This window comes from Cimex lectularius, unplaced genomic scaffold, assembly GCF_000648675.2.
Source record: "Cimex lectularius strain Harlan isolate CLEC.00 unplaced genomic scaffold, Clec_2.1 scaffold57, whole genome shotgun sequence".
In the NCBI taxonomy this organism is placed as follows: Eukaryota; Metazoa; Arthropoda; class Insecta; order Hemiptera; family Cimicidae; genus Cimex; species Cimex lectularius.
This window is the reverse complement of record NW_019392642.1, coordinates 1245665-1367560: the sequence shown is the minus strand read 5'-3', so window position 1 is coordinate 1367560 and position 121896 is coordinate 1245665. Positions and strand designations below refer to the sequence as shown.

General features: G+C 36.1%; 3 protein-coding genes and 1 long non-coding RNA gene across 13 annotated transcripts; 3 read left to right on the top strand and 1 right to left on the bottom strand.

Moving 5' to 3' along the window:
- Positions 1–3799: 3799 nt before the first annotated feature.
- LOC106661759 (tubulin alpha-3 chain-like) lies at positions 3800–62216 on the bottom strand. Of its 6 annotated transcripts, none has more exons than XM_014385366.2 (11): positions 62039–62216; positions 51280–51337; positions 45158–45230; positions 39314–39524; positions 38950–39251; positions 34065–34235; positions 8272–8445; positions 6216–6398; positions 5871–6153; positions 5744–5804; positions 3800–3940 (listed from the first exon to the last, which is right to left on the bottom strand). In XM_014385366.2, exons 3-9 carry the CDS (start codon positions 45164–45166, stop codon positions 5896–5898), a joined length of 1308 nt encoding a protein of 435 aa, XP_014240852.1. In that variant the 5' UTR covers positions 45167–45230; positions 51280–51337; positions 62039–62216; the 3' UTR covers positions 3800–3940; positions 5744–5804; positions 5871–5895. The 6 variants fall into 6 exon arrangements, with proteins under 6 accessions (XP_014240852.1, XP_014240850.1, XP_014240851.1 ...); XM_014385364.2 differs by having other exon boundaries at positions 3800–3932; XM_014385365.2 differs by having other exon boundaries at positions 5744–6153.
- Positions 14810–15226, top strand: LOC106661761. The gene is made up of 2 exons (XR_001339779.2): positions 14810–14922; positions 14999–15226. It is a non-coding gene; the product is annotated as an uncharacterized LOC106661761 (long non-coding RNA).
- LOC106661760 (cytochrome c oxidase assembly protein COX15 homolog) lies at positions 60338–62380 on the top strand. Of its 2 annotated transcripts, XM_024229970.1 has the most exons (9): positions 60338–60490; positions 60547–60615; positions 60682–60805; positions 60921–61053; positions 61116–61302; positions 61360–61618; positions 61677–61831; positions 61888–62001; positions 62101–62380. In XM_024229970.1, the coding sequence occupies exons 1-9, from the start codon at positions 60428–60430 to the stop codon at positions 62239–62241; spliced, it is 1245 nt and encodes a 414-aa protein (XP_024085738.1). In that variant the 5' UTR covers positions 60338–60427; the 3' UTR covers positions 62242–62380. The 2 variants fall into 2 exon arrangements, with proteins under 2 accessions (XP_024085738.1, XP_014240856.1); XM_014385370.2 differs by lacking the exon at positions 60338–60490 and having other exon boundaries at positions 60670–60805; positions 62101–62379.
- On the top strand, positions 62285–77831 carry LOC106661758. 4 transcript variants are annotated; one of them, XM_014385361.2, is made up of 13 exons: positions 62285–62408; positions 70148–71044; positions 71267–71578; positions 71639–72639; positions 72712–72854; positions 72989–73112; positions 73180–73277; positions 73342–73479; positions 73547–73674; positions 73800–73924; positions 73994–74253; positions 76893–77075; positions 77139–77831. In XM_014385361.2, the coding sequence occupies exons 2-13, from the start codon at positions 70197–70199 to the stop codon at positions 77235–77237; spliced, it is 3459 nt and encodes a 1152-aa protein (XP_014240847.1). In that variant the 5' UTR covers positions 62285–62408; positions 70148–70196; the 3' UTR covers positions 77238–77831. The 4 variants fall into 4 exon arrangements, with proteins under 4 accessions (XP_014240847.1, XP_014240848.1, XP_014240846.1 ...); XM_014385362.2 differs by lacking the exon at positions 62285–62408 and adding an exon at positions 63483–63500; XM_014385360.2 differs by lacking the exon at positions 62285–62408 and adding an exon at positions 66606–66919.
- The last annotated feature ends 44065 nt before the right edge of the window (positions 77832–121896 follow it).

Genomic DNA, 121896 nt, shown 5'->3' with positions numbered 1-121896 from the left:
GTCGTGTAAGCAAATCTAAATCCTCAAATCTTATGTATGGATTATAATAAATACTTTTAACTGTTATCTTTTATATAAAAAATATTAGTTTATATCGAATTTTATAACAGTGCGGACCTGCAAAATTAAATATATATTATAAATATTAAATTTATTTGTACGAAAACATGGAGGAAGTGCCAAGCCGCGCATAACATAAATACAGTTGGGGGGAAGCATTAGCGAATGCCCGGTGCAGCGATAGTTTCAAAGATTTCGTCTTGGAGATTTCGATCTCGAATGGAAGGACTGGGTAGGCTTTCCGTTGTGGACGTCGACCAATTTATTGATGAAAATTCACGTAAGCCAATAGGGAATTGCGGAAGAGCTTAGTGTTCACATTCAACCGGTGTTGGCCATATTGGTAATGTATGGAAGCTCGACAAGCGGGTACCGCACGAACTAACCGATACCCAAAGAAATTTTCAAGTCTGTTTTGGTAAAAAATGATCCATTTCCCGCTCGAATTATCGCGTGGGATGTGAAATTGTTTATATACGTTAACCAGTGGTCCAGTGGTTGGACAGGGATGAAGCCCCAAAACATTTTCACAACCCAAATCTGCGTCTAAAAAAAGGTGGAGTACTGCTGGAGTTGTTCACTGCAGTTTCCTGAATCATGGTCGAACTATAAAGCAGAGAAATAATGCAAAGAAAGTGACCAAATGCACGGTAATTGCAACATCTTTGTCCAGCATTGGTACACTGGATTCTTCTTGACGACAACGCCAGGCGACATGTCGCAATGCCAACCCTGCGAAAAATTAAGGTCTTAGGATATGAAACTTTCCCGCACCCTCCATATTCACCCAACCTCTCGGCCTACAGACCTCCACTTTTTTACGCATTTTGATCACTTCTTCAGGGATAAATTTTTTAGAGAAAACGGTGAAGCCCAAACCTCCTACCAAGACTTATTGTGAATCGAAATAAAGATTTTAATGTCAGCGGAATAAAAGCGTTTATTACACGTTGGCAAAGATGTATAGATTTTGATGGAAAAATATTTCAAATAAATTTTCTTTATTTTATATAAAATTAATTATAAAATTAAAAATAGAAGACTGCCTTTTCAAAACCTGCATTAATTTTGCACCAGGCCTGTAGTTATAAGTTCAAGTTGCTGACAGGTTTTAGTTGTTATCTTCGTACAATTCTTTTCAAACAAACCAAATCTTTTCTGTGTTTAACTGTGTCAGCATATAATCAGATAAACTAGATGAAACGAAAATATTATATAAATGAAAGTCGAGTTGATATTCCAAAACACACAGAAGCAGGTTTTAAACCTAATTCTTTCATTTCATTGGGCAACGTTTTAGAAAACAAGATTACTTCCTATACTGCACACACATTAAAATCTTTCGGGTTGTGGACGAAAAGATAATTTTTTCTTTTCTTGAAATATAATTATAAACATTCTGAATAATAATTGTCCCCTACCCAAAAAAATAATAATAATAAAAAATAAAATAACATCAGGCGATTAAAAGTATGGGTACACTTTTAATAGTTTTGGAAATTAAGAGGAAACAGCTTTGTTTATATTTGTATATTAAAAGATAATTTTTTTCTTTTCTTGAAATACAATTATAAACATTCTGAATAATAATTGTCCCCTACCCAAAAAATAATAATAATAAAAATGACCTCAAGAAGACCCAATACAACATCAGTTTAAACTACGTAGGTCGATCAACGTCAGCTATAATAATAATAAATAAATAAAATAACATCGGGCGATTAAAAGTATGGGTACTTTTGGCTGGTTTTGGAAATTAACAGGAAACTGCTTTGTTTATATTTGTATGCAATTAGCAACTAATTTAATTTACAAGAAAAGGAACGTTTGTACAGTTTTTCCTACAAAAATCGATCGGTATATTAAAAAATAATTTCATGGATCCTATGCGATCGACCAACGTTCAATACCGATGTTTCCGTTGAATTTGGATTGTGGTCAAAATAAACTAAAAAATAATAGTTTTGTATCAACTAAAAGCTTTCGCCAATTTTTATTGTCTTCCTCAGGGCACTACAGAGACAGATAATCAATAAAATATAAAAATTTTGTTTCATTTTGGCTACTCACAGATACTCAGTCAATATCTAAACAAATGTTTATACATCACCCATTTGTTACAACCTATTCTTCACACAATTATTTTAAGATTTCTGTACATAAATAAATATAAAACTTGTTACAGGTACATATATCACAGGTGTTTGACCAGATGAATTGCAATACTTGTTATCACGTGGGAGGTGCTTTGACAGTGCCACCAACTAAAAACTAACATTTTTTACAAGGATTTCTTAAAAACTATTATTATAGCCTGTTTATCTAAACCTTATGCACAATAAATAGCTAAATAAATAATTACATAAATAATCCTTTTGTAAATAACTAAAAAATGCATTGCTAAAAATCCCAGTGGGGGGCCTTGTCCTGTTCTAAAATCCCATTTTATATTATACTCAAACCATTAATATCGGTTTTTCAATTGCTCGAATTGCATACTGGTGAAATGTGCATTATTTCTTTCACATGCCTATATTTTACTCTGTGGTCATGATTTTGACTTTATCAAAGTTCCAGGTCTTTCTTCATCATCGCAATAATATTTATGTTGACGCGTTCGTTCAGACAGGTATTGTTTGGATTGACCATAATATACTTCGGAAAATTTTTTCATTTAATGCAATACACAACATTTGATTTTTGTGAAGGAGGTTCTTTACATTTCAGTTTGGTATAGAAGTTTTTTCCTACCTTATTATTGTACTTATAAACAACTTCATACCTTCTGCTTTTCTTACTAATAACTTTTTTAATTTGTTCGAAGTTTCACTGACATAAGTAACAGGTTGATGAACTTTTCTCTCTACTAGTGGTGTTCTTTCTCTATGTGTCAACGTCCTATTTTTCTGTGTACAGATTAGTGACCGTTAATCGATAGTTATTCAGATATCGTGAGATGCGGTCGGGTTTGATGTAGGTTTCAGAAAAACATTTTCTTTATCGTGCCAACGTTTCGATCTTTTATTGAGATCATCTTCAGGGCTCAAAGTGTTTGTCTTCGGTGTAATTGGGCCATCCTTCCGTGACTCTCAACACGACACGCAAGGATGGCACAATTACACCGAAGACAAACACTTTGAGCCCTGAAGATGATCTCAATAAAAGATCGAAACGTTGGCACGATAAAGAAAATGTTTTTCTCAAACCTACATCACACCCGACCGCATCTCACGATATTTGAATAAGTCCTATTTTTCATTAACCTATTAATCAGGGATTTAGGGTAGCCATTGACCAATAGCGTAGAGAGAAGTTTTTAATTATTCTCGTTGTGGAAACACTCACTGCTGAGCTTCAGAACCCTGTCTAGCAGGTTGTGTATAATGTTAACCTTCATCAGAAAAAAAATTAACCGATGACAAATGTAAAACCCTATCTGTGTTAGTGGGTTTAAATTACCAATTAGTTAACAATTTTCTTTCCTACCTGATTACAACCAAATCTAGAAACGGGAGCCTCCCATCCACCTCTAACTCCTATGTGAATTGTAACGATGGATGGAATGCATTAAATCCTCTCAAATCTCCACCAATTTACACTTTTTTGCAATGAGGAATAGATCGTCAACATATTTTTTGATAATTAAAAAATAAATAAAAAATAATTTCAAACTATGTAGTAAAATTCGTTTTTGCTAATTATTATTTGTGTTAAAAAAACAAAACAAAAAAACAACTGATGTGTGTGAATAAGAGTCATTTGTTTATTAGTACATTGTGTTTCTTCTGTATCAAATTGGAACTAGCTGGGACGTCAGAGTATACCGGAACAACTTCGAAAAAACTTGATAAACATTCTTCCAAAGTTCTTAGCTGAAATACTAGAAAATCACTTTTCCTATTTCTATCAACTTATTTAAACACCTATGTATTACTAAAAACACCTATGCAAGAATAATAGTATTTTTTTTAGCAATATAATATTTAACTAGTAAAATTTGAAAAAAAAAACTTGTGTCTTATTAAAGGATTTTTTAATAATAGTTTTACGAAGAGTTGTTTGTTTTTTAATTATTGTATTAGATGACTGATACAAACTTTTCATTTTTAATTATGTAAGCATTTTTTTTATCCAACTTTATAAAGCGTATTAACAAAATACATAAATTCATTAGATTTCGTGTGATTGTGATTTGGATCCACTCGGACACACTTGAAAAATGGCAAAACGGAGGGAAAATTCGAAAGGTCGGGTTGAGATGGGAAGTTGGTGTCTGTGTGGATCGAAATGGTAGAGCAGCGGCGTGTTTAGCCGAAGGTCGTGGGTTCGAATCCCGATCGTGACATAACTTTTTCATCTCAGCCAATACCTTACATAAAGATTAATTAATTGAAAAATACATAAAATTATGATAACACCAAGTTGAAATTGTATCATCGAGAAAATGACCTATAGAAGGGTAACAATCACAAAATGAAAAAAAATGGATACATCGAGTTGAGGGTGAAGAGGAGATTTACGTATTTATATGTATATTCATACATAGTGGAGTTCATGAAAAAGAAAAATACATCACTATATAAATTGCGCAAATATGAATAGGGGTATTTCTAATTTATTCTTATTCTATTAATTTGCCTGTACAATATAAATTATTGATGTGTAATAAAAACAAAATAGGACCCTGTGCAGACTATTGAGCTACTACATGTCCAATTAATTTGCCGCTGACCTCAATGATTCATTCTCGCAATATTATTGGGAACTTCTAGTTTTAGACAAAGGCTTCTTTGGCAGAAAAAATTTCAATTATTTGTAGTACTTGTAAAATTACCTAAGATAATTGAAATTTCACCGCCAACAACAACACAACATCAACAGTCTACTATTTATTGTATTAATGATTTTTGACAAGGATATTGTTTCTCAAAGTAATTTGCACCTATAAAATAAAAAGAACCGTACTCAGCACAGATAACCTACCAAATTAATAGTTATCGGGTCCCTATAAAACTAAGGTTATTATCTTTAATGGCGAGTATAATAAATATTCAAAACCAAATCACATAATTTATTAGCCGTTCTCTATAAATCGCAGGCTGATGAGATCAAGAAAATATTGCGTTTTAGTTCAAAAGCGGTGGGAAGAGAACGTGCAAAAATGTGTTCGCTAGTTGACTAGATTCATTGTGGAAAAAAAATCTTTTTTTAACGAAGGTTCACAACAGTAGAGGTCGTATAAACCCTGAGAGTGCCGGTGTTTTTGAAAAAAAGCCCATTTGTATTAATGTCGGATTCGAATGAAGGGCGGCTGGATTCGAACCCGGAACCTTTACCCTAAGTGATGAGCGCCGTGACAACTCCTAAACCGGCGGCCACCAATGCCCCGAGAAAAAAAAAATTACTTGTGATGTAAATGAAGAATTTTTTTAAACTTCAAACAGCGTTTTTCAATGAACTTTAATTCAAATTACTGAATGTAAAAAAAATATGTAAAAATGAATGTACGGGAAAATTGGTGTGTATGTAAATGTTGTTTTAAAGAATTTTACAGGTGACTTCCTCACATCGTACCTACATAATATTTCTGGGTTTAATCTATTTTATTTGGTAAAGGCTTATTTTATATCAGAAGAGTAATGGCCAGAGGCCACCCTTTAAATTTTGAAAGTTTGCTAATTACCTGACAATAGAACACAACCTTCAGTTTTGGCCCGTTTAATCAACGGCAGGGCAATAAATTCCTGTAATGGAGAAAACATAAGGATTAACATCGAATTTATAATGGCTGAAGCGGGTGATCTTCAAACATTTCGGGACGGTGGCGGGGATCGTTTATTCCGCAGCATTTTTATAATCTTCTTCGAGCGCTTTCAGATCGGCTTGGGCTTCGGTGAACTCTCCTTCTTCCATCCCTTCTCCGATGTAATGATGGACGAAGGCCTTTTTCATGAACATCACCCCGAACTTGTAGTTGATCCTAGTCCAAGCGGGGGTGATAGCGGAAGTGTTGGTCATCATAACCAGGGCTCTGTTAGTCTTGGCCAAATCGCCACCAGGAACAGTTGCCGGGGGCATATAGTTGATACCGACCTGTTTGAAAGGAAATTACAATTATTGCCGTCTGGATTTAACATTGGAATTCGTATAATCACCTTAAATCCGGTCGGGGCGAAGTCGACGAACTGAATGCTCTTTGAACTTTTGATCCGGGCGATAGCCGAGTTGACGTCGGTCGGGGAAATGTCGCCCCGGAAAAGGAGAGAACAAGCCATGTATTTTCCATCACGAGGGTCGCACTTTATCATTTGATTCGCCGGTTCAAAACACATATTTACCTAATCGGACATGCCAAAACCCCGTTTAGTCGATAGGTATTTCTGAATGTTTTATTAAACCACTTTTTTTTAATGAGCATCAACAATTTTAAATTGATATATTTTTTTAACTTTTATAAGCTTGGATTAAAGATAAGCTGTCATCGTCATATTTGAGATGAAAGCATGCATATGATTTATAATGTTCCTAGAGGTTTATAACTTGAAAACTTTTAATTATTATTTGGTTTAGAAAACATTTTCTTTATCGTGCCAATGTTTCGACCTTTATTGACATCATCTTCAGAGCTCAAATTGTTTTTTTTTTTTCTGTGTAGATGTGTCATTATTGGGTGTCGTGTTGAGAGAAAGAAACGCTTTGAGCCCTGAAGATGATTTCAATAAAGATCGAAACGTTGGCAAAGAAAACGGTTTTCCAAAACCTACGTCACACCAGACCACATCTCACGATCTCCAAATAATCATTACTAACGGTCAATAAGCAGCACACATTACTAACAAACTTAAAATATTAATTATTATTATTTAGAAGATTTAGATTTATATAATATTAATTATTTTGTTCTAAAACTAAAGAATATAATTAGTAAAGAATTAATGTTCAACAGCCTATTATATTTCAAGGGGATCTACCTACAACGTACAGTTTATTAATTCAGAAAACAAATCGAGAAATGTACAATCAAAATTATCACCAAAACAATATTTTCAAAATTAAATTTAATGAGAGTTAAAGCATTGTATGTTAAATTCATAATTATTTTGTTCGTTAAAAACCATAAAATCATTCTTATAAAAAACCAGAATACAGCAAATTTTTCCCAAAATGGTAATTTAACCCTTCCGAAATGTAACACAACATTTTATATGAGGAGCGTTTACTTGACTAGGATGGAACTATTTGACAGATAAAAGTTTGATAAAAGTTTTGCAAATTTAAAAACAATTGAAAATATTTTTTAACATTTGAAGTTTGATGTGAGAAACTGAATTTATACAATGATAGAAATTTTAGATGCAATAAAGTATTTGTACTCGCTCAAAGTGCTTTCTGTGTAGAAAATATTTTTATAAACCTACATCTCACCAGACCGCATCTCACGACCTCCAAATTAATTAACGGCCACTAAATACCACTCACTTGTAAATTGTATTTTTTTTCTGCGAGCTGATGAAGCTGTAGTTTGGTCGTATCTGATCACCCTGGTTTGACTACTCTCACGAATTTGACATGCTTTCCGACAGCTGATCTGAACTTTTGGAAAGGCTATGATGAGGGGAACTATGAGTCCCGATTCAGGTCGACCTAGTTGGAGCTGATATAGGAACGGGTATCTTCCCCGTCTGCATTTGAATATATCGTGATTCTGGAGGTATAGGTGTTCATTTAGACAGTGCCCAGTCTTTATATTGTCAAATATGGTGAATATAATATTGTAAAATATTGTTTCTACTGTCAATGAGTAAGAAGAATAGAGTGAAATTTGGCCAGTTCACTTGAAGTACGTTGAATTATTTACTTTCATCTAGTACTTGTTAATACAGTTCTTTGTTTTTATGTTAATTTTTAACCAGTTTATGAAATCAAGTCCTAAATTCAAAAGGATTCAGCTATTTTTATGTATATAGTTCAAAATTTTTGTTGATTCTTATACCTAATACAATCTCAACCCTGTCCACATGGCAGTGCTCAGATTATTTCTTTCCAGGCAACCGAACAAAATAAATCTTGACACTTCGTAAACACAACCATGAATATAACGAGATGGCAAAACAGGTCTGACAGACCAAACCAACGGGAATGGTTAGACCAGAATGTCCTGAGTCGACCGAACTTCTAAATTGGAATCCCCAGCACTACTTCCATTCTTACCAGCTGCTGCGTGCTCAGCGCGTCATAAGCGGCTTTATGGACCGGCACGATCGGGGCGTAAGTCATGAGCGGAAAATGGATCCTCGGGTATGGCACAAGATTTGTCTGGAACTCGACCAGACTCACGTTCATGGAACCTTCGAAACGCATAGGAGCCGTGATGCCGGAACACACCTACAAAAATAACGCTTGTCATTTGTATCTAATGTATGTCTGGGTTTGAATAATTGCTTAATTAAGTTAAAAGTGTATTTAAGTTAATAAGAGAATCTGTCGTAATATTCTGAGAGCAGATCGATTTATTCTATTTTTATTTTTTTACGAGGGTTCGCAACAGCAGAGGTCATATAAACTCTCAGGGTGCCGGTGTTTTTGAAAAAAAGCCCAATTGTAAATATGTCGGGTTCGAATGCAGGGCCACTGGATTCGAACCCGGGACCTTTACCTTAGAGTGATGAGCGCGTGTCAACGGCTAAATAGTTGCGGCCACCGACGCCCCCGATTTATTCTATTGTAATTGTATTTAATTTTTAAAACAAAAACAGTAGGTTTCCTGAATCAAAGTCAATTTCAATAGATCCCTATCCTATATTTTAAGAAATATACAACGGCAAGATCTCATGAGATTTTATTTTCAAGACTAAATTCTGAGCAATTATTGTGTATTTGAATTTAGTAATTAATTAGAGAATTGGTTATGTAGTCACACTGTGTTACCTGGAATTAACTCAGTAAATTTCTTAAAAATAACGTATTCATGAATTCACTAATTTTCGTGGCCCGTTTGACCAATTAGCCGCGGTAGCCGAGTGGTTAGCGTGAGAGACTCTCACGCCGCGGTCGTGGGTTCGATTCCCACCGTCGCCTCTGGCCCTTTTTTCACAATAACCCCCCCCCCCAAATTTGAACACACATATATGAATTGTCACACGGCTAATATGCATAGTTCATAACGCCAAATGGCAATAGTGTTACTAAAGAACAACGTTTTAAGTTATACATAGTAGGTATAGTAATAAAATCGGTTTTTTCCTGAGGATTTAAGATTTCATCTTAGTGATCAACTTGGTAATAGAGTAAAGGCAAAAATGAACATGGCTGTTACTGTTGATATTTCTAATTAACGGCATCCTTTCGTTCAATATTTAAAAAAATGTAATTGTGAAATATTAAAAGAAATCTAATTATCGAGACCTTTTGATAAGGGTTTTGTGTGCATAAGGGCCTTTGGAGTTTAAATAAATCAACTGCCAGATAATTAAACGTTTGTTTTAAACAAATTAATTTATATTAATCCATTATATTTTGTAGTCCTAATTGACCGTATTAATTATTTATACTTTTTATTTAAAGTCTTGGTTAAGACGAAAAAGCTAGTTGTCACGAACGGGATTCGATCCCACGACCTTCGGCTCAATACTCCGCTGTTCAAAACACTTGAACTATCGTGACTTCCACTCGGACAGCAACTCATCTCAGCCTACAACCTTTCGAATTTTCCATCTTTTTGCCATATTTAACATATTTGTAACATAGTCTAGTAGTAGTATGTTTACAAAAATGTTTAGTAATAGTATTCAATTAATGAAGGGTTTAAGTTGAAATAAAAAAGTCAGTGCCACGAGCGGGATTCGAACCCACGACCTTCGGCTTGATACGCGGCTACTCTACCACTTGAGCTATCGTGACTTCAAGTCGTGAAGTCGTATCAAGCCGAAGGTCGTGGGTTCGAATCCCGCTCGTGGCTTTTTTTATTTCACCTTAAAACCTTCATTAATTGAATGTTATTAATTGGTCAAGCGGACCACGAAAAATAGTGTATTTAGTAACAGTGTTTCTTTTTTTGTTTCCAGAAAACGCTGCACTTATTGTACGATTAAAAAATCATAACTTTTTTTTCAAATATTATTACTAGTACGGAATATCAAGAATTTTAGGTTTAATTCAACTTTTCCTGAAAAATAATTACTTAAAAACAGCGCATTTATTGTGATGGGTAATAGTCTATCTAGTAATAAAAGGATAATAGTCACATATGACTAGTCACCGCATTGGTACAAAAGGCGATGATATTGTCATTAAAAACGGAATGATTGGGTTTATCTCCCAGATTCATGGATTTAAATGATCATGTTCATGTCATGATATAGTCTGACCAATTATCTTGCGTTTGTCTTTTTTCGATGAAAAATATCCATCGAAAAAATCGTTGTGCCAACCCGTCGATAACGGTTTATGTATCTATCTCAACAAACCTTTTAACCCAAATGATACGACGGCGTTTTTTCAAAAATTATATAACAAAATTATATATTGGAGGCTTGGGTGAAGCCATCCTTCTAATCGGCACGTGAAATAAACAATTTTAATAGAAAACTCTCCTATGATTCTAACTCGATAATTAAACCGGTCATTAAAATTATTATCTGCATGCACTTTTAACTATTTAAAAATAATTTTGTGTAGTGGGGTGCAAAATTTGATTTTGTAGTGATTTCTCTAATTTTCATTATGGACGCAATGAACATCAATATTCCACACTGACATACCTCAATTTAAAACTGAAAAAAACATAATTAAATAAAAACGTAATTGTTTACGAATAATTTGTTATTGTTAACATCTGCTTAATTATATTTAGCATATTAAGTCTTTGAATTGATTTGTTTGGTCTATTTTATAAGCGGCTTATACATTTTATTGACCTTAATAAATCGAAATAATTGCTCCCCAATATTTAAGAAAAACTATTTCTTTAAGTTATCTAATATTTACTAAAATTATTATTAATATTATCTAATTTTATCATTGGGTCTTAATCGAATTATTACTTAGCGTAGGACCTAACAAGGCGAATACATTACAAAGAAAAATGATTTAATTGTAATGAAATTATTGATTGACCGATTGATTTATACAGGCTTGATTCTGCACATATGTGCCCATGCGTTTACACATGTGCAGAATCGAACTACGACTTCTGAGAAACTGGTGAGACCTCGGTTTTGTCCGTACCACCGCGGAGTTAAGCTCCAGGGGCTGTTGACAATGAGGTCATTTCAACCCCCAAAAGCATGGAGTTTTAACGGAAACACAACTCTCTCACTTCTTCTTACAATTTACATTTAGTATGAATAGTATATTTGAGGGTCGATGGGTTACTTGGTACGCTCTTGTACTACCAATACATTCACGTTTATAAATACATTCTCAGGAAACAGTAAACCTAATCTTTCACCAAACTGGCTATACAAGACGAATAATTCCAATAAAAAAATCAATATAGAATACTCCTGGTTCGTCCATAAATCTAACTAGAGGATCAAAACCGCAAAAAAGATTCGCTGCCATATTCGACACGCGCTACGGCACAAAAATATCATTTCTGCAACTACTACACAATAAAACAACCCTATTTCTTGGATGAATCAGAAGAAGGGACTAAAATGTTCGCTGCTGTGCTCAAGAACAATTTCTCGTTCATTAGGGTGACATAACCTACGCGCTCTCCACATAAAGCCAAGAAATGACCCACTTTAATTCAGTGAGCACATTGAGCAATCTTTATTTGCAAGCCGGACAAATAGGCGGGTTTTGCCCAAAAGTAAGTGCCAGTATATCAACCGCCTATAGGCATTTCTAACATTTAGGATGATCCTTGGTCTATGGCTTAGTCTTACTGGTGGTCACTTATCGACATGCTCATAGCTCGCAAGACCTTCTCGGATGATCCAGTCAACTGACACTCCTTTTTCTTTACATTGTTCCTTATGAAAGATAGCTGTCTCTTTTGCCCTCTAGCCTGACGTCCGTATACCCAGGCAACCACTGCCGTTTTTCCGAGATGCTCCAACCTTTCTTTCGAACAAAATCGGGACATCTACTGAGCATTTCGTTTTTAGAGCCTACAACGCACTCTCGGAGTCAGTGGAAAACGATGATACCTGGACAGCAAGACACAAGGGTCGTGCCAGACTGTACAGCTCGGCCGTGTGCACATTACAACGACGGTGAAATAACCTTATTTTTATTCAATTAATTAATATTTTTATGTAAGATTTTAGTTGAAATGAAAAAGTTAGTACCACGAGCGGAATTCAAACCCACGACCTTCGGCTTCGAATCCGTGGGTTCGAATCCCGCTCGTGACACCAACCTTTTCATTTAAACTAAAACCTTACATCAAAATATTTATTAATTTAAAGAAGTAATTTGGTCAATAGACTATAGAGATAGTGTCAATAGACTATAGATATAATGGACTTATTTTGATTGTATTCATTTTTTTCAGACTCGACGAAAAATAATAACACGCCTAGTTATGAATTTTAAAAAAATCCTTGACATTGAATGATATAATATTTAATTTATCAATACAAATCGCACGTTTCGTAATAATGCTTTCTTTTTATCTGCTACGTTTTGAAAGGGAGCCTGTTGACGTTTGTAAGGAGAAAAGAGACGCATTAATCAATAAAAAATAAAAAAGACTACAACACAGGTACAAAGTTTGTTAATAATCTCAACCCTAAAAGAGATCAATTAATGTCTATTAAAGTATATTATCCGCCGGTTTTGCGCAATTCTTAAATTATCAATATTGTTATTGTCCACAAAATCTCTAAAAATCTGCACAAGTAATATTAAATATGTGTTGAGACATCAAACAGCGATTAAATTAGATAAACAATCAAACTGCGTGTTTTTTTAATTTTTAAAAGCAGAGAATTTATTGACAAAGTCATTCGCATTATTTTCTAAATTATAAAGTTCCATGTTTTTTCGTTATTTAATTAGCTATCAGTTAATTTTAATATTAAATATTATTTTCAATTTTTATGCAAAGACGGCTCAGATGAAAAATTAGGAATGATTTTTTGCCTTTGGGTAACACTGTTTAATACCTTTCTCTTTAAGTACAATTAAAGTTTTATTTGTCGGTTGTCCCTTAATCTGAAGCCTGCCATATTTTATCCTTGGGACGTTAAAAGATTATTCTCGGTGAGTTTCGATTAAAAAACAAACTGTTGTCTGGATTTCTTTACTGAAACTCCACGGATTTCAAAACGACTACTCACGTGTGTCCTCCAAAGAAGAACACTCGTTGAGAAAAAGAAGTTTATATGAAAGTACATTCCATCATACAATTCTAGTACGAAGTCAGCGAGGAAAGTCAGTTTCATATAACGTTTAACGACTTTCGTTCTCTATGATATGACAGTTGTACGCGCTTAAGTGTAATAAATTTTTTTGGGGGTTGGTAAGAATAAAGTTATATCATTATTAGGAATTATGATCGCAGATTGGAGTAATGAGAGAAATATGAAACAAAATAAAGGATAGTGTTTATTGTTTGTTGTCCCTGCGGGCTAGACGAACTCATCTACATCAATTCTCTGATTGTTTTCCCTCGTCCTTCGAACGAAAGAACCAATTTTCTTCAGTCTCTGATGATGTCGTTGGAAGATGCATCTGCTTGAACCTCTATATGGACAACGAACTTGGTATTCTCTTTGCAGTAGTAGCATTTCCGTGCCGTAATCGTAAATGATATGCGAAATAGGAAACGAAGTCATAATTTAAATCACCAACCTGAGGATGTTGCCAGATGATAACGTAAAGCGAACTGATTGAATCGAACTGTAAAGAACTGACAGGAAACACAAGAGCTAGACGAATTTACTGGAAAATTGACCGAGCCCCCCCCCCGTCGTCGGCACAAGTTTTTCCAAAAAAAATGCAAATTTTCGGCCTCCCAGAAGGGCAATCGATAAAGTTCGGTATACTCCTGGAAGATAATGGACTGGAGAACTTTCAAGAGAATTTGCAACGCTCCATTTATAGTTATTAACAGTTACCAACCCAACATTTTCGAAAATTTCCAAATTTCAACAGTTTGTTTTTTCTGAATTTTTCGTGCAGAACTTTCCCATTTATTTAGCAATGTAAATAAGCTTTCTTACAGCAAATTTAACTTTCATTCAGGTGGCACAAACCAGATTTTTCTACTAATCTTGATACTTCTAGTAATCTTGAAGTTTATAAACAATTTAGTGGATCTAAGTCGGAAAATTAAAAAACCCAAAACCTTAAATTACTTCTTTACCGTTCAGATTTGGACAGGAATAGGACGTTTTTTGTTGCGACGTTGACGGTTTTGAAACACCTCCTCAAATTTTCGATACTTATTGCCAGCCACCCTGTTTATTAGAAATGTCTTATTTTTTATAAGCAAACCTTTTTTTGATATGTAAAATATGACTAAACCTAAATATATTAAAAATTAAGGGTGGTGCCTTAATTTTTCCATCAATTTATTTAGCCATTGTGCCATTGTTAGGTGGGTTTTTTTTAAACAGAATATCAGACTAAAAACGAAACTAAATTACTCCGAGTTTTTTATTAATTTATTCAGTCCATCGTTTTCAAAATTGTTACATTAGTGTTTTCTTATAGTCACGTGCAATCACGTTTAAACCTAATGACAGGCAAATGAAGATATAAAATGTACGGTTGGTTAATCATCAGCTTGTCACCGGTGACGTCGCTTTCTCATATATAAACCCGGCCCGGCGCCGATTTAATCAAACGATTTCCAGTGATCGATCAGTGCAGTCGCTACAGTTCCAACAACTCACCTAAAACCTCGAGGTTGGTACTCGGATATTTTTCTACCGCTTTTCTCTTGGATTGTGTTTATATTTATATAACTATTTTGTTTTGTTAGATGTTGATCGGATCATGCAGCCGTTACGTCACCGGAGGAAGAGCTCTCCAGACGGTTTACTGGAGGGCGAAGCCTTCGACAGGCGAAGAGTCGGCCAAGATCATCAAAACGAGCAAAACGCTGCATTGGGGCCGAGAAATCGCCAAAAGGCCTTACATCAGCGAAGCGATCAAAAACGGTCCGAGGTTCATGTGAATATCAAGAAAAATCCAATGTACTTATTGTAAATAGTGTACATAATTTTTTTACCTAATAAATCTATTTATTTTTTCAAATATTCGTTCTATTTAACTATATTCTTGTTACCATTTCCATTGGGTTGGTGCAAAATTAATACAATTTTTGAAAATTTGTTTATCGCAGGTCCTTGTCATGTAAACAAATCTAAATCCTCAAATCTTATGTATTAATTATCTTTATTATTATCTTATGGATTATAATAAATACTTTAACTGTTATCTTTTATATAAAAAATATTTGTTTTTATTGAATTTTATAACAGTGAGGACCTGCGAAATTAAATATATTCAAACTAGATTTTTGACAAATTTATTTGTACGAAAACATGGAGGAAGTGCCAAGCCGCGCGTAACATAAATACAGTTGGGGGGGAAGCATTACTGAATGCACGGTGCAGCGACTGTTTCAAAGATTTCGTCTTGGAGATTTCGATCTCGAATGGAAGGACGTGGCAGGCTTTCCGTTGTGGACGTCGACCAATTTATTGATGAAAAATCAGGTAACGCAAAACGGGAATTGCGGAAGAGCTTAGTAGTAGTCACACTCAACCGGTGTTCACATTCTAGAGAAAATTGGTAAAGTAAAAAAAGCTGGACACCCACTACCTCACGAACTAACCGATACCCAAAGACATTTGCAAGTCTCTTCTATTGCACCATCAAAATGATCCATTTCTCAAGCAAACTGATTGAATCGAGCAATAATGAACTAACACGTCAAGGTTAGACGGATTTCCTGGAAAAATTTTGCCTGCTTTTCGACGCCACCAGGTTTTTTCAACAAAATGTAACATTTTTTGGCCTTCCAGAATCCAAAAAGGTGAGTGTGCCGCTGGAAGCTAATTTAATGGTGAACTTTTGAGGGAATTTGCAAAGCTCCGGGAGTTTGTAGTATTTCTTATTGACGTTATCAATTCAACATTTTCAAAAAATTCCAAATTTCAATATTTTTGTTTTTTCTGAATTTTTCGTGCAGAATTTTTTCTGTAATATAAATATATTTTCTTACAGCAGATGTAACGTTCTTTCAAGTGGCACAAACCAGTTTTTTCTACACTAAGTAATTCTGAAGTTTATAAGCCATTTAGTATATAGAAGTCGAAAAAAAACCAAAACCTGAAATTACTTATTTACCGTTGAGATTTGGACAGGTTTGGAGGAAGCTTTTTTTATTGCAAATGGCAAATAGAAACACCTCCTCAAATTTTCGACACTTATCGCCAGTCACCCAGTATATGTACTTTTATTTGTATTTATATTGTGATTGTTGTTTTATTATCTCCTTCTTAAAAAAGGTAATCAAAGTGATGTGTTATGTGTTAAGGAGGATGTTCATTGTTATGTGTTGTTGAAAGTAACTATCAATTCTTCGTTGTTGTTTTGTTTTACATTCTCTATAACACAAATAATCAATCTTTAGGATTGACGTTAAAAAAAGTCAAAGTTTCCGCATTGAATTATGGGTAAGATAAATTTCGTGAGCGCGAGCGGTGTGCAATGAAAAAAAAGGTGATTCATTTCAATGAGAGAGAGGTTTTGATCCGATCCTTAAAAAACAGCGGTTATCTCTCATTCCCTCAAAAAGAACACCGTTTGGCCCAATCGTGATCAAAATTTGTCAACTTGATTTCAAATCCGGGATTTCACTCTTCTAACCGGATTCGATTTTCCGCCGAATGGGCCCAGAAATAAATTTTCTCTTTCCACTTATTAATTAATTTTTCGTTGATTCCCTCGCTCTACTAAGCGGCGAAAAATTACAAATTTTTAATCAGGAACGGAGGTTTTTTTCTCCGATTTCTCCAGTCCCGCCCGTCAAATGTACATATTTATTTATTTTCTACTTTTCCAGTCTAAATTAGTTTACTATTTTAGGGAGAATTCAACGGGTTGAAGGCTCTCATGAAGATATCGGATATCTAACGTATTTTTAACGTAAAATTTTTGATTTCTCCAGCCCTTCAGGCCGTCCGATTTTATTTAAGCAAATACGTCTCTTTTGGTTCAAAGTGTGCTTTCTGACAACGGGAAGTGTCCAGTTACTGTTTTGTCAGAGTCGCCGTTTTGAAGGTAAAAGTTAAGTCCTACGTAAAAATAAGCTTAAAAATTGGTAACACTTACCAATTCTTTTCATAATTTTTAGGTATTGTTAGGATGACGTTTCTGTGACATGTACAGATTAGAACGGACTTTTTTTTAAAAAGGAATTCATTTACAATAAATTTCTTTAAAAATCTTCTCCTAGTGGAATAACTGTGAAAAGACACTTCAATGCTTGAAGCCGCTGTCCGGCCAACATTTTAGATTAATGCAGTTTGGGGGTTGCTTGACAGGCATTTTATCTTCGTCCACTTCTAAAGAAGTAAAATTCATTGGGATAGTTTTTATTTAGAAAAATAACCTCGTCCTAATGCAAAAGATTAAGAAAGAGCGTTAAAACTAATCTGCTCATAATCATTTTAAGCCTCTACACTAATGTGATTAATACATAAACTTATACATACTTCAAATAAAACGCAAAATCGGTATCAAGTAAGTCGATGTATGAGTTAGTGGGTGTCCGGCTTAAAGTTACAAATATAATTATTTAGAAATCGTGAGATGCGGTCTGGTGTGATGTAAGTTTCAGAAAAACATTTTCTTTGTCGTGCCAACGTTTCGATCTTTTATTGAGATCATTTTCAGGGCCTGGGTTTATCGGTACTGGTATTAAGCTCTTTGGCGTACCAGGACCACATCTTTTTATCCTGCCTTCTAACCACAAAATTCAGAGATCAATTGTATTCTGCGATTTTACAGTGCGGCTTGTTCTTACCTACTAAAAGCAGTATAATTTTGAGTAAAGTAAACCACCCCCTTATCAGAATGGGATATACAATTTCATTGTGGCTAATGGTTTAGTTATTTAATCAAGAAGATTGGAGGGTAGTATGCCTCTCCCACACTATTCACCATTGTTATGGCAGATGTAAAAACACAAGGCCAAAAAAAAAATTCCTGGAGTTGATAAATCACTTACACAAGAGTAAGGTGCCGGTTTCGCAAAATTCTCAAAGTCAAAAAACGGTCATCCTGTGGTTCAGTTAACCTAGGGTGTCCAGAACCGGGTCATCTATGGTAGGACCCAGTTCCTCGAAAACGTCTAACGGTGTCTCGCAGAGTTTCGTAGGGAACTTCGATGGCAATAGCCGCATATCTGATGTATCTTTTATGAATGAGAGTATAACGACAGGCCAAAAATTGTTGGTCTGATTTAATTAATGCGTATTTAAGAATATAAATACGGGAAACAAAAACAGCTGTTAAATTCATGGCTGCCATGTTGGTTACCTACGCCCTAACGGACACCAATGTGACTACATTTTCGACCTAACACCTAACATTGGCTCGGGCCTGTTAGATCGTGCAATGTTAACTGGCCGATTCTGAAAAGGCTACGTCATCATTTTTCTCGATCTAACAGGACCTAACAGACTTAACAGGGTTAACACAAAGATCGTGAATACCCCGATAATCTCTGATTGAAGAATTATTAATTGTTATTATTATGCTGTTATAATGCTGTTACATTTTCTTATTTATTTAAATTATGTCAGTATTTACTATTGTTAAGGACTCAGCCATACATCACGTGCCATAGTACAACCATGTCAGTATTGATAAATGATAATATGTAAATGCTGATTTACACAAGATTAGCACAACAGAGCAATGTATTTGTTAAGGATTTAAATTAAAAACATAAAAATAAAAAAATTCCGTCATCATTTTTCTCGATCTAACAGGACCTAACAGAGTTAACAGTTTTAGCACAAAGATCGTGAATACTCCTATTACCTTGCTTATTGTTATATGTTGCCTACTTGAAGGTAGTTGCAATGTACTACAAATTACAATTTGTACAACAAATTAAAAAAATCCAATTAGACAAACCATATTTTACTAGATCAGTTTCAAATGGAAAAATTGCGAGTATTGGCCTCATGCCCGAAAGAGGGGTGACTATTTTGAAAGCGTAATAATTTACGGAGCTTTTGTCGGATTTCCAAGTAATTTTTCTTCCTTATCGAAAGAAAGTGGGCCGTTATAAATTGGTTGGATGGGAAGATCGACACATTTTAAAAGAAAGGTCAAGCAGAAAATCCACGGTCGAACGGTAACATCTTTCATGAAGCCACTGTTTGTATAGCATTATCGTTACCGCAGTTTCACGGGCGACTGGTCCGCTGAGCGTCTTATTGATATATTAAAATGCTCGTAGTAAAGTTGTGAAAAAATTGAAAAAATTCATGAAATTCATCTTACAAACATCGTGAATACCCCTAAGGTTTAATAACTGCTTAAAATGCACAAAGGAGGGTCTAATTAAAAATCGAATAAAGGTCTAGATTCATCTTCGTGATCAATTGTACCGTGTCACAACTTTACTGAACCACTGACTACTCCATACTCGTGTCAACTATTGACTGGTTTCTACTGATGGCAACGATATTTCTATATAACGGAAATATCGATGTACACTTATGGACAAAATTAATTAAAAGCTTTTGCATTTCTTGGCAAAGATATTCGATAACATCCTGCGGAATTGAATTCACTAATTTCGTGGTCCGCTTGACCAATTTATATATTACAATTAATTAAGGTTTTTAGTTGAGATGAAAAAAAGTTAATGGCACGAGAGGGATTCGAACCCACGACCTTCGGCTAGATACGCCGCTGCTCTACCACCTGAGCTATCGTGACCTCGATCCACTCGGACATCAACTTGCCCATCTCAACCCCACCTTATGGGTTTTCAATTTTTATTGAGATCATCTTCAGGGCCTGGGATTTACAAATATTGTTTAAATTTGACAAATACATGTAGGATGTGGAAAAAAGTGAATTTATACAATGCAAAAAAGATTGTTTATATTCAATCAAAGTATTTCAATTAAAATGTTTCGTGGGTTCGAATCTTCTGAAGATGATCTCAATAAAGATCGAAACGTTGGCACGATAAAGAAAATGTTTTTCTGAAATCTACATCACACCAGACCGTATCTCACGATTTCTGAATAATTATCGATTGACGGTCACTAATCACCACACGCTACAAATATAAGTTCCTCCGAGGTCTAACTGAAAGAGTTTATAGGCTAGGAGAGTAGTGTTTATGCTCAATGTCCGCGAGTCAGTGAACTGTTGAACCTGCCTAGCATCATTGGGTCCGTATTCCCTCGCGTTTGTTGAACTCCTTCCTCACTAATGATGCCACAATGGACCCAATAAGTGACCAATACTGGTTCAGCATGACGATGTTAATGCTTTAAGTCATGTATTTGATATACATTATGGACACATATTAATTCAAGGTACAAAGTTATATTATCTTGTTAAAACGGATTGTTTCAAACATCAGTATGTTGGAAACAATTCGGTTTAATAATAAATAAATATGTTTAAACTAACTTTTTAGTTATTTTTATCAGTATATGCTTAATCATATAAATACTCAATTAATTATACACAATTTTTTCAAAATGAAAAATTTGTATCACAGGCGGGATTCGAACCCACGACTTTCGGCTAGATACGCCGCTGCTCTACCACTTGAGTTACCGTGACTTTGATCGCCCATGCCACAAACTTCTCATTTCGACTCCCCGTTTTATTCCAATTGTAAGTTTTTGCAACTTTTCATTTCCAAAACATTGTGTATAATTAATTGAGTATTTAAATAATTAATGATTATTCGGATATCGTGAGATGCGGTTTGGTGTGATGTAGGTTTCAGAAAAATATTTTCTTATCGTGCCAACGTTTCGATCTTTATTGAGATCATCTTCAGGGCCTGGGATTTACAAACATTGTTTAAATTAGACAAATAAATGTAGAATGTGGAAAAAAGTGAATTTATACTATGCAAAAAATATTTTTTATATTCAATCAAAGTATTTCAATTGAAATGTTTCGTGGGTTCGAATCCCGCGCGTGACATTGACTTTTTTATCTAAACTAAAACCTTAATTAATTGAAAGATATTAATTGGTCCAGCAGACCACGAAAACTAGTGAATTGAATAAGTTAAAATGAAGTATATCTTCACTAAAGCTCTCCGCGGCCATTTCAATTCTGGCCGAGAATCAAATAGATTGCACGACATTTGAAAAATGGCAAAAAAGATGGAAAATTCGAAAGGTTGGGTTGAGATGGGAAGTTGGTGTCAGAGTGGATTGAAGTCACGATACCTCAAGTGGTAAAGCAGCGGCGTATTTGGCCGAAAGTCGTGGGTTTTCATTTTGAAAAAATTGTGTATAATTAATTGAGTAAATATATTTATGTTTTTTTTTACACCGTAAATTTTTGTACATGTAACACCAATAGGTAGATTAAATTATCATGCGAAAGCAAATTCCTGCCATCTTGAACTATTTACAGTCTCGACTCAATAACAAATTCAAAAAACAATACCGGGAGCTTAAGTTCGAGAGTACCTAAAAGTGTTAAATTAGCGCGAAAGTTGCCAACGTTGACAGACAGCCGCCGCGATAAACTCGCTCCCATGGGAAATCAGCGATATATAAAATTCATTAAAAAAAATATTTTATCCGTTTTGAATGTCCTTAACCTAGAAATCGTTGTACGGCATTTCTATCTATCGCAGTGAACTGCAAATGACTATCAGATTTGCGAGGGTTCAATATCACACAGGTCGTCCGGGGTGACTGGCGTCATCGGATCTCGTTGAACCTTAATTTCATATTACAGAGGACTCGAACCATCTGTTTACGTCTGCCATTCTTTATGCGTTTTTTTTCTTTCTTTTGATCAGGCCAAAACAATAGCTTATTTTGAACCGCCGATGTTTCGAAAGGATACCACAACAAAATGGAATTACTGGGGCAATTAAATAACATCCGGCCGTTCAATTGACGGCATCTATTTGATTTCTTTGAAGATGAAATCCATCGTCAAAGAAATTTGAAACAATTTATTCACCTTAATCGTATCCATTTGAAGATATTTTAAATATTGCTTTATCCTGATGATGACCAAAAACAGGCCGAAAGCTTGGCACATAACATTACATTTATTTTTTTCATTCATACCATACGAGATTCAGATTATTAGAAGTAAAGAGTTGAAGGAAAATCAGCAGATGATTTAATACTGTTGTTATCATTTAAGGCCGATTCACCCTAGACGACATTGTCAGACGATAAAAAGTTAGCCGATCTTTTATCGTGCTGTCGGCCTCTTTTATATTGCTGACACATTAGCGAAGGAGGCAGCCAATAGCAAGGACGAAATTAGCTTTTATCGTGTGCCGATTAGCTATATACACTCCAAGACGAGACAAGAAAGCAAGGATGGATGGGAAAAACAATGGTCGGCAACAACAAAAGGGCTTGACATCACAAGGTTCTTCCCAATGATAACTGCCCGAGCAATCTCAACATTTAAACACCATTGTAAGTTGCCCCAAGTACTTACTGGGCAGGAGGAAAATCGAGCATACCTTCATCGTTTCAAGATTGTAGAGGAACCAAAATGTCATTGCAGCGGAGGAACAGACATGGGATCAGATACTGTTCTACTGTACTTTATTTGATAAGCCCAGATGAGAGTTTGAGCGGTTCGAGATGACGGGAGGCGCCTAGCCACCAACCTGGAATACGCTTACGAACTTTACAGTGAACACTTTCTAAAGTTTCTCGATTCTATAGACTTTAATTTACTGTGATATACCTGTGAGAGTAAGTAAGACAAAATTATAATAACATTATTAAATTCATTTCATCTACACACAAGCACCATATATTATAAATAAAAATGTAATTATTTGATATATTACAAGCACACTTGTTATAAGCACGTAATATAAAAAGGGAGCATGCAATAAATTTAAAAAAAATGTGTAGAGATTAGTGACCGTTAATCGATAGTTATTCAGATATCGTGGGATGCGGTCGGGTGTGATGTAGGTTTCAGAAAAACATTTTCTTTATCGTGCCAACGTTTCGATCTTTTATTGAGATCATCTTCAGGGCCTGGGATTTATAAAACAATGTTTACATTTACAATGTATTTGTTAAATGTAAACATTGTTTGTAAATCCCAGGCCCTGAAGATGATCTCAATAAAAGATCGAAACGTTGGCACGATAAAGAAAATGTTTTTCTGAAACCTACATCACACCAGACCGCATCTCACGATATGTGAATAACCATTTTAAAAAAAATTGCACGAGATTTTGTCGTCCGATATATGACCGTCCCTGTTGTTTCAGTATAGTTGTAACATGGGTCGTAGACGCGTCGTTGTTCTTTGGTTATCTTACCGTCGTTTGTTTACAAGACCGAAAAAAAATCTAATCGCGTTTATTACACATCTCAAAAAAGCCAAAGAAGAAATGAAGTAGGTGCATTTAGCAGTTTCTTTGAGTAATTAAGATACCATGAAAACAATTTTTTTAAATAATTCCGTGCGACCGTTTCATCATACGATGTAACTGTACTGTCGGCTGAAAGAAAGCATTCAACGGCAGATAATCTCAGAAATTGCACTCAACCTACTAAAATGTTAACTGTGACACTGAGAGAACTGAAAAACCCCAAGAATTTTATCGAATCAATAAAGGACTTTCCATTTGAGATTAGGTGTGCCGTGTTACTACCAAAATATCGGTATTATTGAGCGGCTGATTGCTGTAGTGGTTGCTGATATTTGGAATTATTGGTGTAGCGAAGGTGGTAAAGGGAACACATTAGACTAAAGATGCACAATAGACTGAAAAGAATTTTAAAAAATTGGCTTATGTTCCGAAATGTTGGTTATCACTTTCAGCACCTCCATCTGAAACTGGGGAATATTTCGCACATTTCTAATTTTCACACGATTTCTAATGAAGACAATATCTCTTGAAAAAAAACTGCCTGTGTGACTTTTTTCAGCATTAGAAGTTAGCTTTGTATTTATTTTCTTATGTTTCTCGCGTTTTAAACTGTTAACTCTTTTACAATTTCTCCAGCCATGTTATGATGTTTTATGATATAACGCTAACCAACTCTCTATTTTCTTATGCGGCCCTTACACGATCAATAATATTGACAATACAGTAGGATATTGACAATAACATTGATCATGTAAGGTGAAAAAAAGAGTATTGACGGTCGATATTGAAGCGATATCGATGAAATCCAGATTTTCTAATCTCGGAGCGTCAATATTCAAAAGTGGAGGGGATATTGTCAATATTATTGCAGTCTAGGGTCAGATTCAATAATATTGTCAATACTTAGTTGTGCCGTGCTTTCGTAGGAAAGTAGTTATTTCTGTGCGGAGCATTATGGATTGATTATACGAGTGACCTTGAGACAATGTCTGAAGACTTTGAAACGGTAAACGAGTCAGGTGGAAGAAAGTGGAAGACGAGGGGACCGAACGCCCAGAAGACGAAGCCCACGGGCCTTTATTGAGTAATTTGAGATTCACACATTTTAATCATAGCTTCGCTGATAGTTGCAGGCGATGATGACAGAGAACTTCAAACTTCAAAATTTCTTCATGTAGCTAACGTCAGGTTAAGGCTAATCACTCATTAACAGGAATGCATTACCTCATCTTTGTGTTCTGCCTTCTCACTGGTTTCACATTTTTAATAATTTTATGAACGTACTTTCTTTCATTCGGAAATAATTTTGAAAATCTTCCGCATCTGTCAATCTGATTTCTTTCAGCAGACTCATTTGAGAATATTCTTCACTTTTCTTCAACCACTCTTTCATCCATCGATTTCGCTGAACTCGAGGAATAGTTCCGATAGCCATAATTATGGCTACACAACCTTTTTTTCGATTGTCCATGTTTCCAAAACACAGGACGCCACGAAAATTCACTTGGAAAGACACAATTTCACTTGTCCGAATTGTGGAAACAAACGTACTGAGCACATTTATTGATTTGCAATTGACAATAATGATTATTCGGAGATGGTGAGATGCGGTCGGTGTGACGTTATTTCTGTGCGGAGCATTATGGATTGATTATACGAGTGACCTTGAGACAATGTCTGAAGACTTTGAAACGGTAAACGAGTCAAGTGGAAGAAAGTGGAAGACGAGGGGACCGAACGCCCAGAAGACGAAGCCCACGGACTTTTATTGAGTAATTTGAGTTTCACACATTTTAATCATAGCTTCGCTGATAGTTGCAGGCGATGATGACAGAGAACTTCAAATCTTCAAAATTTCTTTTTTTCGATTGTCCATGTTTTCAAAACACAGGACGCCACGAAAATTCACTTGGAAAGACACAATTTCACTTGTCCGAATTGTGGAAACAAACGTACTGAGCACATTTATTGATTTGCAATTGACAATAATGATTATTCGGAGATCGTGAGATGCGGTCGGTGTGAAGTAGGTTTTAGAAAAACATTTTCTTTATCGTGCCAACGTTTCTATCTTTATCTAGATCATCTTCAGGGCCGCATCTCACTATCTCGGAATAATGATTGACTAACGACCACTAAACACCTCACATTGACAATAATATTGACCGTGTAGGGATGACGATATTCGCGGTGGTACTGATATTGTCAATAGTATTAATCGTGTAAGTGCCGCTTAAGAATACTCCATCTTCGGGGTAGTTGGGGGGGATTTGCCTCGCCATTCACGCAAATAAATAATTCGTTCATATAAATAACACATACATAAACGGACAAAGATCTATGTACAATTTACAATATTTACAGCACTGAGATATTGGGACAGCGATCACTGCTTGTTGCCGTTCCTCAAGCGTGCACAGGTTATTCGGAATGTTATTAGAAATAATTATTGTTGGTCATCATATATTAACTATTAAGTCTTCTATTAATGTTTGATTAATTTGCGCTGGTAAGAATTTTTCAATATTATGCTTCTTTTCAATTATGTATTGCACGAATTTTAATTAGTTTTCGTTTTTCGAATTAGCCGGCCGACATAAATGATGTTTTGAATGCGTTGGTCCTCCAACGAGTTAATAGAAGTACTAACTCATCGACCGTTTTACTTCAAGGGAGCGCAAAACGTTTCGAGCAGGGCCTTATTTTAAGGGTTCAAATCCCACAAAGTGATCGGCGTTTTTCAAAGGGAACAACATGTCTTGGGCCGCTTTGATCTTCCTCTTTTGAAGATTTAACTCTGGTAATGGAAGGAGGGTGGGGCAGGCAAGGCCGTTAAAAGGGCTTATAGGAGAATCTCAAATATGAATAATACTGAATTGTAAGAGAATCTACAAAATTCGTACGGAAGCGAAAATTATCTTCCCACTGAAAGGATATGAAATATAGATGAATCCCAAAAGGACAAAGTTCCAAAATGGAAAGCGATGGCAAAGCCCTGCATTTCATTAATAAAAGAAAATTATATATTTTATTTAGTCAGATTCAATGGAGTGATTAAGCATCATGTTTAACATAATAAATTAAAATATTTGCTTGAACCATTCAATTTATTTACGTTAATCGATTACTGGTTAATTTTACGTGCAAAGTGAATTACTCTGTTGTATCGATTTGGTTATGATGAGTAGCTTGATTTCATGCAATTTTTCATTATAAGAGAGTACGTGGTTATCAAATTTATTTGGTGAATGACGGGTATGGTTATCTTTGTTATGTTGTTGTATATCCCTTTATCACGACCGCCACATCGTTCATAACGCCCGATTTTCATATGTTTAGCTGTACTTTCAGAATTGTTCTATTTTAGAGCCTCGCATCTTTTCGAGTTGATTAAATATGCACCGAGGATGAATTGTCTCCTCTTCCAAATAACACTTGAGTGGGATAATTTTATTTGAGGTATGATGTTGGACGCGTGTAGAATTCCGGAAAGTCGGAAATTGAGGATTTAATTTGCTTAGTTCTCAACTTCCGGTCTCCGTAAATTTTCAACTTCCCTAAAAGTAGCAAAAACGGTTTTAAGTTTATTTTTAGCTGAGCTTGACTGAAACGCCTCTCATTTTGGCAGGATCACCCTCTCGACACCGGTTATCGATTTAAAGGCGTTTTATTGCCAAACAACTGTCATTTAAAATATTCAGGCCGGTTTAAATGATACAATTTTAAATGGAAGTTGTAGCACTTTTGCGCTTTTATACCTAATCCGACCGGTGATAAATCGTCGAATTTGTTGGAACGTAACAGAAGATCTTTTCGTATACTTGATTTTTCTAGGTGGCGGCTCTAATACTGACTGGAAAGAAACTCGTAAGAATGATAAATAACGTCTTGTCACTCACCTATCGACTATTCAATTTCAGGGGAATTCAAATATCTACCTAGATCCACATCCATCACAGGGTGAAGCTCTATCGATTGTTTTTAGTAAAAACTCTTACCAAATAAAGAGGAAAAAGGGAAGAATTGAGAGTGATTTTACATCAGAAGAAGGCGGAATCAATCTGAAATATTGCACAAACGGAATTCACGTTTATTCGAGGAATTTTCAAATAAAGAATTTGGCGTTCAAATACGTTTTAGTAGGGTGTGTTCCGAAGTAAAGCAATTCTTTCACCTTTATTGTCGACGGTTGAAAGGACTAAATAAAATTCTGCTTCGTCGCACTTACAATGAGGTATCGGATTGGGCTTGCTGATTTGAATAAAAGAGTGGTCCTTCGTCCTGGATTTCTTGTCCTTCGTACGTCCTCACTTGGGAAAAATTTATTTTGTTACCAAAAGGTGATTTTGCCCAGCTCAATTGACAATGTACTATAAAGTTAAACAAGCTGACCTATTTACCAAATTGAGGACTTGTTTTATTCCCGTAGTGAGGGTCTGGAATCCAAATATACTTTTATAAACTTAAGCGCTTCCTACTTTCTCATTAGTATTCCCTTTTATTGAAATCCTACCTAACTGATCGCTGTTTCAGAGTGAGGTGCGGCAATGAATTCTCGGAAGTCAAACAGATACAGGCCGGTGTACCGCAAGGTAGTATCCTTGGTCCTATCCTATGTACCATTTATACACCTGAACTACCAATACATCCTGACACTGTTATCACACCACAATCCTATCCTCTAATACGAATCCTGTCCAAGCTACCTCCAACATCCAGGAACACCTTGAGCTTATCGAAGATTGGTGTAAAAAATGGAGGAGAAGAGTAAACGAAGAAAAATGCACTCAGTGTACTTTTACGCTGAAAAAGTAGTCTTGCCATCCATTGTACATCAACAACAAAGAGATACCAGTTTCCACTCGTCAAATACCTGGGACTATATCTCGACAGCAGACTGACGTGGAATCCCCACACTAGACTTAAAAAGCAGCAACTTAATACAAGACTTGGTCTACTACGAAGACTTCTAAGACCGAACTTTGCCAATTAACACAAAGCTAACACTGTACAAGACTTTACTAATTCCAATATGGACATTGTGGAGTGGAGCTGTGGGGTACTGCTAAGCCTTCTAATATCCAGCGCATCCAGTCCTTCCAATCGAAAGTCCTTAGACAAATTGTCAAAGCACCTTATTATGTCATTAACCTTACTATCCACAAAGACCTCAACATTCCTTTTGTCAACGAACTAATCCGGTCTAGATTCCAAACCTTCCACACCAACCTTTCGCACCAGCCTAACCATACTACTCGAGCCCTCTCCAATCATTCCCATCCTGACAACTCACCACGCCGCCTGAACTGACGATGGCCTCGGGATCTCCTTGAACCCTAATCGTACACACTGAGTGGCAGCAATGGCTGGCTCCTCAAAGCATGTGTTCTACCGGTGCAGTGCTGGCATTAGTGTTAGTGTTGTGCTGTGTGAAGTATTAATCATGTGTACGTATTTGTATAGTACTCTATCATGTATAGGTAACAAATTTTAAAAAAATTCTCGTCGTGGTTGGAGAGTTCGCTTATTTTCAAAAGCTCTGCGAAAACGGAAAATCAAATCTTGACAATAAGACATATACAGATAAAACACTAAATGACAATATCAAATAGCGTGTGTTGTTGAAAAATACAAGTCGGGATCTATTTATAAACCTGTCGAGTTTAATCTGGGGCTTCCGTGGATCGAAGCACTTTTGTTCTTGTCGCAGTTGAGAGTGAAATAGAAAGGGAATAATTTCGTCAGAGAGCCACTCTATTCAGGAGCAATCACGTCCGAATACAACTTTACAGCGGGTTCCCTTTAATTTACGACAATTCTCTCAGTCCCTTTCTCAAATCGCTTTGCATAACCTACCTGTAATCTCGAATATATATTTGAATAAGACAACCTCGCCGATTCGGTTTTTCAGCTGCCATACAACGTTTAAATTGCCAGGCAAAATTGCACTGACGTATTGGAAATTGAAATGTTTAATTTCATGTACACATTTCTAGGGACATAACTCACGAAATGAAGGTTGTTAAAAATTCCAGTGCCTTTTGAAGCATGTTGTTAACTGCCATGTACAAATATATAACAATAAATTTATCAATTCATCGTATATAAACAGTTTATGTGTACGTGTGCATGCAGAGAAAGGTTGTTCGATGTGTCCTACCTAATTGAAGGGTGCAATTCTGTGCTCCATTTGTACAGCGCGTCTGCCACCCGATATGATAATTGTGCTTGAGCACGGCAGCGAGTATCTGGACCTCATTTTCCAATTCTTGGAGAAAATAAGGATGTTTTATTGTATGTAGTAATGAGTTTTGTGTTCCAAGTGTGCTGATGGTGAATGTATGTATTAGCGTGGATGTGTAGTGTGAGAGGGCCGGTGGCGCAATATTGAGCATCGACCTCAATAAGGTTAGTTATGTAATAGTTGAACGGGTGATGTAGGGATATCGATTACTCCACCACCCTAACTGAGTGAATGGTATGTAAATAAGTAGTATTTATTGAGTGAGTGGGTTTGGTATTAGAACATATTATGTTGAGGGCTGAAATGACCTAGTTGCTGGTAGCCCCTAGAGCCCAAATAAGACCGAGGTCGGACCCCGGACTGTTAACAACCTAGGTGGGTGATTCTCGAGGCCAGACAGTAATTTATTGTAAATTACGAAAGTTGGAATTGCCGGGCACTGCGAGAAGTGGTAAGCTCTACTCTGTACATGCGTGTATCAAATCAGTAATCAATCGGCAGTTTATTTGCCTACGTTATTTCTCTTTGATTCTTTGCAATGAGCACTTAATAATCACCCCGAATTGTTTATTATTGTTGTAAAGATTATCAATCGATTGTAATTAAAGAAGTTCGCTTGACTTCTTGATGTCGATGCCAGTTAGATAGCATTGTAATAATATACCGTTTGGAAAATACCGGCTCTCAATGAAATTGTCAGTGGTCAGATGAAGATTTCGTCGGAACAGACCTAGCCAATAACACCGGTTACCATCCGTGATCCCAATGATTGATTGACAATCAAAAGTCTACTATCCAAAACATAGTTAATTTATCTCCAATATGTCCAATATGCGGGGGGTTGATGGGCTGGCAAAGAGCTGAGGACATCGCCGGTCTTCTGCTTGTAATAAAATATTGAGAATTTTTTTGATTTTCACGCATCTTTTGTTTTAATCTACAGTAATTTGACCGGTTCGATCTGTAACTGAATCTCTGTTTTATGAATATGTTGATATCGTAAAACGGTAGCCACTCGATTGAACTTCAAGTTGACAGATACAGAATAGGCACAAAATATATAATACATCATCACCGATACAAACATAGAAGTCCGGTCCCCCCCCCCAGAGTACTCGATGTTCCTTATTGTGGGGTTAAACAACACCTTCATTTCACGCTACATTCATTCCAAAAAATAAATAAATAAACACAACACAAGCAGTAAATGCATTTAAAAATCCCTATGACCCTGAGGAACCGGACAGCGATCTGTGCCTGCAACCGTACCCCAACACTACTCGAAGGTCCGAGGATATATCAAAATATTGCCTATAAAAGCCTTCTACAATTGAAGATGTGCTCGACCGTTATATTATTATACATAATAATAATCCGAGCAGTCGCCTTCCAGCTAGAAGGTGCAAGTTATTCTTGAATGACTATGCGCAGTCTGTCAGTACGGCCGTTCCCTTTTCGAACCGTTCTACGTGGACCAGGGACCGATGTCTTTCTTAACCTGCCACAGTTTAGCAGGGTTATTTCTATTTTTACGAGCCCGGCGATTTTCCCATTCTACTTTTACAGTATTTGATATTAATAGTTTTAAATCCGCTGGGCGTACAGGTTAGGAAACATGTAATGGAGTCTTCCCGCGACTTTTTTGACTGCCCTGTCTGTTTCTTTGTTCCCGGCTATCCTTATGTGGCAACACGTTTTCTCAAATGCGTCGATTCCCTTTAACTTATATATTAGTGGGCCCACGGACTCTCTTTTCCTGAGCTTTTGGACCGCACTGAGCGAGTCAGTACATAAACAGAGCTATGGTTTTTATTTATGGTGAGTGAAATGACTTAGTTGATGGTAGGTCCTCGAATACAAATACGTCCGAGGTCTGACCCCGGACTGCCAACAACCGAGGTGGGTGGTTTTCAAGGTACTTGATAAGGTCACACCATAAAAAACGAGTTGTGGTTTTTATTTATGGTCATGTTCAGCGCGAGGGATATGGCGTTTGGTTCCGCTGTGTACAAAGCACACTCCGCGCCCTTTGCCGATTTGGACCTAATTTCTCTCTCTACTTTTCTATATTCATCTTTTAGGGCTTCAAACATTACTTCATAAGCATAGTGGGGGTATCCCATTTTTCATTAATTATGCTATATCCCACCGTACGATGGGGGAACATAAAGAGAGGTAACCAGAGTGGCGTTTCAGGTAGATTTTCTGCCTCCACCTGGTCTAGCTCTACTACCCGCCGCTAATATTTCTTCGGCTCCATTGTCCAAAATTTCAAAACTGATCATATAAATATTTAACAATGATACTATTTCTAAAAATTTAAAGTGGCAACTACATATAAATCATCTTACTTAGAAATCATCAAACTTAGAATATTAATAATTATTATTTAAAAGATTTAGATTTGTAGAATATTAATTATTTTGTTCTAAAACTAAAGAATATCATTAGTAAAGAATTAATGTTCAACAGTCTATTGTAAGATTTCATGGGGATCTACCTACAACGTAATTTTATTAATATAGAAAACAATTCGAGAAATGTACAATCAAAATTATCATCAAAAGCAGCTTTAGAAACACCACCGAAACAATGTTTACAAAACTAAATTTAATGACAGTATAAGAATTTATATTAAATTCATATTGATTTTGTTCGTTAAAAGCCATAAAACCATTCTTCTAAAAAAACAGAATACAGCAAAATTTGCCCAAAATGATAATTTAACCCTTTCGAAATGTAACACATTATATGAGGAGCGTTTACTTGACTAGGATGATCAAACTACTTGACAGATAAAATTTTGGTAAAAGTTTTGTAAATTTAAAAACAATTTAAAATATTTCTTAACATTCCAAGGCCAAAATAAAAATAAGATAAAGCCATTTAAATAGAAAACGTGGAAAAATATATGATATAGTCGTAATAATATTACTTATTCATTACAATTGCATATGCAAATTCCATTGATTTTCATTAATTACTTAACATGAAAACTCTTACACCTACAGTGAGCTTATGCTCTTAATGTGTAGTTTCATTTAAAATATGTTCTTTTTATTTCTGCTTTCTTTTTTGAGAATTTTATTTATTTTGTAACATTTATTTTGTGCAACTCACAGCGCATGAATTAATTACATTAATTATAAAATTTTAATTATAACTTCTGTATAACTTTTGAACAAAGGGAAAATATGACATATTCATCTTAAGATGATTCATTTTAATTTGATTTATAATTTTATTGCATTATTCTTACATTCTACGTTTAGTTTTTGACTGTTAATGATATGTCCACATGTAGAGAGTAGCTGTTATACACAAACGATTTTTATACACCAAGATTTTGTGAACAGTAATTTTATTTGGAATTTGGAACTTGGAACACTACCTTTTTATCGAGTTTCCAGAGATTACACAACCTGCAAACAAAAACTAATCACAGGCGGCTTCTGTCGGTTCATCAAAACTTTCTCCTCTCAATAAATTGGCCTTTAGACTCCGGAGAGTTTAACTCGGCCGGGTAAAAAGCAAATTATTTGTCGTTTACTCCCACAAGAAATTGCGACAGTCTAGCAAAGTCAAATAGTTCAAAAGCTAGTAGATAAATCTTTATTACGTCCATTATCAGCCGTGGAGTACGGAAGAAGGAGACAATTTATCATTCCACTAGCAAAAAGGCTTGATAAGCTGGCTGTTTCCGTTAATTATTTTCAACGTAGAAATTTCCTACGTAGCGGTCGTTAGCGGTACGGTTAAAACGGCCGATGGCGGACTCTCGTAGGAAAAGTGGGAAAATTGTTTAAAGATTAACGAGACGTCGTGAAATTGCATAATTGTGGATTCAGCAAAGTTGTCTGATCAAAGTAAGTTGAAGGGCGAATGAGTCGGAGTTACATTGTTATAATTCATGTGTTTGATGGTGGAGGGCTTAGCTGACGTAAAGGGGGAACAAAGAGACGTTTCCCGTTTTCCTGAGACGTTCCATTAAATTGGATGAATCCGGACGATGATAAGACGGAGGCGCTAATTTTCGGAACAATACCTCAAAAAGTGGCGAAATCACCAGAAAATGCCGGCTCAAGGGCCGGCATCGTTATCACTAATCGGTTTTGACCGAAAATTTTCCCCTAATTTCACCCGGCCCGAGTCTCTTTTTCTAATTAACGCGAGACGAAAAGACAACAGGAACACAATAAATACCTGAGCAATGAGTCTGTTGAGATTTGTGTATGTCGGATTATGTACGTCGAGATTCCTGGCGCAGATTTCGTACACGGCTTCGTTGTCGAAAATGAATGTGCAATCCTCGTTGTTGATGGCCGCGTGCGTGCCAAGCACCGTGTTGTAAGGCTCGACTACAATCGGCGAAATCTGAAAATAATTTTATTCTGTTTCTTTATGTCTATAGCAAACATTCGCACATTTGAACTTAAGAAAGTCATTGGCATAGTACACAAACATCAATAAAAATAAATACTAAATTTTATACTAGAAAACTTGCGAGGAACAGATTACCTACATTAAATTTTCAGTAATTTTTATAAAAGAAAAATAACAGCGTGAATTTCACAACATTAAAACACAAAAAATAAGGGCGTTAATCATGCAATTTTTGTACTGAATTATACATAAGCGAACAATTTTCACTCGGTAAAAGTGCTAATCTGTTCTAATGTTAATTTTCAAATAAATTTTGTGAGTTTTGTTTGTGGTAATTAACGATTAACTGAAAGTGAGATTTCACTATCCAATCAGCAGAGTGATGAACCTTTGATAGATTTTCTTCTTTTCGCCATCTAATTGAAGAGAACTTGACGGACCAAAACAACGAGAATGTGAAGTGTTTGTTTTTCGTGTAAATGTGCCATCCTTGTGTGTCACTGGCACTCTCAACACTACACACAAGAATGGCACATGTACACGGAAAAGAAACACTTTGAGCCCTGAAGATGATCTCAATAAACATCGAAACGTTCGCACGATAAAGAAAATGTTTTTTCTAAAACCTACGTCACACCAGATCGCATCTTACGATCTCCAAAGAATCATTAACTAACGGTCACTAAACACCACACATTTCTACGGTATAACTGTATACTGGAATAAAAATAATAATATTTTTTTCTATAATCTTGATTGGGATGAATGACATGACAAAGCTAGTGTCAAGAGCGGGATTCGAACCAACGACCTTCGGCTAAATACGCCGCTGCTCAAACCATTGAGACAGGACATCTCAACCGGCAATCTTTCGAATTTTCCCCTTTTTGCGATATTTCTAAATATCGAGTAATCAGAATTCGATTCTCGTCGACTTATAAAGTGGCTACGGGGAGTTGTAAGAGAGGAAACTGCTTTATATAATTGTTATATTAACCTATATTATGTATTTAGTGGTCGTAATTGACCATACTAATTAGTTAAATTAATTATATTTTTTATCTAAGGTCTGGATTCGTATCTCGCTCTTGTCACTAGCTTTTTCTTTTCAACCATGTCCTTAGATAAAAAGTATAATTAATTAAAATAATTAATAGGTCAATTTTGACTACTAAATACATGTATGGATTAATATAATAATAACAGTTTAATATTGATTACTGATTTATAGAATGTACATATACTGTGTGTCGACTACTCGTGTTACAAACTTGGCCAGTAGATCCTACATTCAAAATTGAACCAAAAAGTCATTGTTAACTATGGTCCTAATCTTAAGAGTTTAGGAGTTATTCCCCTATTTCTGATTTTTTTAAATTTCACGTCCTTGTTTCAAATAAACAATGATAACTCCAAAACGAAAAGGTTTTCCACAAATCCGTTGATACCATTTAAACTACGTTAAATTTCCAATAATATGTAATCAATACTAAACTTGTAAACTTGGTGCAATAAGCGTTTTAGTAGCCAGAACTTTGAAAAAAAAATTTTGTAAGTTGAAAAACATACTGAGGTGATTCTAAACTACTATTTCCAAACCTGGAGATCAGCGAATTTCAGAAAACGTACTCCATTTAATATCCTTTTCTGTGGTGTAATTGCTTTTTTAATTACGTTTTTCAAAGATGAAGAAATTGATAAAGGAAAAGAAAAAACCGTGGGAGGAGGATTGGTAAGGTGGAAAGATTTAACAAAATAAAAATAAAAAAACTTAAGGAAATTTTGAATGAATTTATTAAACCTAGATTCTACATTCAAAATCCAACAAATAGTCCTAATTAACTATGGTTCGAATCTTATCAGTTTTGAGGTAATTCCCCTATTTCTGATTTTTTAAAATTTCACGACCTTGCTTTAAATAAACAATGATAACTACAAAACTAAAAGGTTTTGGTCAAATCCGTTCATACCATTGAAAAATAAGTTAAATTCCCAATAAGATGTGAACAATACTAAACTTGTAAACGTGGGTGAAATAAATATTTTAGTTAGTTTCCACCTTATCATTTTGTCAACCTCTTTTTTCTGAAATTTGCTAAATTCTATATTTTGAAATAGTAGTTTAGAATCACCACAGTAAATTTTTCAACTTTAAAAAAACAATATTTGTCCACGTTCTGGCTACTAAAATGCTTATTTCACCCACGTTTACAAGTTCAATATTGATCATATCTTATTGGAAATTTAACGTGGTTTTCAATGGTATCAGCGGATTTGTCCAAAACCTTTTAGTTTGGAGTTATCATTGTTTATTTGAAGCAAGGTCGTGAAAGTTTAAAAAATCAGAAAAAGAGGAAAACTCCGAAACTGTTGAGATTAGGACCATAGTTAACTAGGACTTTTTGGTTCAATTTTGAATGTAGAATCCACTGGCAAAGTTTGTAACAGGAGTAGCCGATCACCCCGAATATACAAATGAACAGTTGAGCCTATCATCACGTCTCCCAGTCCACCGGCAATTCCATCTTTTATAATTTACAATAAATTGCCGGCAGACCTCGAAAATCATCCAGTTTAATAATACAGCCGTTTTAATACGTTTTATGAGGGTAGACTTTTTGCCATGGTTACGTTCAGTTTATGTAATAGCAAACCCCTGACGGTGCTATTGTCGAGTACGCATTCGTTCTGGAATGGTTTCTTCGCAAACCACCCCAACTTTAGTACACTTAACACCATCTGCACACGTCGTATGAATATAATGAAACCGAACTGAACAGACAATGAACATGATGACTGGAAAAAATGACCAATTTCCAATTTTTTAATTTAAAAAAAGGATATCTGATTTGATCGATTTGATTTATTCAATTTCGAAAAGATACCGAAACATAGATACTTCCATTTCAAAGCAGGTATGGAAGTCTTTACAGTAAGTAAACATTCGTTAAAACATTTGACGGAGTTTAAGACAAAATAACCTTTCAGAAGGAACGAATAAGTGGAAAAATTCAAATTGTAAGACAACACAATATTAACATAATATATAAGGGGGTTGAAGTTTTGAAAGCAGGGAAAGGATGTTAAAAATGGCTGGAGGAATAATATACGATGACTGAATATTCGACAGTGAAACAATTTAAATGGCACACATCCCTCCTCGCAAGCGGTAGGAATTAAATTTCACAACTCGACACAACATAGTAGTAGGGGTAGATTCAGAACGAATGAACAGTTATTTTCTTAAAAAATAAAACATTCCAGCCAATTAAAAATTCTCTCAATAATTGACATTAGTACAATATCAATTTAAATAATTATCAAAATTTACACGTTAAACACGAAGGCCAAATGTACGAGTGTCATTTAATAAATGTCGTTTCCTCGGTGGTACGACGAGTCTGCAGTGGTAATAGTTGGCATGGAAATGATATTTTTAGTCGTGTTGAAGGATTGTATGATAAGGGGATAGATCAGCTTTTACGAATTGGTGGGACCTGGCAAGGGTCCATTGCCTTTTTCAAGGTGGTGTTGTTTGTTGGTAAATCACAACGAATGTTTTACAGTGTTCGTCTATTCTCGCAAATTGACACTTCACTCAAACGCGTTTTAACTTTGAACAAATTTAACTTACCAGCGAAAGCACTCCTTCCAACGTGTTTTATTTATTGGACGGTTAAAACTGAAAAATTATCTACAAGTTCGTGAGTATAGTAGTGAGAGCAGAAGTCACTCTGTATTTGTCAGATTTGTGAATCTACGATATAAGTCACTATCGCTTTGAATGAGAACGCGGGGCCACCGACGTTTCAGTCGGCGTTGAGGATTATCATCAGGCGACGAGGAAGTCCAGGTTAGTGAAGGATTTGGATGATCAACATTGAGTAGAGGAACTGGTTATATCTAAATTTTGTGCTAAAGAGAGGCGATTTTCATGTCGCTGGTGAGGGTTGTACAGGTAGAAAGATTCATCAGAGGAGGAGAGTTTTGATTAAGTGGAAGGATTAGATTCTATACAAGTCGTAAGCTTTACCTGAGCCACATTTTTCATGTTGTAAATTCACATCAATTGGATGTTTGTATCATCCAGTTAATTCTTTTTGTTTCAATATATTATGGTAATTTTTCAATAGCCTTAAGTAGCGAACCAAATCGGTCTTGGAAATAGGAAAACTGGAGGTGGGATAGCTCGCCGGGAAGTGACGTATGGGCAAATATTTTAATTTAGTTTTACTTTAATTTTTAATCCTCTGTGAAAGGAAGATAAGTAGGAACGAACAGCATCATAAAGCACCGTAAGAGAATGAGAGTGAGCTGTTTTTTGCCAAAATGAACAAGGTGTGATATACTGTGTGATGTCAGTAGTACATAGAGCAAACAAGAAATACACTTTAGTAAGCCTGAAAGGATTGAAGATGATATTCAGGTGCGTCGGTTGCCACAAAGGTTAGACTCATCACTAAGGCCCAACAAGCGAGCTTTTTTTTTGTCCAAAACACTGTAACCCCTGGTAAAAACTCGTAGTTGAAACACCCCCGGGAAAAAATTGATATTCTGTTTTGATGTCATGGCCAGAAACATGGAGATTTGGATTAATTTTTGTGTAGGAGAAGACAAAACGAAAGCTTCTTCCCTGTTAATTACTAACAAAACTTATTACGTATTATTACGAACCTAATAGCAATTAATAAAAAGTGAGACTTACTCTTGGTGCAGGGTAGACGGCGAACTCAAGGACACTCGTTTTGCCATAGTCCCTTTTTATTTTGTTGAGAATGTTGGCAACGAATCCGGAGCCTGTACCTCCGCCGAAGGACCTGAAGATAATGAATCCCTGAAGAGAGTGGCAAGTCTCAGCGCACTTCCGCAGTCTATCCAAGCAGATGTCGGACATCTCGTTGCCGACACCGTAGTATCCTCTGGCGAAGTTGCTCGCAGCGTCCTCTTTCCCCGTCAGCATGAATTCCGGGCTGAAAAGCTGCCGGTACGTACCCACCCTGATTTCATCTGCGATCAGACGAAATTAGTGACAAAGAGAAGTTTATAGGAAAATTTCAACTTTGTTTTACCGATCGGCGTCGGTTCCAGGTCCACGAAAATGGCCCGTGGGACGAGCCTCCCGCTGTTGTTCATGTAGACGCTCTCCGTACCCTCGTCGATATTCTGGTTCGGAAAAGCGTTCACCCCGTTGGGCAGGACGCCGTGCTCGAGCCCATACAGCTCCCAGAGGGCGTTTCCCATTTGGACGCCCGCCTGGCCAATGTGCATAGATACAACTTCCTGCAACCGATATCGCAAATGTCAATACTCAACTCATTACTTTACACGCACATATGTATAAAAGAAATATCCAACACTTGTCCACCTCGTCTTCTACCTATTGCTAACTATTTTGCACAACTAGCACAACGAAATTTTAGTTGAAAATTCGGTCCCGCAGGTGCTCTTCGTCATACACTAAAGGCGGGAACACACTTACCCGATGCAACGCTATGCGACGCCTTGTCTCGTTTTGGTAGGGTGTGCACATCTATGCGACGTCAAGCGCACGTCACGTAGTCACTCAGCGTGCATTAGTATCACAATCACAACGTCTCTTTTGTTCTTAATGCATTATTTTGAGCAAAACCATGTAATAAATTTAATTGTTTTAAATAAAGTTATTCCGGTGTTTTGATAAATTTTCTGCCTAAACATCATAATTAAATAATTTTTACAAAAACTTATGAATTTTTGATCTCGTTTAATTTGGTTAATTAAAATAGGAATGTTGTAATTAATATAAAGACAAAATTACATGTACTTACATTGAAATAAACAACAAAAATATGAGTGTCCTGTTCTGACGCACTCGACAAAACTGGTATAATTTTATGAGCAAAACCATGAAATAAATTGTTAATTAAATTTTATGAGCGAATTCGTGTAATACATTGTTAGTTAATGTCATTATATTAAAAAATGGTATTCCGGTGTTTTGATCAATTGTCTACCAAACCATTATAATTAATATTTTTTTAATAAAAACTAATGAATTTTTGATCTCGGTTTTTTTGGTTTATATTAAAGTAAGTTTGTTGTAATTAATATAACGGCAATAATGCATGTAGTTTGAATAAAAATATGAGTGTCCGGTTCTTTTATCTTCGACTGTACTCGATGCTACCCGACGAAATTTTGGACAGTTGGAATCGCAGAAAGTACAGTAGGGTAGCGTTGCATAGCATTGGTCAGATGTGCATGGGGGTAATACATCCTAATGAAAAATTGGACTTTGGATTTGCGAGGGGTAGCATCGGGTAGCGTCGCATAGCGTTGCATCGGGCAAGTGTGTTGCGTGCTTAGCTCTCTTTGTTCAATTCCTCTTTTTATTTTGGCCTATATTCGATAATCAAAGTGCCATATTGCTATAATTAGCAGAGAGGTACAAGCATATCAATGCTATTTGATAATTACTTAATTATTAAATTATAGGATAAAATTTAATTACTTATTTATTTTTATTTTTTCGGAGAGTACGAGAAAAACTGCCTACTCTGAAATGCGAATTATCCAAATACCTTTCATCCCAGTTCCAATACTCGAATCCATATCCACCATATACATCCATACACACTCCTTATAGGTAGCAACTAAGAAAGTCACGACCTAATAAGACGCCTCAACGGTCCTGGGACATATCAGTCAAGAGGTGCCTTTCCGACTACGTTTGAACGGTCTTCACTCCTCATCCAGATCCGAATGCAGGACATCACTCAGATCTAATCGCCCAATTCCTCAAATCCTATCCATCACTCGGAAGTTAAGTACCAAATTTTCCGTCTCACAGTTAAGAAATTCCCACGTGATCATAATTTCCAAAATTCTTAAAAACCTACATACATACAAGAAGCAATTGTATCCATCATAACCATTTTCCATGCCATAACCCGCCCAACACACATCTCTGTGGAAAATTTTCTCTCACAACCGCAATTCCCAAACCAAACAAATCCATCATCGAACTATCCTTAATCCTAATATAGATTTACAAGTATTCTCCCAATTCTAGCTAAAATCTGTGGGCGTAATTTCCTTTGGAGATGTTCAGGAAAAAGGTAAGGTTCCTCCTCCAGGAAGCCCGCTCGGAATTGTTTTGTTGACGAGGAAGATTTCTAACTACACAGAGGTAGCTGACATAAGCGAACAACTTGTGCAATTTGGGAGATCCTTTCGAACGCGTTATAGATGAATGAGGTTGGAATTGCGTGCTTGGTGTAACCAGCCCGAAGTCCAGATTTGAACCCAATCGAACTCATTTTGGGACCAACTTAACTCGACGAGTTGGACCGAAAAACCCAGTTCCTAACACCCTAGAAAATTGGAAATGGCTGTTCTCGATGAATGGGAAAGAATTCCTCAGGATTTTATCAGAAATCTTTTCCAAGGAATGCAAAAGCGTTTAACTGACGTGATTTGAGCCAGAGGTGGAAATAATCAGTATTAAACGGGGTAAAAGTTTTTTTTTCATTACTATAACAGTTTATTTAGAATTAGATTTCTTTTTTCTTTTTTATTGTGTCTTTTTTTTTACAATCAAACCTATTTTTGTTATTCAAAATATGAATAAACCTAAATTACATTAAAATTTAAGGGTGGTGTGTGAATTTTGTCCTTCAGTGTATATAAAAAATACGAGAATTAAGTAATTATAAATTAACCAATAAAAGTATTAAAGAAATTTAGTTAAAGGGGAAAATTCGAAAGGTAGGTTGGGACGGGAAGTTGGTGTCCGAGTGGATCGATGTCACGATAGCTCAAATGGTAGAGCAGCGGCGAAGGTCGTGGGTTCGAATCCCGCTCATGATACTAACTTTTTCATTTCAACCAATACCTTAGATAAAAAGATTAATTAATTGAAAAAATTTATTTGGTCAATCGGACAAAGAAATATAATGGATTTAATAAATTTATTCTTACTCCACGTAACAACCACAATTGTACTGTCACTGCTTACCATTTTACTATTTATTATCAGTACAAAAAATACATTTGTTTTTAACTTCAAAATCTTTTAGAAAAGCCAATCGTTTAGACAAATTTAAATTATATTTTTTAACGACTTTCATATCTGAGACGTTGTAAGCCCTGACATTGGTCGCTTATTTGGGGAGTCGGCCGCGGTTGCCTCTGTCTTATAAACTTCGAGATAATTGAGATATTTTATTAACTCGACTTTGAGGTAATGTCTACTTAATTGACCATCTGAAGAGCTATGAATTTAAAAACTGTTACAGCTACTTAAATATAGTAAGAAGTTCTAGAATAGTAAAAACTTCCATTTGACCCTATTTGCTATTAAAACGTTATTGTCTAAAAAAGTTGTTTCCGTTTTGTTCAAAACTTGATCTGACGTACATTGAAATGAATTCATAAACTTTCAGTTAAATCAGGTCGGTGGGAAGATTATTACTAGAACCGACTAGAACATTTCCACGAAGCTTTTAGCAGCTTTAAGAACGTGTAATTCAAATTAAATTGGGCCGCATAAGTTTTAATTTTGATCCTTCTGATACAACTTGATTCTTCAGTAAGACATTTTCTTATACAATTTCCATTATATCAAATTATATCACTGAAAGTATCATTCCCGGGAGTGAGAATCCTCCGCCCTTCCACGATATTCAACGATCTCCCGTTCACGTAAATAGAATTATCTTTTATTACTCTTTTCTTTTAGAACCAAGTAGGTTTTAATTTATTTAGTTTTAATTCGCATTTAGGGCTGTAAATTTGGCAGGTTTTTCCCAAATTCTTGTAACGATTAACGTTGCTGATTATTATTGTAATTAAGTGTTTTTTTTAATTATTGTACAAAAGACCCAGAATAAAATTGCATAAAATCTGTTTTTCATTTCAAGTTTTATGTTCAATTCAATTCCAGGCAAAATTACTAGTATCTGCGGAGGGATTATCCTTTACAAAATGCTAAATTTAAAATTTGTAAAAAACTAGCAGGCTGGCGAAATTTTATAACAACTTCTTCGTTCTACAAAAATCGAAAACTAAAGAAACCACAAGAGAAAGAATTCTACGTAATTTTTCTCCATTGGTTGTTCGCTTTGTTTATTGTCTCTTCTTTGATTTTAACTAATTGATCTTTATGTAAGATATTGGTTGAGATAAAAACGTCAGTGTCGTGAGCGGGATTCGAACCCACGACCTTCGGCTAAATACGCCCCGGCTCTAACACTTGATCTGTCGTGACTTGGATCCTCTCGGACACCAACTTTCTATCTCAACCCAGCTTTCGAATTAATTGAAGAAAAGATAAGTCAATCAACCACGAACTCTAATGGATTTGATTTTAACGTTGGTTTTTCTTTATTTGTGCTTTTTTATAACTTGTGCTTCATTAGGTTAAAGTTTGGTTTTACAACTTCAGTTTTGTTGTTCTTTTTCTTTCATTTGGCTAAGATTAGTGTAGATATTGAATTCATATTGTTTCTTTATTTGTTATTTATGTTTATTGACTCTTTTTTATGGGTTTTGTTGCATTTTTCTTTCTTTTTGTTTTTTTATTAAGTTAAAGTTGTGTAATAAATTATCCCCAGGACTAAAAGTTGAATTACTAGAGGAACCCGACTCCCCCTTTTTCACACCGTTACCACTTTTTTCCCTTATAGCATAAAATTTCTGCATAGTTCGATATAATTGAAAAAAATGGGATACCACCAGAAATCTTATTAAACGAAGTTGTTATGAAATTTGCCAAGGTCAACGTTGAATTTGCAAAATGAGGTTGCAAATTTAGTGATTTGACAAACCTTAAATTTACCAGTTTTTGAAAGATTTAGTGTTTTTTAACCAAATATAAATAGAGAAGAGTGCGTTCTTCAAAAAAAAGAATTAACGTTTTTTCAGTGCTTTTTTGTTGGGGGATTTCCCCAAAAACGACGAGTAGATTTATGACGAAAACTGAGGATAGTAGGAAAACAAACATAAAATGTTGAATATCTGCCAAAGGGTTGAGAATCGGACGATGGTTTATAAAAACTTCTTTTTTTTTGTTGCATTTATTGTAGAAGCACCTGACGAACTTTGTCCTATGAGTGAATCACACTGTATTACTGAACCATTCAACGCAATGAACAAAAACTTCAAATTTCGAATAATAATAACTGTAATGCTTCCTCAATAAATAGTTGTACTGGAGCACTGAGTTGGCGAAACATTTGCAACCCCCTGATATTTACATGAATGTGCAATAAATCCGTAGTTCAAGTTTGAACGTATACACAATTACAGTGTAAAATACCGGAAAGCCCAGTTTGGACATTGTTGTACAAACGTTAGGCCGTATCCTTGAGGGAAGGGCTTTTTATGCTCAATCAAGTATGCTAATGCTAAATTGTGCCATGCGGCCGCTAGAGAATAGACTCCGTTTACCCGCGATTTCCGACTCGCAAGCATCGCTTTCCCACGTTCACGGTTTAATGCGTTTTCTCAATTTATCTTCCTTTATTACCATCTCAGACGAACTACATACATTTATTCTTACTCCTCACAAAACCAATTACTAATCAATTCGAAAATTGCATATGCACATGAAAATGGGCAGTCGGCTTTTCGATGCTAATTATTGTAATAACCTAATAACTTACAGCAAAAACTCATAAATAATAAGCAAGACTGAGGTTCTATTTCAATTCAATATACATTTTTTCTGTCTTTAAAATATGTATATTGTGTGCAATATAAAATTTGTATATGTGTTTTACGTAATACTTGAATACTACTAAATATGTATTAACACTAGTTCTCTCATATTTCTCTTTTAAAATTCATCCAAAAATTACAACTAGTTACGTTTAAAAACAAAATGACAAAAACACTATGTAAAAACATAATAAATTAATTGTTGAAGTATTTACCGTTGGCATGTCCTTTGATTGAAGATACTTTAAAATGTGTTTAATTAACTGTTGTATGTATCGACGGAGCAGTCTGTAAACAAAAGAAATGCAATGATGTAGAATAAATGTTTTATTAGAGTTACGACTAATATTAGTGAATTCAATTTTAATAAATGTAATGTAAAAATATGTTTGAACATGCACATTAAAATCCCAATATATCGTAAGAAACTGCTGATCCCTTGAAAAAACATCTCGTTAAATTGTGTAAAACCAGTGCATTTCAGTCCCCTCGGTATAACGTATTTTTTCCACATTCAAACAAAACGTCTTACAATTCGTATTTTAGCAATGAAATCCCTATTAAATCTATGAATAAGTAGTAGCAGTAGTAGTAGAGGGGTAGAGGTTTAAGGATGGACCGAGCTCCATGTCACGTAGACCACAAGGGTCTATTTCCAGGATTTTCTTTGTGGGATAGGGGATAGCTTCCCGCTCCATGTAGAGCTTCCATTCAAATCCCCAAATTATTTAATAGACGTTACCCCTTGATAGCATACGGAGGATAATTAAGTGTCTAGCAGCAATGCTATGGGAGTTCACTTGGGAAAGGTATACAGTAGTTGAAAAGTTTATCCTTGACTTTAGAATTTTGCGAAGAAAAACCATTGGCGGGGACAGCTGAGCCTATCTGTTCTAAAGCAATGTATCTGTTCTTACTGGCCACCATTTTAATAAACATAATAGTAGTAGTAGTAGTAGTAGTAGTAGTAGCAGTAGCAGTAGCAGTAGCAGTAGCAGTAGCAGTAGTAGTAGTAGTAGTAGTAGTAGTAGAGGAGTAGAGGTTTCCTTATACGGATGTACCAAGCTCCAGACTAAAGCAGTAGACCATAAGGGTCAGCCAGGATTTTGTTTGATACACCCAATGCCACTGATACAAAGTAAACCACATAATTACTGCATATAAATATTGCCGACAACGCATGGAAAAGGTAATGGCAACCACAATCAATTTCACTTCAGAACTTGTGGTTTTTCTAAAGGTGGATGTATTGGCCATGGAACCGGAAAATGAACTCCAGGCCCCCATCGGATAGCAATACTTGTCTCAAAATGAAGAACATCCCCCTCCCCTTACAGGAGTTGGTTAATTTTTAAGATAAGTTGCAGTTACTGGAATGCTTAACGAAATTTTAACTGAAACGAACGATATGAATGGTGAAGAAGACAAAAACTAGAAGAAGAAGTTCCGACTTACATTCCTAAAGAGGACAAGAAATTGATCAATCGCTTACATCATTTTTTTACCGAAATCAAATTTGGATGAAAACGTGTTCTGAGTAATTCACTCTATTGAATCGCATTAGACTGCACACGTTTAAATAACGTTTTAATGCAAACAAAAATTGATCAATATTTTCAAAAATTCTTATAATGTTTATAAAAAAAAGCATGTATAAATATACAACTTTATACACAATTTTAAACCCGACCGCATCTCACGATATCTGAATAACTATCGACTAACGGTCACTAATCTCTACACACAATTTTAAATGTTGTACCCTCGATATGCTATAATCTCGATACAGTGATCGTATTTATCCATCGTCCCCTTACGATATATTGGAATTTAACTGTATTTATACCATGTCCAGGGTATCCGAGTTGAGAAATGTTGAGATTATACACATAAAATGTCCGTTTGTTCAACTGGAACTAAATGAAAATAATGGGCTAACAATTAAAATATATTTCTATTTCAAGCATTCTATTTTTTCTATTTTTTTGTTTTATATCAATCGGGTACATTGAATGGTAAAACAACATGAGATAAAAGAAAAGGCCTGATTAATATCCGATTCATTTCAAAGCATTTTACCTCGAATAATGGTGTCCACTCTCAAAAACAATTAGTAAATAAACAATTTTTTTAAAGGTAGCATGTAGGGAAAACCGCAGTGGAAAAGAAACTATGAGATAGAATTTTATAGATTATTAATAGATATTATATTACAATTCTATAGAGATTAATATTATAATTTGTTCACAGCGGTGTATGGAAACAGGATTTCATCTGTTGCTATAGGAAACCATTCCTGCTTACTGTACGTCATCAGTAGGCTTCCTTGGTATAAAAAGAAGAACCAAACCACCTACCACACAGTCATCTCGAAATAGCGTTGGACATCTAACCACCGGTTGTCAATTATGATCCATTCATGGTTGTTATTACGCTCCCTTGGCTTAACAAATATCTTTTTATTATACGTCGTGGGCTCCATACCACTATTCAACTAAAGGGTGTGTAAAATGTTCCGACAATATGTGCTGCTAGCTCTGATGGGGTTCCTTGAGAAGTTCGTACTCGACTGATTTGAAAGTCTTCCAAGGGGTTGGTTTCATTGGTCTTAACTTCTGAATAACTTCCCAACGAAGAGTTCTTTCATTATGTCTAGCCACACTGAAATTGGCGTTTGGTTCATCTTAGCTCACATGCCATTATATGGCCCTTGGTGGATTTATAACGCCTGGCTAAAACAACTTTCTCCCTTATTTTCTCCCTGACATTCTAAAACACGAGTTTTTACTTCGCTTATTATATTAAACACTAAATCACATTGATACCCATTTTTAAAGAACTGATGATTTGAAAGACGCTATTATGTCTTCTATGACTGTTCGTCCAGAGATCAATCAGTTCATGGAGCCCTTTTAACAGACTGCCGGTTCTTGCTACTTATGGGACTATGTCCAATTATACAGACGCATATGACCATTTAATTTTCCATTTATTGCAGACATTCGAAACATGTAAGGAATTCCAATAGAAAGAGAAATGTTTCACAGTATATTTTTATTTCCGTTTTCATATAAAAGAAAATGAAAGAACGCTTCTCAGTCTGTCGAGATTGAGCAAGATTTGACTTTATTCCGACTACGGTGATGCTCGTGCAGGCCAGAAAGTGGATGATGACATGTGGAATATAATCTTCTTAGTCAGGTTGTTTGTTCGTGAAGAACCCGTTTCGCCTTTACTCCAGTCGGATGTTTGTCGTATTGATACGATGACATTATGCCGACCGAGAAACCGTTTACAGTGATCAAACAGCTGCCATCTCTTCTTCGGCAAATAAGACTGCACCAATCGGATAAAATTGAATTTCCCCCAGAGACCTAACTGATTCTGTTTGACATCCACGAGCAAGAATAGCTATTTATTTCATATTTTATAAATTTTATTTTCAACTTCTTCTCAGGTATTAATTATAATTAGTTAATTTAGTTAGTTATAAGTTGTTCCTCATTTCTCTATAGACATTTTAAAACGCGTCTACAGACCAAAGTAGTTAGGGATAGAGCAGATCAGTATGATCGGAAACGACCCAACTAATTGTGTACACAATGTTTACATTTATTATCATACACACATGTACAGAGTTGAGTCTAACAATTCTCGCAGTCCGCCGGCAATCTAAACTTTTCAAATTTACAATCAATTACCGGCAGGTCTTGAGAATCACCCACCCCAAGTATTGGCAATCCATAGTCAGATCTTGACCTTAGGTTAGGGTTATATTTCTCAGTACCCTTTACACCTAATTGAGAACTGATAGTGTATTCAATATTTCGGCATCTACCTTCTTACACTATATATTCACGCCAATAAAGACATTCACTCTTAACATATGCAAGATACACAAAACTATCATTACTATATAAAACAAAACAGCTCTGTTTCCTCCAAAAATCGGTATAGGGGACCCAATTCTCATTTCCTACGGGTTCTCTATATGGCACCAAGAATTGCACCCATTAATAATAATTGATCATCCTTTCTCTGTATGCTGGACACATACGCGTGATTTGGCCACAAGTAAGTGTCCGTATGTCAACCTCGCAAGGCATATCCTTAATCGAGTGAGATGACCTCCCCTTTCTTCTACGAGTTAGGTCCTCCAAGAGCCTCCTATCGTCAGTTCTCTTGACACGTGAGAGCTTCACTAACCTAATCACCGACGCTGCCACTTTCTTTTAATAATGTTTGTATTGTATTTGTAACGTCAGGAGGTCGGATCGCTGTGGTTAAGTGCTGAGGGTACAACGTTCCAGCCTTCACCGCTTTGACCCTTCAGACCTATGTGTCCGGCTACAACCACCGTTTTGCCGGGACTCTGCAGTTCGTCGTATCTATCCAGCAAGAGCACAACGAGACGGTGGACGAAGCACCTGTCTAGGACAGCAGTAACCGCGCTGAGGGAGTTGGTGTAGATTAGGTAGGCAGAGCGTTGTTTATATTAATATTTCAATAAAGGCTTTATTAGGGATAGGGATAAACATAAAAGAGACGGCCACAAGGCCTACTGCACCTCGACCTGAATAGATCTATTGTGCTCCCCTGTTATTTATACCTCACTGGCCAGCTTCAGGTTATTAATCAGCCTCCATAACTTTGCCAGCGGCTCCATAGTGTAAGATCTTACTAGGATTTTTTCTCATCCTAGTTGCAAGAACCTGCACCTACATAATAATAAATCCCACAATTGCCGTCGCTTCGAGGCAGTCTAATAGAGGAAATGGCGAACCTAATCCAAGTTGTTAAGCGACCCGTGACGAAAGATGAATGGCTCTGGGATGATAAAATATAGTGTCCCAAACGGAGCCCACAGGGAACCGGCCGACACCCTGTCGTATTCAGGCTTACCCCAGCATGTGGGGCTCTGTTGAGGCTGACACCCTATATCCCTAGCTACTCGTGGGAACCATATGGAAGAAATACTCCTTGAACGGTCAAAACAAATAAAAACCACAAAGGAATAGTAGAAGGAGGTGGTAGCCACAATAAAACCTAAAGCCATAAGCTGGGCACTTGAGTGGTTTAGCCCATACAAGGCTACTATTATTTTATGTGGTGTTTAGAGACCGTTAGTCAATGATTATTCGGAGATCGTGAGATGCGGTCTGGTGTGATGTAGGTTTTAGAAAAACATTTTCTTTATCGCGCCAAAGTTTTGATCTTTTTTGAGCCCTGAAGATGATCTTAATAAGCATCGAAACGTTGGCACGATAAAGAAAATGTTTTTCTAAATCCTACTTCACACCAGACCGCATCTCACGATCTCCGAATAACCATCGCTATTATTATTATTAATATTATTACTGCCACATAAATTTGTAAAAAAATGTATCAATGCATTTTGAGACTTTCTTTTGTTTCGAAATTACAAAAAAAATGAGGTCGTATTATATGGATATTGGAGATTATAATTATTCTTGAAAAAAAGTGAAAGACTAAAGTCATAAAATCAAACTGTGCATAAAAGATTTCACAGACCCAAATGGTTCTGTAAACGGCAATCCCTCCCTCATACGATCCCTTTTCAAAATTAATAACAGACCAAACACGAAGAATTTCCCTTACTGTTAAACTGAAAAGAGAACAAAGTACTCAACAAAGTACAAGTACAAAGATTTGTAGACGTCTGGATGATTAATCTTTAAAATACGTGGATATATAGTTATTCCAGTTTGATCGCTTCAATAAAGTATATCGAGCGAAAGAAGTGAATTTCGCCCCTAAGAGAAATTCTATATTCCCACCAAACTTCTAAGCACAAATGGATTCCTGCTTATTATGGAATCAATTAATTTATAAACTATATATTCACTGATTACGTATCTTAAAATGTAATGTAACTGGAATTTCACTACACAATTTGATGAACTGTTAGACTATGGGGCAACATATTAATGTTAATGTGTGGTGTTTAGACCGTTAGTTAATGATTATTTGGAGATCGTGAGATGCGGTCTGGTGTGATGTAGGTTTTAGAAAAACTTTTTTTATCATGCTAACGTTTCGATCTTTATTGAGATCATCTTCAGGGCCTTGTGTTATCTGCATTTCAACAAAAACAATCAGACAACTTTTTTGTTAAAATGCAGACAACACAAGGCCCTAAGATCATCTCAATAAAAATCGAATCGTTGGCACTATAAAAAAATGTTTCTCTAAAACTTACGCCACACCAGACCGCATCTCAAGATCTCCAAATAATCATTAATGTTAATAGTTCAGAAACTAGCCAATAACTTAGCAGGCATTGTATAAAATTATCAAATTGCTATGGAATTTTTACCGTAGGCATTCCTCTTTTGTTGATTTATCTTCTAATTTGTGTGTGTGTCGGGAAGAATCTGAAAAATATATTGTTTATTATTGTATATCGTCATTTTTTATCTGTTTAACAATAAGCTTAACTAATGGATTGCTACGAATCGCTTTATTTCATTATGCCATTTTATATTAACTGTTCTAAACTTTCCATTAAAACCAGCTTGCCTCTGAGGACAAATTGGCTTGGCTGTTGCCAAAATCGTTGGTTAACAGGCTTAATACACTTCTAGATCTTGGCACGAAGATTCATACAACATTGTTTAGTCAAATTAATAATTTTTTCAACTAATTTAATAATCGTCTCATTGAATTTAATTAAGCCTATTTAATAATCGTTTCATCCCATTTAATAATCGTTTCATTCCATTTAATAATCGTCTCAACTAATTTAATAATCGCCTCATTTGAGATTTTATAGTCGGGAAGAAAATAAATACTAGCTGGAAGTTGGGAAAACCTTTATTTAAATTTTAAAAAAGGAAAATTATTTCATCAAGAATATAAATATGTGAAAAATGATAGCCGGTAACAGCTTACACTTTTGTATTTTTTTACGTGAGCTATGTAAAAAACGTGATGGGCTTTCATTATGTAACGCATATCTAATTATGACAATGCCAGTATCCATAAAACTGCTGAAGTTAAAGAGGTCGTGTAATCATTTTCTCATACGATTACCTTTCTGCCGCCCTACTCGCCATCTCTAAACCTTGCAGAGATGCCTTATCCAAGACAGCTACAAGGACAATGTTAGCTGAAGCCAAAGAAACTAATAACTTCAGATAAATGATAAGCTGCAGTGTCAATTTCATTGCGGGCACTGACTGACCAATTACTCCCACCCAGGGAGCTGTAGCCCACTCAATGTGGAACTACAGCGACGACGGGTGTATAATGTGGTTGAGGCTCGAGACCCCGAAACGGCTCACCTCGTGTCTTCATCCACGTCCCTTTTTCAATCCAGGTTCCTTCATTCTATCCTGTGACCCCCTCCCAACCCTTGGTTACAAGGGGGGTGTCCGGGCGCAAAATAAAGGTGTAGCCCAGAGGGCGTGGCAACCACTCAACCACCAAGCACAAGCTGTACTCGTGTCGGCCTCGGGTCGGCATGGGCGGCCGATGCCTTATCAGAGGCACACGAGGGTTAGGGTGATAAAGTGTAACTTGGAACCGACTGTAAATAATTGGACGATATGACTGAAATTCAATGCCAGTCCAAGAACAAAAAGTAAAGATAGACAGTGCACAATATGGAGAAATAACCTTTGGTAGTCAAGCTTGGACAAGAGATTTCTAGGAAAAGAAGTGAAGGGGTCAAAGTGGGCCAAAGTTCAGATAAATAATTTGGGTAATAAAAAATAGGGAACACGTAATGTCAACGCTGCCGTTCTGGGTTCGAATCCTGTTACAGCCAGGGAAATTTTAATTGGTAACAATTTATAGTAGATATTATAAAGTTGTTTGGCTCCTCGTTCGTCACATCCTAATTTGACTAAAACACTACTTTTATTTACTTAATAATAATAAGAGAAATAATAATATATTATAATTTGGAATAAGAGCAAGATTTTTATTTATTGTATTTGCAATAGCACAAAAATCAGGTCTCCGTTAATAATCCACTTTTGAGGGGAGTCGGTGGCCGCAACGGTTTAGGCGTTGACCGGCGTTCATCACTGTAAGGTAAAGGTCCCGGGTTCGAATCCAGCGGCCCTGCGTTCGAACCCGACATACTTACAAATGGGATTTTTTTCAAAAACATCGGCACCCCGCGGGTTCATATAACCTCGTAGTTGAAAAAAAAATTCCACTTTGTCAAAACAAAGTGACGTGGAATAAATTGATAGTTTGATTTTTTATAACAATTATTTTATAATTATTGAAATCGTTTTTGGAAAGTGAGTAAACGGAAGAACCTGCCGGTTACCTCGAGATAAAATGTATCCAACACGAAATGACAATTCAATTCGTCAAATTGTACTGTGTTCTGAGTTGTAATATTGCTCGCAACGAAATTATAAGCCTAACTAGAACCGGCTTCATCAACCAACGAGGAGTAAACATAATTACAAAAGTGCCCTATGAATAATTTCACGTCAACATCTGTTATTTTCCCTGACGGTAACTGTCCATCATAACTTTGCACATCGAATATTAAAGATATCAATAATAAAAGTAATGTAATTCCTATCGAATAGAAGGGTTTAACTTCCAGCGATCCATTAGGTGTCGCGGACGAGGGTTCAAACCACTTACAATTACTCTTTCATACGATTCTCAATTACAAAATAAGCCGGGTTCGAAACCCAGAACCGCTAACGTGGAAAAAACGAGACAGACGCCCTAACCACTCGGCCACCGCGGTCTAAGCAATTAAAGATATCAATAGCAGAATATGTTTAAATCGTATTTTTTAATTATAACTTTATTTATTGAAAAAATAATAAAATATCACCTGGGGCATTGTAATCATCATCACATAATCGCAAACTCTACCAACTTGTCGAAAAGCAGCGAATATAAACAGACCAGAATGATCAAACTGCTGAGAAAATCAGTTGCAAACCTGTTTTCGTCTACCCACAAGAAAACTAGTTCATTTCGCATTGCAGGGTTTATAATATATTCCCTAGCAAACTGTCATAGTCAGGATTTATTGACTAAATATATTAAATAAAAGAGCTTAGAGTCGAACAAAAATAACGCAAAACTCAGAAAATAAACAAACGCTCTTTTTTCTTAAAAAACCGAATTATACGTTTGTTGTCATAACAGTCAATTGATCAGAGAAAACTACATCGGAAGTGTTAGTGTAAAGCTTTAGGTTTAATTTTCCGGGTGAGAATCTAGTAGTCAAAATTGCCAATTGTTATGAATATAGAGTGATTTTTAACGATAAAATTGAAATATCTAAATCAATTAAATTTCAAGACGCATTGTACACAGAGACTTATGTCCACTATGAGTCTCCCGCATCATGAACTAGATTACGGACTGCATATCCGATGCCGAGGATGACGTGTTACTCGATCGGTTTTCGGATGAACCATGTTTTTTTCCCCGATTCGATCGAAACATTTAAGACAACACTCAATAATTTCATTTCGACTGTTCATTAAGCCAAGTTTCCTTGTTGTTTTTGGTAAAATGATGTCTGCTTCTGTTGAAAACTATTATTAAATCTATTGAAGTTGTAAATAAATATTACAAATGTTATCACGTTAAAAAGACCCCCAATTCTGCGAATTTTTTATAGTTTGTTAACAAAGACATAATATTTGACCAGAATAGCAGATGATAAACTATGTGATACATAGTTTGTTTCTTTCATTATTATCAATATGGTCCAGATTTATATATGAAATAAAATATGTACTTATGTGTTTATTATTTATTTTTCATATGCAGGGAAGAAAGAAAAGTATGTAATATAAAAACCATTTAGCTATGCATTTTTAAAAGAATTTTATAATTTAAACGTATTAGTTAAATAATGAATTTGAATTTGAAATAACTTCCATTTTTAAAATTTCATAAACAAAAATGCATCTTGATAATCCTAAAAAAATCTATACAATAAAAACACATTTTTTGAAATGGTTACTTTACAAGTGTAATTATGTATTTGAAAAATGTGAAAAATGATAAAATAAAAATTTATATCTTTAATCTCCAAAACGATATAAAATAATGCACATTTTTAAATTGTCAAAAGTAAAATACGTCAATCCGGTGATAAAATAGTTTTCTACGGAATGAGAGGATTTTTTTTTTTTTTCGTTTTCCCACATCAAAACAAAACGTTAGATGCAATAAAAGCTAAATTTTGCTTGAGTAAGTATTTCCGTAATATATTTTGCCTTTTCTAGAGCTGCAGTGCTTTCTTCGAGTTTTGCGACTCTTTCATTTTCGAAAATACTTTCACCATTCAATAAGACGTTTACTATCTAAGTCCTCCATCTCATAACGACGGGTTGTGGTGGAAGCGATAAAACACTGTACTCGGGGTTTTAAGAAAAACATACATTTATCTTATTTAAAGTATCCACATCTAAAAATTCATTTCGTATGTTATGCTCAGTTATTCTATGAAATACGTGGGCGAGACATGTTACGTGTATTAATCTATGATAAAAGATATTCCCGTTCCCTTTTTCTCGAAATTTTTTGTTTAAATCTCTCTAATCTTTAAGTTCTATGAAAAACTTACTTTTTTTATTTTCAATTATTTTATTAAATATGGTCCAAAATATGCCAATTAAGCTAACCTATGTAATTATATGTATAATTCGCCAAATATTTAAAAATATCTACAACAAAATTCGGTTTATTTGCTTGTAAATAGCGTAAAACGTGAAAGGAAAATATTCGAAAACAGTGTAAGAAGTTCAGAAAAAAAATGTGAATACATATAAATCCGGTCCCTTGTTGTCAAGTGGAAAATGAAACACGAGACGAATTAAAAAAAAAAAAACTTTTTCCCTGCACCATGTTATTTATCTAGAAATTGGAAACGTCTCGCAATAACAGGTAGTTATGTAAATCCAAAATGTGAAGATGAAATGAAAACTGAGAAAGGGAGAAAAAACGTGCCATTATAATTTTCTTTTATTGAATCCATATTTTCTTTGTTACTATTATTGCATTTTGGTCTTGTTGGGGAAAAAATCAATAGAAACGTTATATTGTTATATAACTCGAAGACAAAACACTGGGCACTTGTATTTTGCTGTTTATTTCAAACTATATGTATTTTTATCGTTATATTAATTACAACATAGTTATTTTAATATAAAAAAAATTAAATGAGATCAGAAATTCGGGAGTTTTGATCAAATTTATTGAGTTATGATGGCTAGTAGAGAACCTAATGCGGGAGGTCTGGAGACTAGGTTCTCACCAGCCTTCTGGTAACTTTTATAGAGATCACCCTTAAATTACAGCCGCTTGAAGTTGACTACCTTTCAAGACGATGCTGTAGTGCGTTAAGATCAATAAAACGTTCGTCTCTATTCGTAGTGCATCGTGATCGACCACTACCTTCGCGAACGAGACCTCTGGTTGCCCTTGTGGTGGCCACCCGCAATATGCACGACCCGCTAGGTGTCACCATCAGTTCTGGGGAATGGTCTCGCTCTCCACTCTGTAGCCATCAGAGTAGAGCCATTTCGTACATAACTAAGGGCCACTGACTTCACACCCGTCTCCCCCTCCCCAACGAGGTCTCTCGCCAATAACTGAAGCAACGACAACGACAGCAAGGGTACTCACAGCATTATCCTCGAACTAGCCTTCTCGGCACAGCCGACTTGGCAACTGGCGAGCTGCTGCACTCTGATACTTGCTGCACCAGAATCCCTTCAACCGCTACAGAGTCAACCGACTCACGACCCGAGGACCTCAGCAAACGGTTCAAGGCACACACTACCAACGGCACACACACACGCGCACTGTCCTGGCCTCGATTCATCGTCTCAACGCTATAAAACAGCCCGGCTCTTCTTAGGGCCGTAACTCGTCAGGGATTGAAAATAGATATAGGGACTATATGTTGGAAGTTGTTGCAAATAGAGTGTACTATCTCCAAAAAAAAATTCGTACTATCTCCCCGTATAAGCAGAGGCTCAACCTACCTATTTCTGACGAAGACTCAACTCTCGTTAATGACCAAGCTATTAGCTACAGCAACAAATTACTCGTACGTCTAGTCTCTCAGCACCTGGATGCCTGCTGTACTAGTCTCTTAGCTCTAGTTCCTAGTCTACCGACAGCTAGATCCATCGGCATCAGTTCACGGACTTCAACCATCCGCAGACCCATAACACCGACCATTCTCAGAAGCACGGTCACTAAACCTTAATTATTTTATAACTAATTCTTCGTTTTAATCATTTTGAAAAGCAAATATCGCACTTCAAACCGTCATCTAGTTCTCAAGACTTTCAATAAGATCAAGCGAACTGCACAAATTTGTAGACAAATACGTACAATTCGTTAATTACGTCATTAATTTATATATCGAGACGTTAATCGAACGATAAAGGTCGATTCATATCTACCAGCACAGAGCGTGTCCAACACGTAGCGTGGCAGACACAAAAAACATCATTACATACAAAACATATAAGAACGTTCATACTTAGCGAACATTTGCGGAGCGTGTCAGTGCAGACACGTACCAGCATCGGGCAGCATTGTCGCCGAGAATGTTTTGCTTGTGCTGGCACGTGTCTCCGGTTGTCTTTTCTTGTCTGTGCGGTTCAATACGGTTAGTACGAATAGATGACAGACAAGATTTGTGCAATTCCAATAGCTTAAGCGGCCCATAGACGATCAATATTATTGCACAATATTTTGGGTTGTGCAATTTAATTGATCGTGTGTAGACGATATTGAAAGTTTGTGCAATACATTGCATGATTGACGAAAAGTTGAAAATATATTGTACAACCTAGACAATATTGCACCGTCTGTTGGCATTATTGCGCAATATCAGTCAGTTTGTGAAATATCAACAAGTGGTACAGTTCATTGCACAAACAAAATTTTGAACAATATTACTGAACGTTAAGGAGCAACCGTCAAATTATTGTGCAATCTATATTGTACAATAATATTGACCGTCTATGGGCCGCTTTAGGTGCCTACCTATAATAAATTGCATTATAATTTTAATTATAATGTCCAGTCTTGGTAAACCGAACTTGCGCTAATCTGAATTCGGGCTAAAATCCGAATCGCCGATCAGTACATATTCAAGATTTTTTTTTTAAATTTTATTTTACAAAATCTGTATAATAATAATATATAAGTGTTTATGCCTGAATTTAAATTTTATTTTTGTTTTAATTTAAGTTAGTTTGTTTGGTCTCGTTGCCACGGGGAACGAATGTTTACGCCTCCCGTTGCTGTGGGAACCAAATGTTATGCTTTCGGTTGCCATGAACACAGTGTTTACACGTAACCGTTGCTACGGTGAATTGTTTTGTATTTTTCATTACCATGGAAACGCCCCTTCTTTTTTTTGTCAAGTCCAGTCAACTGGACCTGTCGCGTCTCAACCGCCAAGAAGACAGCATACGCTCTGTTTCTTAAATTTAGATGTTTCAGGCAGTCATTTTGTATAAGTTATTTTGTGTTGTAAATCGATAGTTCAACGTTCTGTATTGTTCAACAATACGGGCGTTATTATTATTATTCGTCCGCCGCACTACAATCAGTTGTGTTCTATGTCTTGATTCACAACGAGCGCACGCCTGACATCTTCCCGCACCGCAGCAGAAGTGGACCCGACTTCATAATCTTTCCCGCACAACCGCAACGCCACGTCACATCTATACATCAAGAGTACTCACAAGTGAACTTATAGTTTAATTTAAATATATATGATTTTTTTGTATCTTCATTCTAACTTAGTTTTTTTTCTTTCTTTTCTAAATTCATTGAAGAGCTCTTCCGGTATTTCTCTGTTTAATTAATTTTTTAATTTAAAACTAATACTATAATTTTATTTGATAGTATTATTATTATTACAATAAGAAACTAACTTTGTTTACCTTTGCCGTAACTGTTTCTTATAATATATTCGTTATTTCTATTATATAATATTTTTTTTGCATGTTATTGCCTATTAACGTTATCTTAAGGATTTTTAATATACTGAAGCTCTAGATCTAATCAGGTGAGTGATTTGAGTGGCAAAGTGTCGTAAAATAGATCTGCCAACACATTTGGGAAAAAGATTACCTTCCACAATCGGACGAGGTCGCTGAATACCCAACAATAAGAATATAAATAATAATAATATTGTTTGTTGTGCGATCAACCAGCCTTCATACGATGTTGATTGGGATTCGAGTTGTGGTCTTCAAACATACAATGTTATTATATCAACGCCCAAGCTTTCGACAAGTTTTATTGCCTTCTTCAGGGGATCTACAGAGACATAGGGACATAATCATTTAGACAGTTATAAATTGTATAAATAGTTATAAAATATCAGTTTTTTGTTACTTACAGATACAAAGTCAAATCGTAAACACATTGCACATTCCACGATATGTATACAAACAAACTATATACATATATAATAAATAAATAAATAAAAACCTCTTCTTAACAGCCTCTTACATATATAGGCATTTTTTAAAACCAGTAACAATTACTTAATAAATAATATTCTTTTGGTACATAAATATCACAGGCGTTTGACTAGAAAATTGTGTTTATCACGTTATCAGGTGGGAGGTTCCCCACACTATCACCTAATGATAACAATCATTTCCCACAATTTTTAAAAACAAGATCTTAATTTCTAATACATTGGTAATTCTATGTTATCACAGCCTGTTATAATATATAAATAAATAAATAGATAAATAAATAAATAAATCTGTACGCAAGTATTGTTACGATCTTTTGATGATCTTTTTATTTATTTATTATATATGTATATAGTTTGTTTGTATACATATCGTGTAATGTGCAATGTGTTTACGATTTAACTTTGTATCTGTAAGTAACAAAAAACTGATATTTTATAACTATTTATACAATTTATAACTGTCTAAATGATTATGTCCCTATGTCTCTGTAGATCCCCTGAAGAAGGCAATAAAACTTGTCGAAAGCTTGGGCGTTGATATAATAACATTGTATGTTTGAAGACCACAACCCGAATCCCAATCAACATAATAATAATATTATAAGAATATTATATATTATATGTGATGAAATGTACGTAATTTGTAATACATGGACGTGGAAAGAATCCTGTCCATTGGTTTTCTGAAGAATAGTTTGTTGGTCTGGAGGTGACTGTTGCTGCGATTACCGCTAGTATGAAATATGAATACTAGTGCCTGTGCCGTGTCTGCCACGCTACGTGCTGGACACGCTCTTGTACTGGTAGATATGAATCCGTAAATCGTGTAATAAATTTTTTAACCGTGAGTGACTTTTATTTAAGTTGGCCTGTTTCAAATCCCTGGCGGGTGTTTGGAGACGCGACGCGGCGCCAGTGCCCAAGCCCCAATGCACTCTGCCAACCGAGGAGGTTATAGCGGGGTTGACGTGTCGTTTGGAAAATCTGCTTATTTTATTTGAAAACCATGTTGAGAATTTTCCCCGGCCTTTGCACCAGGAATTTGACATTCCGAAACAACCTTTCGATGGTGAATATAAAATTTGAATCGAAAAATGCTCTAAAACAATTCAAAATTTATTCCAGCAATCCAGCCGGTTTTCTCTGTTTACAAAAGCAAATAGCCTTGTGCCAAAGCGGACCACCATCTTCCAGGTATTTAAATAAATTCCTTCTCGAATTTTTCAAATTGTGTCGTGTTTTAAAAAGAAATACGTTTAGAATACTGTAAGAAAGACGGAGACGGCCGTGAGCAACTTTGCGCCTACAAATGTAAGGGGACAAAAAATTGTAGGCACGTGGCTCCTCGGATGCAGCGGAATGGTCTTTGGAGCAGTTGTTCTAGGTTGATTTTTACGTATTATTTAAATTACGTAAAGGCCGGGATTTTCTCTTACTCACCTTTTACAAAAAAATAACCATTCGCCCTTTGAAATTGGTTGACTGGTTTTTATCTTCAGGAGGACTGACAAGGTTGACCGAATCCGGCTTGTCGATAGTCACTTGGAAATTGCTTGGTGAAAAAATGCCAACAACTAATGAAGAGTGGGAAGAAGAATTTCAAAGATATCAGCAGTTTCCAGAATACAAACTGTACTTGTCTTGCTTTTGGATTGATATCACTGAGGGCAAGCCATTTCAATTATATTTTATAGGCAGAAGTCTTCAATGACGTTAGAAGAGTTCAAAAGAATTTGGTGGTTGGAATTCACCCACAGGTCTTGGGGGAGAGCAATCGGTGCATTTTTCGCAGTCCCGGCAATGTTTTTTTGGGCAAAAGGCTGGCTTACACCGCCGTTGAAGAAACGAGTTCTCGTATTCGGAAGTTTGATCGGAGCTCAGGTTATTAAACATATTATTTTTTTAAAATTTGATTGTTAAATTTCTTTTCAATTCCAGGGCTTGATGGGATGGTACATGGTCAAGTCTGGATTAGACGATGAAAAATTTAAACACCCTTCAGAAATTGTGAGAGTGTCTCAGTACAGGCTGGCTACACATCTCGGTCTCGCTTTCGTCTTATACACCGGCTTTCTTTGGTCTGCTCTTGATCTCATCCTGCCAGCTGTAAAACCTGCAGTCATTCCTTCTGGTTTCAAGAGTTTGAAGATATTAACACATTCTTGCAAAGCATTTGTATTTTTAACTGCCATCTCTGGTAAGTCCAGAAAGAATAACCTTAAGTTTACAACCTAAATGTCATGCCTTATGTTTAGGAGTGTTTGTCGCTGGATTAGATGCCGGCTTGGTTTACAACTCGTTTCCAAAAATGGGGGACAACTGGGTGCCAAAAGAGATTCTAGTATACGAGCCAGTGATGACTAACTTCACAGAAAACCCATCCACTGTTCAATTCGATCATAGAGTGCTTGTAGGTTAAATATTAACCACAAGAATAACTGAGTAATTACACTGACAAACTTGTAGGGTATCACAACATTGTCTTTGATCTCCGGTCTCTGGTTACTGTCACGGAGAAGGCAACTACCGAAAAGAGCTCATAGAGCCGCCAATGCTTTGATGGCCATGGGATGGTTACAGGTGATAAAAATTGTTTAAACAAAATTTATCAACTTACCTTGACTGAAGGGCGATCCAATTTCAAAATGTCATCATTACGGATTCAAACTCATGTTTCAGGTGACCCTCGGGATTACGACATTGCTCCACTATGTACCAATTTCACTGGCTTCTCTCCATCAGACAGGCTCACTTGCCTTGTTGTCTTGTGCAATTTGGTTATCTCATGAGTTAAAACATCTGAAAAAAATTGTAAAATAATTTTATAATTGTATGTAAATATTTGTAAATCAAATTTATTTCAATCTATTTTCTTTAATTTATTATAACTGTTTGATTTGTTTTGTATCAATTATAGACAAATTTGTATATATTTTGTCAAATTCTACTGCATGAATTTTGTTCAAATCCATCTAAAATGAATAAAGGTCAGTCAACACTATCAATGTACATTAGATTGTTCAACCCCATTACCAGACGAGTATACACAGAACAAGAATTGCTGGTATCTGACAGATATCTCTTGTACAGACTTTACAAAAACAGATTTACACTGTCGATGTTCGGATAGGTAGTGGTTTTTTTTTTAAATCTCTCCACCTCCCCGCCGTGCCTTAGGGAGACCCCATACCAGCAGTCAGGATGGTGTATTTATCAATTCCATCCATTGGCATTGGATAATTGAACCAATAATTGACAATTGAGAACTATTAATTTTGCTATTGATAAGGCTAGAGAGGAGAAATAAATCAAAGAAATATCCTGAAAGGGATTTTTAATTTAAAAGTAGCATAACTTAATAATTTAGTTTGAACTCTTTTAAGTTTGGTACAAAGTTACTTTTGATAGGACTAGCATGCTAATGACTACAAATAATGGAGCAAAATAAATTTTTTATTGTAAGTATGTTTCTAAAGTGTTGAGTAGAGCAAATAACGAATCCTAACAATTGATTAGCCTCATTAGTAATAGTGGTTACACGCTGGGAAAATTATAGGCCGTGAGAAAATATTACACCAATATCCTTAAATGTGGTCACAGTTTGTAGTTGCAATTTGTAGGATGAATTAACTTTTTCATTACGTCTAAAAAATGTCATTGCAAAGCATTAATTAAAATTAAGTTTAAGTCCATTTTTACGCACCAGTCAATAAAATTAGAAAAAGCGATTTGGAGTATTTTTGTGTCATTATCATTATTAATTACATGGTACAGCTTGACATCGTCAGCAAGAAGTTTATATTAAGAGAGAAAGTGAGCAACATAATTAATAAATGTAAGAAATAATAAACGGCCTAAATAGAACCCTGGGGCACTCCAGATTTTGCATCGATAAGTTTAGACAAAGAATTATTAATTTTTACTTGAAGCTGTCTACCATGCAAATAACTATGAAATCAACAATATGGTTTCATAGAAATCCGGAACATTTAGATAAAAGCAAATTAAAATTGCCAAATCAAATGCGTGTATATGTGTATATATTCCAGACGTGCTCGTTGATTGTTGTGAATATATATGTATGTATAATTTTTTGTTTACAATTGTTTTTATTTGCTAGTCAAATCCCAAATATTACTTTTGTATTAAAATATTGAAGTCTAAATTATACTGCATGTAATTATTTTTATTTTTTCTTTATTGTCAATGCTTAATATTACAATATTTTTCATGTTTTAAATGTTCTTTGTCTTTCTTGGTAAATGATCCATGAATATTATTTTTTTGTTTCTCCAAGACAAATGAAAACACAAAACTTCAAAAACCCATCAGTCTACCCTTACAAACTACCCCTTTTTGTGTTACGACACTTCTCTTGCATATTTTGGCTCTCAGTAATTTAAGTTGGTTTATTTGTCGTAAAAATAATGGCGGTCAATGAATCTGGAAGTGTATTAATTGTTTTGTGATAGTAACAGACAATATACAAACCTAATAAATAAGTATATATATCGATGTAGTAAGTTTTACTAAGATTATTTTTGACCCAAACTTGTGAGTAGACGAATAGCTAACTTTTGCCACAAGTGTCGAACAAGTTTGAACTTACAACTAACCGGTGTTTACATCTATTGATATAGTAGTGTCCACACAACTAGCTAGTGGTTGAAAAATATATCGGACATAAATTCTTTACGGTTTATTCTAGCCACAATTTCTGTCTGACATAAATATTTTCGAGAATGGAGACAGGGCATTTCCTCCGCTTCAAAAATGGTGTGCCAAGTAGTTAAGAGTCCAACAATTGTGTCATTTTTCTGGTATCATCACACACCCGAATACTTAAAAAAACATTAAATAATTTGGTTTTTATAATTTCTCAACTTGGGTCACTTTTCTTGTGAGTGGGCTATATGTCAGCACTTTGAGTTATTAAGGGAAAGATCCTTCAAAGAGCATCATGTGTACGTAAGGTTAACCTGAAGTATGACTTGATCTCGATTCAATTACCTTCAATAGTTCAAGGTCATCATCATAGAAATTTAATATCAAATAAAGGATTTCAAATATTAATAAAGAGAAGAAATATTACATACGTCAATTGCATGGCCTTGAGCCAGGTAGACACTGGTGCTCTTTCCCCCGGGTGCCAGGGCAGAACAGCCCTCATACCTTCCTGCCTTCTAGATCCATAAGTGTACCAACAGATCGTGACATTCTCATCAAAAATAGAATAGTTTTTACTCGTTTAATGTTTCAATGTTTTTCATGCTTTAAATGCTCTTCCTCTTTCTTGTAATTATTGCAATAAAATGCACTATTGCCCGTTTATAAATATGTTATTATTCTCCGAATAGAAGCAAATAGTGGCAAATGGGTGCCAGGACAGAACAGCCTTGCCCTCACACCTTCTAGATCCATACGTGTACCAACAGATCGTGCCGTTCTCAACAGAAGGGTCGAAAATAGAAATGTTTCTACCCGTTTAATGTTTCAATGTTTTACATGCACTTTCTCTTTCTTGTAATTATTGCAATAAAATGTGCTATTGCCTGTATAAATGTGTTATTATTCTCCTAATAGGAACAAATAGTAGCAAATGGGTGCCAGGGCAGAACAGCCTTGCCCTCATACCTTCTTGCCTTCTAGATCCATAAGGCTGTGGTTACAGTGGATAGTTTTTTCTTTCATGCCGGAAACATCGATTGACAAACACAAGAGTAACTCAAGACTCAATTATATAACTGTCAATATCCATAGTTAAATAACAAAAAGTCTCTAAATTCACTTTGGCAGCGAAGTGTATGTTAGAACACGCACGATGTCGTCAGAACCATTCCAGCGTTCAAACAAGTTTGATTTTTTCATGCGTTCTGACGTTCAATTTAGGCACTTTTGGTAGTTCACCGTGTATATAGATAAACTGTTTAGTCTTGTTTTTGAGAATTGGTGTTTGTGGGACATGAACTACAAAAAATATCACAACAGAGATATTTCTCGGCGGGAGAAAGTCTCTCAAGAAATCAACACTAGCAATAAGCCATATTTTGTTAGTGGTCATAATCGACCATATTAATAATTCTTTTTATCTAAGATTTTTGTTTGTTGTGCGATCAATCAGCCTTCATACGATATTGATTGGGATTCGTGTTGTGGTCTTCAAACATACAATGTTATTATATCAACGACCAAGCTTTCGACAAGTTTTATTGCCTTCTTCAGGGGATCTACAGAGACATAGGGACATAATCATTTAGACAGTTATAAATTGTATAAATAGTTATAAAATATCAGTTTTTTGTTACTTACAGATACAAAGTCAAATCGTAAACACATTGCACATTCCACGATATGTATACAAACAAACTATATACATATATAATAAATAAATAAATAAATAAAACTGATATTTTATAACTGTCTAAATTATTATGTCCCTATGTCTCTGTAGATCCCCTGAAGAAGGCAATAAAACTTGTCGAAAGCTTGGGCGTTGATATAATAACATTGTATGTTTGAAGACCACAACCCGAATCCCAATCAACATCCTAAGAATTTTGGTTGAGACGAAAAATTAGTGTCATGAGCGGGATTCGAACCCATGACCTTCGGCTCAATACGCCGCTGCTCTAACTATTTGAGCTATCGTGACTTCAATCCCCTCGGTCACCAACTCATCTCAACCTACAACCGTTCGAATTTTCTCTCTTTTTGCCATTTTTCAAATTTCATTTTATTTAATATGATAAATATTGACCGCTAAACATACACGGATTAATATGCTTTTTTTTAAGGGACTAGCAATACGTTTGAAACTCTCTTGTGGAAAATAAGTGATTATCATGTTTTCCCACCACCTATCAACAATAACTTAATCAACTGACTTTCAAAAAAAATAAAACTCATTAAGTTTGTACATTTTGCTGTGATACAGAAGCGTACTGACTATCAGAAAATGCGCGCAATGTAACACCTTGTCCTGACGAGGATTTCGAACTTACTCGTCAGAACAAAATAAAAAGTAACCGTAGCCTAAATGTATAATAGATGGTGCGTTTCTGATTCAAACGTCATAAAGATTGATGGATACTAGCTTATTTTTTTACAAAACCAAGGTGTTGGGAGATAATAATCTCAGGGACAAATAGAAATATGTTTATAAAGAATAGATTCGAGTATTTTCGCACTCGGGCAATTAGTTCATCAATGGTTCCTTCCACAAGTTAAAATCGTTTTCCAATGTGGCCGAAGGCAGCTGAAACTTCGAAGCAGGACTGGAGAAATCAAAGTGAGAGCCGAGAAACCTCGTTTCAAAAATGCGCGGGAGGCGCTGTCGGAGTTTCGATCCTCTGGTTGTTGTTTTGATAATCAAACGTCAAAACAGAGAAGAGATCGGCGTCTCGTCCCGTTTTTCGTCGATGGCCGGCCTCGTTTTCAAAAAAAAGAAAATCCCCTTAAAACTGTGGAAATGGCAGAGCGGGCTGGGTTCATCGCCAAGGTGAGTGGATCGCGCCCGGCTTGCTTCCACTTTTCTCTTTCCACATATCATCACCTTATCAGGTTTTCATTTTCCTATCAATACAACAACCTTCTCGAAATATCTTCCTTGAACAAAGATTTTCTGTTTGATACGTTATGTTTATTAAATATTTGGTCATAAACTTTTTTTTACCTAACCCTTTCATGAAATAGAACTATTGGTATGAAAATTGGTTTGAAGTTATTTTATTTATTTTCTAGCTTACCTGTCACCCTTCCTTTAAAGAACCACAATATATTCCTTATATTTCATTTTATCTACAATTCCAACAAAAGGTAAATTAAAAACATAGAGAAGATGGTTTGTGTTCTGTTGTAGATTTTGAGAGATAATGTAGTGAAAGTGTGTAATGTTAGTGAAATGTGTAGCAACAACAATCAAGATCTAATACTTCTTAAAAGAATCGAGTCGATTGCACTGAACTGAGGAACTAGAAAAGTACATTAAGTCAGACTGCAGGGGAATACCCCACTTCCTAGTATGCATCATCATCAACATAGAGTGTAATAGCAACATTGACAGTCAATGACCTAGTACTTCTTAAGAGAATGATCGAATTGACAGACAGAAGTAACGAACTAGAAAAGTACAACATGCCAGAAGGTTGTAGTACTTGTGAACAAAAATCCCCACTTCCTAGTATAAATCATCATCATCATAGAATGTAATGTGTAGCAACGACAGTTAATGACCAGTAGTCCTTTGGAGAAGAATTATGTCGATTACAGTGAACTGAGGAACTTGGAAGAACAATAAGCCATAAGGCTGCATTGCTTGGGGAAAAACCCACTCCCTAGTATGCATCATCAACATCATAAAGTGTAATGTGTAATGATGACATTCAATGACCAGTAGTTCTTAGAAGAATTATGTCGATTACAGTGAAGTGAGGAACTTGGTAGTACAATAAGCCAGAGGGCTGCATTGCTTGGGGGAAAAAACCCACTGCCTGGTATGCATCATCATCATAGGGTGTAATGTGCAACAACGATAATCAATTACCTAGTACGTTTTAAGAGATGGATCAAATCGACAGAGTGAAGTAATGAACTAGGAAAGTACAACATGCCAGAAGGTTGGATCCATCACCATCATCATATAGTGTATCGTCAATGATATAGTACTTCTTAAGAGAAGGATTGAGTCAATTACACTGAACTGAGAATCTAACAAAGGACAATATACCAGAAGGCTGATTTGCTTGGGAAACAAAAACCCCTACTTCCTAGTATCCATCATCATAAAGTGTAATGTGTAGCAATGACGTAGTACTAATTAGGAGAATGATCGATTCGACAGACTGAACTAATGAACTAGGAAAGTACAACACGCCAGAAGGTTGTACTACTTATACAACCTACTGAGAATGACTGAAACTAAATCTTATGATAAAACTACCAAGCATTTGCCTTTAGAGTGATGGAGGAATACCGGTTCTCCACCATCCTGCTATTATAACCATCTATTATAAGCTATTATAACCTAACCATCCCTAACCTCCTGTTTCAGAATTTTTTTAGTGTATGTAAAAAAAAAGTAAATTTAAGGAAAAAACGCTTTCCTACGCATTTACACAGTGTCAAATAATACCTAATATGTTGAACTGATTACTGCTTAACCTACACCATTCAAAGAAATTCTTTGAGAGGCGTTTTATGTGGTGTAATAATGTAATCATGTGTTAGTGTGCAAGTCAAGAATGCAAGTGTAGAGAGGTAATGAGATCACCAGCTGTAAAAACCTATTTGCATAATTTGTAGGGAGGCTATGTTCAATCGAGGATGTCAAACCCCATGAGGAGCAAACAGACAAGAGCATTAGTCTGACTACTACTTTATAGAAGTTTGTTTACTGGGGACAGTTTGCGCATTAAGAAAAAAAGACAAAAATTGCAGCTTTATAAATTCATTCTATTCTTTATATGGGTGGCGAAAGTGAGCTTACTGTCAAATATTACCCAATGGGATTACAGTAGTAGACTATAACCTGACCCAAATTTGACATGTTTATGACACCACCCTTCGCTTAGTAACTAGCATGGTCTCCGATTTTGTGGGATTTATTTTAATCTTCCATTTGTTACAGAATCTGCCAAGATGGCATGGCCTTTTTAAGTATGTTGACTATTGCATCCACTCTTCAAGATGAGGTGTAGATTGCAATGTGCAACATTTTTAAATAGACAATTTAGGCCGTATAAGGCCAGTTTGCAATCTTCAGGTGTTGACAAATATTAAAAATATAAGTAAAAGAGTAAATGGTATGCATATAAGAAACAATATGAGTAGAAGTGTGTATGTGATAATATAATTTTGTTAAAATTATATCTGTTGGGTCAGAAATGTTGTAGCTTTTGATATTATGAATGATTCTTTTTTTTTTTTTATTATTCTTTTTTTTAATTAATGGCGGGCTACCAACAGATGAGTCATGCCAACCCCACCATCCACTGTGAAAGCATCATCACAGCATCAGCCCTCTTACTTATCCATTCACACAATCAAACATACGTACACACTGTAGAGCTACACAATAATTATATACATAATATTTACCAATGGGGAAACACCCCCATTTTTCTTAAAAATCAGAACAGGGGACCCAACAACCCACTCTCTCGAACAAGGCTGCCTTTATGTTGGGTGCCATGCCTACGCGCTCTCTGAAAAGGGCCAAGGCGTGGCACTCTTCGACCAAGTGACACACTGAACAACCTTTCTCTACAAGCCTGACCCATACACCCCAAATATAAAACTGAATTTTATAATTTTTTTTTAAAATAAAAAAACAAGGATATAAGCAACAAATTAATATTGTAACAATAACTGCTTTGGTTGCCCTCAGCAACCTTCTCTCTTCAAGTGGGACATCTGTGTGAGTAGGTGATTATTATCACTAGTCAAGGGGTCATGGGTCACATGAAAAATGTTGAGCATACTATTTAAGTGTCTTGTTTTATATTATATTAAACTGCACAGTTTAAATTTTCCATAAGCATAAATTCGCTGTGCAGGCTCTGTTTTAACATAAATTTAAACAACTCTGTGTTGGATTAAGTAACATTTTTGAATAGAGAGAATATACATACAAATGTATATAAAATTTACAAATATATGTAAATATAAAATGTGTGTATGTATATATATACAAATATATATAAAAATCTTTTTTTTCTTTTTTTTGCAGGACATAAACCTCAGAATGTGCCGGGTACCAGATTGATGGTTATATTAAAATGGATCCGGTCGGCCCTTGGTCTGCGTATGCTGCTTCGTACAACAGGTTGACCAGCGGTGGCTTCCAGAATGGTCAAAGTGAATTGCACCATCTTGGCACCGGTGGAGGGCCGGTTCAAGCATCTTCCACGACTTCACAGTTACTGTTTCAAGCACATGCCAATTCAAGCTTTGCCAATACCGCATCGCCTTTTAACCATAACGGGTTCCTTTCACCACCACCTGTTCCGTATGAAGCAGTTTTCACCCCTCTTTTCCACCAAAAAGCGCATTACAGGCCGCTTAAGCAGACTGAAGCTTATAATGTGGCACCTACTGGCAATATGTTCGATCAGAATAATTCTTCCATCGGATGGCCTCAAAACAACCAGCTGCCCAGTCCCTTTGGCATATTGCCCCATGAGAGTGTGCCAAACAGTGCGAAACCTTACGAAAATTTCAACCACTTCTCACAACCTTTCAATACACAATTAGATTATAAAAATTCACCATACGATCCGAAAAAGTGCCCTCCTTCGCCGACAAAGACAAACTCTTTCTACTCAGAATCTAACTTTAAACCGGTAGATTATCCAAAGTTTCAAAATGGTCACTTGCAGCAGTCTTGTGCTGGCTCAATGCCACCGAAAGAATACAGGATTCCTCAACCTCCAAGACAGTTCACACAGAGGACAGAAAAGGCGAGAGAGTTTACACCACCTACAAAACCCCTCCACCAAATGGATCAATCAGAAAGAAGAGAAAATGAAATCCAGTCTTCACCTATCAGCTTCGCTATGATGGATGGTCATCGCAATTTCCACAAACTGAGAACCCAACAGTATCACTTAAATCAACAACATTACAGGTACTACACAGGGAACTCAACCACCATTTCATTTATTTCTCAATTCCATGTTTAAAATATCTATTAACAATTAATAAATTTTAAAGCAAATTGTTTAAGCTCTTATTAATTAAATCGATACGCAAGTTTTTAAATTTGATTTTAAATTAATTTTACCGTGATTACAAACAAGTTTTGTGCAACCATGTAAAGAATGTTTAGGTATTCTTTTAACTTTTATAGATTCAGTTCAGCTGATGACTACCGGAACAAAGCTTCAGATGTCTTTAGCTCAAATTCAGCAACTGCTGATTGTGCTGCGGTTAAACGCCCTAGCCCTCTTCACCAACAGTCACCCATACAAGTAACCCAGAGCCCGGTTTATCCTCTATACAATTCTCCTATGACATCCATATCGTCCCCGAGCCCTGTGCAACATGACATTTGCTACAACAAAACTGAAGTCTCTCCGCCGATTGATGCTAGTCTTCCACGAAATGTCACTAATTACCACTCTGTAATTACGAGGAGTGATAAGAATTTTCCAGATAACAGGTGACAAATCATATCTCCCTACATAGGTTATTTGTTGGAGTTGACGCTTGTACTTTTCAGATTCGAGAGACCAGACTATAACAAACATTGGGATGAAAGGCAAAGAAAATTTTTAAATTACGATGTGCAAGTGCCGCAGAAGCAACAGTATTTGGATTCAGCCCCTCAAGTGGCACTTCAAGATTTGAGCAGTTGTCGAGGTGATCCGATGAGCCTTGTGAAAACCTTGCAACAGCAGCAGCCTGAGAAAGTGTTAGAAGACAAACAAAGAAGAACAAAGAGTTCAGAAAAGCCGGATGACTATTACGGCCGGGTTCCACCACCAGCACATCACAATGGGAATCTCCAGAACCAAAACAGTTATTACGAGTTCGAAAGGTGGAACATCCCTCCACCGAAAATGTTTTCAAACTCACCTGTCACATTCACCTCACAGTCGACACTAAGTAATTTTACTGGGGTCCAGCATCAGTCGATCGTTGTACCTCCATTACCGTATTTTCCTGCTTTCCACGTCCCATCAGTACAGCCGAACGATGAAGCTGATACGGAGAAGACACGGCCGAAATCAGTCCCAAACATTGAAGAAGAATTGAGTTTTCTATCCGAAGAAAATTTCCCTTGGGACAACATGAAAGAAAGGAAGATATTAGCACCAAATCCTAGAGCTAGCTTTATGTCCAGCTACGTAAAGTTTCTTCAAGGGGACAAGGACTCGTCACCACCTCCCAACCCAAGGCCTATCCCTAGAACGACTTGGGTGTTGTCGAAATCCATGGCAAATCCGAGTATAAAACAAAGTGACTTTCCTGCTGATCCACAAGACGATCCGAGGTATTTTCCTCTACCTAGGACGTCGCAAGAAAGGAATTTCGATTCTTCCCAATCTGAATGGAGTGAAAATGAATTGGGTTTTAACCCACGTTGCGAGACCAACAACAACAATCAAGAGAATGTGAAAGAACACTGGGAAAATAAAGAGGAAGTTGATACTAACAAATTAGACAAAAATCCAAAACAGACTAAAAAGAAAAAACGCAGAAAGAGAATGAACAGGAGAAGTGAATATTTTTTTTTTTTAATTAGTAAAAGGATTTATATCCAAATCGTTTATTAAATGACAAACATTTTAGACAAAGGAGATGATTTCCCACTGCCTAGAAGGGAATGTGCAAAAAGAAAGGCTAAAGACAAACTCGGCAATCTCAATGAAGAAATCGAAGGCGATGAACTTCAATTTTCAGATTTAGATCCTGCATGGTCTCCAGATTCTTCTGTATGGGGTTTTTCTTTAATCTTCTTTTCATAGGAATGACCAATACAACTCAGAACAAACATTTTCATCATTTCACAAGATTTAAATTTTATAATTGCATATATTTTTTAATAGTTTATGTATTTTATTTTTAGGATGAAGATGAAATAATACTCTCTAAACGAAAAAGGAATCACACGAAGAAAAAAACACGAATTAAACACAAACCGGAAAAAGTGAAAACATTAGAAAATTTCCAACCTGTTAATAGTAATACAGGTTTTTAGATAAAAAATAAATAAAAACAATACCAGCTTTATTATTTTTACAAGTATTTTCTTTTCAGATAAATATGTGGACAAGAATATCATTAAAAAACCGCATGCAGTTGTTTCTCCAATGCCTTCTGCATCTGCCAAATCTCACGCCCAATTCCCTTTTAACGTGAGCTTTCTCATTTTGGGTTAGGAATGAAAATGCCATTAGTTTTCATATCTTTAAATTTTAGGTCGGTGATTTTGTCGTTTTGCAAACTGACATGATCTTGGCCAATCCTCCTATTTGGAGAGTAAAAGAAAAGGCGATGCTTCAGAAATTCACTCACTTTGTCAAAAATGGTGTGCTGTTTTACATAAATTTACCTTGCGTAAGCGTCGGTGTTTTAGTAGATTAATAAACAATAGTAGAATTGTAATTTCTCATTTTTCTCTTAGTTCACTGGCTGGAGTCCTGAAAGTAAGAACGTTTATGAAAAAGTGTCAGTCAAAACTATATCTCAGACAAAACATGAGACCGTGGTTCAGATGATATCGACCGGGTTACATGTCATAACGTCGGGAAGGTAAATCCCTTAAACATTAAATGTTTTTGCAGGTTTTTTATTTTTCCATAACTGCTTATTTAAATCCCCATCCAAATACGACAACTTTCAGTCATAATAGTTTATAATTTTAAATTTCTCTACAGGGATATTATAGCAGAGAGTATGAATGAGAATTCAAAATATCAAGATAATTTTGAAGTTTACATACAGACGCTCTTTTCACAAGCTCTCGATTCAAATTTCTTGACAGAAATATTTCAGGAAAAAGGTCGGTGTGGCTCGTTTTAACTTTTGACTTATTGACAATGGCCCTAATGAGAAAATTTCACATTTTCAGATGAATATTTCCTGGACAATGTGAAAGTGATCGATACGTTTTCCAATGAACTTCTTATGAGGCTGAAAAAGGTGTTGGCCTGGCCGAACGTCGTCACGGAGACAGCGGCGAAGCTGCCGAGTTATAAGATAGTCCAAGGGCCGATATCCTCGTCGAGATGCATTTGCGGTATTCACGGTGGGGCCTCAGGAGTCATGCTGTGCGGCTCCACCTACCACTCCGAAACACTGAGTCCGACTGATGAAAATGTTCCCTCCTTGGTGAGTTATTGTATTTATGTAACTTTGGTTACTATACTAGTAATGATCGGTCAAGTCCTGAGGATGTCCTTGCTTTGAACCTGAACCAGAAGCCAGAAAAATTCTTGGATGAATCTCCTAAATCATGTGATCAGTGTTGTTACAAATCGAACCGTTCTATTCCTAAAAAGATGAGGAATGGGAGTTCTAGAATTCATTATTATCAGAAAATGGCAACCAATCATAATAATTTTAACAAAACACAATTTGCCCATTGTGTCTGGGATGTATTTTAATCAAACACTTAGGGATTTTGCTGTACGTCGTAACAACTATCAAACGCGACCAGGTTATTTCCAAATTTTTTACGCGAAGGAATTCATTCATCCCTGCTATTTTTCATGGAGTACCACCACCAATTTTTTTGGTCAATGCAATATCAAGACTCGCTTGTTGTCTTTCCAAAATCCAAATAAAAAACCACCAGACTGCATCTCACCATCTTCAAATAATCATTAACTAACCGACACTAAACATCACACATTTCTACACGAGAAGAACGAAGAACATGGGATTCTATGAACAGATTTCAACGACATAAGGACACTAAGCAAAGAGTATTCTGAAGGACATCGCCATCAATGAAAAGAACCTTGCATCGGTTATCAATCAGGGAACTTTTTTGTTGAAATGCAGACAACACAAGGCTCTGAAGATGATCTCAAAAAAGACCGAAACGTTGGCACGATAAAGAAAATGTTTTTCTAAAACCTACGTCACACCAGACCTCATCTCACGATCTCCAAATAATCTTTAACTAACGGACATAAACACAACACGAAGATCGAAGAACAGGGGATTCTATGAACAGATTTCAACTACATAAGGACACCAAGCAAAGAGTACTCTGAAGGTCATCGCCAACAATGAAAAGAACCTTGCATCGGTTATCAATCAGGAAACTTTTATGTTGAAATGCAGACAACACAAGGCTCTGAAGATGATCTCAATAAAGATCGAAACGTTGGCACGATTACGAAAATGTTTTTCTAAAACCTACGTCACACCAGACCGCATCTCACTATCTTCAAATAATCATTGACTAACGGCCACTAATCACCACACATAAATTAAAAAGGTAATCCGATTGGGGTGGGAAAAAGAAATCACAGGACCATTATAATAAAAATAAGATATTCACTCAAAAATCCCTTTTGTTAAAATTTTTTTGAATCCTTCCTTTACCCTTACCATTATTAACATGATTATGACCTACGAAACCCCGAAGCCGAAACTATGAATCTTCTCCAACTTGAAAAACTGAATTTGCAGTTGGAAAATTTTAATACAAAATCATGTAACTCCAGACTAACTATTATGAAACAAAATTTGAGTGAAATTCTGAAAATTCCAACAGTTAAAAAATCACTAAATGAAAAAATTTGGCCAAAGGATGAAGACGGGTTAATCTGCCAATACAAAGAAGACCTTCTGAGTTTCGTTAATTCATTGAATATCAATAAACTCTAAGGATTTATACTTATCATTAATTGTATCATAATTAATTAATTCATTGCATCTAACGTAAATAAAATTATTTAATCTTGAACACTATAGTTCGAAACAAAAGAAAATATTGATTAGTTCCTGCAGCGGGACCAAAAAAAAGTTGCTTTTTTCATTTGATACCTACAGTTTTATTAGCTTTATAACACCGACAAGGACTTAATTTCAAATGATCAATTCAATAAATGTAGAAGAAAAAATGAAAATCTTTTAAATTATTTCGTTAAAGTGGGTGCTCGGACATGAAGGCACTGACCAAATAGCCAAAAAAGGGGGTAGCGCTTTCACCTATGGGACTAGAACCACAACTAAGCCGGAGGGAGAGTACTTAGTGAGTTAAGTTGGAACCAGAAAAAATGGATTGAGAAAGAAAAACGCAATCACTCCAGATACGGGGCGAGCTACGAGATTTATAAATGTCTCAAAGCAAAAGCCGAAAAAACTCCTCTCTCTCTCAACAGGCAGAATTTGAGGATAATTATAGTACTCTATACTGGCCAATGTCCTCTTAACTATCACTTTAAGGAGATGGACAATGCTGAGACGTAAACTTGGGAAAATGCCGGCTATGTCAGAAGGAACCAGAGACGTCGGCACACATTCACATATTGCGAATGTAAAGCTAGTCTGTTTATGGGACAGTCACATTTTTCATGCCCAACGAGATCCACGAAGAGGCACCCAGGAAAGCTCAGTTTTATAAAGAATAACACACATTCCAAGGTATAAGCTATGGGGGAGTTCCACAATAGATGTTATTTAGATCGCAATGAAGGAAAAAATTGTCTTCTGCCCCGAAAAAACCCTTTAAAAAAACCTTAACTCCGGGGGCTTACGGTCCAACTAATCGCTGGGGTGTTGTGGATGAGTTGTCAAACAAGTTCTCAATACTTTTTGTGTACTATTATCAATGAAATAGCTGTGGGTTCTGCCGGGATTCGAACCCAGAACCACTAGCGTCACAGATATGAGTTGGACTCCCTAACCACTCAGCCACCACCTTCCCCTATACATTTATGCTATAATTTGCTAACGATTTTTTTAATTCCATTTGTTTATTAATAATGAAATGAAAAATTTCCCCTCTTTAATAGGAAACGTCGCTTTGCCAGACCTGTATACAATACTTCGAGGTTTTGCACAGACTCTGCCACCAAAAATTTTCCCTTTATGCAGTCTGCGTGGACAAAGTGAACGAAAAGAGGGCCATTGATTTTGATAAGGACACAACAGTTCTCCTCAATGAACTTCTAGCCGATGACGTGTGGTTAACAGAGGTCGGTAAACATTTTGCCTTTTTCCTAACCAAAATTGTACTTATATTCATCCTTACTTTTTAGATATTCAAATTGACAAGAAGCTTTTGGGGCTATGTAGAGAAGGTCATTTACGATATACAGCGGATAAAGAAAAACAAAGAATTTTCAATGTGTCAATGATTTTAATATTAGAAATATAAGTATGGCATATTATTTCAAATGTTTTAAATTTCCAAACAAAATTATATGTAGAAATTTTTTAAAAAATTATTTATACTTAAATTGAAAACTTTTTTTTTTTAATTGTACATTTCAACTTTTAATAGTGAATGGTATAGTTGCGACTTGGTTATTAAAACTAAAATAGCTTATGTTGAAGAAAAACATGGATTTCATGAGAGTGCCTAATTGTAAACATAAACCAGTAAGGGTCGCATTAACTGAACACTAAAAGACCACAATAAAACTATTTTTCAAAATTTATGAAGTGATAGAAATGGGATGAGCTATATTTTACATTATCTGAAAGCTGCAGTTAAAATTTTGTGACTCGATCAAATTTGTGTAAAGCGTTGTATGTTGATATAATCCATTTATGTGTAGTGTGACTTTTTGCGTGATCGCACATTGTACGTGAAATAATCAAAAACTTATATGTTACCAATTTTTCCTCCAGATGTTTTACTTTCTTGTAGCATTTTGCCATTGTTAAATATATATTAAGCAGAATTTTTAATGTTTTGCCATTACAGCATATGGATAGTTTATTGAAATTTTGTGATATTTTTTGTGTAACTAATATTTTATGCGAATGAAAAAGACATTTTCTATTGTAACAAAACAGAAATAAATTTGTTTATAAAAATATTGTTTGTTTTTGTGTTGAATATGCCAAGCTTTCGGCAAAAATAAACTTTTTTTATTTCAACATCCTCCGGGCCCTGCAGCCGATATAAAAATAAATAATTTTTGGTAATTCATTTATATAAGTGAAAAAATATATAGAATTGACTATTATGTATTTTAATTAATTATACTTTTAATTACTTACTCTATTTACTTTTACACGATTTGAAAATATGGCAAAAAGAGGAAAAAATTCGAAAGGTTGTAACTTGAGATGAGGAGTTGGTTCCCCGGTGGATTGAAGCCACGCCGAAGGTCGTGGGTTCAAATACCGCTCGTTACACTAGCTTTTTCGTTAGACCTTACATAAAAAGTGTAATTATGGTGTTCAGAACCCTCGCTTATATAATATTATTGAATTAATCGAACTCCGTTCCAATGTGTTCAATTTCATATTATTTTTATTTAATTAGAAATCGTGCGATGCGGTCTGGTGTGGTGTAGGTTTCAGAAAAACATGTTCTTTATCGTGCCAACGTTTCGATCTTTATTGAGATCAACTTCAGGGCCTGGGATTTACAAACATTGTTTACATATAACAGTTACATTTTGGATGTGGAAAAGTGAATTTATACAATGCAAAATGTGTATATACATTTTTTTAATATATTCAATCAAAGTATTTCTACTCACAATATATTTTGCATTGTATAAATTCACTTTTTCACATCCAAAATGTAATTGGTATATGTAAATTACGTTTGTAAATCCCAGGCTCTGAAGATGATCTCAATAAAGATCGAAACGTTGGCACGATAAAGAAAATGTTTTTCTGAAACCTACATCACACCAGACCGCATCTCACGATTTCTAAATAAATATCGATTAATCGGTCTCTAATCACCACACATTATTTTTATTAATTATGCGATTCATCATAAACTATAAAGTTTTTTTGCTTGATTTATTTTTTGCACACCAACACCTAATGAAACTTATTGTTTGAGTTTGTCTATTCATTTTTTGATATTGTTAATTAAACGAGTTTATTAGAGAAGGTTAAAATATGTTTTAATTTCTTGGCAAAAGGTAAAAATCTTCAGCAAATTATTTTTATTTTTTCTTTGAAGTAAACATAGACCACTCTAACCACATGATGGTTTGCAGTGTTTGGTTTTATCAGTTTAGAAATTAAAGTGTTAAATTTCCTCCTCTGGTCAATAATGATCATTCAAAAAAATTGTATTAACTCCATTATGTTTTAGTGGTCTAATTGACCAAATTAGTTTTTCAATTGATGATTCTTTCTATGCAAGGTCTCTGTTGAGATGAAAAAGTTAGTGTCACGAGCGAGATTCGAACCCATGACCTTCGGCTCAATACGCCGCTGCTCTAACCAGTTGAGTTATCATGGGTTCGAATCATTACGGAACTGTCAATTAACGGCTTCGTTGATAGGTAGTCAACTGCAAACGGTCCGTAATGTAAGGGTGAGCTCAAAAACAGTCTACTACTGGAGAGGCATCGGGTGGAATGGCGTCTATTCGCAAATCAAATCTCTTAACATATGAGTGCCGGTTTGGTCTGTGGCAATCAGAAGACCGGGTCCGTCGTGGAGAAGACGTTGAGAACGCTTTGCTTCATATGCCATGAGAGAGACACCGCAATTCAAAAACAGTCGGTTACGTTTGAAATTGGTTGGAATCAACGTCCATTATTCCCGACTGATTATCGTACAGAATGGATCTTTGCTTCACGAAGGTAAGTTCTTCTGGAACTTTGGTCACCCCATTTATTGAGGACAACTTCGTTTTAACGATAATGATTGACCGCATGTAGTTCGAGTTGTCATCCATTACTTGTAACGATTACTACGATAAATAGCTTCAAACCGCTCTGTGTGAAGAATGAGATTCTGTTTCATAAGACGAAATCCTTTTATTTAATAGATGCCTAGGAGATTTAAGGCCCTCGCGAGGCCCGAGGAGGTAACACGCGTTATTAAAAGCTAAACCAGGTAATAAATTGTTATTTAATTTTAATCTGTCACTAATTGATTTTTCGGTGTTTTCTTTCAAACCATAATTAATTTTTTAAAAATTAAAACTCATGAATTTGTATTCTCGTTTCATTTGTTTTACATTAAAAGAAGACTTTTATAATTAATATAACGACAAAAATTTTGAGATAACCAAATTCGAGTATCCGGTTTTTTTTGACGTTGAGTGTATATAAATGTGTAATTAATATCCCCCTTTTTTTAAGCAAATATAAGTTTACATTAATACAGCTTTTAATGAATTTCAATTAATTATTCTTTCTATGTAAGGTGGTTGAGATTAAAATGGCAGTGTCACGAGCGGATTCGAACCCACGACCTTTGGCTTGATACGCCGCTACTCTACCACTTGGGCTGTCGTGACTTCGATCCCCCCGGCACCAACTCCCCATCGCAACCTACAACCGTTCGAATTTTCCCTCTTTTGGCCATTGTCCCAGAAGATCGACAGTCACGATAGCTCAAGTGGTAGAGCAGCGACATATTTAGCCGCAGGTGTGGGTTCGAATCCCTCTCGTGACACTTTCTTTTTTCAACCAACACCTTACATAGTAAGAATAATTAATTGAAAGAAGTAACTTGGTCAATTGATCACTAAAACGTAAATGGATTAACTTTTAATGAATATTTATCACGTGCTTCATGCTGTGGAAGAGAGATCTGTTGAGACTAAATCTGATGAAGATGCGTTTAGACCCCGAGGGGGTGAAACGAAAATTAATTACCCTCATGGTTTTGTTCTTACAATGAAAAGACAAAAGTGGGTGTCTTTTAATTTTGATCCCTTCCTTCTCAGATTACACGCAACCGACATTTCAAATTGGTTGATGGTCGAAAATTTTCAGGTTTATAGCCTCTGTCTAATAGGTTATGACAGGAAGGTATAAAAATCAGCTTGTCTTTTCATGGGCTTGGGTTTGACAATAAAAAGCAAGGAATAAAAACCGGGTGGCACAAGACTCGCTAATTCCGACCTGTAATTTTAATCGAAATACACGCCTCAAGAGAAAATTACACGATGATCGATAACCACCCCACCATTCATTATGAATGCAATTTTTAATGAATGTCCAAAAATCTCTGCTTTTTTTCTCACTCGGCCAATTTTAAAAGCAAACAAAAATAATTAACTGTTGGAAAATTTGGACGAGGCTTCAAAATAAACACCCGAAGGCATGTTTGTATTGAGTTTTTTTTTCCATCGTCGGAATTTTTTCATTATAATGTACTTGAAATTATTTTGACTTGCCACCAGTCGAAACCTTACTATCTGTGTATTTTCTCTTGTAACGTGTGCTTGCTTATTAAGGCTTGAAGGGGACTTCTCCCTTCGTTTTTTATTTGCTTCCGAATAAGCAATATTTATGTAAATTGGCCTTTAAACGAATGCAGCCAAAATTAAGTAACTCAAATTAGTGTAACAACCCTCATTTGTGCTTAATTGATTACACTCATAGCGACCGACCCGTTTTAACATGAACCCAATGAATGAACCGCTCCCACAGCATCACGGTCAAAATGTCTAAAGTCAGTAGAAAAAAAGACGAGTTTTGGCTGTAAAAATACTACAAGACGTGTGCACTTCCTCACTGAGAAATTGCAAAATTGCGCTTTATGCGGATGACATTGCTGTCTATTGTTCATCCTGGAAGCCTAAGACAATTGTGAAAAGATTAAATGACAGCATCACCAGGATTTGCAGGTTTTGTCACCGCTGGAAACTCAGGATTAATGTCCCCACTTAGGTCATATTTTTCACAAAACGAAGACCAATATTCAGGGAAACCATTTCAATTCAAGTCGAGTGGCGTGAAAGAGTAAAGTATTTGGGTTTAACTCTGGACCGAAAACTCAACTTTTCTAGGCATATAAATGATATTGCTACAAAAGGTAAAATAGCTATAAAAGCCTTATTTCCGCTGATGGCCCATGAGAGTGGAATGAGCTCTGAAAATAAACTAATTATTTATAAAGTAGTTATTAAACCTATGCTGCTGTATGCTTACCCAGAATGGAGTTACACGTGCGAATCCAACATCCAAAAACTGCAAGTGGACCAAAATAAATTTCTAAGGTTTATAACCTCACTACCTCGATACACCAGAATTGGCCTCCTCATGAGAGAGCGGGAGTAGAGTATATCAATTCCGAATTAAAGCGTCTGTCCAGGAATTTTTTTATTGGTCTCTCCTCCAGCAAAAACACTACTTGTAGGGATATAGGAGTGTATGATGTAAACTTTCCATGGAAACATAGAAGGCTTAGGCACAATACATAAATTTAGGATCTGTGATATATTTTTTGTTTCCTCTAGAGCTGTGATACTATAAAACAATTTGTGATAATTCAATTACCCGTGTAGCATTGTTATTGTTATTCTCATTTATTTATTTATAATTTTGTTAACACATTTTTGTTAATTCATTTGTTAATTGTTATCCTATTTGATACATAGTGGGTTTTTAAGAAAATTTTTCCCACTATTTTCTTGTTTGATTAATTAAAAATAACAACAAACTAGGACTAGGTGCGTTGATAGGAAAAAGTTTTGAAATAGGACGTCAAAGTGCCCCGCCACTTCCCCTGCTTAATGAATGTTATGTAACATAATGCGTAAGTATTTTTTTAATAAATGTTTATTCATTCATTCACATGTGTACGTGGTTGGTGGCTGATTGATTGACTCCCTTGAAGAGCTATTGTATCACCACTGTTTGGGTTTCCTACGTCTCATAGCAGAATCTACGTGGGTAATTTTGTCGTTCCCTATAATTTCCATACAACCCCAGAAACAATTCATAATTGAATTGATAATTATCTGTATTTATCAGTTGACCACTGGTCTCCAGACGCCCCTTCGCAAACGTTCATAAAGTGTGAGGTCGTTGAGGACGGACCAAGGACTTTAGTGGTGGATATCGTGTCACGACGAGTCTGATCAGCATTGAGTCTGATGTGCCAATATAGCTGCTAGGATCCCTATCTACTATACAAGGTGTATTAACTTCTATAGTCTACCCATTTAATTCGAAAACGGGTGGACGGAGTAGGGCATAACTCAGAAATGGTGATCCTATCAAAATTTTCCATTCAGTAAAAGCGGCATAAAATAAACTCTAGAATCTAATTGGACAATAAAAATATGGAATTCTTATTTAAAATAACTAACTTAGTGTCATTTCCCAGTTAGATGAGAAAGTTGTGTTAAATTAGTTACTACAACACGATTCCTAGCGAAAATTAACTTGGGGTTTGTATAGGGCCATTTTTTCCAAAAGTTAATCGTTTTCGAAAAAAAACAAAACAGGGAGGACTATCTTGTTCCAAAAAGCAAACCACCCTCATGCGTCTTCCGTCGGGCATAACTCAGGAATGGTCAATTCTATCAAAATTTTCCTTTCAGTAAAAATAGCATAAAATAAGCTCTACAATCGAATTGCAAAAAAAAAATGGAATTCTCATTTAAAATAGCGAAGTTAATGTCAATTAACAGCTAGATGAGAAAGTTGTGTTCAATCAGTTACCATCACTCGATTCCTAGCGAAAATTAACTTGGGGTTTGTATAAGACCATTTTTTCCAAAAGTTAATCGTTTTCGAAAAAAAAACCAAAAAAAAAACAGGGAGGACTATCTTGTTCCAAAAAGCATACCTTCCTCGCGCGGCTTCCGTCGGGCATAACTCAGGAAAGATCGATTCTATCAAAATTTTCCTTTCAGTAAAAATAGCATAAAATAAGGTCTAGAATGGAAGTGTCAAAAAATGGAATTCTCATTTAAAATAACAAAGTTAGTGTCCTTTTACAGCCAGATGAGAAAGTTGTGTTAAATCAGTTACCACCACATGATTCCCTGCGAAAATTAACTTGGGGTTTGTATAAGACCATTTTTTTCCTAAAGTTAATCGTTTTCGAAAACAAAAAAAAACAGGGAGGACCATCTTGTTGTTCCCAAAAGCAAACCCCCCCCCCTCACGCGTCTTCCGACGGGCATAACTCAGGAGACTTCGATTCTGAGAAAGTTGTGTTAAATCAGTTACCACCACACGATTCCTACCGAAATTTAACTTGGCGTTTGTATAAGACCATTTTTTTACTAAAGTTAATCATTTTCGGAAAAAAAAACAGGGAGGACTATCTTGTTGTTCCAAAAAGCAAACCACCTGTATCAGAATTTTCCATTCAGTAAAAATATCATAAAATAAGGTCTAGAATCAAATTGGTTAATAAAAATATGGGATGCTTATTTAAAATGACTAACTTAGTGTCATCTCCAAAGTTATGTACCACCACGTAATTCCTAGCCAAATTAACTTGGGGCTTGTAAATGACCAATTTTTGCTAAAGTCAATAGTTTCGGATTAAATGGGTAGACTACCATGTACCAATATGTTCACTGATAATGCGAATTTATTATCTTGCAAAACGTGTAGCAGATCCTTTAAGGGTACCCACATCAAGGACTACATTGTCCCTGGCCTGTTAGATCGAGCAGTGTTAACTAGCCGATTCTTACAATTCTACGTCACCATTTTTCTAGCTCTAACACGACCTAACAGAGTTAACATGGTTAACACAAAGATCGTGAATACCCCTAATATTCATTGAAGTCAATGTGACGCAAGATATATAAATTTTATGACTGCGATAAACTATAGGTTTTAGAAAAAACTAAAATTATGTAAGACAAACATTGTTGTAATTGATATATAAGTGCAAAATATGATTACGTGGCAAAGAAAAAACGAATTTATTTAGTTTTTGTCTTTATTGATTTATGATTGTTTTATTATAACAGAACTGAAGAAAATAATAGAGAGTAGCTATAAAGCCGATTAATTTTCCATAGCTCGAGGTTGTATGGCACAGCTATATGATCTCATCGCAAGCCTATTTAAATTCATAAGGGTCAATTTTTAATTGACAGCCGTACGGCGACGGCCTATAATTTGAATCTCTGACGGTGGTCAAATACCACGGGCCGTGTTTTCGCCGAAAAAGTAAAAAATATAGCAAATAAACAAGAGAAGCACGTTCGCCAGGAGCTCCATCAACGAAGGAGCCAATAATAGAGTTGTTTGGATGTAAAAGACTGGGTTTAATCCCAATAATTTTTTTCCCTCCCGGTTATGGCAACATTAAAGAAGTAATTATTATGCAATTTTATCTTGATTAATTTTTATGGAGTGGTCCCATCGAAATACTAAATTTTTATGACACGAGCTCTTCACCGTTTGCCTTTTAATATATAATAATTCGATAAAATTGGTTAATAACAAAACCGATAATAAATGGTTCGACAGTTTATCGGAATAAATTGTTTCAGGAATTTATGTCTGATTACTGATTTACATAAGTTCAAATCTGCACATGCATGTACAGAGATGAGCCTATCACTTTTCGGAGTCCACCTGCAATTCAAGTTTTTGTAATTTACGATAATTACCGCCAGTCCTGGAGCATCACCCGGGTGTCGCCAGTGCCAGTCGCCAGGGGTTACCTCGGTCTCAGTAGATGATGGGTTTTGGTTTGCGAGTCGGTGAATTCATGTTGAATCGGCACACGGCCACTTATTGGGCTTGTCTTAATGCCTTATTGGGCTTGAATAACTCATACAAAAAACCACGAGTAAAGACAAATCCAATAAGTTACCCAATTATCGGGTTCATCACGGGACACATCGAGTAACCTTCTCTGCAAGGACCCACGCTTTAGCCCAAAAGTAAGTGCCCGTGTGTCAACATTGTATGGCCTATTCTTAATCGGGTGAGTGTGACCCCACTTCTAAATTGGTGTGTTAGTAGTATGCTGTAGATATTATACACCAAAAAGTATTAAATCCATATATCAATGCGTTTATCATAATTTATCAACCAAACAACCATAATCGAAGGGATTTTCACGCCTGTGGACCTAATACTTTATAATTTATGAAACGGGTTCAAAGGATCTCCAGACAGAAGAAACCGAGGCAAACGTTTGCGAAAGTAATTCAGCTTCGGATCAATAGAAAACTCTCAGAATCTAAAAGACCGGTTTTAGAAAGCGATTCTCAGCCTTGACAAAATGGGTGCCATAAATCAATTTACAGAAAAATGTGTTGAGTACAAAATGGACGTGTGGATGGCGTTTGAACACTCTATTGTCCAAACATTGCAACAAATTATTAATGTCAGGATGGATGTACGAAATAAACGTAAGTATTTTATTTAAATAGAGACATCATCGAGAAAACTATGTATGTAGTTCATTTTATAGCATTGAAAAAACAAGAAGGATTTTGGATTGTTTTCCAAACAAACTACAAAACTAGACTTTCCAGATTTCCTGACGTTGAATTTTTTTTGTGGTATTTTACTAGGTTAAAGTTGGTTTTTACAACTTCTGTATTGTCCGTTTTTTCATCTGCGTTTAGTGTAAATATTGTGTCCAATTTTTTGCTTTGGTTTTTCACTATGTTTATTGTCTCTTTTGTTTAATTTTTCTTTCTTTTCGTGATTTTTTCTTAAATTAAAGTTAGAAAATAAATTAATTTTACGTTTTAGCGGTCAATTGACCAAGTTAATTCTATCAATTAATTATTCTTTCTATATAAAGTCTTGGTTGAGATAAAAAGAGTCATTGTCATGAGCGGGATTCGAACCCATGACCTTCGGCTAAATACGCCGCTACTCTGCCACTTGAGCTATCATCTCAATCCACTCGGACACTAACTTACCATCTCAACCTACAATCGTTCGAATTAATAGAAAAGATGAATGATGGAATGAATGCGGTTTCCAATCCTTTTTTAAAGAATCCTACTCACAGTCGTTTTACAACGATCCGGATTTCGAGCCCTTCGCTCATCATCAGGTTAAAGGATTTCTACCAGTACAAGTAGAATCTCGAAATCCGGATCGTTGGAAAACAGTATACTGTGAGTAGGAAATATCTTTTTTAAAAAAAAGACCGTTCGAATTTTTCCCTCTTTTTTGCCATTTTCAAATGTTGTGTAATCGGATATAGAAAATAAATTTCGTCTAGGATAAAAAAGTTCCATTCCTCCTTTTTCACACTATTACACTTTTTCCATTTAGCAAAAAATGTCTACATTTTGGTTCGACATAATTAAAGACAGGGTTTATCACTACATAGCTTATTAAACGAAAAAGTTGTTATGAAATTTACCAAGCTGTATCTTGAATTTTCCAACAAGGTTACAAATTTATTTTTCTATGTACAAATTTTAATCTTAGCTGTTTTTGAATGATTTAGTTTTGTTTTTTACCAAAAAATTAAATTGAAAATTCAAGAATGGTGTGTTCTTAAAGGATATACGAACTGAACGCAGCCTCGCGATAAACGGCACACGCCACACCTTCGCCGGTCTTGACTCTTTTGAATATGTGGCGAAAACCGGCGTACCTCGATCTATGTTTAAAAACATAGCTCTGTAAGTAACGTTGACGACTTAACTAACAAGGCGAGACCCTGACGAGTACGGAAGGACTCATGACGGAGTCGGCCACTGGGCTACCGAGTACCATTCCTAGAGTCAACCCGTCTCTCCCTAAGGCTTCACCGAAGCGTAGAGGTTCAGGCGTCAGGGTCTGAAGTCGCTCGTCTATTGAACTGGCAACTAAGGATCGCACCCGAAAACGTATGTCACAGTTTGGCAACGAACCCCACTGCTTAGCTGAAGGTGAGCTGATCCAGCTGAAATTCGGGTGGCTTCACTCCCAGCTCGCAGCATAAGCTGGCCAAAGGGTTTGTTCTGAACGCGCCAGAGACTGTTCGATGACCCTGATAGTAGAGACTATCCATTATCACCTGAACTGACCGATGGACTTTAATAACATTATGACTCTCCCTCCCTTGATCTCGACGGCGTAATTTGTGGCTGCAGCCTTAGTTTTTGATCAACCGTGAAGCCAGGTATTTGTGCTTCAGTGTGTGTGTGTTTTTTAGTAATGTTTGTGGAAGCAGTTTACCCAGTTTACCCTCGTGCCCGGGAGGGATTTATTATTGCTTATATATATTAAGAAAGTTATAGTTGAACTCGTAGTTAATTAAAAAAGAGAAACAACAAAAAAAGCTGTCCATCGGCAGTCCTCATTTGTTTATCTGGTATAATCTAGATTTATATTTATTTATTCGTCTGACATTTTTTGGCCAGCTAACGGTCGCGAACGAATTTCTACAAATATATAGATCTCGTGAAGCCATTTGTGACACTTTTTCCGAAATTCAAAAATTCCAAAAGAAACAGGAACATTCCTCGCTTCCTCGTTTAATCTTTGAGGCCTGATTTTCGCAACAGAAAAAAAGTGATTCGAAACCAGTTTAAGTTTTATAAATCTAGTTCGATGTGGCTAAGCAGTAAAGAGAACTTGACTAACATTTCGCCTTAAGATAAAAATACAATAAAATAATCATACAATCGTTTGATTCTTAACCATCATCTTATTACTTAGTATTTATGTAGAAATCGCGAGATGCGGTCTGGTGTGATGTAGGTTTCAGAAAAAACATTTTCTTTATAGGGCCTGGGATTTACAAACATTGTTTACATATTACAATTACATTTTGGATGTGGAAAAGTGAATTTATACAATGCAAAATATATTTTATATATTCAATCAAAGTATTTCTAAAATTCTAATTCTAAAATTATTACCATATTATACCACACATTATTATTTAGTATTTTTATCGACACTCAATTAAAGAAGAAGAAATAAAAAATCAACAAAACTAATAGACAAACAGAACAGACATCCTGAAGAATGCCGACACGCGTCTGACAGGCCACTACAGCCTCCTGGAATGGATGTGAAGACTGAAGTAATGCCGAAATTTGAAACAACAAATAATAAATATCAATATACAATAATTATTGTAGAAAATCTATGTGCCAAACTTATCCAACAGAGAGATATTCGGGTTTTATAGCAAACAGAAATAAATACTTCGTTCTTGTTGGAGAGATCACCAAATAGGCAAAACCATGGTTGTTGTCTGGACACATATGTCTGGAGGGTAACGTAAAGGCGAACGAGTGGCTATGGACCCAACCTCCGGACTTGACCACTGCGATCCGGCCCCCTGACGCTAAAATTTTATGGAATAATGGATTTACCGACTCTCTCTCTCTTTTTTTATTCTATTACTAGCCGCTCTATACCTCAGTGTCTCGTCAATCTTGGAGAAAATAACACAAACACACAATACACAGAAACAAGATAAAAAAAACACGATAATCTGATTTGCATCTACACTACTTCAGAGTAATCGATATTCCTCGTAATTGGGGATAAGCCAACCATTCACTAGCTTAATGTATTTTAACTACATGTACATAATTTGAAATATAAAATCATGTTTTATTAGTTATTTCTGGGCAGGTAATGCATTTGATTTATTAATATTGAATTATTTCCGCTTTTGCCTTAAATATCTAATATTTTTGAGAGTGAAGTAGTTTTGATATTCGATCGATTAAAGCATCGATCGTACACAATTGTTTCTTCTCTGCAAGAGTTATTTTCACTGTGTTCGCAGTATTTATTGCTTTATGCTTGTGATTTTATTATCAACCTGTTCTACAACAGCTGTTTTATGACAGAACGGGTATTCACGATCTTTGTGTTAACCCTGTTAACTCTGTTAGGTCCTGTTAGATCGAGAAAAATGATGACGTAGACTTGTAAGAATCAGCCAGTTAACATTGATCGATCTAACAGACTAGGGCCAATGTTAATTCTAGTACGCACTGAGATTCTTTGAATCGATTCATGTTGTGGGGCAGGTCGGGGCTGCGTAGATTCATTGTTCACATTCATCAGGCCTGCGAAAATGACGGAGGAACTAGCTCTCAGGAATTTCCCTTACTCTTTTTTGCATTGTATGTAGTCCATCCAATCGGAAGTGCATTAAAAATCTGTCATTTTAAAGTGTGCATTTATTTTCAATTTCGGCGACGGAAACACTGAATTTTTGGGCTAAGCTGTTCAATGTTTGGCTTTTTAATTCCCGATTTCTGTATTCCGTGAATGATACATCCCACAAACACCGATGGGAATGTATGTCTTCAATAAACTGTAAAGTACTCGGCACTCCACAACATACCTTTATACAAGACAGTATCAAAATCTTCAAGAAAACACTCACTAGAACGTCAACTAAACAAATGAAGCAAGAGCGCTTGTTCCGATTCATGTCCGCACTGGCAAAAGTTGCGCAACATTGAGTCAAAGAATCCCACATCGGATGGGATTCAAAAGAGTCCGAAAATGCTAGCCTGCAACACACCAGATTCTCGCAACAATGAGTCGGGGCAGCCCGGACTCAGGTTAGACGCAGCCGAGACTCTCCGGAGATTCAGAGTCGACTCAAAGAATCCCAATGCGTACTAGACCTAAGGCCTAATTAACACCTACGGGTAGGTAACCTAACGTAGGTAACTAATATGCCATCCAAGAATTTAACAGCTGTTTTTTGTTTACACGTATTTTTATTCCTAAATACCCATTAATTAAATCATACCAATACATTCATTAATTTCTTACCTGTCTTTATACTCTCATTCATAATAGATACATCCCATAACCTATGCAGGTGTAGTCTGTTAGACGTTAGGATACAGGTTAGGTATGTCGGCACGAATTGAAGCTTGTCATTTGTTAGTACTTTTCGTGCGCATAGATAGCATTTTGAATGAAAGAGTTGATTAATTTTTCTTTTGTATTAACTTCTGGCATCTTACAATTTAACACAAAAGAAACAACAACAAACTTTCAAGGACTGTTATTGCTTTATTTTTGGTTCTACCAATCGCCACGTGCATCATTGCGGAAAAGTTAACGTTTAACATGCTAAGAAAAGAAGGGGGCGTTAATGATCTTAGTGGACATTTCTCTATTCGAGTTAACACGAGTTAACATCTTACAAACATCGTGCATACCCCGAGAGTTATAAATTTATAAAGGTGGCCATTCACGATCATTCCAAATAGAACCGTACAGCACCATTTGGAGTGCCTGAAATTTGAAGGGGCATTCACGACCGCTCCACAGCCAGTCACTCCGAACGTCATCTAGTGAATTACCTTCTCAAAATGGATGACGATCTCTTGTGCTACGCTGCTGTTTGTATATTAAAAGCAAAAAACCGAAGAGGAAATGGTGTAAGAAGTGGCTCCTGAACAGAAGCCGTAATACCCACATCAATTTGATGAAAGATCTTTCCCTTGATGATTGGATTGGAGGAACTATTTAAGGATGGATGAAACGTCTTATTTATTCATTATATTTCATTATTTAGTGTTATATTGACCAAATTACTACTTTCAATTAATTAATCTTTTTTATAAGGTTTTGGTTGAAATGAAAACGCTAGTGCCACGAGAGGGATTGGAATCCATGGCCTTCGGCTAAATACGCCGCTGCTCTACCACTTGAGCTATCGTGACTTCGATCCTCTCCGACACCAAAACATGGCAAAAAGAGAGAAAATTCTAAAGGTTGTAGGTTGAGATGGGGAGTTGGTGCCCCAGTGGATCGAACTATCGAAGTCAGGATAGCTCAAGTGGTTAGCGCAGCGGCGTATTTAGCCGAATGTCGTGGATTCGAATCCCCTCGTGGCAATATTTTTTCATTTCTACCAAAACCTTAAAAAAAAAAAAAGATTAACGTCTTATTTATATTTACTCCAGCTTGTTACCCCTTGATTAGAAAACAAAAGACAGTCATGAGAGAAATCATCATTACATCAAAGGTTGGCAACCACATTACGATTTCTCCCTACAGGGATGAACTACAAAGAACTTAAGTTCTCTACTACGATTTCTGATCATTGCTAGGGGTTGGTTATCAGTACCGCATCTCTCGTTCCATTTGTATCCTTTGTTTTGAAAACGTCGACCAACTGGTTGAGGATCGAATTTCTTTTATTTCTATCGTGGTAATATAATCATTGTCCACCACTTTCATAAACATGGTAAACTTTCATACAATTCAATCACCTCAACAATAAAATCTCGAGTGGATGTCATTACCAATAAAGAATAAACGTTTATGACTTTTTGAGAATGTAGACGGAGATGTTTGCTCAGTGACAGAAAGACGGAGACTGCGCCAAAAAACGACGGTTTTCCCATTCACGACCAGGCCAGCGCGCCAAAATCCCCACCCTCCACGCCAGTTCAGTTTTGCCATGACGTGGTTTTTGGAACGGCGTCGCTCCGTTTGGACTGCTAGGAGCGATCGTGAATGGCCACCTTAAGAGCTCTCCAGATTTTAGGCAATCTATTTTTCTTTTTGTTGTTATTTAGCTATGAGATTTCCTCCAGATCCCCCACTGAAGATGGGGAAATGCCGAAACCAAATTTATCTGTAACGACCAAACTTCTGAACGATTGACAAGCTTGTCACTATTGTGTCTGACACCAAACTCCGATTTACTTTTACTGCTGCCTTTTAAGAGTTACAAAAACTTTTGACATATCAGAAAAATCTGTTGTATCGATCTGAGATAAACTTGAAACCAAAATTATTAGTATTGAACAGATCATTAATACATACAGTGTTTTGTTGGCAAGTGAATAATGGTTTTTTTAATATCTCTATCCCGTGTGAGTTTTATGTTTTTTTGTCATTTCTTCAGCTCGGATAGACTATTCAGACCTATCAGGACCGCATTTCAGATTCTCATCTGATTGTCTCTTTCTCCCGTTTGGGTGTAAGCCGGGAGAAAATGATAGGGAGGAACGTCATTAAGAACAAAGGTATTTTCTCACGGCGTGTACCGATCCCCTCGAATCCCCGGTCCGAACGATCCGATACACAAAATATCAGACATTTTTGTCAGAGAGCGGTCAAATTCTAATCGGGTACTTTTAATCGGATCATTTCGAGAATTTCAATTAGCCCACTGATGGACAATCCCGTTTATTTCGACCCATCAAATCAAACCATTAGAACATCAAGGCGTACAGATCAAACAAACGTCCAAATATGGAATGTAATTGTCTATTAGTTTAAAATAGTTATTTATCATGTATAAATCTGTAGTTTGGGTCGTTTGCGATAGCTCTGGACATACTTTCTCAGTTTTGGTCTCTAGGCTTATTTCGGCGTTTCGCCATATACAATCGTTAATTTATCCACCCATAATAATTAAAACCACGATTGATGATATTTCCGTTTTGTTCGAAATGATATTCCTTCTGTTATAATATTGTAACTGAATTGGTCTTTTCAACTTCCATTAGCTGATTTAGTTTTGACCTAAGGTCCTCTACAATTGACAGGAACTACAGGAAGAAAAAGTTCCGGAGTGGTGTTATTGACGCCATGATCCCAAAATTCTGATTTGGTAAGAAATTTCAAATTAAAGTATCCGATAGGGTAGACTGAGAGAAAGGGATACCACGTACAATTGGTTTTAAGACCGAGTATTGCCTAGGAGCTGGTATCTGAAATTAAGTAGAATTCATACAAGCCTTGGACAATACTCCACTATCTTTCAGGCGGAGACTGTGCCTATTGAACATTATGCCAGGCTGGGCGTACCAACCAAAGAATAGCCATTTATTGCTAGGCTGGATTAAAGACAACTACATCATCGTTGGTAGTCAGAGCGTTTTGGATTGCATCAAAGCCATAACAGCCATTGGAGACTACAACAAAATTATTCTTGTTTGGGTACAGGGCCCACAAGGCACAGTAACAAAGAAGGGACGGATAAATTGGCCAAATAAAATTCCTATCTTTTACTCCTATCCTAATCCACCTGGATAGGTTCGCCAAAACCAATCAGACAATGAGGTAATAATAAGTCCTCGGTTTTATGCTCTGAGTCAGGCAAAAAAGTTTTTTAAAGGACCATCGCATAAACTAATGGCAGTATTACTTATCATAGTATCATTCTAGTTATCATTCTTAAGACTAGAATGATGGACTGCTGAGTGGACAGTGAGTTTCCGGAGTCGTATACTGTATAGACGTTGAATAAACAAGCCTGTACTTATATTTTCTGGAAGAAGAAGAAACAGCGGAACATGTTCTCTTTTGGTGCGAATACCTATGCAGGCTGGGAGAGAAAAAGGTATGGCAAGCAGAATTACCTGGTACTTAACAAACATAACAACGCTTTGGGATCTGACAAAAAGCCTCAAGCTTAACAGAAAGCTCTAGATGGTGATGTACCAATATAATGTACATGACTATGTACCAATATTGGTCTTAGGCACAAGGTCGTAAAAGGCCGACTCTTTTGACCTTAACCTTAACTTGCTTTAGGTATTTTGTTGTTTGGCTATTTCCGATCTTATGAGTGGATATGCAACCAGTCCAATGTGCACTATATCTTGTTTATATAAAGTGGAAGGTTTATGGGCCGACAAACAGCTGAGGTCATCGCCGGGCCTCCGCGTGTATTCTTTCTCTTTCCTGCCTTTCTCGCGTATTTTGTATTGAACTGCAGTCATTTGAGCATCTCGATCTGGTTACTGAATTTCTGCTTTTACTTGTATATTACGTCGTTATTTTAAAATGCTAGCCTCTTGTTAGTACCTCAGGTTGTTAATTTAAGAATAGATACACAACATACAATACATAACATATATATCACCACAAACATAGAAGTCTAGTCACATTCACTCCCCCAGAGTACTCGATATTTCTCGGGGAGGGGCCGAACCCACTCCATTCGCGCTAACACCTTACTTTTCCTCTCCAGATATCACACACTCACCCCAGAGTACTCGTATTCCTCAGGGAGGGGTAAATAACCACTTCCTTTCACGCTGATAAATTACATTCATCCTAATATATTAAATTCACTAATTTCGTGGTCCGCTTGACCAATTAATATATTATAATTAATTAAGGGTTTTAGTTGAGATAAAAAAGTCAATGGCACGAGCGGGATTCGAACCCACGATCTTCGGCTAGATACGCCGCTGCTCTACCACTTGAGCTACCGTGACCTCGATCCACTCGGACGCCAACTTCCCATCTCAACCGCACCTTTTGAATCTTCCCTCCTTTTTGCCATTTTTCAAATGTCGTGTAATCGGATTGGATTCTCGACGACAAATGAAATGGCCAAGGAGAGCTTTAGTGAAGTATACTTCATTTTAAATCATTAAATTAACTAATGTCGTGGTCCGTTTGACCAATTAATATATTATAATTAATTAATCTCCGTGGCCATTTCATTTGTCGTCGAGAATTGAGAGTCAACATCCAACTCTCCACCATTCAACATGACACACAAGAATGACACAATTACGCAGAAAACAAACACGTTGAGCCCTGAAGATGATCTCAATAAAGATCGAAACGTTGGCACGATAAAGAAAATGTTTTTTTAAAACGTGTCACGATCTCCGAATAATATTTTTTTATTACTTTGATCTGTCTAGCCTTAGCTCTTTTGATCAGGTATAAACTCACCACTGAAGACGGCGAAAGGCTCCTGACAGGCGAAATCAGCAAGGACAAGCGGACCAGTATGAGTCAATAATGATGAACGGCCAGCCTAAAAGTTCATCACCCCGCAGATCTGAAAGAGAAATCTCACAATATACATATAAATGTTTGGGGAAATAAAAATACAATGGTATTTATAACTCTGAAATTCTCAAATCCCGGCGACCCTTGCGGTTTCTCCGTCTCCCGGTGGGTCGGCAAAACAAAAAGCGTGAAACCTGTGGTTATCTCCTCAAACAATTAGATATACGAGACGTAATCTCCGACTGTAACTTGGTTATTTGATTGTTTCATAATTTAGCCCTATTGACACGCCGCGCCGGCCGGTCTCAGGTAAGGAGCCGAGGTAGACCTAACAAAAACGAAGAGTGGAATATATTAGTTATAAATTCTGGCACGCTCCAGGCCAAGGCCCAACATCATTTCTTGTGGAGTCGGTCAGTTTCCCGTCCGAATCTAAATCTACTGACAGCTTCAAATACCAAGCTCACATATCACTGAACTCTTTTCGACTTTTCCTGAGTATCTCTTCTGCGATAAATAGCTAAGACATACACTCACAGGTAAAAAATTCCACCCAATTGATTTTTTTTTTCATTTTCTCGATAAAAGAAAATTCGGCCCTTAATTTGCCTAATTGTTTTTACCAATAAATAATTGTTTATGCTATGTTTTAAAATGGGAATATCAATTAGAGATAAATACATTTAATCCTTAATTCAAAACAAGGATAAAGGAGTTTCAATGTTTACTTTTTATGGAATTTAGAATGTCTGTTCAGTCTCATTCGTATTCTGTAGCAATAAACTGTTCATCTTTGTTTTCTTAATTTCAATTTTTAAACTTAAAAAAGCCACTTAGTGGTGAGGATGTTGCGCGTGGTGTGGCAATTATTGATGATGGACAGTCCATCGGGTTATTGCCATCGGAGTTCTTTATAAAACTCTGCGAGACGCCATTGGACGTTTTCGAGAAAATTGGTTCTACCATAGAAGGCCGGCTCTGTAAGCCCTAGGGTAACAGAACCACAGGATGACCGTTTTTTGGCTTTGAGAACTTTGCGAAACCGGCACCTTACTGTTGTTCAAGCGATTCATCAGCTCCAGGAAGTTCGAGGTGTCCAAATTTTATCTCGAAGAAGATTAAATCATTATGGACTGATGGCTCTTCGCTCCGTAAGAAGACCAGGATTGACCAGAACACACTGAGTCGCACGGCTCGCATTTGCTCGAGAACACAGCCATCTTTGGACGATTGGTCTGCTATACATTTTACAGATGAATGTAGATGTGCTCTAAGATCTCCAGATGAGAAAGAGTGTGGAGAAGGCGAAATGAAAGGTACGAAACCAATTTTTCCCACAGACAACCTTTTCAACGTAGCGCTGTGATGGTTTGTGCTGGAATTTCAATGAAGAGTCGCACAGAGTTGGTTGTTGTTCGTTGAGCGTCTTTCTCGGCCACTCGCTATGTGGATGAAATTTTGGAACAACATGCGTTACCTATCTCCCGTGAAATCAGCGACAATCCTTCTAATGCACAATAACGCCCGTCCGTAGCATAGTACGAACATACTTTCAACTGCATAACATGACTGTCTGAACCTGCCTACCCGTTCTCCAGACTTGAACTCCATCGAACATTGGGATCGAACATGGGCTAACCTCAAAAGAGCACGTCCATCACTTCTTGGTACATTCCACGACCTTCAAAGTTCTCATCTTGAAGAATGGGCTAATCTCCAGCAAAAAGACATTTCCAGACTGCTAGATAGTATGTCGAGGCGTCTTCGAGATGTAATTAAGACATGAACAGGAAATACGCGATATTGAAACGATAATTAAAAATCTAAAACAAAATTGAAACAAATTAGAAAAAAGAATCAATTATTAAACTTAATTTAAAATCGTGAAACTTTGATTAATGTATAAAAATATTTACAAATAAAGTTATATTACAAGTCGATGGAATTGTTTCCCTGTCAGTTTATTTATATAATAAAAATATTATGTAGAGCTGATTTAATCACCAAAGTTTATACCAGTTTATTACCGGTCAGGTTCACGTAAGTTTGTTGACATTCTGTTAGGAAAATGTTTTGTAGGAAAATGAAAAAAAATATAAAGAAATCTTTATACTGGTGGTTATGTATATCGGGGGGAAAAATGCCAAATTGAACTGTTTGTCAAGAGAACGTGTCCTTTGTGGCGAATCATTTGCTATCGTGACTCTTTTAATGGACGAGGTGAGGCAGGTGTCCGGCACGCGACCGTCTGCCCCACCGCTCCTCTTATTCTTTACGATCATAATCATAATCTCTCTCTCAGAAAGAGACGAGGCCACATTTTAATTTCCGACCCTTTTTCGACTTTATTCGATCCCGTTTCGGTTTTATTTTGATCTCTTTCTCGTCTTCCTCAACACGGTGCCGGGACGGGTAAACAAACGGACTCCTTGTCAAAACGGCCGCATTCCCGGTTCAATAAAGGACTGGCTTTATGGATCTGATTCGGTAGATGCCATTTTTTTCAGACCGGTTGTAAAATTTTCGATTTATTCGAGTTAAACGAACTTTTCTCAAATCTACCGCTTTAAGGTCGGGATCATTTTCTAAACGAAAACAAAATCGTTTAAGCTCGGTGGAAAAAGAATAAGATTTAACGTATTTTTCCTTCATCAGCTTTGGGAAATTTGTAAACCTACAAAACCAGGGAAGCTTAAATACACTATTAATNTATATCAGGACATTTAAAGTAGATTACCAGATTTCAAAATGTACATATACAAAAGCCGAACGTTTCAACAGCAAAACTATTAAAAATCCATACATTTTTACAAAAGTATTCGAAATGGAAATCATAAGAGATAGTTAGGGTGAGAACCGAAAAGAATGATCAATCAATCAAAGTATATAAATTGAAGACGTATAAATACTAAGTACAATCTCAACACGAATATATAGAAAATATATAAAAATAAAGGTCAAGAATAGATACGATCAAAAGTAACTCTTGATTTTTGAATTAGGTGAATGGAGTCTAATTTAAAAATCACTTTGTTATTTTTCGATTTGAACTTTACGTATAATTAATTAAACTTTATGTAAGTTATTGGTTGAAATGAAAAAGCTAGTGTCACGAGCGGGATTCGAACCCATGACCTTCGGATAAATACGCCGCTGCTCTACCAATTGATCTGTCGTGACTGCGATCCACTCGGACATCAACTTCCTATCTCAACCTTTTGAATTTTCCCTCCTATTTGCCATTTTTAAAATGTCAATATTTGACATTAAAGATTAATGAATTAATGGGAAGAGTGCAGCTGTTTTAGCCTGCACAATTTGTTATGTTGTGTTTAATTTTTTTAGCTGTAGAAGGATGTCGGATTCAGCGTCAAAACAGCTTCTTTATTTAATTTTGGTTGCTGTGTAGAAAATCCGGATTTGCGTACGTAGGTTGTGGCAAATGGAAGGACACGTTTTGTTTTCTCAACGAGCGGTTGAATTTTTTTTTATCAAGACTGAGCCAAAAATGGGGGTAAGCATCGGACTCGAAAATACATTTCAAGGTGGAGTATGAAGCCTATCAAACATTTGTATTCACTTGGGGCAAGTCTGGTTGGCTTTGTTGTAATCGAAAACGGTTTGACCACCCATTCATGGTCTTGCAGCATTGCTTCTCGAGCTGTTGGGAAGTAGTGCTGAAAGGACATCTCCCAACTTCGAAGGTGTTCATATTTCATCAATCATCTTGCCGTTCGAAAGCTCCAATTTTTCTTTTTAAAAATCATTTAACACAGGAAAACACAACCTCTTCCTTCTCAACAGATTCAACCCAATTCGATTTTTCTTTTTGAGGCGTGAAATTTGTCATTAGCATCGAAAGTTATGATACGCTTCCCATGCAAAGAAAGACTCATCTCATTCATTTTAATGAAAATATCTGATAAATACGACAGAACACAAGACTTCAGAACGTAATTCCTGTAATCGTGAATGTGCTTTCCCACGAGTCCCCTCACATCTGTGTAGTGAAGTAGGGAATGTTGAAGGCTTTCCATATCGTTACATGGTTTACATAATTAATAATTTGCACATACTCATCCACAACTTATTTAAAAGAGGATGAAATTTGTTTCATAGCTAAAGTAAGTCTGTGGAGAATACAATGACTGCTGCAGCAAAATAAAAACCTTTCGTTTTAAAACTCTTTGTTGTTAGTTTTTTTATTATTTATTAATTTTACATTTGTTTTAGTAATATGAGAAGCCATTTCATAAAGGCCGCCAAAGCGACATAAACAATCAGTAAGGCAGAGTTCCAACGATTGAGGAGGCAGACGAGAGGACGGCGGCAGGTCTGTATTTATGACAAGCCATTTCATAAAGGCCGCCAAAGCGACATAAACAATCAATAAGGCAGAGTTCCAACGATTTAGGAGGCGGACGAGAGGACGGCGGCAGGCCTAAGGGAGAGCTACGCTGGATTTGGAGTTACTGGTCGCTTCCAACTTTAGAAAGAAGATAAAGTAATAATAAAAGTGTGTGACGTTATCAAAACAAAAAAACTGCTAGTGAAAAATTCTTGTGGAGTGGTGTTCGTTCATAAAGGTTTGTTACACTATACTATATAACTTGTCCAGAGAAAAGGAAACCAAAAAATAACTTTACACTTAATTACATTCTATCATAAGAAAATATTCCCTCTTCCTTACTTAATTAGTTGTAACCATTTATAAGATATATTCGATTCATTAATTTGTTATTAATATAAGGATCTCTCATGTTTAACGGGTTTAGACTTATTATTTTATTTTATTTGATTTTTTATAACCATCATATTAATACCACAACGTCATAAATACCTATTTATGACAAGCCATTTCTTAAAGGCCATAATCATACAGACTCGCCTGCCTCCTCAATCGTTGGAACTCTGCCTTATTGATTGTTTATGTCGCTTTGGCGGCCTTTATGAAATGGCTTGTCATGGTAATTATTAATTTTTTTGAAGTTCGCCAAAATTTGAGAAACCCCGGTCTAGCCCAAGTCTTATCCATCCCTGCAATCCCATCAGACGTCTTAAGAGAAAATGGCCCAACGACTTCCTCTCAATGTAAGTATGTAAATAGTTGTAAATATATATGTCTCATCAAATTATATGCTGTATGAGAAATTTCAGATTGTGATAACATTATTTTTTAAATTAGTTCTGCGATTTAAGCGGTATCGCGAACAAGGAGAAACCGTGGAGAAGCGTATTGATGATGATTGTTTTTGCGAAATTCGCACACATTTTTGTCTAAACAGAAACAATCGTGCAATGAAACTTAAATTTTACCATTTAAAATTTTTTAAGGATTTGCATTATATCTTTTACAAATACAATGAGACTAGAACCAGGTAGGGTATGTTTTCTTATTGATGGAAATTAAATCAGTTTTTAAGAACCGACATCAAATTAGTTGCAGGACCAAGGGTTCAGAAGAGATGCCCATTTTTATGGAGAAAGTCGAGTTTTACTGAAAACAGCACAAAACCAGAAATATCGCCCATATTATGGAGAATCAGACAGGGGTCAAGAGAAACTTTTTGTTGCATTTTAGATGTAGAAACACGCCCTGAACTTTGAAACATAATAGTGAAACCACCCTGTATAACAACATTTTTAATACAACCCATTTTAAGTATTTATTTTTAATTACTTTAATGAAACAACAAAAGTTTGTTTTACGCTCACAAATACTTTAAACTATTTTTTCCTTTTCTACCTTTTTCGATTTACAATTTCGTCTTCTTGCACGGGCGACGGAGAAGCATCCCCGGGGTTAATGGACTTTTTATCTGTCTTTCTAACAGGGTTGAAATATTTCCACAGACAATAATATAATAAAGGATTCAACAACGTCGGGTAATGCCACTGAGGGAAGAGAAGAATTTTAGTTATGAGATAGATACCGATCATACTCTGTTTATCATGAGAATTCCTTCTACGAACGCATTGTCCCTAACCAAGGCGCCTATTCCTATTAGTGAGTTAATTGTTTCACTCTTGTTCATATTACTCGTATGATTTAGTGAGAGGTAACATGCACACTTCATCGAAATACAAATCAAATTTCGATTAATTATGCAAGCTGACGCCCATTGGATGCAACCGGAATATATAAATATAACTATAAATATCAAATTAACATAAAAAGTTACTATAAAAATGTAAATCTAACCTCAAAGTGAAACGTTTGAATAGACAAAGGTCTTAAATCTTTAAATATCTACTGATTCCTTTATGTTCAATTTGATTTTTGAGTTCCGGATTTTGTAAATAAAGTAAATATGTCAATCTAATGTTTCTTTTCGTATGATATCCCTTGCCATCACCTAATTTGGAATGGATTGGATAATTTTTAAAACTTTAATCTGCCACGTGTACAAAAAGTACTTAATTTTAAGTATTCGAAGGCGAGAGGTCCGCCCTGGATTTTGTTCTTTTAACGGGTCCACTGGCTAAAATGTTTGGGAAACCATTATGGCACTTGGAAATTTTTTTGATAAATGGGATTTTAAAGTCGTTGAGAAGGTTAGTATTGGAGACGTAATGCGGAGCATTTATAATTGACACGAGGACTTTAGATGGAAATGATTGGAGACGAGGGATATTGGAAAGTTTAGCAGTTTCCCACTGTTCTGTGAAAATCGGTTATAGTAGCGTTTTGTAGATTATAAAGTTTGTTTTTCATCGATAGTTTGGATTGTAGTTCTATGCAGACGGTCTATTGAAGTAGATCCCAAGGTGGGAGTAAATTAAACAAGAATGTGAAAAAATCCGAGGCATGGGGAAACTGGGAGGTGGATTTCGACAAAACATTGTTCCCCCACAATCAATTAATAGACCCTTTAAAATTTGGATCCATTAAAAATTATAGATGGAGGGAGTATATCACTTCAATAATTGAAAATGGTGAAACTCACAACATGGTTTTGGGCAAAATATATTTCAAACATTAAATACTCATCATCAGCCTGGACGTGGAAAACGTGACAAAAATCATTACCATGAAAATGTACGTGAGTTCAGGTTAGCTCCTGCTTATTCAACGAAAAAACACAATCTTTAATTAGACTCTTTCCATTTAATAATAAATTCAAAACAAGAACAAATGATATTAGGGGTATTCACGATATTTGTGTTAACCTGTTAAGTCTGCTAGGTCCTGTTAGATCGAGAAAAATGATGACGTAGACTCGATCTAACAGGCCAGGACCAGTGTGAGAATACCATTGGTCGACAATGTAGTCACATTGCTATCCATTAGCACGTAGGTAACCAACATGGCAGCCATGAATTTAACAGCTGTTTTTGTTCACACGTACTTTTATTCTTAAATAAGCATTGAATCGGTAAGTTAACATTGCTCGATCTTACAGGCCAAAGCCAATGTTAGAGGTTAGGTCGTAAATGTAGTCACATTGCTATCCGTTAGGGCGTAAGTAACCAACATGGCAGCCATGAATTTAACAGCTGTTTTGTTTACACATTAATTAAATCAGTCCAATACATTTCTTTTGTTAATTTATGACCTGTACTTACACTCTCATTCATTTACTTGTTACCTGTACATTGCGTGTTACTTGTTAGTACTTTTCGAGTGCAGCATGCAGATAGCTTTTTGAACGAAAAAGTAATAATTTTCCTTTTTTATTAACTTCTGGCATCTTACAATTTAACACAAAAGAAACAACAACAAACTTTCAAGGACTGTTATTGCTTTATTTTTGGTTCTACCAATCGCCACGCGCAGCATTGCGGAAAAGTTAACGTTTAACATGCTAAGAAAAGAAGGGGGCGTTCACGATCTTACTGGACATTTCTCTATTCGAGTTAACACGATTTAACATCTTACAAACATCGTGAATACCCCTAAAAAGTAAGACGGATAAAATGAAAATATTGAAAAGCTTAAGGCCTTATTTTACAGCCCACACTGTCTGTCTGACAGACTAACACAGCGAGGATGGCAGACCAAAATGATACGAAACAACTACCTACATTTTTTATAGTATATATATACACTGGCAGTTAATCAGAAAGTACGTTCCATTCGACAACTGTTTTTTGGTTACACGTATTTTTATTCTTAAAAACTCATTAATTAAATCAGACCAATACATTTCTTTTGTTAATTTTTGACCTGTTCTTATACTCTCATTCATAGTAGATACATCCCGTATCCTATAAAGTTGTAGGCTGTTAGACGTTAGGATACATGCTAGGTACGTCGGCACGAATTGAAACGTGTCATTTGTTAGTACTTTTCCAGTGAATAAATAGCATTTTGAATGAAAGAGTTGATTAATTTTCCTTTTTTACTAACTTCTGGCATCTTACAATTTAACACAAAACAAAACCATAACAAACAACAACAAGCCATCGAGGACTGTTATACTCAGTTATAGCTTTATTTTTGGTTCTACCAGTCGCCACGCGCAACATTGCGGAAAAATTAACGTTTAACATGCTAAGAAAAGAAGGGGGCGTTCACGATCTTACTGGACATTTCTGTATTCGAGCTAACACGAGTTAACATCTTACAACCATCGTGAATACCCTAATGTGTATTTATACAGATAGATATGTTAATAAATCTCCTATAAGCCTTACTATACTTTTAATCATGTTATAAGTTAATATTCGATAACTAAGTTTGTTGTAAATACATTGGACTTATCTTGCGAGACAGTCTTCTTATTCTAGTAAGGGGGTATTTCTGTTTTAACTTTCTCAATTTTTAAGAGCTGTTAAACGAAATTGGTAAAAAGACCGAGTTCATAATCCCTATTAACAATCATGTCCTTTATAGACATGAATCCATTTTCGAGAAAGCGCGCCTGTTGGTTAAAAAAATCGCCATGATTTCGTTTTAGAGCTAAACCAAATTAAGAGGAAACAAATCAAAACTGACTCACGTTTTGTACGAAAGGTCGCAGGGAGGAGAAAACTTTCTAAATGCCCACTAATTCGGCATCTAATGATGAGTAATAAAAATTTTCAAATCATGTCCCGTTCCGATTAGAAAAGGCTGGCGATATAAAAATACAAATCGAATGCATCGCGGATGCAAATTCCCGAATTAATACGGAATCTCGTTTCACCGCGACATTTGTAACGATGTTGTCCCAATCCGACTCTTAATTAGACGTGCATCGGATTTAAGTGCATTTTGAAAATAAATAACAGGATTTTGGAACGAGTTCCCGGTCCGTATATCAAACCTGGCACCCCGCCATTTCCTGTGCACTTTTGTAAGTATGTTACGGTATATGTGTATGTATTTCTTTTTTTTTTTTAACGATTAGGGTCTCTCAAATTCGGCGATTTTTGGGGTTAGCCGATTAGGAAATGCAGTGATAGCTATAATTTTTATTGGATTTATGCAATAATCGAATGTTATGCTTCACTCACTCGCATTCTGGAATGTAATTTGCCCTGCATTATTTCATAATCGTGATCTGGAGAAAAATCCTGTCCGGAATAATTCGATTTCGCTTCAACAACTTTACTTTTACGGATTATTTATTATCCTGTTTAGAATAAACACGAATGTTATCTTCATTACTCTTGCGATATTTCATAATAAACTCCCAACGCGTGATATTCGTGATAAAAGTGTGCAACGATTCACAATGTGAATGAAAAAATAGGTCTCGTATTGTCAATACAATAATAATACATACTCGAATTTTATTATTAATTATTCACAATTATTAACTATTAAAGTACTAACTAGCATAAATAAATAATAAAAATAGTACTTACAAGACCATGTAACAATTTACCCATAAGTAAAAAAAAAAATTAATAAATGAAGTTCAGTAATTCTTCCTTCTAGAGATCGTACCGTCCAAGTATCAGTTGAATGCCGCGGTCAAGCCGCTTTACGACACTTTTTTATAATTATGCTCAATTAAAATTTCATGGGCTAATCACGCATTTGAACCCAGATCCGCTACCTTGGCAAATATGAAATTCGGACGCTCTAACGACTAAGTCATCGCAGTCTCTTATGTACTTTAAATCAATTCATATTGAATTTTCAATTTGCACTTTAATTGAAAAAGTGCATAAACCAAATTAAAATCATTTAAAAAAATGAAGACGTCATTGCTACTTGAAAATTAGTTGGTTGACAATTTTTTCGGGGAGTTAGAATTCGTCTGATAAGAAACGTTTAGAGAATTTTTATATTTATTATTAGTCGTAATTTATCGGCCATTTTAAACCGTGATAGTTAGAACCGGTTGCATAAATGTATGTTGGTATTTTCCAAAAAATCTTTAAGGTTATTCTTTTTGAGTGAGAATTGGGAATTTGACGGATCCGGTCTTCCTTGGACTAACTTTTTCTTACATTATTTTTATGTAGGCATAATAATGTTAGTGGATTCTTATTGTGTCATTATTATGCACTTAAGACTTTTTAAACTCGTTTCGTTTATTATATTTACACCATACATTGTTTATTAACAACATGAGGCATAAATATGCTTTTATGATAACGATGGACATTCATTAATGTTGGTAATTCAACAAATATCTTGTTTAGGGTACCCGAATAAAATAGAGAATGATACAATAGTCATGTTAAGTGTTAGGTTGATCTATTTCGTTATAAATGATTATTTGGAGAAATTTTAGATTCAATCGAAGTAATTGTACTCACTCGAAGGGTTTGTTTTCTGTGTTGATGTGTCATTCTTGTGTGTCGTGCTGAGAGTGTAAGTGAAATATTGATGTGTTATGTCTATACACGTTGTACGACACAAGAATGTCACATCTACACAGAAAACAAACGCTTCGAATGAGTACAAATATTTTGATTGAATTTAAACTTTCTAGCATTGTATAAATTCATTTTTTTCCACATCCTATATGTATTTGTAAAATTAAAACAATGTTTATAAATCCCGGGCCCTGAAGATGATCTCAATAAAGATCGAATCGTTGGCACGTTAAAGAAAATGTTTTTCTAAATCCTATGTCTCAGCAGACCGCATCTCACGATCTCAAATAATCATTAACCAACGGACACTAAACATCACATATTTATTATAAATAGTGAATGTAAATTGTTCGATAGCAATATTGCAATTTATAATTTTTTAGCGTATAGCTAATTAAGTATAACTAGAAGATTATATGAACAAGCGTGGTGTCTGTATTTAAAAAAAGAGCCCACTTGTATGTATGTCGGATTCGAATGCTGGGCCGCTGTATTCGAACCTGGGACCTATTACCTTACAGGGAGTGATTGGAACCTGAGGGAGGAGATACAGGCAGATGGCATTCTAGGCATGCCAATTGATGCAATTACTCCAAAGTACAACATCACTAAAAAGTCGATCACGATCGAGCACGGCAAAGAGTATATGGGTTCCTTCTCCAGATTCTTGGAGAAAGCAAGGTTGTTGTATTGTTTATAGTAATGCTAGCGTGTGCTAAGTGGCACCCACGCCAACTGTGGCCTTGGAAGTTTTGTTAAACCTCCCACCATCACATTTTAATCCAAGGAGAAGCCAGAGCAGCAGCCGACAGGATCATAAATGGACAACAATCTGCTAGCCGGCCATATGAATAAACAATTGAAACTGAGAAAGGAGATAAAGGTAGAAGCCATCCTAGGAATGCCAATTCATGCCACTACTCCAAAGTACAACATCACTAAAGTACAAAGTCCTGATACCAGAACGGGAAGAATGGGCCAAAAGAAAACTGTTAAAGGCAAACTCCTACTGGTATACTGACGGCTCCAAAGCCGACAAGGGTACAGAAGCTGGGGTCTTCGGGATGAACTCCAAGACCGAACTTACGGTAAACCTAGGTAAATATGCTACAGTTTTCCAGTTTGAAATCATAGCGATTGAACAATGCGCCAGAGAAATAATAAGGCTAGGAATACATTTCCGGAAGATAACCATTTTCTCTAACATTCAGGCAGCACTAAAAGCCCTTGCCTCATGCGATGGCAAAGAGTGTTTGGAACTGCATGAGGCCCTGACTGAAGTCAGTGACACTAGTGACCCTGGCATGGGTCCGTGGACATTCGGGGCAACGAAAAGGTCGTCATGTTGGCCATAAAGGGGGGGCAACATAGACTCTCTGGGTCCAGAACACTGCTGTGGTTTAGCAGCATGCCACCAAAGAGGATACCTCTTAACATGGATCTTTAATGAGTCCAAAACCTGGTGGAACAATACCACCGGTATGATGCATGCGAAGAAATTCATAGAAGGACCGTCCGCAAAACGTAAAAAAGAATTACTCGAAGGCAACCGCAACCGAACCCGGATTCTGATTGGATCATGACAGGGCACTGCCACTTAGGAAAACACATGACCCAGATAGGAGTACAGACAGAAGAAACACTGGTCGGGACTGCCAGGGAGAGGAGGAATCCGCAGAACACATTTTATGCTTCTGTGAAGGTCTATGCAGGGACAGGATCTTGCAACTAGGACAAGAAAAACCACAAGCAAGATCCTACTCCAACGAGCCGCTGGCTCAGCTGTAGAGGCTGGTTAATAACCTGAAGCTGGCCAGTGACTTATAAATAACAGAAAAGCAGAATTCAGGTCGAGGTGCAGTAGGCCTTGTAGCCGCCTCTTTTATCCCTATCCTTACCCGTACAAGGAGTGATAAGCGCAGTGTCAACGTTTTAACCTTTGCGGCCATTGGCTCCTATGTCAAGTTTAAAATGTAACAGATTTTATATAAATTAAATTAATTAATTTTTACATACAAATTGCACATTTAGTAGTCATGCCAATAATTTTCGTTCTTGGCTATGAAACTCTTAGTACACATACATACACACGCACGCACACGCCAGATTAACAAAATATAGTAATCCATTTTACTGTAAATAATGCGATTATCTGAAGAGTTGCAGGGATAATGTAATTGGAACTTGTAGTAAACTCCCTTACCACAGGGTTTCTGTGTTGAGAAGAAAATAGCACGCTCGCGCGCACACAGACACACGCAAAGCGATTTACTAACAAGCCAAAATTGAAAATTGGCCAAAAATCTTGGCACCAGTGCCTATGTGCCGAGGTGGCGTTGGTTTCATTTTGTTGTTTTTTCTCTCTCAAAAAGTAGTTATTATATCAAAAAAATCATATCTCGGCAACGGATTAAGATGAAAATTGTGCGGTTGGTCTCAATCTACTCAAAATTTAATGCTGGAATATATTCTTTTCATATGTATTTTGAGAAATGGAGCCATTTGGAAGTAATTCTGGAAAAAACTATAAACAACGCACAATTTATATATATTTATACAATATGTAGATATATAAAATTTCATTTTTGTGGTGATATATATACATCACCACAAACATAAAATTCTTCTCCTCCAGAGTACTCGATATTCCCCGGTGTGGGGTTGAACCTATTCTCGCCCGCTAATAAATTACTTTTGCTCTATAAACTATGAAATCATAAACAAGAATTAGCCACCAACAATGGGAATATACATTTTTTAAACATGAGATTTTGACGATGATGATGTAGTTAGTATTGTAGTTATCCCAAATTTTTCAGTTATTGATAATAAACAATCATTTATTAAATTTGTATAATCGGCGACAAAATAGCGAATGGTTCTAATTTCGGTCGATTTAAGAGAAATCCTTCAGTCGAAACCAAATTGGCTTTTTAATGAATATTCATTCCTCCGGTGGTTTTTCTTCCCGGTGCATTTCTGCCCCAAAAAAATAATGCATCCTTTTACCGTTCGGAAACGAAATCAAAGATGTTATTCGCAGATAGCCAAAAAGAGGAAATGCCGTGGGAATCGAATGCATTTTACAGTCGTAAAGTCCTGGAGGGAAAGTCGAAATTTAGGGATAATATAATGCATTTGTCTGAGACAATCTGCACACCGGTGGCCTTTCTCTCTCTCCAAACCCCGCAATTAAAAATCATAATCGGGACAATTACAAATGTTCCGTTTCTTTTTATACTCACAAAGCGATTGGAAACCGTTTTTGTTTCCAATCGGGTTTCTTCTCTTTTTGAATTTTAGACGAGGTTTTTAAATAAAAAAAAAACGATTCCTTACTCTTTTCATTTCTTTTATTATTCACTGATATTCAAACGTATCAATTAGAAGATTAGCACATCGGCTTTACTGAGATTTGTGTAGAGATTAGTGACCGTTAATCGATAGTTATTCAGATATCGTGAGATGCGGTCGGGTGTGATGTAGGTTTCAGAAAAACATTTTCTTTATCTCAACACGACACACAAGGATGGCACAATTACACAGAAGACAAACACTTTGAGCCCTGAAGATGAGCTCAATAAAAGATAGAAACGTTGGCACGATAAAGAAAATGTTTTTCAGAAACCTACATCACACCCGACCGCATCTCACGATATCTGAATAACTTTACTGAGATTGAAGAAGTTGAGGAAAAATTCGTATGTTTTGAAATAATGGCACAGTTTCGGGCTTTATAATTTTGAAGTAAATGTAGATTGATATGAATTTATTGTATTCCTATTATAACTTATAGTTTCATGTTTAATTTTACAATCGTGATAATTACTATTGTCATTTAAAAATTTTGTTTTAATTTTCAAAAGTAAATTTTACAAGTGCTTATGTAATATCGCATGCATTTACGTTTACAACAAATACATTAGGTTTCGTGGTCCGATTGACCAAATAAATTCTTTCAATTAATTAACCTTTAAGTAAGGTATTGGTTGAGATAAAAAAGTCAGTGTCACGATCGTGATTCGAACCCACGACCTTCGGCTAGATACGCCGCTGCTCTACCGCTTGAGCTATCGTGACTTCGATCGACTCGGACACCAACTTAGAAATATGGCAACAAGTAGGAAAAATTCAGAAGGTGGGTTGAGATGGGAAGTTAGGGTCTGAGTGGATCGAAGTCACGATAGCTCAAGTGGTGGAGCAGCGGCGTATCTAGCCGAAGGTCGTGGGTTCGAATCCCGCTCGTGACACTGACTTTTTTATCTCAACCAATATCTTACTTAAAGAGTAATTAATTTAAATAATATATTAATTCTATTCATCCTTGAATCTGCATTGTTTTATGTACTGCATCGTAGGCGTATAAAAAGTTGAATTCCTTCCAAACATGGCATGGCTTAATTAAATTAATTTGCTAATGTCCATGGTTAAAAATGACCCACAATAAGAGTTTTAGAAAAAGGGTTTCTTATGTGTATTATATGAAATTATAAGCGGGGTTTTGCTTATAATCGTTAAAATTATGAAGTTAATAAAAATTAAATTTTGAATGTTGAATTTTTTGATGAACAAAAATAACCAGGCACAATAGATGCACGTTTATTGCATTTTCGAAGCCTTACGGGTTTCTCTTTAGAATATCTGAAGTGCAGAAATGACACACAAGCTACAAAATATATTAATTTATTAAGAAGTTTTATTGAGTTAAATTATCTTGATGCTAACGATATCAGCCTTAATATTATACCATTTACATTTTAGTGATCAATTGACTAAGTTACTTCTTTCATTAATTATTCTTTCTATGTAAGGTCTTGGTTGAGATAAAAAAGTCAGTGTCATGAGGGGGATTCGAACCCACGTATTTTCGCTAGCTCCATCGTTTGAGCTACCGTGACTGAATGAACTTATCGTAAGACCTTACATAGCAAGAATACTTAATATTACAATTAAATATAAACAATCAGAGATTCGGTGAATTTCAGAGAAAGAAAAACACTCAGTTCCTTCGTCATACTTTCAAAAAATATGATATGTCATACTTTGGCCGGAGGAGGATCTGCAAGACCATATACGGGCCCTGAACCTATTCGTTTTCTTGGGATAACAAAAACACAGAATACCATAACAGGATGGATCTAAAAAATAGAAAAAGAGACGAGGATAAACTCTAAAAATGCTAGATAATTAGACTTACACTAAAACAACCCTCAACTGGCAAACTCACTGCTAGCTCGGAAGAATGATATATATACTATATGATGGCACTATCATTTGACACAATAGGGTATTCATGATCTTTGTGTTAATCCTGTTAGGTCCTGTTAGATCGGTAAAAATGATGACGTAGAATTGGTAGAATCGGCTAGTTAACATTGCTCGATCTAACAGGCGAGGGCCATTGTTAGGTGTGTGTAGAAAATATAGTCACATTGCCATCCGTCAGGGCGTAGGTAAACAACAAAAAATATATGTGAGACCAGGTTAGCTACCTGCGTATACAACGAAAAAAACACAAACTTTAAATTATACCCTTTCTATGTAATAATAAATTCAAAACAAGCACAAATGATGTTAGTGATATTTACGATCACTTGTTAAGTTTGTTAGGTCCTGTTAGATCGAGAAAAATGATGACGTAGACTTGTAAGAATCGGTTAGTTAACATTGCTCGATCTAACAGGCCAGGGCCAATGTTAGATGTTAGAACGAAAATGTGGTCACATTGGTGTCTGTTAGGGCGTAGGTAACCAACATGGCAGCCATGAATTTAACAGCTGTTTTTTTACACGTATTTTTATTCTGAAATAAGCATTAATTAAATCAGACAAATACATTTTTTTTGTTAATTCCTGACCTTTCTTTATACTCTCATCCATCAACATCCAGAACATCAAAGTAGTAGGCTGTTAGACGTTAGGATACAAGTTAGGTATGTCTACACGAAATGAAGCGTCTCATTTGTTAGTACTTGTCGAATGCATAGATAGCATTTTGAATGAAAGAGTTGATTAATTTTGCTATATTATTAACTTATGCCATCTTACAAAAGAAAACCAAAACAAACAACATCAAGCCTTCAGGGACTGTTACAGCTTTATTTTTGGTCCTACCTCCATCGCCACGCGCAGGATTGCGGACAAATTAACGTTTAACATGCTAAGAAAAGAAGGAGGCATTCACGATCTTACGGGACATTTCTCTCTCCGAGTTAACACGGGTTAACATCTTACAAACATCGTGAATACCCCTAACATCTACACAACATGGGCATATTCAGTGATGATCCCATCTGCAGATTATGTAATGAGGAGTAAGAAACAGCAAACCATGTCATCTTGGAATGGGAAGCACTGCTCAAGGAGACATAACCTGGGTTAGAAAGAAAAAGGAAAAGAACGATATTGACCCAGTACTTCTAAGTTGAAGAGTCGACTCGATTGCACTGAAGTAAGGAACTGAGAAAAAGACACCAGAAAGCTGAAGTGCTTGGGGAACAAAAATCCCTACTTTCTTGTATTAATCATCATCACATCAACTTTGTCAGGATGTTGAAATTATTTTTAATGATTTCAACAGTTAACAAAACTAAATATCACTACTCACTATTGCATTCAATACGCACCCCATATTTATTGAAGTCATATTTTCAAATCTTGTGTACACATATTTCTGGATATATATCTCGAAAGCTTGATGAAGGATCTGATTGATTTTTCTTTCTTGTGAATTTGCTTCATCCTAAATCTTTTATGTATATATATTGTAATTATAAACGAATTTATATTTCATTACGTATAAAATACGACCAAGAGTAATGATTACTTCATCATTTCTATTAATGAATACTTACCACACCAAAGCAGATTATAAAAATTTAAGATCAATAACCCTTTCAACATCGCAAAACAATTTTCTACAATTTTCCAAATAAATTTTGAATAGAGCTCTTTATGTGAACTAGGGCAATGATTTTCGATGCAACAAGAATGGTAAAAACCTTATCTTTTTATAATTAACAATTTCAAGAGAAAACACATTTTTACCAAATCAATTATATAAGAAAATCAAGATTTGTTCTACGGATCGAATAAATAAGACGGAAGCCGTAAACATTTACCGGAGTTGCAACAAGTCCGGTGTTTAATTCCACCTTATTATGATATGAGAGAGTTGCATTTGTAAAAGCTGAGCCCACCCGAGAGCGGACGAGGTCCTAAATGCCATCGCTATGCAAATCCGACTGGCAAAAGTGGTCTAATCGCCCAGAAAAAATGAGTATAAAACAAAACTGTGTGGTTGTAAAAATGTCATCGCCGTCTGGCTTCTTTTTCTCCCCGGGTTCACTTCGCGAATCCGTCTTCGGGCCAATTATGCGTTTGTGCTGGATTTTAAGTCGTCTGGGCACAATAAGGACTGGTTTGTCTCAGACCCTTGTCGTGTCAATTAATACACTGAATGAAATGCCTCTCCATTTATGACCTTTTATGTTCCAAGTGGACGAATATTTCGTGAATGGGTTAAACTTTCTTGTCCGTTGCTTAATCCTGCAGTGGAATGGGAATCCCTTTTAGGTTTTATTATATTTTATTATAAAATATAATAGACTGTGGCGATAAAGAAATTTAACTAGCATATTCCATAATCTTCGATATTGTCACATAAAAAGTACATATACAGCGACACGATAAATAAATTTTAGAAGTGATAACTATTTTACAATAAAGAACGTTGTAACGTAAAGGTGGCAGCGCCTAGATGATTGGGTCGTCCGAGAAGCACGGTAGGTGGTCCACAGAACGATCATTCAACCCCGACTTCGAATTGGCCATACGCGGTTGACACACTGCCACATACTTTTGTGCCAAAGCCCGGGTTTGTTGAAAGGTTGGCCAATATGCCCAATATTCCTTGGTTCCATATAGGGGACTGAACCTGAGCTCGTTAAACATTCGTGCAAAACATGGAATATGAAACTGAACGCGCTTAAATAAACCCAAGTTAGGTTCACGTTAAAAAAAACAACACTAGACTTCGATCCATCGAACACCAACTCCCCATCTCAACCTACAGGACACCCCACGAAGGGAAAATTCGAAAGGTGGATCGAAGTCAAGATAGCTCAAGTGGTCTGCGGCTTATATAGCCGAAGATCGTGGGTTCGAATCCCGCTAGTGACACTAACTTTTTAATTTCAACCAATACCATACATAAAGATTAATTTATTTTCATGTGCAAAGAAAAACATTATTTCACCTTGGCACTGCTAACTCGACATTCAGGTGGAGAAAGGTGAGAGAAGCCAGAACGGACGAAACAGGCTGAGGGAGGCAATGGAATGGCGGGAAATTTCGGAAATGTGAGAATGCCAGGAAAGGTTTTGGTCAAAGACTACTCCTAAGTATTTAACCGAAGAGCAGAAGGGGATGGGATGGTTATTTAGCATGAGAGGTGGGATGCTGGGGAGGGAATTGAGGAGTCGCCTGGACCCGATAATTATGGCGGTAGATTTGGACGAATTGAGGACTAGGGAATTTTTATGGGCCCATTCGTTGATGGAGTTTAGGTCCTTTTGGATCTTGAGAATAGCCGAGTGAAGATCGGAAGGGTTGAAGGATATGTATACTTGGGAGTCATCGGCATATAGGTGATAGTTACAGGACTGGATGGAGTCGGGCAGATCATTGATATAAATGGAAAAAAGGATAGGAGAGATGCTTGAGCCTTGGGGCACCCCAGATTTTAGAGGGAGGAAGGAGGAGGTAAGGCAATTGGGAAAGGAGACAGCTTGGTTGCGATTGGTAACGTAGGAGTGGAACCAACGGATGGTGCTGGCGGGAAGGAAAACGATTCGAGTTTAGAGAGGAGAGAAGAGTGAGGGACAGAATCGAAGGCTTTAGAAAAATCAAGAAGGACAACTTTCCGTTGGTCAATTGCTAAGTGGAGGTCACTGGTAATTTTTATTAGTGCTGATTGGGTGGAATAACCTTGGCGGAAGCCAGATTGGAGGAGGTTGAGAAGATGGGACTGTTCAAGGTGCCTGGAGAATTGTGCTTGGACTAATCTTTCTAGGGGCTTGGACAGGTTTGAGAAGATGGAAATGGGACGGTAGTTTGTAGGGGAGGATGGGTTGGGGGTTTTATTGACAGGGAAAAAAAATTCTTTGGTAAATGTGTTGTTGTTATCATTTTCATTGAAAAATCATGAATTACTGTAATCCTGATTTTACCAACTATTAATATTAATAATTATACTAAAAAATATTATTAATTTTAAAGGAAACAGCAAAGCTTCTTTGCCAATTTTTGGAATGTAACCTACTCGTCAGGATTATGAAACAATAACATTGCAAACACACATGGACCATACCAGCATATACTACCAAAAAACCAACTGGCTAAAATAAAAGTGGTAAGAAGATTTTAATTTTACTCTTTGAAAAGTATCGTACAGAAATTCATTGGCTCCTATCCATCCTATTCTAGCAGGTGTCCAACAGGGCAGCGTGCTCGCTCCTTTCCTTTATTCAATTTATTCCTCCGATCTACCTATGCAACCTAACTATCACGGAAGATACCGCAATTCTGTCTCCTGATAAAGACACTGTCACAGCTTCCCGTAATCTCCAAAACCACCTACACATCACAGAATGCTGGTTCCGTCAGTGGAGAATCAAGATCAACGAAACCAAACCAAAAAACATCCCAACTGCGAACCCTGTACGTACCTCGGATTCTACCTGGACAATGATTGGCGTGGAACCCACATACACGACTTAAGCGCAACGATCAAACTCTCACTAACAAACAAAAGAAAACTTTGCATTGCCCTTCTGGCCCCCATTTGGACATACGGACTTGAACTTTACGGGACTGCTAACGTTCAACCTCAATCGAATCCAATCCCTTCAATCCAAAATCCTTCGAACAATAGTCAACGGCACTTTATATATATATCCAATCACACTATCCATACCGACCTAAATGTCCCTCTTGTTACGGAGCTAGCCCAGTCCCGTTACAAAACGTTCCATTCCAAACTCTCCCATCATCTGAACCCTTTTGCCAAAATCCTTTCATCCACCACATTACATAATAATCCCAACAGAAGACGGAAGCGTCGGTGGCCCCGCGACAACCTTAACTCTTGACATCCTTCATCGTATTGATGTACTGACAGCTACGATCACTGGTGGTAGCTGTTCAAGCTTTCATGCTACTGTTATTACTGTTATAATTGTTTATATGTAAATGTTATACGTTACTTGTTGCGTCGAAGAATGCAGTTGTAAAAAAAATAAATAAAAAAAATAAAAATTAAATAAAAGCGTGGTTTACCTCGCTGACCAATCAAAGGCCTAGGTAAATACCTACGGCATCTATTTTTCAATAAATAGAGCGAGATAGTTGATGATTTAATAATTAGAATAGAATCCCAGAAACGTGGTGTTTCCTCAATGTTCGTTAGCTGTACAAAAGACAAAATGAGTGGAATACTGAAAATACAGAATTGTGGTAAAATTCTTCCACGGAGCTTGTTTATATCCTTAGATAGCGATAACAATTACCAAAATCGATAATCCTAGACTTTTTGTTTCAAGGTTTCCCAACAGCTAACGAGCTATGACCGTTTATATGCAAATTAATGAATTAGATGCAGGATTGGTATCACATACATACAAGATATCACAAAACGGATGGCTTGTAGCTGTGAAGTAACGCGGCTCGTTTAGCGGTCAATATCCTGGAGGCGCCTTTTATTCTCTTATAAGAAATCAAAAACTGTAGATTTCCAAGATAAGGGAATCCTCGGAAGCGCATCTAATGAGCCGCGTGCTGTAACTTGCTCTCCGATCTTGGAAGTATATTTTTTAATCAACGGCATTCCGAAGGTGCCATTAGAACGCCGACCGACGCTGGATCAGACCTTCCAAAATTTCTAAAAAAAACGATATCAACATTATGTAATTGTCTTTACTGTTGAACGTTGAACTAGGCGTTCGGTAATGAAAGTTTAAACATAACTTGATCTTATTCATATCTGACAAACAGGATGATTTTTTTTCATGAATCGTGATTTGGACATTTTTGTTAACTGTTTATGAAATCTCAACCGACATTAACTGTAATATAAGCTTTTCAAGCATTCAGTGCGATACCCATTGTTAGATAAAGAAAGAACTTTGAGCCTACATATAAATTAATAAAACAATCATTTTACAAACGTATAAACGTGGCAAAACTGGCAAAATCATACAGACCAGTCATTAAAGATTACCGAAATAAAGAGATGGCCACAAGGCATTCTACACCTAGACTTGAGTAGGTATATTGAATTCCTCAATTTTAAAATCAGTGGCGAGTCTCAGGTTGTGAATCAGTCTCCATAGCCTCTCCAGAGGCTCTTCAGTGTAGGAACTTGCTCGCTTTCCTCTCCTAGTTGCAAAAATTTACGAAGACTTTGACAGAAACAAAACCCATGTTCTGCGGTATCCTCTTCATCCTGGCAGTATTTTCACAGTGCTTCTTCTATCAGTACTCCTATTGGGTGCATGTGCCTTCTTAGGGGGCAGTGACCTGTTAGGATTCCAACCAGAGTTCTGTTTGCGGTTATCTCCGCAGTAGTTCTGAAGTATATCCAGTAGTTCTATTGTAAGCGAGTACCTCATGCCTAGGGCATTGTTCCACCAGATTTTGGACTTAATTAAGAAACCATTTTTGGACCGTGGCAAGGTGCCAGACCCCAATAGGTTTTGGGGCCTATGGAATTCATATTGGCTTCATTTTTGGCAAATATATCCGTCTCATCTTTGTGCCGATTGCCCAGGGACGCATGTGAGGGTTAGGTCAATGGTATCACTGACTTCTGCTAGGGATTCGATACAATTTCTTACGCTTTTTGCCTTAGCCTTGCAGTCCAAGATCTTTAGCGCCGCCTGTCTGTCGGAATTTTAAATTCTCACCAATTGACAGCTAGTAGATAATAGAAAAAAATGTAGTTTTATCTACTACAATTGCGATCTTGACGAGGTTGGGTGTGTTCATCAGTTTTACTGGTGTTAATTAGTTTTAAATATGTAAAAGTTAGAAAACGGACTTTGATTTATAGGCTTAGCCCTTCGGGATTTTGCTTGTCGGAAAAACCTGCATAGATTTGGTTTTATTAAGATAGATTTTTCCCTTCCACATTTCTTCCGCAGCTTGATTGAGACCAATTTTGTACTGTAATTCTTGCCTCATACCTGGAGTATTGTTCCACCAGGTTTTGGACTCATTAAGGATCCATTTTTGGGCAGTGGCAAGGTGTCAGGCCACAATAGGGCTGGGGACCTATGGAATTCTTATTGGCTTCTTTTTTTGCCAATATATCCGTCTCATCTTTGTGCCGATTGCCCAGGGACGCATGTGAAGGTTAGGTCATTGGTATCACTGACTTTTGCTAGGGATTCCATACAATTTCTTACGCTTTTTGCCTTAACCTCGCAGGCTAAGACCTTTAGCGCCGCCTGTCTGTCGGAATTTTAAATTCTTACCAAGTCGGAGCTAGTATAACTAGAAAAAAAATGTATTTTATCCATTACAATTGCGATCTTGACGAGGTTGGGTGAGTTCTTACGTAACATTGCACGTTTTAATGTATCATTCATCAGTTTTACAATTGGTAATTAGTTTTAAATATGTAAAAGTTAGAAAATGGACTTTGATTTATAGGTTTAGTTCTTTGGGTATTCTGCTTGTCGGAAAAACTGGCAGATTGAGTTTTCTAAGTCTTTCCAAGCTCCGCAGCTTGTTCATCCAATTTTTTTACTGTATATCTCTTTTCCCGTGCCTTGTGCCTAGGGCATTGTCCCACCAGGTTTTGGACTCACTAAGGATCAATTTTTGGGCCGTGGCAAGGTGCCAGGCCACAATACGGCTTGGGACCTATGGAATTCATATTGGCATCATTTTTGGCCAATATATCCGTCTCATCTTTGTGCCGATTGCTCAGGGATTCATGTGAGGGTTAGGTCATTGATATCACTGACTTCTGCTTGGGATTCCATACAATTTCTTACGCTTTTTGCCTTATCCTCGCAGGCTAAGACCTTTAGCGCCGCCTGTCTGTCAGAATTTTAAATTCTTACCAAGTGGGAGCTAATATAACTAGAAAAGAATGTAGTTTTATCCACTACAATTGCAATCTTGACGAGGTTGGGTGTGTTCTTATAAAACATTGCACTTTCAATGTATCATTCATCAGCTTTACTATTGTTAATTAGTTTTAAATATGTAAAAGTTAGAAAATGGACTTTGATTTATAGGTTTAGTTCTTTGGGTATTCTGCTTGTCGGAAAAACCGGCAGATTGAGTTTTCTAAGTCTTTCCAAGCTCCGCAGCTTGTTCATCCAATTTTTTTACTGTATATCACTTTTCCCGTGCCTTGTGCCTAGGGCATTGTCCCACCAGGTTTTTAACTCATAAAGAACCAATTTTAGGATTATCCTTTTTTGTGGTAAGATGCTAGGCCATAGTACGGTTAGTGGCCAAGAGAATTCATATAAGTTCCTTTTTTTTGGCCAACATATTGGTCAGACCAGTATGATAGAAAACCCAGGCATTTAACCCCTCGGGTCTTGGTCGCCCGCCCTGCGTAATATATATATAAATAGTGTTATATTTTAATTACATCGTTAAATTCTATAACATATCTAAAGCAACGTGGTATCAACTAAAATAGACCGAGCAGAATAACTGGAAATGTTTTTGTTTTATTTTAGAAAGTTAGTACAACTTTAATTATTTGTAAACATGGAATGAAACGTGAGGTGTGTGTTGTCCCATGTCGGTTAGCCTCTGAAAGCGGGAACTAGTAATTTCGAGATGTCTATTTCCAAAAATGAAACTAGGCGATTTGAATTGGCACTGTAATCTAGGATATTGATTTCTGACTACTTTTAATGCCACACTATTTGGTCTTTAAAGCTAGATGAAGTTATTAAAAGTGGGAACTAATAATTTCAGAGGCTTTTAAGTAGATGCAATGTTACACTATCGAGGTTGGCCTTATAATTTAACCGGTCGTGAAACGCACCGCCTCGGAAGAAAATAAAACCACGAAGTCCTTCCTATCTGGAATTATTGTCAATCGCTCGGATCGGATTTGCATAAAACCCTTTGATGGATTCGAGGGTGTATCGTTTAAAGGGCGAATTCGAAATCCTGCCACGTAACTCGCCCGAATAAAACTAATTCCGATTGCTTAATTTGCAAACAGATTCCGGTTCTTTGGCCTTTAATACTGTCAAAAAAAAAAAAAAAAAAAAAAAAAAAAAGGCAAATCTATGGTCGGAGTTAATCAGGCGAAGGAGGCGAGATATTCCTGCTAACTCTATAATTTATATTATGCCACTTTCCTGAGGGAGAGCGCGTTTCTTAATCGCTTTACGGTTTTGTTTGTCACAAAATTCGGAATGAAATAATAAAGAGTGGGAATGTTAAGTATCGGAGTTATTGAGGTTTTTTCGCCGGCTGGAAAGGAGACGAGTCTTAAGCAGATGTAAATTAAGACTGTTGTTAAAAGGGGACCTTTTTTCCGCCAAGTGACAGAAAACGATTCGAAATTACCAAATGCAAAACAAGGAATCAAACTCACTTCTGTTATCACGTCACATCATTTATTCATTTCTCCCAACCGCACGTGAAGAAGATAGATCTAAGTGCCTTTTTGCCACAGATCTTTTCTATACAGTGTTTTCGCTGCAGATTTTTCCAAAGTAGAATTCATTCAATGCATAATATAAAAATAAATTACCGATTTCTTATAGTTTTGGTTCAGTAGTGGATCAAACACACCACAGAAATGTCGAAATGAGGAAAATGTCTAACAAACCAAAACAGCGAGGCCAGCCAAACCAGGATGTCAGTAACGAGCAAATCAAAAAAAACCTCAATTGATTTTCAATTTTTCACATGTAAATTTGATTATACAGTGTGATCCACTACTCGTAAGACAAAGTTGATCAAATGCTTCTACACCTCAAATGAAACAAAAAAGTTTGTATAAACTATAGTCCGATGCTCATCCCTTTCACAGATATTCAATATTTTATGGGTTTTTTCAACTACTACGGTTTTCGTCATAAATCTCTTGAACAATTCATTTTTTGAGAGATCCCAAAAAGAAACCTTTATCTTTTCGTTAAAAAGTCATTCTTCTAGAACTTTCCACTTATTTTTTGGTAAAACAAAACAAACACTAAATCTTTCCCAACACGCTACATCTAAATAAATATGATAAATATAAATATCTAAATAAAATAAATATAAATATCATAAATATAATAAATAAAATAAAATAAATATCATAAATATAAATATCTAAATAAAATCTGTTAAAAAACTAAATTTGCAACCTCGTTCGAAAAATTCACATCAGAGCTTGGCAATTTCCATAATAATTTATTTGTTTAATAAGAACAAAAGAAAACATCATTTAACCTAACAAAAACACAAAAATGAAAAATCCAAGGGAATTCTTTTGCTTTGGTTATTTACTTTGCTGTTTCTGATGCTTTTTTATTATAATAAAGTTGGCTTTTCCTACTTCTGAATTGTTGCTCTTTTGACTTTGTTTTTTTTCTGTGTTTCGAGTATATGTTTTGTCAATTTTTCTGTTTTGATTGTTCGTTATGTTTTCGTTT

Bases quoted from the DNA above. Each gene is read 5' to 3' on its own strand.
- LOC106661758 (XM_014385361.2), top strand. From the start codon at position 70,197: ATGGATCCGGTCGGCCCTTGGTCTGCGTATGCTGCTTCGTACAACAGG. The intron at 72,855-72,988 runs GTATGGGGTTTT...TTTTATTTTTAG, and splicing joins CATGGTCTCCAGATTCTTCT to GATGAAGATGAAATAATACT. The intron at 74,254-76,892 runs GTGAGTTATTGT...CCTCTTTAATAG, and splicing joins ATGAAAATGTTCCCTCCTTG to GAAACGTCGCTTTGCCAGAC.
- LOC106661759 (XM_014385365.2), bottom strand. The intron at 34,236-38,949 runs GTAAGTCTCACT...AATTATTTTCAG, and splicing joins CCGTCTACCCTGCACCAAGA to ATTTCGCCGATTGTAGTCGA. The intron at 8,446-34,064 runs GTATTTATTGTG...TTATTTTTGTAG, and splicing joins TCAACAGACTCATTGCTCAG to GTGTGTTCCGGCATCACGGC.
- LOC106661760 (XM_024229970.1), top strand. From the start codon at position 60,428: ATGTTGAGAATTTTCCCCGGCCTTTGCACCAGGAATTTGACATTCCGA. The intron at 60,616-60,681 runs GTATTTAAATAA...AAATACGTTTAG, and splicing joins AGCGGACCACCATCTTCCAG to AATACTGTAAGAAAGACGGA. The intron at 61,054-61,115 runs GTACTTGTCTTG...TATATTTTATAG, and splicing joins CAGTTTCCAGAATACAAACT to GCAGAAGTCTTCAATGACGT.